This window comes from Clarias gariepinus, chromosome 7, assembly GCF_024256425.1.
Source record: "Clarias gariepinus isolate MV-2021 ecotype Netherlands chromosome 7, CGAR_prim_01v2, whole genome shotgun sequence".
Lineage (NCBI taxonomy): Eukaryota > Metazoa > Chordata > Actinopteri > Siluriformes > Clariidae > Clarias > Clarias gariepinus.
In genome coordinates this window covers 27190305-27329508 of record NC_071106.1, presented here as the reverse complement: position 1 = coordinate 27329508, position 139204 = coordinate 27190305, and the positions used below count along the sequence as shown (strand labels likewise).

General features: G+C 37.3%; 5 protein-coding genes across 5 annotated transcripts; 1 reads left to right on the top strand and 4 right to left on the bottom strand.

Annotated features, from left to right (window-relative positions):
- Nucleotides 1-515: 515 nt before the first annotated feature.
- Nucleotides 516-11261, bottom strand: kcnk6 (potassium channel, subfamily K, member 6). The gene is made up of 3 exons (XM_053501182.1): nt 10766-11261; nt 6386-6781; nt 516-1306 (listed from the first exon to the last, which is right to left on the bottom strand). Exons 1-3 carry the CDS (start codon nt 11082-11084, stop codon nt 1086-1088), a joined length of 936 nt encoding a protein of 311 aa, XP_053357157.1. The 5' UTR covers nt 11085-11261; the 3' UTR covers nt 516-1085.
- Nucleotides 11262-17536: 6275 nt separating this feature from the next.
- Nucleotides 17537-29279, bottom strand: si:ch211-14c7.2 (uncharacterized). Its single transcript, XM_053499885.1, has 6 exons — nt 29065-29279; nt 23350-25206; nt 21341-21534; nt 19463-19584; nt 18553-18676; nt 17537-18415 (listed from the first exon to the last, which is right to left on the bottom strand). Exons 2-6 carry the CDS (start codon nt 25169-25171, stop codon nt 18287-18289), a joined length of 2391 nt encoding a protein of 796 aa, XP_053355860.1. The 5' UTR covers nt 25172-25206; nt 29065-29279; the 3' UTR covers nt 17537-18286.
- Nucleotides 29280-32408: 3129 nt separating this feature from the next.
- On the bottom strand, nt 32409-75572 carry prx (periaxin). The gene is made up of 8 exons (XM_053500117.1): nt 75515-75572; nt 73327-73356; nt 65544-65584; nt 63850-63954; nt 62551-62673; nt 46887-47037; nt 46481-46674; nt 32409-46388 (listed from the first exon to the last, which is right to left on the bottom strand). The coding sequence occupies exons 1-8, from the start codon at nt 75570-75572 to the stop codon at nt 32703-32705; spliced, it is 14388 nt and encodes a 4795-aa protein (XP_053356092.1). The 3' UTR covers nt 32409-32702.
- A 9282-nt stretch (nt 75573-84854) lies between these two features.
- Nucleotides 84855-91134, top strand: LOC128528301 (homeodomain-interacting protein kinase 4-like). Its single transcript, XM_053501091.1, has 3 exons — nt 84855-85387; nt 86162-86781; nt 90696-91134. Exons 1-2 carry the CDS (start codon nt 84855-84857, stop codon nt 86730-86732), a joined length of 1104 nt encoding a protein of 367 aa, XP_053357066.1. The 3' UTR covers nt 86733-86781; nt 90696-91134.
- A 2460-nt stretch (nt 91135-93594) lies between these two features.
- Nucleotides 93595-113580, bottom strand: pld3 (phospholipase D family, member 3). Its single transcript, XM_053501156.1, has 12 exons — nt 113426-113580; nt 106325-106397; nt 105879-105929; nt 105293-105438; nt 101778-101958; nt 101444-101558; nt 101156-101283; nt 98296-98493; nt 97925-98061; nt 96830-96995; nt 95618-95717; nt 93595-94468 (listed from the first exon to the last, which is right to left on the bottom strand). Exons 2-12 carry the CDS (start codon nt 106349-106351, stop codon nt 94272-94274), a joined length of 1446 nt encoding a protein of 481 aa, XP_053357131.1. The 5' UTR covers nt 106352-106397; nt 113426-113580; the 3' UTR covers nt 93595-94271.
- Between the last annotated feature and the right edge of the window lie 25624 nt (nt 113581-139204).

The following is a 139204-nucleotide window of genomic DNA, read 5'->3' as shown; positions in this document are numbered from 1 at the left end:
CCAATACATCCCTAAGATGACTGTTCGAATTGAGATCTAGGGAAATGTAATGAGAACACTGACGACTGGCCACCACCATCTCTTCCTCTCACTGTGCATCCTAGTGCCATCTCTTCCCCAGTTAAGTGATGCACTAGCATCCAAATGTATTCACTTCAGTATTCAGTTATCACGGGGCCTTGGACAAGATTGTCACCAGTCTGCAGGCTGTCATTTCTTGGACCACTCTTGGTAGGTACAAAGCATTTTAAACTGAACACACACCACAAGACCTGATGTAATGGAGATGTTCTGATCCAGTCTTATGAAATATGCCCATTTTTCCGGTTTTCAACCCAACAACCTTAATAACTGATGGTCCACTTTCAGCCTGTTCTCTTTCACCCCCTGACAGAGGCCAGGGGGTGAAAGAGAAAAAATCCTTATTGATTCATTTTAACTGTCAGTGGTTTTAATGTTAAGCTGAACGGTGGAATCTTACAGTAAGACAATTGGGCCAAAGAGGCAACAAGAAGTAAAATTAAAATAATTCAATTTAATAATTCATAAGATTCATTTAAAAACTCTAAGAGGATAACAGACTATGAAAAATCATTTAAAAAAAAGAAAAAGAAAAGAAAGAAAGGGAGGAGCAATAAATTGTAAACTTTTTGAACACAAAAATAACATATGAAGCAGAACTCAACACCGACTACCTGATATTTCGATTTGCTCTGGCTTAAAAAATATTTCCCCAGGATGTACTTGTCCAGTAGGCCAAATAAAAAAATATATATAGCAGACAAACTTAACACTAGTTTTTGGTTACTAGGAAAAAAAATATATAGTATATATATCTAATTGGCCCAGTTAATGTATGTTAAAAAAAACCTTAGCCAAGAAAAAAAAAACTTAGCCTGTGAAAAAGTCCTTTGTTACTCCCCTACAACTTCAATTCTGCTCTAAATGAAAAACAACAACAAATAATAATAAATGAAGAAACGGTGCATCAACACACGTTACCATTGCACTGGTCTGCAAAATTAAAACTCTATGCTTCCCTCATCCTCCACTGCTCAGTAAACAGTGTGTCAGTTCAGAGGTCACTATCTGCTAATGGAGTTGTAGGAAGCACGAGCGCTCGGGTCCAGTGGCTTTGTGTCCGTCTCACACTCGTTAGGTTCCTCAATAATGTTATCTTTTTCTTCTTCACCTTCGTCGTCGCAGGTCGGCAAATGGAAAAATGCTGTCCAACCCCGAACATCAGCCAGCTTATGAAAAGAACGGAGGACAAAGTACATTGCCATCAAACCTAAAAACAGATAGACTGAAAGAAGAAAAAGAAGAAGAAGAAAAAAAAAAGAACAGGAATTTATTCAGGGGCACTAAAGCTGAAGGTGGCATTTAACATGCTGTTCACTGATCTTGTCACCTGTCTTTTAAACATTTCACAATTCTACAAAAAAAGAAAAGAAAAGAAAAAAGAAACCTGTAACTAGCACTAATAATGTCTATTGGGTGATAAATTATGCTGAGGACAGGGTCAGCATCAATGACCGAAAATTTACAATGTTACAATGTAATCTCTGCTCCCCAAAATGACCTTGTTTTCACCTGCAAATGGCAAGCGTAGGAAAAAAAAAAAAGAGGGCCCAAATGTTTTTAAACTGCAGCTGGAGTGGACATTTTGCTAAAACCAGGCAACCCTGGTTAAAGATTATCAGCTCTTCTGCAAACCTGCATTTATCTCATACATATGAAGCAGTGTGGATTAAGGGGGTTACTCAAAAATAGTGGAGACTTGATGGTGCTAGGGTTTGATTCTGTGTCCTTCTGATTAGTAGTTCACTTTATTGCCCGCCCTAAAGCAAATTGACACATTTAAACTTGAGATAATTAAGCAATATCATACAAAACAACCTGCTATTGTGCTGGATATTGGCACGGTTGTGATGCAGCCTTCATTAGGAGTTAGACAGCACTTTGGGATTCAGCCTAGTGTTAGAAGCTAGTTATCCTTGTAGCTCACTTTAGGAGTAAATAAACCACGGACAATTCAGAGACAATTAAAAAAAAAACTTATAAACAACACTAATTGTCCAAGATGAAATAACATTACCAGACATTTTTGCTACAAGTACATCTCATCTGTAACTGATTTCAAATGTGGGTCTGTTCTACCCCAAGTACTATGGACTGTACAGACCTACTTTCACCTATGCTGGTGACCGACAGTTAGTGTAATTAACAAGTGTTACAACACCTTTCATGCGGAGTGAAACATATATAGTACAGTGATACCTCAGCATAAGGATTTAATCTGTTCCTGAGGCGAGTTCTAAAGGGGAAATTCATATTGTGAAACACATTTTCCCAGAGAAAATAATATAAATTGTAATCTATTTTAGCCACCCAAAATTATTACAAAATTACCAGCGCTAGAATCATACTTTCGTATGAAAACTATCAAAACGTTTAAAAAAAAAAAAAAAAAAAAAGTGAATAAAGTGAAAGATGAAATAAATAGGCATTAAACCTCAATCCTAATTTATGATTTCTCTTAGCACCAGCTGCTTTAAAAACAAAACTGAAAGTGGCTCCTTTTCTACCAGATAACATTCTTGGTACTCATGTTGCTATGTCTTCTCTACATATTGCGAAAAAAAAAAAAAAAAAAAAAAAAAAAAAAAGTAGACCCACTTCACTTGACTTTCACACATGTCTGCAAACATGACACATTGACGCATACAATTTTTGAACGGCTCCTGGACATGCGTGGAACTTATGACGGCGCTCGGTTCGGCTGTATGCATGCCAAATTTTTTGCAAAATTTCCGTTTTTGTGGCATGGCAATCGTATGCTAAGGGACCACCATGGTTAAATTTCCCAGTGCTATTACTGTCTATTATCGCCACTTGTGGAACTCCTCTCATCTAATCAGTTCACTCAGACCAAACTATCGTATAATATTTGTATCTGACATTTTATAATTCCTGATTATATAATCCTATAATTACACCCTGATGCGTAAACTTTTTGCATTCCAGCACACAAAAAAATATATATTTTTTCCATTTCTAAATTACAAATTAAGAAATATTCATTATAAACAAAAATTACATATCACTATGGTAATATATAAACAAAAAAAGTTAGGTTACTGCCCATTTAACTGAAACCATGACATGGCATTTTGATAGTTATGACATGTTTATCGTTAGTATGCACATACACAAACACACAAAAACAAATATCGTATGTGACCTACATGTGTTCCTAACAATGCTTCACTCCACTGAAAGATATGATTTTATCTGCCACTCATATGATTAAATGTTGCATAAAATTAGGAAGCACTAAAAAAAAAAAAAAAGCACTAAAAAAAAAAAAAAAAAAAAAGCGCAGAGAAAGAGGAACTGCAAAACAATCCGAATGATCCCACAGACCGACATCGAAAACACCCAAGGGGTGTACTGGTAAATTAAGGTCAAATTCTGTATGTTACAAGAGTTTCTGGCCTTGCTAATGTCACATGATTATTGCCTTGCCAGACATTCCCAGAAAATCATACGCCAATGAGAAAGTCTGCAACTCTGACTGCAAATTAAATATAATAAACCTAAAAAAGAAAGCTGTGGCCCAATTCACATTTTACCATGCCTCCTGAAATTTCATATGGTTCAATACTCAACAACAAAGATCTTTAACTTAAATAACAATAAATTTTTGTGTATGAAAGCAAGAGAGCAAGAGAATGAACACTGAAAGCTTCATGAAAAGAACTTGTTGTCCCATCCTCAAAACAACTCCTGACAAAAAGAGTCTTTCAATTTTAAACCTCATAACAGTGAACATGTGCGTTTCTATAATTAGAAATGTTCATTATGTGTCTATTTAACCCTCAATCAATTCTTCTAACTTATTGGAATGAATCAAAAGTGACGAGCTATACAAAGTAAGATGATATACACTTTATGCAGTGTTTCCAACACACAGAGTATGCTTGAGCGGGCCCACCCTTCTACGATCGACGACCATTCAATTGCGATCGATTAAGTAGTGGCGAACAGTTCCCTCTGGCCTCACCCCTCCTGAACCCGTTATTCAGCTACCGTAAGGTTGTAAAAGTAGCGGATGCCAGCTGGCATTAAAACACAGGCCTATGTTTGCCTGTGACCAAAAGAATGTCAGTTTTAATTTAATTTAACTTTGTCACATACGGGCAGAGGGTTAGTATTGTATGTTAGATCTCTGAAATGTGAAATTATATTGTGGTAAAAGTAACATTTTACTTGTTGCATGAAGACCACATCTCTTCTGGCAGGTAATACCAGCCCATTCTACTGGCTACCACCATAGTATACATTTCAGAATTTTAAGAAACACTTACATGACCAAAATATCAGTTGCAATAAAGTTTGTATTTATCTTCACTTGTACTGTAATAAGAGGCACAAATAATTTCAAGGATGACAACGCAGCTGCATACATACAAATGAGCTCCTGGACATGGCTTGCCAAAACTTGTGTAGCCCCGACCTCAAACCTGCTGAAGGCCTTTGGGTTGAACTGGAGCAGTGACTGCACTTCAGGTCTTCTCAACAGAGATCTAATGCCCTCGAAGCTTAACAAGCACGAGTCCCCATAGTCATGTCCACTTCTGGCCATACAGTGAATATCCTGTGCATATTGTTTATTACGTGCAACAAATTCAATTAACATAGGCATATGTTACTTTATTTAACTGCCCACAAAATATTCCCAAATAATATTAGAGAACATTACTGTCACTATAACTGTACTCATATCATGGATTGATGATGATCTATATTACCAGTTGTTTGCAAAACGTAATAAACATTAGGTCATAAAGTTTATTTTTATGAGAGCTTGATGCACTGTGTCTACAGGATACTCAATAGACCATGCAATGGCGTAACATTAACATGACTTGAACTGCAACACAAAAATATCTAGAGTAAAATTATACAAGTCTTTGACAAATGCAATCATGCCTACTTTTAGACAGAGCATTATTTCTGACATAGATGGTGTGAATGTTAATACAGTCCTCAAAGAAGGACAGCACAACATGTCTAGACACAAACATGAACTCATTATCGGCAGTGAGGTGAGAGACCACACAGGAACCTGTGTAAGCCCTGAAGCCTTTTCCATCCCTGATCTAAAGCAGGCTCAAGTTTATAAATTAAAAACGTATAAAGAAATTCTACAGGTAAATACAATTAGAACTTGAGAAACACCCAAATCCAAATCTGTCATTTTCTAAGTTCTAAGGGCATAGTTTGAATTTTCAAAAGTCTATACTAAAATTTAAAAACATACAAGTACATTACAATAGGTTTTCCTGCTCTGCACAATGACTGAAGTAAAAAAAAAAAAAAAACAAAAAAAAAAAAAAACTATATTTTGATCTAAAACCCATTTAAAAACCCGAACTATCCCTTTAAACAATGCCTCCTCTTTTTTGTTATGATGGGCTGTTTGCCAGTTTTACACACTGTACAACAAATGTGCTTAATTCTCATAATAAACAATTAGATCCTCAACACTTAGCAGAGGTCTAATGAGTAGCACTGGCTTAAAATAAAAATTAAATCTAAAAGTAATTAGAACTAAAACTGACCATATCTCTAGGTGAAAGATTTGTGGTTTGCTCAGAGAGAACACCTGACACCGTAACAAAATTTCCTTCTTGCTTCATTATAGATTCATCAAATTAAATAGAGTCACAGCCAAAAATATTGACATTATGGCCAAGACATCTAATCCATGAATAACACTCTATAAACCATTACCTCGCTATTTACCACTAACAGGACATCCTGTTAAGTCGTAGTTTTTGGGATGAAGCAGGGAATTCTGACTGGGTTGGTCAAAGCCACTGCATTACAGATTGTTTATAGAGATTTCACTATTGTCAAGAGAAATATGTACAGATGGATGACGTTGTTTAAAGAAGAGGAAAGCACTGGAGTCAAACCACAAAATGGGGGACCATCAAATGCGACAAAGGGGATTTTTAAAGAGGAAGCTGTTGGAAAAAGCATACATACTGCATCTGTTTGAATACAAGTGATCACATTTCCTTTACTGTCCCTTCAGATAACTGTATTAACACTGTGGTGGCTGTTTTGTTTACTCATTTAGATTTAGGAAATTTGGAGATTACAAGGTAACATTCAGCAAAATAATTTTACCCTTCGCATATTTATATTCAGATTGTTGAAAGATTACTTAAACAGACAATGGCAATGATATTTGAGGGTGACCACATTCAACCCAAACTTCCGTTTAACTATGCCCCAGAGATGGAGTAGTAATATGTTCATAAGATTTCTACGATGTCAGTATGCCTTACTATTATTGCAATAATTTCCTTACCCATAACAGAGATTTTGTAGAGTGGTCTGAGTTTCTGATCGGGCTTCTCTCCGGGCACAAAGTCGCCTAAACCGATGGTGCAAAGTGAGATAAAGCAGAAATAAAAAGCCTCCAGAAATGACCATGAGTCCTCGATGATGCTGAAAATAGTAGCTGGTAGCAAAAAGAAGAAGACAACGATCACCAGGAGCAGGATGACAAAGTGTATGGTGCGGGCAGTTTGAGGATGCCAGCCAAACCGCCGACGCCAAAATACCACTGGCCTAAGGTTCAATGGCACCATGAGACGCTGCACACATGCCGTGAGCACCAGCATGGTGAAGGGGACACCGAATAAGGCATACACAATGGAGAATGCTTTCCCAACATCAGACAGTGGAGTGGTGTGGCCATAACCTACAAAACACACAAAAGAATATATATCTTTTTTTAATTAATTGTTTTTTTCTCATAGGTTCTGTGTGAAATCAGAATTACATTTTATATATACATATACACACATACACACACATATGTATATCTATCTATCTATCTATCTATCTATCTATACACACACACACACAATATATATATATATATATATATATATATATATATATATATATATATATATATATATATACTACAGTAAAAAAATACATAAAAGAGAAAACAATTTAAAAGAAACTTGCAGAGATGGGTGGGGGTATGTTGTGGTCAATGAGTCACTACAAGACATTATTTGTTTTGTTTATTTCTTTGTAAGGGAAAGTACAAAAAATTTTGAGTCACTTAGGTCTTTGCAAGAACTTGCAATAAAAGGACTTAGTTCTTTAGTGCTTTTTAGTATTGTATTTTCCTTCATGTTTCTTTAGAGGTTCTGTATTTTTCCTATAACCTTAAATTCCACAACTTAAATTCCAACCACAGTGTAAAAAAATATTTAATGTTCATTCAACAGAATTGATAAATATACAGGGAAATATTAATAGTGGAGAATATATATATTTAAAATCCCTATAAGTTGAGGCTTTGACATTGTTATGGGTTGTTATGGGGAAGTTCTCCCTTGTACATTTTTGGCCTCCAGGCACACATGATTAAAGGTAGATTTTACTGTGGGTTGGAAAACAGGAACCTGAAGGGATAAAATCTTCATGCCTGACAACTAAATAGGACACATTTTGTTGTTGTTTCCCCTTTTAAAAAGATTTAAAGGAGATATAATTCTGCAATGTTTTTAGAGAAACATATGTGGGCACGAAGCTGTTCACGTATGTGAAGAATAAAACTTTCAGTATAGCACTATAGCTTTTAGGTATAAAATGTGCTGTTTTAGCAAAATCAGAAAAAAAGAACACAAAGAGTTAATGAAAATTAAAATATACTATAAGAGATAAGCTTGTTCTCTCTTAGTATAAAGCTTGTTTTTTTTAATAAAGTTATTTACACCCCTAGTAAGAAAATCTCCAATTTAAAAATTGCATTCCTTTGCAAACAAAAGTGGCCCATATCCAGTTTACTGACCATATCTGATTTTATTTACTCATTTAAGGTGTTTACACTATGATTTCAATTAATGTGACCTAAAACTACATTAGTCTGAACACGACACTATGTGGTCAAGCTACAGTGTGGCGCATGATTAGACCACTTCTCTGGTTCACATCCCCAGTTTCCTTAAATTCTGTTTTTAAACTTTTAACTTTCCTCCATTTTTGTCGAGATCGCTTAAAAAGAGATTTCACCCAAAATGTTTGAGATCTTACTATCCTGAAAATTTCCTTCACTGACACCCTCCATTTTTTTAGTCCTTAGCAAGAATGAATAAAAAGGTTGAGGTAAGTTTAGAAAGCTGCCTACACAAAATTATTTTAGAATAAAAGTTTCCTACTTAACCAAATTATTATTAAAAAAAAATTTTTTTACAGGCCACCTAACATCTTAAACTCCAGTGCAATGATTGGCTTCTGGTCTATTACATGAATACAGGAAAAGAGCAGCACTAACAATTTTCATAATTTGAATGTTTAAAACGTTTCAGGATGTTTTATAATCGGTAAGAGAAGGCTTTATTTAATTGTTTATAGAGTTATTGTCTGACAACATCTGTGTAAATTTCAGACAGAGTGACTTAATATGGAGTGAACAAAAGAAAGCAGAGGTCAGAACGCAAATATAATTAAACTTAACTCCACCTAAAGCTTACTCGGTCGGAAATAGGGCCCTTAAACAAACATGTAGAGTACACACACACACACACACACACACACACACACACACACACACACACACACACAGAGAGAGAAGGCTGCTAACTAAACACTTTTAATGCAAGTCAAATAGAAGTTGCTGGTGGAGTTTCAAATACATCAGCACTATACGCATTGTAAACATTCAAATGTGACTTCCCTTTCTAGTGCTATATGCCTTGTATATTTAATAACACACTCGGATACAGAAAATGTTTGTACTTGTGATTTCCTGAATTATAAATGATAAATCAGGTCTCTTCCCAGTGTACTTGATTTTGATTAGATTAAAATAAAACAGTGGCTATCCTATAAAGAAAGTGTGTTTGCTTTGGGTTTAAGGTTTCACACTCAAGCATAATTCTGAGTTGACATTGCTTCACTGCTTTGGACTGAACAAATCATTTTTAAGCAGAGAAACAATAAAACACATTTGCATCAATCTGGATATTAAAGATGATGTTTAGGCAAAACAAAGGTCTACACACAAATCTTTCACTTAAAAGTAATCAATCAGACAAAACGTAGGTGTCTCAATTTTGCCTTTGGGTTTTTTTTACTTGAAAGAAAAAAACAAAACAAAAAAAAACTAATAGCTGCCAAGTTTACATCATTAATATTGCACACATACAACCACATGCTTCCCTGAAGCCATTTTGTTTGGTCTATCCAATCTAGTTTTTTATTTGACAAATTTACATATTAAAGAATGTGTGTGGAAGTTCCAGGTGAAGTCTGAGGGCGTCGTTTTTCCTATAACAGATAGCTTCCGTGTTCCCTTTTTAACATGGACAGACTCTCAAGTAACTCTTCATTAAAGATCTGCACTACCCAAAACCTGGTTATAAATCACCTATGCTCAAATCTCACGCGCTTGGCTTGCAACAATGCTTAAGTGGATATGTGTCAAAGCTAAATTAAAATAAATGCCAAAACCAAATTAACACTAAATATCGCTACACTTTCTCAATCGGCATGACATTTTTCTCATGGGGGAGGGGGGGATGATCTGCGCCTACATATCCCACACACAATAAGGTACGAACTGCATGTCCTGACACCAGTCTATAAATGCTGCAATTAACTTTTTCAGTAATTTGTGCTACAGTAGCTCTCTTGTGATATTGGACCACAAAGGCTAGCCTAGGTAAGCCCTGGGTGCCCATGACCCCGTTCGCCTGGTTACTTTTGCTAGTAACCACTGCAAACACTGAGAACAGCCCAGAAGATTTCTGGGGTTTAGAGAGGCTCAGATCAAGCCATCCAGCAATCACAATAGTCAAAATCATTCAGATACTTTTACTTACTCAATTTCCTGTGTACACCACATCACTTGATTAACTCTTCCAACTGACTATTTACTTGTTACATGATCCTTTATATGGAGAAAATTATTTTGCCAAACTTACAATGACATTGTATTCAAATACATGTACTTTAATAAGGAGATGGTGGCCCTTTTGCAGCTTGACAGCCTCCACTCTTCTTGAAAGGCTGTCCACAAGATTTTCCTGTGTTTCCGTGGGAATTCGTGCCCATTCATTCTGTATGAGGTCAGGCACTGATGTTGGACGAGAAGGCCCGGCACGCAATCTCCGATCCAGTTCATCCCAAAGGTGCTCGATGGGCGTGAGGTCAGGGCTCTGGACGGGTCAATCTCAAGTTTCATTTGAGGATTTAAATCACCGTGTTTTTATAGTGCTTGCTTTATGCACTGGGGCACAATCATGTTTAAATAGAAAAGGGCCTTCCCCAAACTGTTGCTACAATATTGAACGATATGGATAATTGTTTTTTTGTTTTTGACAAAATATTTGCATTTTGTAAGCTGGCTAAACATCAATCTGTGTTCACCAATCACCAAACACAGTCTTTCCTCATTTTTTCCAGTGTCTAATTTCAGCCCAAAAATAAATCTTCAGACACAAAGATGTCTTTGTGCCCAAATCTGTGTATTTTTTCTTCCTGGTCCAAGACGACTAACGCTTTAATAAGCCTAGTTAAAGCAGTGTGTGAAACTGTAACTTTTTAACTTTGACATAAGCTCTTAATACGATCAAAATCAGTTTAAAATGTGGCCAAAGGCGCGGCTTTCATGTTGTTGGTAAAGAAGCTGTAGATAAGGAAGTTGAACCTGAATCAGACTCACCGATGGTGGTGACTAGAGTGTTGGAGAAGAACAACGCAGACGCCAGGTCCCAGTTGGAGTTCTCAGAGGTGTTTTGCCCGAGGGAAACTCCGTATTTGTTAGCGTTTAGGAGCGTCTCTAATAACCGTTCCAATGTGGATATGTTAATACAGCTCATGTTACTAATGAGCTGCTGTTTGAGAAGATTCAGCTCGGCCTGAACTTTCTCCTCCAGCGGCTTCTCTAGTGCCGAAAACACTAAAGCTCCGATCACCAGATACGACACATACACACACACCAGAACCAGCACCAGAAAACACGACCTGGACGACGTGGACATGTTGGCAAAACAACGCTCAGATAATACACACGAGGCTTACTCTGCCTCTTAGTTCTTCCTCTCCTTTATACACACACACACTTTTGATCTCGCCTTGATGTGAAACGCAACAACAGGGTTGCCAGATGCGGGCGAATCAAGTTGATGTATGTTTTTTTTTTTTTTTTTTTTACAAGCAACTCGGAGCTGTCCAAATTTTTTTTAAAGAATCTTCACATTTAAATATTTTCCTTCTTTCAACAAGCCTAATAGCTGGGTTACAAAAAAATGAAAACACAAAGGACAACAACTCTGCGTTCTCGCTACAAGTGGTTTATGAATAAACAAAACGAATCGATTCCTCCATTCTGATTCAAATAACACGAATCAGTAAAGTGATTCATAGAGCCACGTCGGATTTTAAAAGTTGGGTCTACGGGAAAAAATGATCTGAACTAACAAATACAATAAATAGAAAAATTAAATACAGTTTGTCAGAGTTTGTTAAAGTTTATTTCTCAAAGTTATTGTGTGAGTAAGCTGTCGATGTCAAATTAACATTGACGCATTTCTTGTCAACTCTAGTTTCAATCAGTAATCAGTTTAAATTAAATTTTCGTGTGTTGGACATACAAGTTTAGTGAGAACTAAAGAACTGCTGTGCAGAGCCTTGTTTACCTGTCAACCATGTTTGTTTGTAACAAATCACATCCACATATTTTGTGTCTATACACAAAGGGAAAGTCTTTATGATCAATTCATACGTTGCAATTTCCATGTCACTGTACATTTCCCCCCGAAAACGTCATACACAACAGCAAGAGGTCGGTCAGACCCGTAGTGTTGAAATAGAGGAACTGACATTGTGAAAATACTTGAAATACACAGGTACTTTGCTATTACTGGCACTTACGCGCTAAGTTGCGATACGCACGTGCGCAGTAACACGTGAAGGTCAGTGTATTATATATATGCAGCATGAATGCTTACAGCACATAAAGATCTGCTGCTAACGTCCTGGTGCCAGATACCACAGCACACTTTCAGAGGTCTTGTAGAGTCATGCCTCGAGGGGTTAGGGCTGTTTTGGTGGCTCAGTGGTAGGTGTTTCGCCTACAGTACAGAAGGTCTAGGTACGATTCCTAGCCAGTGCCCAAACCTGAGCCAAGCTGATGTGGGGATCAGATGGTCCTCTGTCACTTCCCCAGCTGAAAGACCTATATATATATAATACCAAAGGTTCTGCTATTTTTTTATGTCTTTTTAATATATTTTGAAGTAGTGTTATTAATAGTGCCCTGCGATGGATAGGCACACTGTCCAGTGTGTACCCCGCATCGTGCCCTAAGTCTCCTGGGAGAGGCTTCAAGCCCTCTGTGACCCTAAATACAGGATAAAGCGGTATAGACAGTGAGTGAGTGAGTGAGTGATTAGCAGTGTGGCTTGCACTGATTGCTTACCAATTACAGCCTGAGATTTGGGCTGATTTGAGTGAATGCTGTTCGATTATTGAATACAAAATGATTAACAAGTTTGTGTAAACACAAACAAGCACTTTGGACTCACATTTCATCAGCTTATCTGTAAAAGGAAGAATGTCTATTGTTAAAAATCTTATTTAAAGCCCATGACACATCAGCTAGGGACCTCCAGGTAAGCATAATTGTTTGATTTCTTTGGATTTCTTCCTTGGTTACTGAAACAGATTTAAGTAACCTACAATGTGATTGAATGCTTTTAATATGTCATTTGTTCCAACTGGATGCACAATGTCTCGAGGGTCTAAATGAGTGTGTGGGGGTAGGATTTGTATAGAAAAAAATTATATTGATTTGCAGATCTCCCAGAGCTGAACCTTGTATCCAACTGCCTGTCAATAAAAGTAACTGGCACCTCGACTTGAAACATATCGGCTTCAATCAGATTTGCAGAGTACTTGCGTCTGTTGCATTCAGTAACAAAGTCCATAACAATTTTGCACAACTACTGTAGTATACACCAATCAGCCATAAAATTATGAACAGGTGAAATAAATAACATTGATCACCAATCATGCAAACTGGCTATAGGATCTTGAGCACCCAAGGTTCAACCATGTCCACAGGGGCCAAAGGCCAGTCCTATGTAACAATCACATGGAAAAGCTGATGCAGCACAACTCAATGAAAAAAGTCTATGTAGGCTACAATGAAATGTATCAGAATATCCAGTGCTACCACAGTCTATACAAGGGGAACCTGCATAATACTGGGCATACTGTTTTACATGTAATGCATTGCGTTTGATCAGTATACTTGCTATTATAAATAATTTTGGGGATTTCCCTATTTTTCCCTCCAAGTTGATAAAACAACAGCTGAGTTTGTTATGTCACTGTGGTCTAAATGGTTGTTATTGGGTCATCTCCCCACAACATCACATGTTTCTTCTCTGTACAAAAATTTTTTTTTCAGAGGAAAACATAGAAGGAAGGAAGTGCAGTATCACATGTTACTGTAAAGTTTATTCTACTGTCATGGTGAAAAGTCTCTAGAGGTAAATTAGGACTAATCAATTTTATCACAAATTCTGAGATTCAGAATTTCATAAATTTGATGCAGGGGTTCATTTCACAATTAACATATGATAATACAAACAAAAAGGAGAAAAATTGTCATCAGAATGAAGCAAAAATATGAAATGGCACTTCAGTCACAAAGGGTGCTGAACATGTAAGTACAGTAGGCAGAGTGACTAAAGTTACATTTGTATTTAGATCTATGAGAATTTATTTTAATCAGCATATATATAGAGTTAAAAAATGGTTAAGAGCGTATATTAAATGAACATGAGGCTCATGCATTAGTGAGATAAGGAACCACACGAGAGCAGGAGTTTTTCAGGAAACTTAGAATGTCAGTTAAGAATGTGATCTAACTGCCAGCATAAAAATTACTACACAAAGAGGTAAATTATAGGAAGGTTGCAGTGCAGAACTATCTTATTATGATATATATGATTTACACAAAGGGATTTGCATACATTTTTGAATTTTATACTTCATTTATATTTCCTTTATGAAATCATTGGTGTGAACATTAACTAAAATGCTGCAGTAACATTTACATTTTCTAGAGCTGAGAGGGGAAAATGTGTGAGATGACTGATGAGATTAAAGAATTAACTGCTGTGTGATTATAGCGATGTGGAAAGCTAATAGCAGTAATTCTTTTCTGTGGAAGCAGATCCTGAGCAATGCAGCTGCCAACCCATACTGTGATGCATTCTGTTATGCTACATGTTCTGCAATACAGAAGCAGAAGTTGCCCAGAGTTGTTCAAATCACTTTAGAGTCTTCTCAAAAAGAATATACTAGAGTCATTCTATAATTTGGTGTTCATTCCTTGTCTGTTGATGATCAGTATATTTATTATAAATATTTTCATTACAAAACATTTTTTCCCCATCAGGGAAAGCATTTTATAATATCACACAAATATTATGTGCATCCTATGTTTCACTTATATATATATATATATATATATATATTTCTTAACTGATTTTTCCATTGAAATAATTAAAATATATACATTTATAAATTTGTCCTTAGTAATGTAACTCAAAAACGACTTGTCCTAATGCCAAGTGACCACCATCAAATGATGTCATTCTTCTCTGTTCCATACATTTTAAATACATTGTGATAAATGCTCTCATTTTTTTTAAAAAGCTCATCGTCATAAGTATATTAACTGACCATCTACTATCTTACGTACTCTGTTATGGTTTATCGATTCTTTATAGTTTAATACAATTATTTGTTCAAATATGATATAAATGGGTCATGAAAATGAGAAGTGCCTAGTCAGGAAAGTTCTAACCTGAATTAAAGAATAAAATCACAACTATCTTACCCAGTAGTGTGCATAATAAGTCATTGCTGATTTATCATCAGCATTATCAGTATACATATGTCCCAGCACATACAGTATTATTCATATGGGTCCACTTCCATTTTGTCCCTCAGCAACAAATTTTTATTTGTTAATAAATGTGTTACTGTAGGACAAATTATTTCTGCCAAGAAATCACTTAAAGAAAATCTGTCAGACAAGGTGAAGCACACCAAAATATCAACACATTATGTCAAGATCTAAAGAAATTCAAGAACAGATGAGATTCAAAATAATTGACGTGTCAGTCTGGAAAGGGTTACAAAGCCATTTCTACAGCTTTGAGACTCCAGCGCTATTATTCAGAAGTGGAGAAAACTTTTAACAGTTGTAAACCTTTCCAGGAGTGGCTGGCCTACCAAAATAACTCCAAGAGCACAATGACGACTAATCCTGGAGCTTGAAAAAGAATGCAGAGCAGCATGTAAAGAATTGAAGCCCTCACATGCCTCAGTTAGGTTCACTGTTCATGACTCAATAATAAGAATGAGACTGGGCAAAAATGGCATCCACGGGAGAGTTCAGACAGTTGCAAGCCACTGATGACCAAAAAGAGACCCAAAGGCTTGACTCACATTTGACAAAAAGCATCTTGACTATCCCCCAAATATTGGGGCAAATATTTTGTGGTCTGGTGAGACAAAAGTTGAACTTTTGAGAAGATGTGAGTCCTGCTACATCTGGTGTACAATAACACAGCATTTCATGAAAATAATATTGAACCAATAGTTAAACATGGTGGTGGTAGTGTGATGGTCTGAAACTTCAGGAGCTGGATGACTTGTCATAATTGATAAAACACTGAATTCTGCTTTACCAGAAAATCCTGAAGAACAAAACCCCAAAATGTAGCTGAATTAAAACAAGTCTGAAGAAGAGTGGGCCAAAATTCCTCCACAGCGACTTATTACCAATTATCGCAAACTCTTGATTGCAGTTGTTGTTACCAAAAGTGGCACAACAAGTTATTAGATTTAAGGGCAATTACTTTTTCACATAGGGTCAGGCAGGTTTGGACCCTTTTTTTTCTTAATAAATGAAGTCATTATTTAAAACCTGCATTTTGTATTTATTCTGGTTATCTTTTTGTAATATTAAATATATTTTTTTTGACTCATTTACTTGTAACAAATAAACAAAAAAAAAATCAGGAAGGGACAAATATTTTTTCACAGCACTGTAGTTGACAAACTGAGTAGTGAAACCATCCTTAACCTTGAAAATAAAATGTTAATGTTTGAGCTTTGCAAGAAGTGGTTGTGTTACACTAAAGAAATTTTCCAAATTGAACCACCATTTGTTCTATTTCTTATAGGAAGTCTTACTTTTTTATTTAAGTTTATAAGTATCAAAAATTTAGACTTTCGAAAGGCACAGTAATGCAGTTACTGGCTCACAGCTCCGGGGCTCCCAGTTTGATGCTGAGCTTGAGTTACTAACTGTTTGGAGTTTTACACATTTTCCCCGTGTCCACAAGGTTGTGGTAAATCTGGATTGACTATGCTAACTTGCCACCAAGGTGTGAATGAGTGTGTACAGTACATTGTGCCCTGTAATGGACTCACATCCCATCCAGGGTGTGTTCCTGGTTCCTGGGATAAGATCCAGATTCACCTTAACCCCAACCAGGATAAAGTCAGAATTAATAAATAAAATGAATAAATAAAAATGTATAGCTTTTTTCTGCATTGATCTCACAATATCCAATTTACTGAGCCAAAGGCTGTTGATTAGAGTGTGCAAAATTAAAGGAGTAAGTTTCAAAGGCCAAGAATATATTTCAGTGAAAGCTTTTCCTTTACCTTTTTCACACTGGGAACAATGAGTATGCAATGAACCACCATAGTCCTCCGCTTCTTTGCAACAACAATCAGCTATTTTCAAAATCAACTTAAAATCAGACTCCTTTATTATTATTATGATGATGATGGTTATTATTATATCAATTGACATGTTGACAGGAGTACATGATCTTTAAACTGAGAAAATACAGTCTTTATTCTTCAGAATTTCACATTTGGTAAAAATGGTACACTGCAGTTTCTCTCTCTCTCTCTCTTCTAATTCAAATGTAAAATGAAGTAGCTTGATTTTATTGGTCTGGGGAAAAATTATTCATTTTACTGAACGGTGAACTAGGATGCTAGATTGGACAACACATTTATTCAACAAAACAAGTGTCATTTAATAGACAAGAAACAGAACAGTAAGTGCATTATTGAAACTCCATTACAAAGAAGAAAATATATAATATAACAGTATGGATTTTGGCACAGGACTAGTAAATATGCTTCAGCTCAGTTTCATGTAATTTTAATGTCCAAATGTCCACACTGGACATAACAATTAGGTTCCTTATTGGTAACATAAAATTCATGTCTGGAGTGCTGCTATTGAGCCCTTAAAACTGTTTTTTTTTATTGTTGCCCTTTTTTTCTTTCTTTCTTTTTTTACCTATGCTTGTGATTACATAACAATCAAATAAATCCCTGGGTCAATAAGTGAGAAATTTGATTAGACCATTGCAACATTGGAACTCTGCACTATTAATAATCAAACCATAATTTCATTATATAATATAGTAATTGTTACTGCATGTGGGGACTTTCTGTTCTTCGTGTGACCTTCCTGGGTCTGCGTTGGGTTCCCTCATAGTTCTGGTGGATTGGATAAATTACCCATCGGTTTAAAAGAACATGTTTGCATTGTGTCCTTTGATGGATTCCTACCTAGCACGCAGAGTTCTTAGGACAATCTTCAAATCTATCACAACATAGGATCTACAGTAGATGATAAATGATAAATGAATAAATGAATTGATAAAAAACAAGTATATAGTGGTCTGGTAATATTTACTAAGTTAACAAACTAACTAGTTGGGCTAACTAAAATCAACATTCTTTTTCCAGCAGTAGATATTTGATGTTAAGTCAAATTAAGCAATGCATTATGAACCAAATGCTTTAATTAAGTAATCAAAACCATTAGCAAAGTTCACTAAGTAAGGTAAATGAGTTCATTTCATATGATCAAGCTAATCCTTGTTGACCCAGGAACGTCTGTCTTTTAGGATGCACTAAAATATGCTCTGTGTTGAGCTAAAATAGGTTGTTGGGGAAATGAACATACTAAAATACTAACAGACATAAATATACAACAGCCAATCTCCCATGTGAGTGCAGAAGGGAACAAAGGGTACAGCCTTATGGAAACAAAAAATCTTCTTGTTTTCATCTGAAGCTATTTTTTTCTCCAGTTGTCGAAGAACAGAATGATTAGAAACTGGGAAAATTATGACATGATGTTTCTGTTTATGTCATAAGAAAGTCTTCTTTTAGCATTAGCTGCTAACTGCTGGTTGGATGTAGGAAGGTTCGGCGAAAACCTTGCCATGTTGTGTCTACGGCCACCTGCACGTTCCTGAAAGATGAATTCACGATTATAGCATAAACCTGCATACAGTATATCATCATATCAGATTTTTATGATATAATACTTTATGACATGATCATATGTTGATGCAGATATCTGCTAAAAATAAACAACAAAAAACTTACAGGATTCAGTGTCCTTAAATTTAAAGACTGCAACAGACGTTTCTGGGACAAAGACTCTGCCACTTTGTATTTCACACCAAAAATGCGGTCCAGATCCTGAAGGCTGTCCAACAGACTCTGTCTCCTTAAAGATCAAATAAATCTAGTTTATATTTCATGTCTTTCAATAACAGAGAGGAACTATGTAACAATTAGACAGTATCAATCCATCACTGAGTCACTTTTATACACTTTAAGTGTGCAAATGTACATTTCCAGATTTTTATTCAGATTTAACAGTCTCAGATACCTGAGTGAAACCAGAGCTGATCTCCAGCTGTTGAACCAGTACATATTGTACAGTATTCTTGTTTACCAGTAACCTGGTGCAATACTGCACTATTATGATTTGCCACAAGAGGGCATCAAAAGAAGCTCTAGAATAACTGACAAAAAAACACCACCAGAGCTCAATATAAAAGCAGGGTGTTTTCCAACCTTGCATGCAGCATTCCCGAGACAGGTTCTGGGCCCATCATAACACTGACCAGGACAAAGCAGTTACTGAAGATGAATGAGTGAATAATATAATTTATGCTCGGGCCAGTTTTTTCTAATGCAATCAAATATTAATATTAGTTTAGTTATATTTTACTGTATATGATGTTAAGGTGATTTTGATTTTAAAGTTGTTGGTAATATCAGAAGGCAAAATGTTTCAAAAAACATGGTTTACATTGATCATTACTGAGATAAATAAAAGATGGATATAAAGGTTTCAGTTAGTCTTGTAAATGTGGACACAATTTTGCTAAGTAGAAAACACTACAGATATAATAAAAGCCTACCTATACTCTGTAATGCTGGAATACTTAGGTTATAAAATTCTCTGCGAACGAACCCTGAAATAATCCAATTTAATCAGACATACCCATTTGTTTCTGGCCTTTTTTCTCCTGCAGATCCTTGCAGCATCTCCGTCAATGTGGGAATGCAGTCAGAATCTCCACAGGAGGATTTTAGATAGGGAAAGGCATCTAAAAACACATTTGGCTGCATGTATATGCGCACACCCACACACACACACAAACACACAGATGGAGAACAACACGTGCCAACAATTAAAAAATTTAAAAAGTGGATTAACATAATTTTTTTTTATAATTATTGATAAATGTATGACAGTATGACAGTAAAATACTGTAACATACTACATGTAATTATTTACAATATAATCATGGGAAAAATTTGGTACAACAAGGGAGGTGACCTAATATTTGTGACCCAACACATCACGTCAGGTATTAAGTCACATTTTGGGTGATTTTAAGTTCAGATCCCTGGTTTACTATGCTCTGGGCAGTGGTGGCTCAGAGGGCTAAGGCACTGGGTTACTGATCGGAAGATCAGCAGTTTGATCCCCAGCTCTACCAGGTTGCCACTGTTAGGTCTTTGAGCAAGGCCCTTAACCCTAACTGTGCTGTATCATGGCCGAACCTGCGCTCTGACCCCAGTTACGCTGGGATATGCGAAGAAGGAATTTCACTGTGCTGTAATGTATATATGACAAATAAAGGCTTAACTTAACTCTATTTAGCTACCAAGTCTTTTACTGTCCAGTTGCAGAGACATGGTGAGTCTGTTTACGAGGAAGAAGAAGATGAAGCTGAAGTCCCCTGTTTAGAATATTTAAATAAGGATATTCTGTGGTGTAGTAAGAAAGAGGGAAACCTCAGCCTCATTTCGACACCAGGATACTCCTAAAAATAACTTCTCCAGCAGTGGGGATTTATATTTGAAAGAAAATAGAGTGATATGCCTTTTTTTCAGCACAACAGAGGCAATGTAATGAACTGACTTTTATTTCATTTTAACCAACTATACAGAAAAAAAAAAGGGTCTTGTAGGCGAAGAAAAGGCACAGATACACTTGGTCACATGTTTCTGTGGTTGTTTTTGGCTGTTTCTATGACTACAAAAAGATAAAAAATATGCTCATTTTGAGTTTTACATTTTTGCGACATCATCCCCGTATTCTTTTATCAGTGATAAAATGGTCATGTTATAAAAATAATGATAACTTTCATTCTATCTGACATATCCGAAAACCCAAATCCATGGTCTTCTGTCTGAACCCTCCCTGGTAACACACATTGGCAAGACCTCCATACAGTATAAACACATATATATATTTTTTAATTGTCATTGTCCTATACTGTGTTGCCAGCGCAGACCTGTGCCGCTTGGGTTTTCCAATACCTGACCTGATCTGACAGGTCACATTTGTCTCAAGAAAATTATGGTATAAGTGGAGTTCATAACAAGCCTGAATCCCAAACAACTGCAAATCATCACCACAATGATTAAAGGCTGGTATAAGGTGTTTGTGGTAATATAGTGAGTATGTTTTTGCATGATTTGCATGATGCTCAAACCAAAAAAATGACTATTACTATTAATGACATATTAAAATATGCTGCGCTTATGGTGAGGATGATTGTCATAATTAATCCTACCCAAACATGTTTTCAGACCCTATACCCCCGATGGTATTTTATAATTGCAGTGGCCGCTTTCAGCAGGATAATAGGTTCTGCCACACTGTAAAAATTGTTCATTAGTGGTTTGAGGAACATGACAAGACATGGTCTGAGCTGTTTTAGTGGCATAAGGAGGCTCTATTAAATAGGCCAAGTAAGCCATTGCCAGTTTAATGCAGTGGCTGATTATGGCAGAGGTATACGATGGCATGCTTTCTTCTTCATTCTATGACTCTACATGGCAAGTACTTCAACATAATGACACGTACCACAGTATTGAGAGATGAGTGTGTGAGATGCAGGTTTTCCACAGCAGTCGAAAACCAGCACTCCTTCTCTGTTCCTCTGCTGTCCACTTCCTGTGTAAAGGCAGTCCATGTGTCCTCTGATTGCTTGATTGATATGTCTCTGGTCCAATCAGACATCCACGGTGTGGTTTCATTTGAAACAGAGTTTCTAAGGTCTTTTGAAAAAAAAAAACAAACACCTGTGAGCAAGGTTCTAAATTAAATTTTAGTTGCTTTACAACTTACGTAAAAACAGATAACCTACTAAAATGTGGTTTTCTAAAGGAAGTGTTAACAATGCCATGAAGTTTAAAATAAAAATAACCAGCTATATTCATGTGTAAGCAAACAGCTGAATGGATGTTAATACAGTATCTTATGTCAATGTGCTTTGACATTCGTTACTATGCAATAATAAATTTAATCATTTTCACCAGGAGGCACATTTTTCTGGTACCTTTTTTAAAAGCAACCTTATTCCAAAAACAATCTACGTGGCCTATTTTTATTTGCTCTTTAAATACACCATCTGTCCTATTTGGGCCAGCCTCAAGCATCAGTCAAGCAAAAACAAACAAGGCGCCAAAAAAAATGCATTAACCTCCTTTGAACAGTTGATATTGAGATGTTTCATTTTTTGTGCTGATAACTCTAAATAAACTTCTCGTCTGTGGCAGAGGTAGGTTTTGGTCTCGCCCTCCTGGGATGGCCTTCATGACAGCCAGTTTCATTATGGTACTTGACGGATTTTGCAAATGCACTTGACAATACTGTTCTTGCAAGAACTATTACAGAAAGGCTGACCTCTGTGTCAGGATCTAATTCCATATGTGTTATTTTATAGTTTTGAAACCCCCAGTATTGTTGTAGAGTGTAGAAAATAAATCACTAAACAGAAACAAAGAAATTTGTTGACACCCAAAATTTTGAACGGTATATATACATACACGCACACACACATATATATATATTTACACTTGCTCTATGTTGCCCTTTTATTGGTCAGAAAAAAAAAAACGTGCTCATGTAGGACACAACAAAAAGTGATTAGTCAAACTTTTGGTTAAAAATGTGCTTGATACTGAGCCTTAAAACTTCTCTTAGAAAAGACTTACAAGTCTTGTATCATTTCCCACAAACCACTTTCTGTATGTTGACTATTTGCGGTATATCAGATGTAAAAAGTTGATCTGAAACTCCTCCAAGTGTGAAATAGTTTTTAACTGTTGAATCTGGTGTGAAGTCCGTAATCTAGAAAAAGCTCTTGGGTACAAGCTTTAACTTTCTTGCAATTACTGTTATTCCTATAGCTTTTAAAAAAAATTGAATTTAACATGTGTCAAAATGACTGCATAATATACTATGTACAGTATCTCTTATTATATAGTATTATATACAGTAATGTTATATTTTATAGTACCATATAGTGTAAATAGCATGGATAACCACACCTCTTGATATTGTACTGTAGTAATTTAAAGCTGTTTACATTTGCTCTGCTCTGTGCCATGTTTCAGCCTGCACCGATGGTACTGAAGTTACAGAAAATATACAACACTCTGATTTAAATCTTGTTTTCGTGCAGGCACTGTGATCTCAAAAATAGAGCCCACAGTGTGTACAATCCTACACGTAAGTCTATAAGCTTCCCTTTCTCATTAACTCTTTTGAGCTGCACCTAGGATCGAGCTTACAAGAGATTCATTCCCAGTGAATTCTTGAGAAGTGAAAAAGCCTACATGAGTAGGAGTCAAGGTCAGCCCAAATTAATCTGTCTCAATGGTGTAGCCAAGAATTTTTTTTTTTTATATGTTAAATGTTATTACACTATTTTACTCCTCTGCCGTCTAAATATAGGCTATTGTATAATTAGAATGGCCACAAGTAATTAGAGTACGAAGTGCTCTTTTTTTCATTTAGCGTCACTTTTAGCACTAAGAGACAACTTGTGTAGAAAGCAAGCCCACAATAGAGATGTAATACTCACTCACCAATGCCAGCATGCTCCTCACAAGGCACTTTTTCGAGCTCATTGGATTCTTCATTCCAGCTCTGCTCATCTCCTGCCTTCATAAAGACTCCAAACTCATCCCCTTCTTCCTCATCCACCACTTCAGGCCCTTCGTCCGCCACTTTGTCTACTTCCCAGCCTCTTTCCTGTTTTTCTAGCAGCTCCAATGCTGGCTTTAGTGCTAATCCCCTACCCTTGGACTCCTCCTGTTGCTGCCTACTTCTGGATCTAAGGGCAGTTCTGTATGTGGTGGGGGCCGGATTAGGAAGGGATATAATAGAATTAGCAACGCTGAAAGAGCCAGGACCTTGTGATAAGGAATTAGCAAGCTCTTCAAAATCCTCTTTTGTGATGTTTAATTTTTTTCCATCCTCAAATGTCATATTTATTTCCAAGTTTATTTCCGGCTTATAATAAAAAGAACATGAAGGTGACCCCCAATGCTCCTCTGCTGGTTCATTCACATGGTCCATGTCCTGATTAGAGGCCATATCATTTTTTATTTCACCGAAATGGGCAATCTTCTCCACATCATGGTTAAAATAACCATCATCTAATTCATTCTTCACCCCCTGTTCCACTTGTGTAATGGTTATTAATGTATCATCTAAAAGACTGCTAGATGCAGGGGTGATGATACTTTCCTCACAGTGGCTGTGACTACAGGTTAACATAGCTGTATTTGTCTTATTGGTGTCCTCTGAAAATACTTCAGACTTTGGACCATGCTGTTTTAATTTCTCCAAGTCAAATTGACTAGAGTTATTCAGATTTTTCTCATCTAAAATGTCAGTCTCAGTGGTGTCTTTTTTGTTACTGTTACTATTGTCATTAATGGATAAGTTTCCATTTTCATTATGCATAATTACCCCAGATCCTGGACTATGCTCTTCAGAGTTTGGCATACCGATTTCCCTAGATGTTAAAACATGATTCAGATTTATGTCGGCTGTAAGATCATTCTCGCAATGACTGATTTCTGTGATCTTATCTGTGCAGTCATTGATGGAAATGGAAGTGTCTTGTCCCACATGAACATGACAACCGATGCGTTTGGGGCGAGAAGCCAGTGCTGTGTCTTCATTTAGTTCTGTACTAGAATCTTGAATGGTGCAGGGGCTGCACATGGCTGGTTCACACATCTCATGTAGAGCGGAAAACTCTGACCTAGTTAGATGATCTTTATCATTGTTAATGGCTGTCAGGGCACTTTTTGCCTTTAGGCACTGTGTTATGGAACATTTTGTAGAGGTGACTTCCTCTTTATTCTCAACTACTGAGATGTTCTCCATGGATTTAGGCCTCTTGCTAGACTTTCTCCACTTTCTGACAGGTTTCCCATCACAAATTCCCGCGCCATCCTGATTCCCCTTTCCAGGTTTTCTTCCATCCATTCTGGTCTCCACAGCACAGAGGTAATTACATCCTTCGGCTTTAAGAAAGAGGCATCGAGTCTGGGTTTGCCTACCTCCATCTGCGTCTTTTAATGTGGCTACAGTCACTAGAGCACCAAGTCCTCCTTGCCTGACTCCAGGTGTATGAAATGAATGTGTCTTCCTATGGCTGGTCCCAATTCTACTTTCATGAGCTTGATCATCGACTTGAGAAGCAGCTGCAGCTTTTCTCTTACTTCTTGAATATCCACCACTTACAGCCCAAGCCCTAAGACCTTTAATTAGTGGGATTGCGCCAAAGCCAAGTGCACTGCTGAATGTACTACCATTTCGCCTACAACCATGGAGCAGCTCTCTATGGGCTACATCCAAGCAAGGGTAGTTATTGTTGTTGTTGTGCTGTAACATTATGGTTGTTTTTGTTCGGAGGTCTCAGTTAAATGCTGTGGAAGAAAAGAGGAAAATTTTTTGACATGCCCAAGAATTTAATTTATTCATAATTATAATCATGTATTGTAAATCTTTTAATGATATTTACTTTAAATGTGATTCACTCTGAAAGGATCGTCACTATGTGAAAATTTCCCTACCATATCCAATAATGCAGACAAATGTAACATACAACAGTATCGCTATTTTAATGATTGTAATAATTTTAAGATATTAATTAAGCAAACTTCTTTGGACTATCTGTGATTCTATCGATGTGCAGCTATTTATTTAATCTTATTGTGTAGCTTTGCAGAAATAAACATAGAAATGCGTTAGCGATGGTGGTAGTGTGGAGGCAATTTGAAATCATGAAACTTAACTCAAAGATTCTACAAGTGCAATGTTTTACTTTCAGCAGTTTTTTGCTCAATTTAACAAACTGTTTTTTAGTGTATGGTGTTGGCCATATAGAGGAAATCCTACTTACTGTCATAGCTTTGTTTTCTCAGAACAGTAAACTGTGTAAAGATAAAGTGTTTTTCACTTGATCACTTCAAATAAACTGAAATCACTTAAAAGGTTTTTTTTTTTGTATGTGTATATAGTATCTGCAAACTATACTGGTATAAAAATCTTTTATAGAACCAGTTGAATGAAACCTCTATTCACAGCTTCTTTTTTAAATGCTATAGAGATGTAGAAGGCAAGAATTTACACATGCAGCATGACACCTGCAAAGTGTAAAGTTCAATATGCACTTAGAACATCTACAATGTTACAAGTACCAAGAACAGATGGGCTCTAAGTGCTCTATTTCTGTGATGCGAGGTATACGGTCAGATCGTTCTATATTTTTGGTCTCTTTGTGACCAAATTTTAAATTGGTACAGAGTGGTGGCAATGCATTTTTTGTTTTGACTGAATGCATTAATAACAGATGGTTAAATATGGTCTTGGACTCGGATGCAGGCAGATGCAGACAGATGTTCTCTGATGACTTCTGGCTGCAGTCGCTTAATAGTTCAGGACAAATTCTTACAAACAGTTTTGCACTTATCCTTCAATAACAAAATTGTTATTTATTAAATTAAACACCTCTCCTGTTGTAGTGAACGTCCAACCTCCTAATACACAGTATGACTATGTATCTGCTTTCTGCTATCCATTATAATCCAAATGAAAATGGGTTCCCTGCTAAGTCTGATTCCTCTCAAGGTTACATCCTATTTTTAGATAAGGGAGTTTTTCCTTGTTATTATTACCCTCAGCTTGGTCATTAGTGACTATTTGATCATTGTGATTTATACATATTTCTTTATATTTTCAAACTCATTTCCATAATGTTTCTGATTCTACAATACTGCTTTGTGACAATGACCCTACCGCTATAAATAAAACTGAATTAACCTGAATTAAATCAACCAGATGTGGTAAGGTGTTCAATCAACTGAATGAGCAGGAATAGTCTGTTTGCAAGTCATGATAAATGGCAAATTCTAAATGTATTTTTTTGTCAATGACACTAAAACCTTATGAATCACTACAAAATTTTGATCTGAATACTAAAGCATGTACATGAACTGGTTAATTTAATGTGCGCATGGTTTTTATGGTATGTCTCACAGCTAGTGTGGATTTATACACTATTTAAAACAGAAGCTTGTGCATGAGTAAAACCTACATCATAAAAGCTTTGGCTGGGAATTGGCCTTTAGCAGTGAAAACCCAGCAGGAATTCTTGGTTGTCAAAACATTGTGGCAGTGCTAATTTGGCAATGTAAGAAATGTTGGAACACCGCTGTTATCAAGTTGTTTTAAACCAATGGGATCACTGAAATGAAATGACGTTGAACCAGGACTTACTACATGATGTCGGGATGGCAGCAAAAAAATGACCCCAATACAATGTTGCAAATATAACTTCCAAAAATATATATAATAACATAATTATTTTTCTTTCATAACTAGGAGACATCACTGAAATGCTCATGCTGCTTTTGGTATCTTTTTCCCTCTTTTTGAAACTACGAACCTTGGTAAGAGGGCTGCTTACCATTAATCCACAAAATAGCCCCTCTTAAAAAAACCTATACTACTGCAATTTCACAATGCATTAAAATGTGAAAGTACAGCAATGTAGATATGTAGTGAATCTATATGGGATACTCTATGGGATACTGCATTGTACCTGCAGAACAGGGGTAAGTATGGGCATTTCCAGGAGCGCCTGGGTGAAAGGCCCTTAAAAATGATATGGGGACCAGTTTATTAGGTTTTCAATGGGCCCAGAATCTCTAGCAGCACCCCCTACAGAACATGTCTGTATAACATGCCTAAATTGTGAGGAGCATCATTCACTGATATTCTACCTTCATGTTGTTTAATTTTGTTTTACTACCAGATCTACTCCTTTACCTCTTGCTGCTGTTATCACTAGCACTGGTTAGTACCGTTGTGTTCTCCGAATGGGATTTCTGAGCTCTGCTGTAAATGTAGGGGATCATGACCATGTTTTGCAAATAGATGTTAGGCGTATATTAAATAAATGAATTAATAAATAAATGTTAATATTTGCTGTTTTGAGGTTGTATTTGTAATTTGTTTTTATGTAATTTATTTAATGTTACCCCATCATTATTTCAAAGTAATTCTAACGATGTTGTCTGGATATTGTAATATGAGTAATCTAATTACAACTGTTTTACAATGTCATACAACCTAAGGGCTCCTGCTAAAACCTATTTTTATGTTCGTTCTAGTAAGTAATTAACAAATGTGTAAAATAATCTATTTATGTTGTAGTAGATATACATAAAAAATACTGAGCAACAAGAGTAGGAAAATAAAAAGGAAAAGTCTTTGGCCTGTATCTGCGGTAAGAGCGTCTCTCAGTAGGTGATAAACAATTATGGCTAAAAATAGGCTTGAAAATTTAATTCGTATCACTAATTTTTGAGTACCATGTCAGTTTTTCGCCACATGAATCTGGTGTAGGCACACTCTGGCGTGCCCACATGAATCTGGTGTAGGCAGCTCTGGCATGCCCACATGAATCCTGTGTGGGCACACCAAAATGTGGGCCGTCCACAGGAAACCCAATTTAGGCCATTTGGGGGATTTGCATGGGTTAACCCTTGCCCACACCGCCCACAATGTGGGCTTTTTTGCTGGATAACACTGACGGTGGTGACCAACTCACAAAGCTAGGTCTGGCATGAAAATCAAGTCCTAAAAGAATATTTTAAAACTTTTAAATAGAGAAGGATTTACAGTAGGTGAAGTTAATACAATACAGTAACCATGTATTATGTAATATAACATACTTATGAGAGTTAATTCAACAGTGTGTCGATAGGTGTCTATTTGGTGTTCATGTTCAAAATGGCAGGTGTGTCAAGTCAGCATTATATGAGTTCAATTAAGGGTATATGTCTTATACTTTATGTTTAAAATAATAAGAGCTTATTTAGCAGAGGGAAATCTTAATTATCCACTGAAACAGCTATAAATGTGAGATAATTCACTGGGGATTTAACCTAGATCTCATTTTCCTCTCATACATTGTAGGAATGATAATATGATGATTCCTATTATGCGACATACAGGGGTTTTATCATGGTACACTAGCTTCTTTAAATCACATTATAAATACTAATAGGATGCTCTCAGGCTTGAGTGTGTAATTTAGACAATGGATCACTCCAGTATTCCGCTGCTGGTGAGAGGATGCTGCAGCGGGATACACTAGGCTGGGTGATGAGAGATTTTCCCCAGATATTCGCATTACCAGCAAGCAGACCTCAATAACCTTCTCCAAATGGGAAAATGAACACAATTTGTCGATTTCTTTACAGATTTTAGCGTCTTACCTTGATGCCGTGGCCATTTTTTCCCCGTGTCACGAATCCCTGTGATGATTCAGATGCCCGCGCGAGATGGAGGCACGGCTACTTGATCTAATCTACACCTGATTATTCGACACGTCCAAGTATTTAGTCGATCACGAATGAAAAGGCACATATCCAAAAATAGCAGAGTGTAGAATCGCGTCTTCGGTCAGGCGACACGGTCACACACCACTAGGTCTCTGTAGGTAAAAATTCTCTCCAGTCTCTCTATAGGCGTCTGTCTATAGCGCAGTATCGCCCCCTGTCGGACAAGGAGAGACAAAGCTAGACTACTGCAACACACACGCAGAGAGAGAGAGAGAGAGAGAGAGAGAGATATGCAGCATGTGGTAACCCTCTGGTGGTGAATCCATATTATATAGGCACTACGTCATTAGATAGGAACCAATAATGTGACGTCAGTAGCCTAGTCATCATGTTCAGAATCCGAATCAGGGGAATTTGACACAAACCATCATGCGTTTCTAATAGACAAGACAATATAAACACTATACACAGTTAGTACAAAACATTCAATAACTATATAGATTAAACAAAGGCCGAAAAAAGGATGGTTTCATACTGTACAGTGTATATAAAGTGTGTGTGCATCACATATAATAAGCAGTAAATTAGCAGTAATGTGCAGTAGGATGTGAGAAGTTTTTAAAAAGCATGTTGGGTCTTTTACACATGTTTTTGTGCTATGACCATGGTATGTCCATGTCATTTTGTAGAAGACCAGGTTTTAGGTTTTACGTTTCTCTGGTATTTACCACAATTATGGCTCACATGCAGCAGGTTTTCAGCATGTCTAGGTCACGTTAAGAGAATTTTGTATGAATAATGGATCCAAGTCCTTCAAACACTGCGGTGTCTGAGTATTTATACCAACCCACTGGACACAATGACAATGTAGTGAGTGTATGAGCCCCTGGTAAGAGTGTGGTAAAATATGACCTGACATAGGTACAGTATAGCTGTTCAGACTAATTGGACATTGGACCAAATAATTGGTTAGTTAGATTGGTACATGATAGAAAATTAGTGACAACATGGTAGACAAACTGAGAACATGACAGGGATGTGGTTAGAAAGAAGCATTGATTTTGGGGTTCACCCATTTTGTTTCTAATTTAGTCGTATCCAATTCCTCCCTGTCAATAGTGCCTTCCCACATCAGGCGACTACTAACACTCAGTCGGGAGGGCCGGCTGATAGGAAGACTATCACTTGTTTCCTCTGAACCATGTGACGCCAGCCAACCGCATCTTTTTAAACTGCTTGCTCACGCACCATTGGGGGCGGAGTAACACACTCGGAGGACCGCTCTATCTGCTCCTTCCGCTTGTGTGAGCTTACAGACTTTATGTGGGAGCACTAATGCATCTTTTCCACTGCTCTGGTTCCTGTGCCGGTTCCGAATTTTGGAACCAGTGCCGCGCTTTTCCACAGAAAAAAATTGGTGATGGTGCCCAAAAATAAGCACCAAACCGGCCCCTAAACTTTGCTGGTCTAGTTGCCAGAACCCGTGACGTCACAAGAGGTGGGCGGAGTTATAGGGAGCGTAAAAAAAAATGGCAGAGACCCAAAGTCCGTTAATGTGAAGTGCGGACGAAACAAAAGCGTTTTTCCGGCATTTCCGGACACTCGCCAAGATTCAGCTGAAATTCGAAAGTGCTTTAAGAAAAAAAAAAGTGTATGAGGAAATAAGAGAAGAACTAATAGTCGCAGGCTTCACACGAACAACCGACCAAATAGTGTATAAGCTAAAAAAACTGAAGAAAGACTTTCAGCGGTTATAACACGTCGAATAAACTGCTTTTGGATACTGAAATACATTTTCATACTAGTTTGGAGAATAACCAGTAAACTGACATCGGCCATGGTCGTTTCTGTTTAGTGGGCGTGGCCTGTGACGTATTATCATGCAGCTCCCGCTGAGCTCCTGTCTAGTGTAAATGCGGGCCGGTGGCACTGGCACCAGCACCAGTGTAGTGGAAATGAGGTATAAGTACCTCTTATCCCTCCTATCTAAGAGTTCGGCCCATCAGCTCTCTCTAGACCTCTGGCTGCGAGAGGTTACAGCATCACCCAGAATTGATTTTGCGATCACCAAATGATAGGACACGCACTTTACCACAGTGCCACCCTGAGGGCGGGAGTGCCCTTTTAAAAATAAGAATAATAAAAAACTTTTCACTTCAACAAATGAAAATTATTAGCAACATATAGTGGGTTTCTAAGAAATTTCATGGAGTACTTAACAAGCAGGTAAAATATTTTATTTAATATTACATGCAGCTAATAAAGTGTGCCTTAAAATGTAAATATAAAGGACATGCTAAAACCTATAACAAAATAATTCTACAAATCTTGTCATCCAGTCATAATCAAATGCAAAATGATAAAACAAGGAATTTCACAATGCAAATTCAGATACTTCAAATCAAGAACACAAACTATTTCCACACATAAATCTCATTATCACTGTACTGTATACTGTGTCACATTTTAATGCATATATGGACATACCCACTAATTCCATGGTCTTTCCTGATGTTTATTTCTTTTTACATTGTAGAACAATACTAAAGGCATTGAAGTAATCCCATTTTACCAATTGATATTGAGGTGTGTCTGCTAGAGCCTTCATAATGGCTCTAATCTGAAGTGCTGTCAATTGGTGATTTTTGAGACTGGTAGCGTTAAGTGAACTTCTCCTTTACAGCAGATGTAAGTATTGTTTTCCTGAGTCTTGCTTTCTTGAGAAGGTCTTCATCAGAGCCAATTTCATCATGTTGCTTGATGGGTTTTTCAACTACACCTGACAATACTGTTTTTGCAAAAACTACAGATATACTATACTGTTATACTGTATATAAGAACAGCTCACCTTCCTGTCTTGAAATAACAATCAACTGTTGTTGTTGTTGTTACTTAACTATCTAATTCCATATGTGTTATTTCATAGTTTTGAAATCTCCAGTATTGTTCTAGAAAGTAGAAAATAAATCCAACCTGTGTCCAAACTTTTGACAGGTACTATATATACACACATATATTCGTGTGTGGTTGTGCACGCACACACACACACACACACACACACACACACACACACACACACACACACACACACACACAGAAATATAAAGTTTCTTTTACAGTTTAGCAATTTAGGTGTTATGTATGAAAAATAATTTCTCTTATATAATGAAACAAAAACTCATGTTCAACTTTAATAAAAAAATACAGAAACACATAACACCTTCAAAACCTATGATAATAATAATAATAATAATAATAATAATAATAATAATAATAATAATAATAATAAAAAAAAAACATAATACTCCTTAAAAGCCTACCTCAAATTCCATTCAGCTTGTATATGTGATCATAAAACCTAATGCATTTCTAAGGAGTAATAATTATCTACTTAAAGAAAGAGTCATTATCTACATAAAATTAAATTCATTGCACAGTGGAAGTATATGAAATTCAAACTGTTACATTAAATAATTATTGTATTTATGTAAATGAATTCACTATTCATATCTCTGAATTGCAACACCTATATATAAACAATATTCTACTACACTTAGATTTACTCCTCTATTTTATTGATTCCAGTGTTGAGTTGAGCTGCTACTTGCTGATTCTTTTGCTGAATATGTAGTAGACTTAGTTACCACAGTAAAAGTCTCTTCCTTTGTTGTGGTGACTGTGTGTTTTGAAGAAACATCCTGAGTGGAGAATTCAGTATTTGGCATTCTTCTGTAGAAACCTCCAGGCATGCTTTCACTAGAGTACTCCAAAGTTGGCTTGCTTTGTTTTGGAGATCCCTCCGGTGTGATCTGCAGAATGCCAGTGGAATGAGGGCTTAGAGTGAATTTGGGGATTTTGAACCATGTTGTTTCCCCTTTTTCTTTTATGTCCTGTTTACTTTCAACATCTTCTTTGGATCCACTCTCTTTCTGGCCATCTTCTGAGTCAGAGCCAATTGAAATACCTGTTACTGAAGACTCAGATCCTTGCATTTCTGTTAACATTTCCAGTCTGGCTTTTGAGGACACTAAACATCCCTTTTCAATTCCCTCATCAACATTTACAGATTTCTTTTTAAAACCTGGAAAAGATATTTTTCCTGATTTAGCTTTTGTGCCTTTGTTAATGTCTGTTCTACCCTTATTTTCAGGTTCTGTGCCCATTTCTAGTATTTCCTCTTCTGCCTCATTTTTTACATGAAGTGAAGAAAGCTCAAGTTTGGGCAAGCTAACCGCTCCTGTTTCCAACTTTTTATCATTTTCCTCTTCTACCTCAGATACTGTTTTCGAACCTTTAGAATGTGACTTTTCAAAACTTGCCTTCTTTATGATTTTTGGCACTTTTATTTTCTTATCTATAGTCTCTACATTTGTTTTACTAGTTACATTAACATAGGTTTCTGTTTGTGAATTTGCTAAAACAAAAACTGCTTTTGTTACTTTAGGGATAGGTGGGCCCTCATACTGCATTTCAGGATTTGTGGTCACAGAAGATGCTTGGAGTGATTTATTGTTAACTTTGGCTTCAGATAAAGTTAAAGAAGGTAGTGCCACACCAAATTTTGGAGTTTTAATTGTGGGTTCTGTCTTTAAGTTTGTGGTATCATCTTGAACAGTCTCAAAGTCTATTTCTGGTGTTTTTATTTCAATATCGGGCAGTGAAAGCCCATTATTGGAATCAACATTTGCAGAGGTACATTCCACATATACAAATTTTCTCTTTACATTAGATTCAAAGCTTGTTTGTTCAGATAGTTTGCTATCAGAGAGTTTTATGGATAAATGCTGACCAGCATTCACATTACTAATATATTCAGTTAATGCATCTTGTTTTACTTTTGGTTCGGCAACATTTAAATCTACTTTTGGAACTGAGATATCAATAGTTGGCATCTTAGGGATTTTTAAACTACCCTCATAAGCCTTAATATCTGCCTCAGATACATCGATCTCAGATTTTGGCAGCAGTGCCTCTTTCTCTGGTGTGTATGAGGTTGGAAGTGATATCTCAACTGAAGGCATTCTGACCTTTGCCTTTGTATCTAATGTTGGAGCCTTAAAATGCTTCTTGCCCTCTGCCGCCATATCAAGTAAGGCATTCACGTCTCCTTCAAGGTTTAGCTTATTTATTGTGCCTTTTATTTTGCCATCATCATTTATAACCTCAGATGGCATATTTTTTCCCATATCCAGATGAGTAGATAAACTAAGTCCTTCAACTTGTTTGTCTTCACTTTTAAATTTCCCCCCAAATTTAGGTAATGACATTTTTGGCATTTTAAAATTCACGTCAGGGATGTCAAAACTTGCCCCAGATGATGGCCTGCTTCCTTCAGCTTTGAGAAGTTTGATATCTTCTCTATCAGTGTCTTTTTCTTTGGGAATGCCAAAGTCAAAGTCAACCTTAGGTGCTGATATGTCAACACTTGGTAGCTTTACAGTTGGCAACTTTAAGTTTCCGCTTGTGCTTCCACAAACACCTACATCAGGCAAATTTATATCATCTATGTCTTGTCCATGAATTTTTGGTAATGAAAGTTCAACATCAGGCATAGCTAGCTTTTCCCATGTTGCAATATCTCCTTCAAAATTGACTTCGGTTTTTCCTTTTGGACATGTTGGATCAAAAGCATGATCAATGGTTATTTTTCCACCTTTTGTTGCCTCAAACCTTGGTGAAAACTTTGGCAATTTTAGTTTTGGTATAGAAAAATCAACCTTGGGCATATGGAACTTTCCACCTTCATCAGACTCAACTTCAAGATCAACACCTTCTTTGACCTTTTCTTTTGGCAAGGAGAGGTCTGGCATGTAAAACTGTCCACTTTTGATCTCGGGGCCTTCAGCACTGGTTTTAATGACATCAAAATCTATCTGTCCCGCCTTTGTTTCAATGTCAGTTTCTCCTTTAACCTTCCCTTTGGGCAAGGATATGTCAATAGAAGGTATACTAATATTGCCCATTTTGATATCTGGTCTGCCCACATTAATGCTACTCTCTGGTAGCTTAATCTGTGGGAGAGAAAGATCTAACCTAGGCTTTGGACACTTTATCCCTTTATTGGCCTCACCTTTAAGATTGACACTCTCTTTAAATGTTCCTTTGGTTAATGAACTCTCAATATCGGGCATGTGAAACATGCCACCTTTGTTCTCTGGAGCCTCAAATCTGACATCAGGCTTAAATGTTTTTACATTTGGTAAGGAAATGTTAAGTGTTCCTGCTTTTCCAGTATGCCCATCAATGTCAATTTCACCTTTAGCCTTCCCTTTAAGTAAAGAAACATCAGTGCTTGGCATATCAACTTCACGTACACTTATATCAGGAGCCTCAACATGAAGCTTACTCTCAGGTAACTTAATTCTTGGTAAAGAAAGATCAGCCATGGGTATTTGAAACATGCCTTGTTTCTTGGGCTCACCCTCAAGATCAAAAGCTCCTTTGACTTTTCCTTTTGGCAAACAGAATTCAATATCTGGCATATGAAACTTTCCATGCTTGGTTTTGGTATCATCAATACTCATGTCAGTGTCAGGGGATTTTACTTTTGGTAAAGAAATGTCAAATTTTCCTTCTCTTCTAGAATGTGCATCAATGTCAATTTCCCCTTTAGCATTCCCTTTTGAAAATGAAATGTCAATGGATGGCATGTCAACTTTCCCTTTTGGTTGTGCAATGTCAAGAGATGGCATGTCAGGTTTACCTAAATTGATATCAGGACCTTCTACATTAATCTTTCCCACAGGCAACTTAACTTTTGGTAGTGAAAGATCACCCTTGGGCATTTGAAACCTTCCTGCTTTATTGGCTGCACCTTCAAAATCTACACCACCTTGAACTTTTCCTTTTGGTAGTGATATATCAATATCTGGCATATGAAATTTTCTGCCTTTGATCTCTGGGCCCTCAACACCAATATTCACCTTGGGTGGTGTTACCTTTGGTAAGGAAATGTCTAACTTTGGCACATCAATAATTCCTGCTTTTCCAGATGTTGTATTAATGTTGATTTCTCCTTTGGCCTTCCCTTCTGGTAATGATAAATCAATGGAAGGCATGCCAACCCTTCCAACATTTATATCAGGTCCTTCTACATTAATCTTTCCTTCTGGTAACTTCACTTTTGGTAGTGAAAAATCAACCTTTGGCATTTGAAACTTTCCCCTTGTACCAGCCTCACCTTCAAGATGAGCATCCCCTTTGATGTTTCCTTTTGGCAGAGAGATGTCAATATCTGGCCTGTGATGGATTTCACTCTTGATCTCTGGACCAGAAACACTGACATCAAGCTCCGGTGGTTTTACTTTTTCTCCTTTAGCATTCCCTTTAGGTAATGAAATGTCAAGCTTTGGCATGTCAACTTTCCCTTTTGGTAATAAAATGTCAATGGATGGCATGTCAACTTTCCCTTTTGGTAATGAAATGTCAATGGATGGCATGTCAGGTTTATCTACATTGATGTCAGGACCTTCTACTTTGATCTTACCCTCTGGTAACTTCACTTTTGGTAGTGAAAGATCAACTTTGGGCATTTGAAACCTTCCTTCTTTACTGGCCGCACTTTCAAGATCGACACCACCTTGAACTTTTCCTTTTGGCAGAGAGATATCAATATGTGGCATATTAAATTTTTTGCCTTTGATCTCTGGACCCTCAATACCAATATCAACATTAGGTTGTGTTACCTTTGGTAAGGAAATGTCCAATTTTGGCACATCAATATTCCCCCCTTTTTCGGGTGGTCCATCAATGCCGATTTTTCCTTTGGCCTTTCCTTCTGGTAATGATATATCAATGCAAGGCATGCCAACCTTCCCAACATTTATATCAGGGCCTTCTACATTAATCTTTCCTTCTGGAAGCTTTATTCGTGGTAGTGAAAGATCAACCTTAGGCATTTGAAACTTTCCCCTTGTACCTGCCTCACCTTCAAGCTGAGCATCCGCTTTGATGTTTCCTTTTGGCAGAGAGATGTCAATATCTGGCCTGTGAAGGTTTCCACCCTTGATCTCTGGACCAGAAACACTGACATCAAGCTCCGGTGGTTTTACTTTTGGTAGGGAAATGTCAAGCTTTGGCAAGTCAAACTTTCCTCCTCTTCCAGAATGTGCATCAATGTTAATTTCTCCTTTAGCATTCCCTTTTGGTAATGAAATGTCAATGGATGGCATGCCAACTTTCCCTTTTGGTAATGAAATGTCAATGGACGGCATGTCAGGTTTATCTACATTGATATCAGGACATTCTACTTTAATCTTACCCTCTGGTAACTTCACTTTTGGTAGTGAAAGATCAACTTTTGGCATTCGAAACTTTCCCCTTGTACCAGCCTCACCTTCAAGCTGAGCATCCCCTTTGATGTTTTCTTTCGGCAGAGAGATGTCAATATCTGGCCTGTGAAGGTTTCCACCCTTGATCTCTGGACCAGAAACACTGACATCAAGCTCCAGTGGTTTTACTTTTGGCAAGGAAATGTCAAGCTTTGGCAAGTCAAACTTTCCTCCTCTTCCAGAATGTGCATTAATGTCAATTTCTCCTTTAGCATTTCCTTTTGGTAATGAAATGTCAATGGATGGCATGTCAACATTTCCTTTTGGTAATGAAATGTCAATGGATGGCATGTCAACTTTCCCTTTTGGTAAAGAAATGTCAATAGATGGCATGTCAGGTTTATCTACATTGATATCAGGACCTTCTACTTTAATCTTACCCTCTGGTAACTTCACTTTTGGTAGTGAAAGATCAACCTTTGGCATTCGAAACTTTCCCCTTGTACCAGCCTCACCTTCAAGCTGAGCATCTATTTTGATGTTTCCTTTTGGCTGAGAGATATCAATATCTGGCCTGTGAAGGTTTCCACCCTTGATCTCTGGACCGGAAACACTGACATCAAGCTCCAGTGGTTTTACTTTTGGTAGGGAAATGTCAAGCTTTGGCAAGTCAAACTTTCCCCCTCTTCCAGAATGTGCATCAATGTCAATTTCTCCTTTAGCATTACCTTTTGGTAATGAAATGTCAATGGATGGCATGCCAACTTTCCCTTTTGGTAATGAAATGTCAATGGATGGCATGTCAACTTTCCCTTTTGGTAAAGAAATGTCAATGGATGGCATGTCAGGTTTATCTACATTGATATCAGGACCTTCTGCTTTAATCTTACCCTCTGGTAACTTCAGTTTTGGTAGTGAAAGATCAACCTTAGGCATTTGAAACTTTCCCCTTGTACCTGCCTCACCTTCAAGCTGAGCATCCGCTTTGATGTTTCCTTTTGGCAGAGAGATGTCAATATCTGGCCTGTGAAGGTTTCCACCCTTGATCTCTGGACCAGAAACACTGACATCAAGCTCCGGTGGTTTTACTTTTGGTAGGGAAATGTCAAGCTTTGGCAAGTCAAACTTTCCTCCTCTTCCAGAATGTGCATCAATGTCAATTTCTCCTTTAGCATTCCCTTTTGGTAATGAAATGTCAATGGATGGCATGCCAACTTTCCCTTTTGGTAATGAAATGTCAATGGATGGCATGTCAGGTTTATCTACATTGATATCAGGACCTTCTACTTTAATCTTACCCTCTGGTAACTTCACTTTTGGTAGTGAAAGATCAACCTTCGGCATTCGAAACTTTCCCCTTGTACCAGCCTCACCTTCAAGCTGAGCATCCCCTTTTATGTTTCCTTTCGGCAGAGAGATATCAATATCTGGCCTGTGAAGGTTTCCACCCTTGATCTCTGGACCGGAAACACTGACATCAAGCTCCAGTGGTTTTACTTTTGGCAAGGAAATGTCAAGCTTTGGCAAGTCAAACTTTCCTCCTCTTCCAGAATGTGCATTAATGTCAATTTCTCCTTTAGCATTTCCTTTTGGTAATGAAATGTCAATGGATGGCATGTCAACATTTCCTTTTGGTAATGAAATATCAGTGGATGGCATGGCAACTTTCCCTTTTGGCAATGAAATGTCAATAGATGGCATGTCAGGTTTATCTACATTGATATCAGGACCTTCTACTTTAATCTTACCCTCTGGTAACTTCACTTTTGGTAGTGAAAGATCAACCTTTGGCATTCGAAACTTTCCCCTTGTACCAGCTTCACCTTCAAGCTGAGCATCTATTTTGATGTTCCCTTTTGGCTGAGAGATATCAATATCTGGCCTGTGAAGGTTTCCACCCTTGATCCCTGGACCGGAAACACTGACATCAAGCTCCAGTGGTTTTACTTTTGGTAGGGAAATGTCAAGCTTCGGCAAGTCAAACTTTCCCCCTCTTCCAGAATGTGCATCAATGTCAATTTCTTCTTTAGCATTACCTTTTGGTAATGAAATGTCAATGGATGGCATGCCAACTTTCCCTTTTGGTAATGAAATGTCAATGGATGGCATATCAACTTTCCCTTTTCGTAATGAAATGTCAATGGATGGCATGTCAGGTTTATCTACATTGATATCAGGACCTTCTGCTTTAATCTTACCCTCTAATAACTTCACTTTTGGTAGTGAAAGATCAACTTTTGGCATTTGAAACTTTCCCCTTGTACCAGCCTCACCTTCAAGCTGAGCATCCATTTTGATGTTTCCTTTTGGCAAAGAGATATCAATATCTGGCCTGTGAAGGTTTCCACCCTTAAAATCTGGATCAGAAACACTGACAGCAAGCTCCGGTGGTTTTACTTTTGGTGGGGAAATGTCAAGCTTTGGCAAGTCAAACTTTCCTCCTCTTCCAGAATGTGCATCAATGTCAATTTCTCCTTTAGCATTCCCTTTTGGTAATAAAATGTCAATAGATGGCACATCAAATTTCCCTTTTGGTAATGAAATGTCAGTGGATGGCATATCAGGTTTATCTACATTGATATCAGGACCTTTCACTTTAATCTTACCTTCTGGTAACATCACTTTTGGTAGTGAAAGATCAACCTTTGGCATTTGAAACCTTTCTTCTTTACTATCTGCACTTTCAAGATGGACACCACCTTGAACTTTTCCTTTTGGCAGTGAGATATCAATATCTGGGATATAAATTTTTTTGCCTTTGATCTCTGGACCCTCAATACCAATATCAACCTTAGGTGGTGTCACCTTTGATAAGGAAATATCCAACTTTGGCACATTAATATTTCCCCCTTTTACGGATGGTCGATCAACACCGATTTCTCCTTTGGCCTTCCCTTCTGGTAATAATATATTGCTGGAAGGCATGCCAACCTTCCCAACATTTATATCAGGGTCTTCTACATTAATCTTTCCATCTGGTAGCTTTATTTTTGGTAGTAAAAGATCAACCTTTGGCATTCGAAACTTTCCCCTTGTACCTGCCTCACCTTCAAGCTGAGCACCCTTGATGTTTCCTTTTGGCAGAGAGATGTCAATATCTGGCCTGTGAAGGTTTCCACCCTTGATCTCTGGACCAGAAACACTGACATTCACCTCTGGTGGTTTTACTTTTGGTAAGGAAATGTCAAGCTTTGGCAAGTCAAACTTTCCTCCCCTTCCAGAATGTGCATCAATGTCAATTTCTCCTTTAGCATTTCCTTTTGGTAATGAAATGTCAATGGATGGCATGCCAACTTTCCCTTTTGGTAATGAAATGTCAGTGGATGGCATGTCAGGTTTATCTACATTGATATCAGGACCTTCTACTTTAATCTTACCTTCTGGTAACTTCACTTTTGGTAGTGAAAGATCAACCTTTGGCATTCGAAACTTTCCCCTTGTACCAGCCTTACTTTCAAGCTGAGCACCCCCCTTGATGTTTCCTTCTGGCAGAGAGATGTCAATATCTGGCCTGTGAAGGTTTCCTCCCATAATCTCTGGACCAGAAACACTGACATCCACGTCTGGTGGCTTTACTTTTGGTAAGGAAACGTCAAGCTTTGGCAAGTCAAACTTTCCTCCCTTTCCAGAATGTGAATCAATGTCAATTTCTCCTTTAGCATTTCCTTTTGGTAATGAAATGTCAATGGATGGCATGTCGACTTTCCCTTTTAGTAATGAAATGTCAATGGATGGCATGTCAGGTTTATCTACATTGATATCAGGACCATCCACTTTAATCTTACCCTCTGGTAACATCACTTTTGGTAGTGAAAAATCAACCTTAGGCATTTGAAACCTTCCTTCTTTACTGGCCGCACTTTCAAGATGGACACCACCCTGAACTTTTCCTTTTGGCAGTGAGATATCAATATCAGGCATATGAATTTTTTTGCCTTTGATCTCTGGACCCTCAATACCAATATCAACCTTAGGTGGTGTTACCTTTGGTAAGGAAATGTCCAACTTTGGCACATCAATATTCCCTACTTTTCCGGATGGTCCATCAATGCCGATTTCTCCTTTGCCCATCCCTTTTGTTAATGATATATCAATGCTAGGCATGCCAACCTTCCCAGCATTTATATCAGAGCCTTCTACATTAATCTTTCCCTCTGGTAGCTTTATTCTTGGAAGTGAAAGATCAACCTTTGGCATTTGAAACTTTCCCCATTTACCAGCTTCACCTTCAAGGTGAACATCCCCTTTGATGTTTCCTTTTGACGGAGAGATGCCAATATCCGGCATGTGAAACTTTCCACCCTTTATTTCTGGACCAGAAACACTGACATCAAGTTCAGGCGGTTTTATTTTTGGTAAGGAAATGTCAAGCTTTGGCAGGTCAAACTTTCCTCCTTCCCCAGAATGTGCATCGATGTCGATTTCTCCTTTAGCATTCCCTTTTGGTAATGAAATGTCAATGGATGGCATGTCAAGTTTACCTACATTGATATCAGGACCTTCCACGTTAATCTTACCCTCTGGTAACTTCACTTTTGGTAGTGAAAGATCAACCTTGGGCATTTGAAACCTTCCTCCCTTATTAGTCGCACCTTCAAAATCGACACCACCTTGAACTTTTCCTTTTGGTCGTGAGATATCTATATCTGGCATATGAATTTTTTTTCCTTTGATCTCTGGACCCTCGATACCGATATCCACCTTGGGCAGTGTTACCTTTGGTAAGGAAATGTCCAACTTTGGCACATCAATATTTCCCACTTGTCCGGATGGTCTATCAATGTCAATTTCTCCTTTAGCCTTCCCTTCTGGTAGCGATATATCAATGGAAGGCATTCCAACCTTCCCAACATTTATATCAGGGCCTTCTACATTAATCTTTCCCTCTGGTAGCTTTATTCTTGGAAGTGAAAGATCAACCTTTGGCATTTGAAACTTTCCCCTTGTACCTGCCTCACCTTCAAGCTGAACACCCCCCTTAATGTTTCCTTTTGGCAGAGAGATATCAATATCTGGCCTGTGAAGGTTTCCACCCCTAATCTCTGGACTAGAAACACTGACATCCACCTTAGGTGGTTTTACTTTTGGTAAGAAAATGTCAAGCTTTGGCAAGTCAAACTTTGGCAAGTCAAACTTTCCTCCCCTTCCAGAATGTGCATCAATGTCAATTTCTCCTTTAGCATTTTCTTTTGGTAATGAAATGTCAATGGATGGCAAGTCAACTTTCCCTTTTGGTAATGAAATGTCAATGGATGGCATGTCAGGTTTATCTACATTGATATCAGGACCTTCTACTTTAATCTTACCCTCTGGTAACACCACTTTTGGTAGTGAAAGATCAACCTTGGGCATTTGAAACCTTCCTCCTTTACTGGCTGCACTTTCAAGATCGACACCACCCTGAACTTTTCCTTTTGGAAGTGAGATATCAATATCTGGCATATGAATTTTTTTGCCTTTGATCTCTCGACCCTCAATACCAATATCAACCTTAGGTGATGTTACCTTTGGTAAGGAAATGTCCAACTTTGGCACATCAATATTTCCCCCTTTTCCGGATGGTCCATCAATGCCGATTTCTCCTTTGGCCTTCCCTTCTGGTAATGATATATTAATTGAAGGCATACCAACCTTCCCAACATTTATATCAGGGCCTTCTACATTAATCGTGCCTTCTGGTAGCTTTATTCTTGGTAGTGAAAGATCTACCTTTGGCATTCGAAACTTTCCCCTTGTACCAGCCTCACTTTCAAGCTGAGCATTGCCTTTGATATTTCCTTCTGGCAGAGAGATGTCAATATCTGGCCTGTGAAGGTTTCCACCCTTGATCTCTGGACCAGAAACACTGACATCAAGCTCTAGTGGTTTTACTTTTGGTAAGAAAATGTCAAGCTTTGGCAAGTCAAACTTTGGCAAGTCAAACTTTCCTCCCCTTCCAGAATGTGCATCAATGTCAATTTCTCCTTTAGCATTTTCTTTTGGTAATGAAATGTCAATGGATGGCATGTCAACTTTCTCCCTTGGTAATGAAATGTCAATGGATGGCATGTCAGGTTTATCTACATTGATATTAGGAGCTTCCACTTTAATCTTACCTTCTGGTGACTTCACTTTTGGTAGTGAAAGATCAACCTTGGGCATTTGAAACCTTCCTGCTTTATTGGCTGCACCTTCAAAATTAGCACCACCTTGAACTTTTCCTTTTGGTAGTGAGATATCAATATCTGGCATATGATTTTTTTTGCCTTTAATCTCTGGCCCCTTGATACCGATATCCAACTTGGGTGGTGTTACCTTTGGTAAGGAAATGTCCAACTTTGGCACATCAATATTTTCCACTTTACTGGGTGGTCTATTAATGTCAATTTCTCCTTTGCCCGTCCCTTCTGGTAATGATATATCAATTCTAGGCATGCCAACCTTCCCAACATTTATATCAGAGCCTTCTACATTAATCTTTCCCTCTGGTAGCTTTATTCTTGGAAGTGAAAGATCAACCTTTGGCATTTGAAACTTTCCCCATTTACCAGCTTCACCTTCAAGGTGAACATCCCCTTTGATGTTTCCTTTTGACGGAGAGATGCCAATATCCGGCATGTGAAACTTTCCACCCTTTATTTCTGGACCAGAAACACTGACATCAAGTTCAGGCGGTTTTATTTTTGGTGAGAAAATGTCAAGCTTTGGCAGGTCAAACTTTCCTCCTTCCCCAGAATGTGCATCGATGTCGATTTCTCCTTTAGCATTCCCTTTTGGTAATGAAATGTCAATGGATGGTATGTCAAGTTTACCTACATTGATATCAGGACCTTCCACATTAATCTTACCCTCTGGTAACTTCACTTTTGGTAGTGAAAGATCAACCTTGGGCATTTGAAACCTTCCTCCCTTATTAGTCGCACCTTCAAAGTCGACACCACCTTGAACTTTTCCTTTTGGTCGTGAGATATCTATATCTGGCATATTAATTTTTTTTTCTTTGATCTCTGGACCCTCGTTACCGATATCCACCTTGGGCAGTGTTACCTTTGGTAAGGAAATGTCCAACTTTGGCACATCAATATTTCCCACTTGTCCGGATGGTCTATCAATGTCAATTTCTCCTTTGGCCTTCCCTTCTGGTAGCGATATATCAATGGAAGGCATTCCAACCTTCCCAACATTTATATCAGGGCCTTCTACATTAATCTTTCCCTCTGGTAGCTTTATTCTTGGAAGTGAAAGATCAACCTTTGGCATTTGAAACTTTCCCCCTGTAGCAGCCTCACCTTCAAGCTCAACACGTTCTTTGACATTTCCTTTTGGCAGAGAGATGTCAATAACTGGCATATCAAACTTGCCTCCCTTGATTTCTGGACTAGAAACCTTTGGTAAGGAAATGTCCATCTTTGGCACATCAATATTTGACCCTTTACCAGATGGTCCAACAATGTCAATTTTTCCTTTGGCCTTTTCTTTCGGCAGTGATACATCAATTGAAGGCATCTCAACTTTCCCTACTTTTATATCGGGTCCTTCCACGTTAATTTTTCCCTCTGGAAACTTCATGTTTGGTAGTGAAAGATCAACCTTTGGCATTTGAAAACTTCTGCCTTTCCCAGCCTCAGTTTCAAGCTTCATATCCCCTTTGACTTTTCCCTTTGGCAAACAGATGTCAATATCTGGCATACTAAACTTGCCACCCTTGATCTCTGGACCAGAAACACTGACATCAAGCTCGGGTGGTTTTACTTTTGGTAAGGAAATGTCAAGCTTTGGCACTTCAAACTTTCCTCCTTTTTCAGAATGTGCATCAATGTCAATATCGCCTTTAGCCTTCACTTTTGGTAACGAAATGTCAATAGATGGCATGTCAATTTTCCCTTTCGGTAGTGAAATGTTAATGGATGGCACGTCAACCTTTCCTACATTGATATCAGGACCTTCCACGTTAATCTTACCCTCTGGTATCTTCATTTTTGGTAGTGAAAGATCAACCTCAGGAATTTTAAACTTTCCTCCTTTATCTGCCTCAACTTCAAGACTGATGTCACCTAAAACATTTGCTTTTGGTATTGAGTTGTCAATATCTACCATCTGAACCTTTTTGCCCTTTATCTCTGGACCCTCACCACTGATATTTATCATGGGTGATGTTACTTTTGGTATGGAGGTATTCAGCTTTGGTACATCAATATTGCTTTCTTTACCAGTTAGCCTCTCAATGTCAATTTCTCCTTTGGCCTTCTCTTTTGGCAATGATACATCAATGGAAGGCATGTCAACTTTTCTCACTTTTATATCAGGACCTTCCACATTAATATTTCCCTCTGTTAACTTAATTCTTGGTAGTGCAAAATCAACCTTAGGCTTCTGTAATCTTCCTCCTTTATCAGCCTCATCTTCAAGAGTGACACCCCCTTGAACTTTTCCTTTCGGCAGTGAAATGTCAGGATCTGGCATATGAAACTTTGGTAATGATATGGATTGAATGCTAACTTTTTCACTTTTGGCTAAGCCTTCAACATTACTAAATATTACATTTGCTCCTTTTGCCATTGATCCATTGCCTTCATCTGCATATTCATCTTTTCTGTCTAGCTTTACATGTGGTACTGATTTATTGGTTGGGATGCGGATTTTCTTACCTTTCACAAATTCATTATTCTCTTTTACCTCTATTTCTCCTTTTGTTGATAAATTTCCAATACCTTCTTTTGCAGATCTTATTTTCGTCTTTGGAACTTGAATCTTTATTATTTTTTGACCATGGGTCTTCATTCTTTCTAAATGTCCAGATTCCTCTGCAGTGACCTTACGATGTTTCTTTGTTTTGAACTTTGGGAGTGCAAACTCAACATCAACAGGAGTAATGTCCAGTGTACCTGATGATTCCTTAATATCCATTTCTGCTTCAGCTCTTGTTCTCTTTTTCTCTTTAAGCCTTTTTAATCCAAATCTTCCTCCTCTTTTCTTTTTGGCTTTGAATTGCTTGACACTCCTCACACTCTGTAAAAAAAATTATGTATTATCCGGTGCCCTAACTGAAATATATAATAGATAGAGGTGTTATAGTTAAAAAAATATATAGTACATTATACCATTTTTTGCATATTAGCCCTAGGTCCTCTTTGCTCAATATTTGGTGCACCTAGATCACCACTGGTTTCAGTTTGTGACACAGTCCTCTTCAAGAAGAATGAGACTTTATAAGGTTCTGCACACTGGAGGATCTTCAGAGCATCTTCATATTTCACATTATCAAAATACACTCTGGCACTCAGCAACTGGTCTCCTACAGAAGCACACAATTTTTTACAAAGAAATCTCAAACACAGAAATCTTTCAAAGTGCAGCCAACTGAAATAAAGAAATAAATGTAGATTTCTGTGTTACATACAGTAAATGCACAAAACTTAATATAGATGTAATCTCAGTAAATTGTATGGAAGACCTTTATAGAAATTATAACATGCTACTTAAAATAGTCCTGTTTCCTATTCTTACCTTTCTGGAGGCTGAGATGTTTTGCTGCAGGAGAGTCTTTCAAAACGTCTTTAATAAAGATCCCCTTCGTCCCTCCACCGACCACACTGTAGCCACTGGCTCCTATCTCAGCTTCTGTCTCCACAACCACCTCCACTACCTCCTCCTGCTCCTGTAAAAATGATTTAAGATTCAATATTTAAGATTCAAAGAACTTTCATAAACCCAGAGAGAAATTTCTTATTCTTGGCAACAGTTGCTCTTGGATGCTATCCAGAAGGAAAGGAAAGAGTAATAAATAGGGAAAAAATAAAATAAAATACAATAAAAAAAGAGTCCTAAAACAGTACCATATTGCATACTAAACATTTTAAATACCTTATTGCACATTAAACATAAATTCAAAATACAGATATTGCACATAGGAGGAAAAAAGGATACGGTATTGTGCAATTATACAGGTATCAGATATGGCACTTGACAAGCATGCCCCATTGGTAAATATTGCACAAATTAACACAGGTATTTTATATATGTATGTAATCTTGTATTATAATATGTAATATTGTATTAAATATTGTATTGTATAAATCCCGACAGATAAGTTTTTTTGTTTGTGCACGCAGGCGCTGTGTACGTGTGTATGTGAAGCTAATGTAAGGAGCCCCAACCCCCCTACCCTTCCTCCACTTTTTTCAAACAAACGTGCGCACACAACGGAAACTGTTTTATCGGAAAAATAAACAAGAAATCTCTCTAATTACACTCGATTGAGTGACACACTAACAAAATCACTGCTGTAAAATAAAAACAAAACAAATTAACCTGCAGTTTACCTTCGAAAAGAATCGCGGCAGAGCAGTGTTTCTGTAGAGCAGAGAAAAGAGTGTGTGTGTGTGTCTGTGTGTCTATGAGGGCGAAAGAATGAAGGGTCTGTGTGTGTGTGTGTGTGTGTGCGTGTGTGGCACGGTGTCCAATGACGCACGTGCACACAAACACAAAGAGCAGGCTGATACAAAGAGAGAAAAAAGATCTTTAACCTCTCTAATGAGACTTGCTTTTGCTTTACATGCGCGCTATACACACACGCATACAGACACAAAATAAAGTATGTTTTTACACACACACATGTTCACAGTGTTATAGGAAACAGTACACGCGTGCACAGATATTGATTATACCAGTAAGGGACGCGCACTAAGACACAGCAGGGGAGACAATTACCCATAATTCGGCAGCGCAAGAGAGAGAAAAAACGTTGGCTCAATTATGATCACGTGACGCTCTGCGTCAAAACAAGAAGTGCATGAGTGATACATAATACTCGATACTCGTAAACCAAGATCTGTTCGTTTTCTAAGTCAAAATTAATAAAAAATCTTTGCTCGTGTTGTTGAACACTTGCAAACCGCAGATCACTGTCTCATAAAACAGTTTTTTAATTGGAATTTGCATGTGTATTTGTATTTATTGGGGACGGGGGGATTTTATTCAGTTATACAATTCTTTTGTGTGCTGATTCATGTATCGCCACATTGACTTCAAAATAATTTTTATAATTTTTTTAATAAAGATGCACAGGTCGATTAGCCAAGTGGCTCGGAATTTTTAACTTTATCAGTCATGACGATCAGTCTTGGATTAACTTTTATTTTAATTTTATAATTTAATTTTATTCTTTCTTAGTTAAATTTACCTTCTATTTTATTTTTCATATTTATTTCCTATGCATAGTCTTTTATTTTAAGGTCACGAGCAGTTGTCTAAGCATTTCACTGCATATCGTACTGTGTATGACTGTGTACGTGACAAATTTTTATTTCAACTCGCACCCCCAGACTACAGACCAGTATTAGCTACCCCATCTGGTGGCCAAAATTTGACTGGTCTGTAGTCTGGTTCCTCATAACTGCATGACAAATCAAACAGATAAAAGGCCTGGGGATGGTTCTGCATGTTACATTTGTGTTTGGTAGCCTTCTATGCAAATGATGGGGGCCATCCTAGGGGGGAAAAAAAGGAAAAACTAAAAGAAATCCATCATAGATAGATAGCAAGGACATTGGGAGTGGCCAAAATAACAGTTTGGAACATGCTGAAAAAAAAAAGAAATTAAATGGCAAGCTCAGTGACAGCAAAATGTATGGAAGACCACGGAAGGCTCAAAATCCTGTTCATGTCAAAGAAGAACCCTTTCACAAAATCTAGGCAAGAACACTATTGAGGACTTACAGTAGGAGTATCATTTTCAATCTTTTCAAATTCAAATTCAAATTTTATTTGTCACATACACAAACATACACAGTACGAAATGTAGTGAAATGTATTATACGACTGCTATTGACCCTAAAAGAGAATTAAAGTTTACAAATAAGAAATAAATATAAATAAAAGAATACGATAGAAATTAAATAAAAAAATTAAATTAAACTAGGAAAAAATAGAACTAAAAATAAAAATAGAAATGTGCTAGAAAAAAATGGAACTAAAAATAAAAATAGAAATATGATATGCATAAAAATAGAAATATACTGTACATAGAAATATGATGTGCATAAAAATAGAAATATACTGTACAAATTGAAATATACTGTACTGGTGTGCAAATATGCATAGAACAAAGTGTCTTTGTGCAGAGGTTATTAAAGTGTCTTTGTGCACTGGTCCAGGATGTAACCGTAAACATGTAGTGTAGTTGTGAAGGTAGGTGTGCAAAGTTATTAAAGTGTCTTTGTGCAATGGTCCAGGATGTAAATGTACAACATGTAGTGTAGATATGAAGGAAGGTGAGCGTGTAATTGTCCATAGTGTTCATGGATGTAAAAAGATTAATAGATTTGATCAATTATGAAAAGATTGTGTTAGTTCGTGGTTGTGGTTGAGAGACCTTATCGCCTGCGGGAAGAAGCTCCTCCTTAGTCTCTCTGTGTTGGCCTTCAAGGAGCGGAATCGCTTCCCAGACCGCAACAGAGTAAACAGTCCGTTATTGGGGTGGCTGAGGTCCTTCACGATCTTCCTGGCCTTGGTCAAGCACCGCTTGCTGTAGATCGAGTGCAGGTCAGGGAGCTCGATGCGGATGGTGCGCTCAGCTGATCGCACCACCCTCTGTAGAGCTCGTCTGTCCTGCATGGTGCTGTTCCCGAACCAGGTCGTGATATTTCCCGTCAGGATGCTCTCTATGGTGCAGGAGTAGAAATTCCTGAGCACCTTGGAGGGCAATCTAAAGTCTCTCAAGCGTCTGAGGTGCTAGAGACGCTGCCGGGCCTTTTTTACCACGGTGTTGATGTGACAGGACCATGCCAGGTCCTGCGTGATGTGAACACCGAGGTATCTGAAGCTGTCCACTCTCTCCACTGGGCTCCTGTTGATGACGGGGGTCTGGTAGTTCCTCACCTGCTTTGTACTGAAGTCCACTATCAGCTCCTTTGTCTTACTGACGTTCAGGAGGAGATTGTTTCTCTGGCACCAGTTCTCCAGATTTCCAACCTCCTCCAGGTAGGCCGTCTCATCGTTGTTCGTGATCAGGCCCACCACAACAGTGTCGTCAGCAAACTTGATGATGGTGGTGGAGCTGGTAGTGGCCACGCAGTCGTGGGTGTACAGAGAGTACAGCAGGGGGCTCAGAACACAACCCTGGGGGGCTCCAGTGCTGAGAGTGAGGGAGGCTGAGACATGTCCGCCCATCCTTACTGCCTGTGGTCTGCCAGTCAGAAAATTGGAGATCCACTGACACATTGATGAGCTGAGTCCCAGGTGCTCCAGCTTGGTGGTAAGTGTGGAGGGAATTATGGTATTAAATGCAGAACTGTAGTCGATGAAGAGCATTTTCACATAATTCCCCCTCCGAGAGTCCAGGTGAGTGAGAGATGTATGGAGGAGATGAGAGATTGCATCGTCCGTGGAACGGTTTGGACGATAAGCGAACTGTAGTGGGTCGGTTGTGTCTGGTAGTGAAGAGATGATGAAGTCTCTGACCAGGCGTTCAAAGCACTTCATCACTACTGAGGTGAGGGCTACAGGGCGATAGTCATTGAGGAAAGCAGGATGAGGTTTCTTTGGGACAGGAACAATGATGGATTCTTTGAAGCATGTGGGGATCACCGACTGTGATAAAGAGATGTTGAATATCTCAGTGAACACAGGTGCTAGCTGGTCTGCGCAGGCTCTGAGAATGCGGCCTGAGATGCCTTCTGGTCCTGCTGCTTTCCTGGTGTTCACTCTCTCGAAGGCTCTCCTCACGTCATGGTCGGTGATGATGAACGCGCTTCCGGTGCTGGCAGTGACTTCCTGTCTGCAGCCGTTAGCGCCGCTAGCATTAGCATCGCTAGCGTCTTTAGCTGCAGCCTCGAAGCGAGCATAGAAAGTGTTCAGCTCGTCTGCCAGAGACACGTCTGCGTTTATCATACCGGATGTTGGTGCTTTATAATCCGTTATTGTCCTTAATCCCTGCCACAGGCTCCTAGAGTCAAGCTGTTGGAGTTGTGACTCTAGTTTCCTCCCGTAGCGCTGCTTCGCCTCTTTCACCGCCTTCCGGATGCTGTATGACGCAGCCTTGTATGGTTCCATGTCCCCCGACGCGAGGCCCGTGTTGTAGGCAGCGGTGCGAGATTTCAGAGCGTCGCGGATGGTTTTATCCACCCACGGCTTCTGGTTGGGAAACGTTTTAATAGTCTTTTTTTCTACGGTGTCGTCCGCTAGTTTCCCGATGAATCCCACAACCGCTTCCGTAAACACGCTGACGTCATCGTCGGAGCTGTTTCTGAACATGTCCCAGTCTGCGTCATCGAGTGCGTCCTGTAACGCGGCCACCGATTGGTCCGTCCAGCGCGCGACCTCCCTCTGAACCGGAACTTCCTGTTTCAGCCTTTGTTTGTATTTTGGCATGAGGAAGATGGCGGCGTGGTCGGATTTACCAAACGGTGGACAAGATTGTGCCTTGTAGCCGTCCTTGACCGTTGTGTAGCAGTGGTCCAGTGTCCTTTCGCCCCTGGTGGGGCAGGTGATGTGCTGATAAAAGTTCGGCGCTGCGCGTTTGAGGTTGGCACTATTAAAGTCCCCCGCCACAATAAGCGCAGCGTCCCGGTGTTGTGTTTGTTGTTGTGTGAGTGCCTCATGCAGCTCGCATAAGGCAGTGTCCGTGTCCGCTTGTGGTGGAATATAAACGGCGCTGATTATGACCGATGTAAACTCCCGAGGAAGGTAAAAAGGACGACACATGATGGACAGTAGTTCCAGGTTTGGTGTGCAGGAGCGTGTGAGAGGAACAACGCTCGCACTGTTGCACCAGCTGCTGTTCACCATTAAACACACGCCGCCTCCCCTTGACTTCCCCGAGTCCCGTGTCCTGTCCATGCGGTGAACCGAGAAGAACTCGGCCGGCTGGATGGCGTGGTCCGGCACCGCTGGGTTCAGCCATGTCTCGGTGAAGCAGAGGAGATTGCAGTCCCGAATGTCTCTCTGGAACTTTATCCTGGCCCTGAGGTCATCGAGCTTGTTTTCCAGTGACTGGACGTTGGCGAGCAGGATGCTAGGCAGAGGTGTGCGGTGTGCACGGGCTCTCAGCCTGTTCCTGACGCCGGCTCGTTTCCCTCGGGGCCGCCGCTTCGCGTCACGTCCTTTGTTGTCCCTCAGGATCTCACTCGGCCAGCTCGGATCCGGAGTTAAAAACGTCGAATTGTGAGTACATTGTATACCAATAGAAACAAGAGTGTCTCTATCATAACTAATGTACCCCATGGTGGTAATTTTGCCGGTTTTAAAACGCTGTAAACTAACTTAAAGAACAAAAACAAAGAAAAGGTGGTCCGAGCAGTCGTGACGGCAGCCGACCTCACCGGCACCATCTTTGGTGGGACCAAGAAGATTTTCCAGAAAGGGCCGGTGTGGGTACAGGCTTTCATTTTGTCCAAGCAAAAGCAACACCTGATTCCACCTGTTTAATTAGTCATGCTTGGCTCTTAATAGCCTTTCAGGTGGGGCATCTGCTTGGTTGAAATGAAAGCCTGCACCCACACTCGACCTTTCTGGATAACTGGTCTATAGTCAAGAGACGTCTTTATGGAGTAAATACAGGTACTTCACAGCAAGGTGTAAACCACTGGTAATGCTGAATAATAGAAAAAATCAGATTAGACTTTGCCAGAAAATTTGCCAGATTCTTTGGACTGATGAAACAAAAAATAGCTTGACCAGAATAATGGATAAAGAAAAGTATGGAGAAGGAAAGGAACAGTCCATGATCCATAGCATACCATATCATCTGTCAAATGGGATAAAGACAGTGTTATGGCATAAATGTGCATGACTGCCAATGGAACCAAAAAGACCCACTAACAAGCAGCAGATGAAGACACTAGCTGTTAAGGCCTAGAAAGCATCTCAAGGGAAAAACCCAACATTTGGTCATGTCAGGGGGTTCTAGACTACAACAAAGGATTTTACGGTGGCCCTGAAGTGCAAAACAAATTAACAAAACTGAAAACAAAATAACAAAACCCAATACAAAATAACAAATTCAAAACCAAATTAACAAAACGGAAAACCAAATAACTAATATCTGACTGGCCGAGAAGTGCAATACAAATTAACAAAACGAAAAACAAATTAGAAACCAAATAACAAAACCCAAAACTATTTTTTTTTTTTTGGAGGGGGGTTTTGTTGTTTTGTTTTTGGTTTTGTTATTTTGTTTTCAGATTTGTTAATTCGGTTTTGAATTTGTTAATTTGGTTTTGAATTTGTTAATTTGTTTTCAGTTTTGTTAATTTGTATTGCACTTCTCGGCCAGTCGGATACAAACCGGAAAAGGTAGGTATAGATTGCGAATAAAATGCTTACCGCTAATTGCACGAGACATCTGTCACTCAAGATATACAGGAAGTACTGTAGTAGCGGTAGATTTGCGTGTGTATAAATGTGCAAACATTATTGTGGTTTCAAATATGGCGAACTTACGGTGGCCCTGAAGTCATTTTTGTTAATTTTTTTGCACTTCACGGCGATCATAGTTTAAAGTGAAGCAGAACACACAAGAAACAAAGATAAAGAAGCAAGTTCCTACTTCCTGTATATCTTGAGTGACAGATGTCTCGTCCAATCAGCGGTAAGAATTTCATTCGCTAAGTATACCTACCTTTTCCGGTTTGTATCGGACTGGCCGAGAAGTGCAATACAAATTAACAAAACGGAAAACAAATTAACAAATTCAAAACCAAATTAACAAATCCGAAAACAAAATAACAAAACAAAACAACAAAACTCCCCCCCTCCAAAAAAATAGTTTTGGGTTTTGTTATTTGGTTTTTAATTTGTTTTCCGTTTTGTTAATTTGTATTGCACCTCTAGGCCAGTCAGATATTAGTTATTTTGTTTTCCGTTTTGTTAATTTGGTTTTGAATTTGTTATTTTGTATTGGGTTTTGTTATTTTGTTTTCAGTTTTGTTAATTTGGTTTTGAATTTGTTATTTTGTATTGGGTTTTGTTATTTTGTTTTCAGTTTTGTTAATTTGTTTTGCACTTCAGGGCCACCGTAGGATTTTCATCTAATCATTAACGGCAATCTTTATGTGTGTATTTTTTTGCTCCATTATTCGTGAGCCTTCTAAAAGTGTGTGTGTGTGTGTGTGTGTGTGTGTATGACAATGGCTACAATTCCTGAAACAAAAAACAAAACAAAAACAAAATAGCTTTCTTCCGAAATTTATTGGCCCAACAAGACACACTGATCAGCCATAACATTATGACCACCCACATAATACTAAGGGGGTCTCTCCTTTTGTAACGTTTTGACACTTTTCTATCAGAACCAGCATTACCCTTTTCAGGAAATTAACCTACAGTATCTTTTCTGTTTTGGAATCGGACTACACAAGACATTCTTTGCACCAGGTTTTTGGACCACTATTGGTAGGTCCTAACCACTGCAGAGCAGCAACATCGATTGTCGCTTTGACACAGTCTATTCATCAGCCATCATAATTTGTCTTTTGCTGATTTAAATAAAAAGGTGTCAGTACACAGACCCACTGTACCCAAAGTTAGGTGGGCGGTTATTGGTGATTCATGCATGTTTCTATATAAATAAAAAAAGGTTAGGTCTGTACATTGGTCAGAATGGTTCATTTCTGTCATTTCTGTCTGTATGCCTGTCTGCTTGTCCAGTCTGATTTTGTTACAGCATCACACAAATCTGAGTGAACAGAATTTAATGAAACTTTGCCAGTAGTTAGGTGTTTGCCTGAAGTTAAACCTTTTGAGCAGTTATTGTAACGATGCGGAACTTATGAGGGGCAGAACCTCATGAAAATACTTTGCACTGAACTCCGCAGAGTTCTGAACAGGCAGAGCCACTGTCATTTAGAGTGGTTGCTAGGCGACGGCTGAGACATCACACCAAATGAGTCTTATTTCTGGTAACCTAGGTGCCAGAGCAGAGAGTAGTGCTGGGGTTCTCTTGGCTACAACGTCACAAACCTCGCATTGACTGGCCGACACGTTCTGTCTCAACCTGGAGGTGTCAGCACACACAACTACGCCCAACCCCAGTCACAGCGCCTCCTGCCCCAGTACCCCTTACTAATGATCTTCAGGGCTACTGAAACCCAATTGGAAGGCCCACCTTAAACTGGTTTACACCTTGCACCTTATCCCCCCCTCCATACAGCCACCCATGGGACGGCATATACTGGTCCCCAAACCCATTAAAAAGTTCCGTAGGGTCCAAATTGACTCTCGGACGTCGGGAGCAGTCCATGGAGAAGGAGGTTGTGTAACAATGCAGGTCCTATGAGGGGCAGAACCTCGTGAAAGTACTCTGCACTGTTCAGAATCGGCAGATCCTCAGGGTGCTACTCCGTGGATTTCTGATGAGGCAGATTCGTGATTATTTAGACACGTGGTTGCCAGGCGACGCCACCGCAGAGGCAATCAGCATGGTCACACTGCATCTGGTGGCATGTCTATTTAAGGGCTTTGTTATTTGAGGGTTCCGCCCTGAGTTTAAAGTGTTTAAAGCACATACATATAATTCCTCTGTAAGGGCGAACACCCCGAGAGTATATCAAAAAGTTTCTCTTTATTTTCCAGAGCCTCATTCAGTCTTGCGCAGACGACGGGGCTCTGTTTATGTTGTGTTTTTCAGTTTTCAGTTTTCTTTTGTTTCCTTTTTAGTTCCTAATTAACAATTTCATGCTATCTCTCACGGTGAGGTCTTCCCATGCATGCCATAAGCACTCTCACAAACTCCAGTTTTGTTCACCTCCTCAGGAGCCCTGCGTTAGGGCTATTATTAATATTATTACATCTCGTGGTGCGGCTCTCCAATCCGCACCACGTAACAGTTATGTGCCAGATTACATCACAGCATCTAGAGTCAATCGACATAACAGCTGTCACAATCCTCACGAAACACAAATGAAACACAAATTCATTGTATTGATAAGTTAGGCAGAGGGTTCTGCCATACAGACAGTCAGCTATATATGAAGACTTGAACATAAAATAATAATATCACTGATTACATTAAAGCCAATCAGCATGCTTTGAGCTTTATTTTCCCTGTTTTCCCATTACTTAAACTAGTGTACGTATGTATACATTCAAGTAAGAAATTAGGACATCCTATTAAATATTAATTTCTTTATCAGGAAATGTCAACATATTGATCCCCTGTTTTTTATTATTTGTACCAGTAGATAAAGGTTATTTAATTGCATGTAAAAAAAGCTTATTATGCATATTTTTAACTAAATAAAAAAGTTAAGACACCCCATGTTTACAAATTTTTTTTTAATTAGAACATTTTAAAGGAGGTGTGCCATATTTAAACTTTAGATAGTTAGTTTGCATAGCTCAATCAATCTATCACATTCCAGAACCCCTCTCCCAGCTGAATGGCGCCATCCCACTAACCTTATCTCATATCTCATTGTAAAAGTATTAAAAACTCCAACCGTATGAGCCCCACATGACAGGAAACATTGGGCTAATGTTTGGGGGGAACCACGTTGGGGTTGGCTAAGTCCCGCAACCACATCCAATTAGGTCAGTCATCTGTGGGATGGACTGACTCTGTGGGGTCAAAAACCAAAGGTCCAAACAGGCTTTTCATGTTGTCAGGTAAACAAACAAAGCTTCATACCTTGCCGAAAATTGATGCTCGATCCAAACTAAGCAGCAAGATTAAACCCAAGGCTCTGCTCTTGTGCCTTTCTCAGATCTAGTAACCAATACTAGAAGAATTCCATAAATTTTTTACGTAGATTAGTTCAATAAATTCTTGTTTCTTTATAAAGAATTGTTGACTTGGTCATGTATTTTAAAGTCTAAACATTTGCCCAGATCTTACAGTAGATTACTTTGCTCATAATTGATAAGTATCAGGTTTTTGTATTATCCTTGTTGGCCACAGGATAAACAGGATTGGTAAGATACACTCAGTCATGCTATACGGTGGACGGATAGAAGATAAATTGTAAATAAGTTTAATTAAATCAACCTGAATTGTAAAAGATTTGATTCACCTCTTACGACGAGCTGAAACCCTACAGTGTCAACATGGTAAGATCCAAAGAGCTCTCTGAGCCATTTAGAGAGAAGATTGTAGATACAAACAAGTCTTGTAAAGGATATAAAAAGACCTCAAAAGAATTTTTAATTAGCCATTACAAGTGGAAAACATTTAAGACAATTAGCAAGATGGCCAGCAAGATGGAGGTGAAAGTGTCATGGTTTGGGGATGTTTTACTGCATCAGGACCTGGACAACTTACCATCATAGAATCCATTATTATGAATCCTACATTGTATCAGAGGTGCTTGATGTGAGATCATCTGTCAAAAAAAATTTAAGCTGAAGTGGAACTGGACCTTACAATGTGACGATGACCCAAAACATACAGGTAAATCCACCAAGGACTGGGTGAAACGGAAACAAGTGGGGAGGTCTGAAATGGCTAAGTCTAAGCCCAAATCTAAATTTTGAGTGATTTGAAATGGAATGTGTACAGCTGCATTGAGAAGTGGCAATACCCCTTATCAACTGATGACAATTTAAAACAAGATCAGAAATCACTGATGACATTTCCTAATGTCCTAATTTTCTCTCACACACATACAGTACATACATGGATACATACATGGGAAAAAAGCTATATATAAGCTGTAAGCTCCACTAGAAAGATATTCTTTTCTTTCCATGAAGAAAAGGACCGCGTCAGGTCTTAAGGTAGTGTGGAAAACATCTGGGAACTGGAGACTGTTCTTTAGGTCTATCCAGTGCTTGGACACTGCAAAAAACTTGCCCTGGTTTCAATAGGCCCTGGTGGCCTTGTCCCATCCTTGACGAATGCTATTCCTGGTGGCGGCTTGCTCTTATGTTGACATTTTCTGGTCCTCTCCTGCTCTAGGATGTCAGCTAGCACATGCAATACTTTGTCATGGCACCATCTGTACCCTGGGCAAGTGCAGTCCTGCATCTTGTCAAGATGTGGGCATTGTTCCCTTTTGCCCGCAGAGCTTGCATGTTGGGTTGTCCCTTATCACTCATCTGTGCCGTTTCACAGGGTTTTGAAAGGTGTCAAAGATGGCTTTAAGCAAGAAGGAGATCCGGTATGGCTTAAACCTCCATGGGTCAGACCCATTCTCTTGGGGAGATCCCACCTTGTCCAGGCCCCTGGGATCCTAGCTCCACAACCTTTGCCTTCCTCTGTTCCTCCTCCAGGTCCCTTATTTCTGCCTGAAACAAGACTCTTTTCGCCACCTATGACAGTGGGTCATTCCAAGGCCTTGCCTTTCTTTTCATAGTGCTCCAATGAAGTCTGAACCTGAATTGTTTTTATTCCAGCTTCATGCACTATGATAAGGCACTGTCATCAACTAATAAAGTGTAACTAAAACTGGAAGAAAGACATTATATATTGAATTTTTTAAATTGTTTTGTAATGTTTATGATCTCTCACAATCTTTGTAATTAAAATGTTTTTGTAACCACAAAGTGCATATACAGCATAAGACGATAGATCAAAATTTCAGATTTTAGTTCCTGATAAATCTTGAAGTGCGGTTGTCAACTTGTCACACAGTGTCACAAAGAGATTGAATCGAGGGTACAAATTCAGCCATATCTTTAATAAATGTACATAAAAAATACAAAGACATAATACATGACATGACATGCCCTACATTAACATACTGTAGCGTTTTTCACCGCTAAACAGGCACTTGGAGAGACGAGTGAGCTACTTTGCTGCCCAATGCAAATGGCTGGGAGTAATTTATTTCTCTTCTGCACGTAACCACAAAAACACCACATCCAACCTCCATAAAACACGCATCTAACACACACACACACACCCCTGGCCGAAGCCACTAACCCAAACACCTTTTCCCAACAGGGTGAACACAAAACAATTCCTCCCGCAAAGCATGATGGTAGCCAATCAAAACCCCACCCACGCCACAATACTTTAGTTTACACAAGACAAATAAACAATGTAAATATAGCATTTGGAATAGGTATTCGATTGATCTGAACTGCAGACAAACTCCATTGTGTTTATTTCAGGGTAATACTCATGGGTTTTTAAATAAAATAAAAAATAAAAACAGTTAACAGTCATAGACATTTTTCTTATGCTATTTCACACAACATCCAAAAGAGGGCACAAGAGTGTTTCTTCGCACAAGCGTAACAAATTTAGTTGAAACATATCCAAAATTGGGTAATGATACAAGGTGTTCTAAATACAAGTATGCAGACTGTAACAAATCCAGTGGGCGCTCTGACGAACCACAGAAACACTAAAGGTAATTAGTACTCTCTTTTGTTTTGTCCATTGGTACACTACCAATTCAATTCAAGTATTTTTTTTTCTATTTTTTCCAATTTTCTCTCCTAATTTAGTGGTATCCAATTCCACCCCATCACTGGAGGCTCCCACATTAAGCATCTACCGCCAATCAATCGGGAGGGCACGAACAAGCACCATTTTGGTCTAAATGAAGCATAATGCAAACTTCATTGTGGGCAATGCATTATGGTGCCTGCACTGCATCGGAACATAAAGCAAAAGTGCTGATACTACAATATTACATCACAGTAAAATGCAAAATGTAATGCATCTTAATGTAGCTGGCTTGCATGTAGTAGGAGAACCTGATGTACCTGATGTCCCTAAACTTGAGGCCAACCTTAAAGGAACATGATGATAGCCTGTCAGTGGAGTATGACCCCATAACATAGTGCAGCATTATTAAAAGCATTGCTAGCTAACATTAATGCTGCCTGTGTAAAACTAAAAATTTATCCTCCATACAGTACATCAACAGACTGAACCAGGGGCTTTCCCAATTGTCCACATGGGCCACTAAACAATTAGTCCAAGACATCACAAAATAAAATAGAGAATTAAATAGAAAAAAATGCAGATGAAAATTGATCTGCCTTGCTGTATGGTCCAATAGAGTTCTGTGGATACAGGTTTCGACAGGGTGGAGTGGGGCAGTTTTAATCTGGTTGCCTGGTTATGTTGGTCCAAATGACCAGTTTGCCCCTGCCTCCACCTAATGATAGGAATTGAATGCCTGATTCATTTCGTGGCATATTTGCCTTAACAGTAAGAGAAGAGGTATGGTTAGCACTATCGCCTAGCACCTCCAGGGTCCGGGTTCGATTTCCGGCCAGGTTCGATTCCTGTCTCTGTGTGCATGGAGTTTGCATGTTCTCCGTGTACTTGGTGGGTTTCCTCCGGGTACTCCGATTTCCTCCCACAGTCCAAAGATATGCATGTTAGGCTAATTGGTGTTCCCAAATTGCCTGTAGTGTGTGATTGAGTGTGTGTATGTGTGTGTGCCCTGCGATGGATTGGCACCCTGCAGGGTGTACCCTGCCTAGTGCCCTAAGCCTCCTGCAATAGGCTCCAGGTTTTGAGACACAAAGGTGCAAAATAAACCAGTACATTGAAAAACAATTAATACTTTAAGTGATTTTTTAACTCAATTGAGTAAAACAATAGGACTTTATGCCTAGTGCCCTAAGCCTCCTGGGATAGGCTCCAGGTCCCTGAAACCCTAAATACCAGATAAAGCAGTATAGAAGATGAGTGAGAGTGAGTGAGTAATTAGCCTTAACAGTGATTGAATTTTCCACTGTATACCAGTTGTGTAAATGAGCTCTTAACACAGGATGTTAACACACCTATGTGGTTAATGGTGTTGGATTACTGCTTAGAAGAGTTCAAACCCTAGCACTGCCACAATTTTACTGTTGGGCCCTTAAGTAAGATCCTATACTTCTCTGATCTATAAGGAGTTAAACGTAAGTCACTCTGGATAAGTATGTCTGCCAAATACCAATAAAAATGCATCACGATGTGAGTTCCTGTGGTTGGCATAAACCAGGTGATATATTCTCATATTTTGGCCTATCATTATTAAAGGATTATAATTACTGTACATATAGTAAAACAAAGCATTATGTAACTGGAAAATGTAATATTTTCTGAGCTTTGTACTGATGCATCCCCCCACTTTATCTTCTGTCCAGGGAATATTGTTAACCAGTTCCATACTGCAATTAAGCCAGCTGCTCTTCCTAAAAAACACAGTTAATTTAGCCACATGGAACATTCAAAAGAGTGGCCTTTATATACTTTACAAGGAAAAAGACCCCCCTAAAGCATAGCAGCTTGACTTTCTACACAATTATAATTACAGTAGTTATTTCCATCTCCATTTTTTCCATCGCCTCCCACTTGCTTTTTTACCCCATGCATGCCCCATGCTACGTTATAATGTGGAATTTACATGGCATTTTCAAAAATCATGTACATTTTGTTTTTTTCATTGTTTACACTTTATGAAAGCAATCTGATTTCAAAATGATTTCAGTCCGCACATGGCAAAAATCTGATTTTGCCTGGCAGTCTGAACAAGGTCTCAGCAAGACTCTAAACATTTAAGCGGTTTTTATTTTCATCAGCATCTGCATATGCATAGGTATCACGCTCACCAAGGATCAGCATCACCTGTAAATCATCCTCAAGCGGGAGCAGTGCTTTGAGCGGTATGCTGTTCTCAAAATAAATGTAGCAGTTATGTGAAATTGCAGTATGTCCTTAAGAAAATCTTATTGAATAGTTTCCATAAGTTCCAGAAGTATACTACTCCAATTGTTTAGAACATAAGGAAGTAGAATAGTAGTGCTGTATGTAACCATGGTTCTGTGTGATGTTGAGGAACACAAGGGACAAGGGAAAATGACAAGAGAAAACATGATGGGGCCTGGGCCCTTCTGGAAAGAAACTATCCTTGTGATCCTTCAGTATAATAACCTATAACCCTATTTGAAATCTCTACCAAAACTGTTTTCATAAATGATGTTTGGAAAGGTTTTTGATACCTCTCATATTTTGTTTTGTCCTAAATATGCACATCTGAGTACACAGTTACTGCTGGTTTTAGTATATCCAGTTTGCTATTAGTGGTATATCAATAACAACAATATCTAACACTTGCAAGCTCAACTTCAATTTAACCCTGGTTGCCCTACACCAGCCTGAACTATCAACTAGGCTTCAGTCTCTTATATAAAAAAGTTCTAATCTTGTAGGCATTTGATCTTTCAATAGGTTGCACTGCTGTGAGAAATTATTCATGCAGTAATTTTGATTTTTAAATCTCTGGCTTACCACATGCTCACTCTTCTCCTCTGAAGGTTCCATGCTTGCAGGATTTGGGTGACTCTGTTTCAGATGTCTTGTTTTTTTACTTAGGACTTGTTTTAGCTCTGCATGAAGTTTTTCCTTCTGAACCTGAAAAAAAAAAAGACAAACAGTATAAAAGTGCAATTGTTTGTCAACTGGCAAGTCTTGAGCCTGGTCAAGACATGCATTGAACTACATAAACGATGCTGGGAAATCATACACTGGGTGCCTATAACCTTTAGGTCATTCTGCCATTTTCATTTGTTAACTTTAAATGTGCTTTCTTGCATGTAACCCATATACTATACAAAGAAGCAGTGGCGGCACTTTAAGGCCTTCAAAGGCCTTATATTAAAATAATAGTAATAATAATAATAATAATCTAGTCACTTAAATGACTGTTTTATTTATAAACAGTTGAACTGGATCTTACAGCCATCTTTAAATCATTGTTATTTGCACAAATTTAACATCCAGTCTCGTACTAGTAACATCCAGTCTCGTACTACAGTCTAGTACAAACTCCCTACTACTTGCTACTACTACTCTGATGCACACAGGGCTACGTGCTCTACCTTACAATCACTTTACAGTATATAGGCTTTACTACAAATACTCAAGTATTTTGATGGGGGATAGGTGAAGGGCCTTTTTTTATTTATTAAACTTTAGAGAGCTCACTTACTTTTTTTTTTCCTGTACAGGGTGCTAATCCATTGCAGGGCGCACAGACGTATACACATTTACAAACTATGGTCATTTTGGGAACGCCAATTAGCCTAAGCTGCATGTCTTTGATCTGTGGAAAAAAATCTGAGTACCCAGTGAAAACCCACTAAGCATGGGGAGAACATGTGAACTCCATGCATACAGACCCGAGGCAGATATCGAACACGAACCCTCGAGGTGCAAGGCCACAGAGCTAAAGACTACACCACCGTGCCGCCACTTTAGAAAGCTACTCAAGTTTAATTTAGATGTCTAAAATATACAGAAAACAGCTTGTTCGTGTTCATATAGCAATTTCCAATTGATTCAATTTGGAGAAGATATGGTAGTTGGTGGTCAAAAACACTGTTTAAGTGTAGACTAGGCTTTTCTACTAACTACAAATGATGCAAGCAACAATAATACTAAATTTACTGGCATAACTATTATACATTTAGATAAAGCCTTAACTACAATTAAGTTAATTGTAACTAATTTGCACCACTTTACTCTGTCATCAGTTAAAATTATGGTATAGTAGAATTTAGTAGAAATACTTTTATAACTGGCACTCACAACTCTTTCCGGGCTATCCTGACCTTCTGTGGAGATGCAGAGGCGCTGGCTGATTTGAGGCACAGAGGGAGGCCTGTCTGTTGGAAGTGATCTTTTGTCGTTTACCTGCTTATGAAAAGACATAAAGAATGGATAGGCTGGCACAATACTTGTGGATCACAAACCAGGAGCTATGTTATGTTTAATTTCAGTTTCTGAACAAGGCAGAGTACTCAAGATTGCTCAGCTCTCTGTCACAAGAATGAAATCAAAATATTTCTAATATCTGAATTCTTAATTTTGAATAGAATTCTCAGTACCTGAATACTGAGTATGTTAGTATTGATCACTGTATACGGATTATAAAGACTATTTTGTACCTTTATGACTTATAAAGGGGTTGTGGAGGTGGGGTTTAAGTTAAAATGTAACTGTATTTATTACCTTGTGTACTGGCATATGCCCAATATGTTAATGATTCACCTAGGGTGTGAATCTTATTTTTATTATTATTATTTTGTAGTTGTTGTTGTTTTTTGCAGAAAATCACAAGCCCTTTTTCCACAAGTACTTTTTTAGTGTTCTTCTGTATTTCTGCTACATGTGTAACAGCTTCCAACTGACGAGTTATTTTGTTGAACTGTGCATCTGAAACGCAAGTAAGTGCCTGGTGTTATAAACACACTATTATTGCAGATATGGCTCTGAACTACATCTAGATTAAAATTACCTTTAAATTCAGTAGCATCCTGATTTCCCAGCTCTGTTACCTCTCTGTACAGGTCCTAACCACTGATACTCTGCTTTGTAGTCATTCTTTAGTCTATTTTTTAAATTCTATGTTCCTAAAAACATCAATGTGTCATTACATCTGCTTATTTTAGGAAAAAAAATCATCATTATTTAAAAAAAGGACCAACCCTAATGTTGCCGCCCCTCTTTTAATTCTTTGGTTTAAAGATGGATCATCTGATCATAGCGCGTCTCAGTGCAAATACAACCTCAGATGTTCAATAATATATAAGCTTTTCATTTTCATTATTTATTTAGCAAAAATTAAGCCAAAATAAAAACCTATGAGCAATATTAAGTACCCCCTTACTGCTTGCCCAGGGTTTAAGAGGGTAGGTTGCAGCCAGGTGCTAGTAATCATCCCCTAATTAATTAATCATCAATGGTCTTAGATAAACAATTTTTGCTGCACATCAATTTGGAAAAGGTTATTAAACCATTTCCAAACAAAAAAATTCAGCATTCTACAGCGAGTTAGATAGAAGATAATTAACAAGTGGAAAGCATTTAAGACAATTAAAAATCTTCCCAGGAGATGGTTGTTTGAAGTTGTATTTGCCTAATACCGAGACCTGTTACGATGTATACGAGAATGGCTGTATACAGTATATCCATACAACTTAATTTTTTCCCCCCATAAAGTTAACAAATGTGATGGTGCATTTTGTTTTTAAGAACATAGCATTTTGGTAAACAGAAATATTAATGCACTAAACTAATTCCAAACTATTAGGAGTTCAGGTCAAAAAGCAAGAGCCAGCAGTGACCTAACCTTTTCTTAAGAACTGGTGAGTGCCAATGCAAAATCTAGGGGACCCATAGACTTACTGTAAAGCAAACTGTGTTGATTATGTTACTGCTAGCAGTTTGGTGCAACCAAATGTGACACTATAGCTAATAAAATAGTAGATGTGTGAACTCACAGGTGAATTAGAGTGGCTGTCCTCGCATTCTCTGTCTGAGTCTAAAAACAAAACAAGTCATATGAAGGTATACAGTATAATCAGATATAAATAATGCAGTATAAGTATCACAGAGCCAAGTTGTCATTGACCATTTAAACCAATTTAAATTGGCCAATTTTGCTTTGCCACTTAAGTGTAAAAAAATGAATAAATGAAATGAATAACATACATTACTATTCCCTGACTTAAAAAAAAAAAAAAAAAACTTAAAATTATTATTATTATTATTTTTTTTTTATATAATTTGTACTGTATTTTTTATTTTTATTTTTAAGTGATAGTTAAGTCTCAGTCAATGACAACTTTATGGCATTTTATGAATCAGAGTCCATTTAAAAGTTCAATGAGCCACATGATGGCAGCAAATTCACTTATACTTTTTACAAAATGAAACCATGACTAAAACAACTGTTATATTTATTTTCTTTTTATTTTGTTTAACTTTGACTTTTATTAAGAGTATGCAATCTAATAATGTGTGGAATATATGACCTGAAGCAGATCTGAAACAAAATGTATTAAGGGACACCATTCATTTCCATTGTCAAAAGTTTATTTAGATACTGTTTGATTTTTTTTTCTTCTACCCCTTTGCAGGTACTCCATCAGCTCTGTCATTAGTAATCTCATGGGTTGTGTTTTTGTATAACCTCAAGAAGTGGTTAAGTTCTAGCTTTCTAAATAGGGCTTAATGTAAACATGAACCCCTCTGTTCGGTGCTTAAACATAGACACTAAAAGGTCTCTCCTAGAGGCACAAACTGAAGAATTCTTTAAGATGGGAAATGGTTTTTAGGCTTATGTCAGTGCTAATTTGATGCTGCTTTTTTAAAAAACATTTGCTTCTTTTTAGACAAATGCATCAAGGTATGTTGTGATCAAACCTGTGTTTGTTATGCTAAAGTGCTCGTGGTGTTATTTTAATAAAAAAAAAACACTGTGTGATTTTATGTAACGTGCCACAAAAATGTTATGTATAAAAGATATTCACCCCTGCAAGTGTTTTTCATATCCACATTTAATTCTGAATGTTCAAGCAATCAATCTTATCATTATAAGCTTCCCTGATCCCTATGCTTGGCATTCCTCCTGTTCCTCAAGTGTGTGGAATTAAGAAAGAAAAGAAATAGTATAATACTTTTAAAAAACTGTAAAAAATATATTTTTTCATTAATAACAACATGCCAAAGATATACACCGTTCAGCCATTACAATAAATCTCAAACATTATGTCCAGTATTGCATAGGTTCTTGTGTTTCCCCTGGGGTGGCTCTGGCATTTTTGCGCATGACTCTGCTAGCCCTCTGGGGGTATGCTGTCATGTCTGGCATGAGAATATTAGCAGCAGATCCTTTGGGTGCTGTGGGTTATGGGGTGAGGCTTCCATGAATAAGACTTAGGCCTATTTGTCTAGCACATGTCACAGATGCTTGGTCGGGTTGAGTTCTGCAGAATCGTAAGTTTAGATCAACAACCTTAAACCCTTGGCCTGCTAAGCCAATGCAACTGGCTGTGATGTTCTGGGTGTTCTGATTGTGGAATTTTTTTTTTTTTCAGTGAATGATGCTACATGGACAGAACACATATTCATACAGTAATAAATATGTTAAATTGTTAACATTATCTGTTTACTTGATCATGCAAGACGTTGCTATAGTTACCTGACACTTTTCACATTCTTTCCATGGAGCTTTTTACTCTCAGCACAGAAGGTTTGCTAAGTATGCAATGCCACACCCTTCTCTGGTTGCCAACAAACATTCTAACGGTGTTCCCTGTCAATCTGCATATTTCTCATTCCTCATCATGAGGCCAAGCCAAGTGGCTGTCGTAGTTATATAAAGCATTATTCTGTTAACCAGAATGTGAGTCAGACATTAGTATGTATTCAAATTGCAGTTATACATCACATAAGCTGTGTGTAAACAAAGCAGTAAGCAAACAGTGTGTAAACAAAAATCCAAGTATCGGATCAATAGTGAGCCACTATTAAGCACAAGAGAAGAAGAGAAAAATGAATTGTTCTCGGAAATGATCCCGAGAACAATTCAATTTGGATATAAAAATGCCCTTACTTATATCCAAGTTACAGTAGGCGTTTGAGTTGCATTGTTTAAAAAAAAAAAGAGGTTTTAAAGTTGTAGGATGTCAGGTTTCGTGTGGCTATTTCAGAAATTAAGTGCAGGATGGCAAGTTATTCCGAAGTGGTCTAAAAGTGTTAGGGTTAGGAGATAGAGTGTTTTCACTTTATAAACCAACAAAGACTATAGACTGATTTTTGCACTGATTTCAGGACAAAAAAAATAGTGAGCTTGGAGTCAGAAGTGCAAAGTGGATTCTTTATTTTTATTCCATTGAGCTTGGAAGTCCTCGTGGGGTTACCTTATGTGTAGAATGCAGGGCGATGCGGAAGGAAGGAGGACTTGGCCTGTGTTAATTGATAAAAGTTTGTGTGTTTTAAAAATACTACTAATAATGGAAAATCATGCATAAATGCAAATATACATGGCAAATAAACAATGCCATAACTAGATGGCACAAGGATGCGATCTTCTGCAATTTTAGATGGTTTTGATCTTTAGGCATATCTACAATGTTTAAATGTAGCTCTCTTTTTTGTTTGTTGCCTTTATGTTTCATATTAAGCAATTTACAAGAGAACTATTATTAATGGTTAACAATTAATCATTCATTTCCTTTTACAGACTGAACACCAAATCCCTTTAAAGGTGTTCCGTGGTTCAATACAAGTAGACTCATCATATTTTCTATCAGGAAAATCGAAAAGCCTGAGGTAGTGTCATCAAATAACACAAGTCACAAAGTCAGATTAAACTTGGATGGAGATCTTCCGATGAAGGTTTTGAGTGTTTTTTTAAACTAGAACTGAATTTGAGTAGTCGGGTTTCTGATTTTAATTTAGAATGATATTAAATAATTGACAAGCAATCAAAGAAAAAGAGTAATCATAACCACGGGGTCATTCAATGCGAGTTAGTCCAGTGTTGTGACTGTCTGCGTTCTGCTGAATGTGTGTGTATAGATGTGTATGCGTTATATAACTAAATGACTGAAATAAGCAGCTGCACTAATGTGATGCTATGCCCTCAGGGGTGGTAAGCAGAATGTTGGTGCTCAAACATGATCTTTATTTAGATGCACAATACTGTGACACATCTGCCTGCAAAATCAACAGTTTAGCACCTGGGTGTGTGAGGGTCCCTGCTTGGTGGAGCTGGGGCTTGAATTGCTTTCTGACTAAAAGGTCAGAGCCCCAACACACTGCACTACCACTGCCCTTATTTAACACTAGGAATGTTGCTGTGTACATTTAGGATAATAATATCTCTCCACAATTATTTAAAGAGTTTCTGTAAATGTGTTTCTGTTATTTATAAGACTATAAATCACTAAATCTTTTTTTGGTGTAGGGCAGGATTACTGTTCAGTGTAACATCCTGCTATACTGCAGGATTCTTTTCTGGGTATCTCAGTTATTTTGGCAAGGGCTTTTCCCCTCATTGTATTCTCATAAACAGTGAATTGACAACAGCCAACACTGACCTTTAGTCTACGACTGACGTGGGATTTTTCCACTCAAAGCTACGCATTGCTTCTCCTGTGATTTTTTTTTTCTTTTTCTAAGTGTGGGACTACAGCTTTTGTTTTGTTGTCTGCTGTGTGTGGTGCCATACACTGTATATTGTGTTTTATGCAAAATCAGATAGCATTGCTATTTCTCACTGGTCCTGTGACTGTATTAAGATGGGTTGAAAATGTCTCCCTCTGTCTGCCTATCTCTCTATCTATCTATAGTGACATCACACCCACTCTCCTGGACGGCAACAGGAAATGGAACAGTGTAAACAGACTGAATATGAAATGTTTCTGAAAACACACATACACACTTGACACAGACAAACCATACTGTTTTTGGAAAGATTTAGTTTCGAAATGAATAAAAATAAATCTAAAAACCTTCCAAAATCAACTCTGTTATACTTCAGTATCAGTCTGCTTCGGGGAAATTTTTATTGATTGATTGTGTACAGTAGGTGTGATGATGCATAACACACCGACCAGTCCTAACTGACTCAGTAACAGGTGTTATGTGTCAAATTGTCTTCACCACATTGACACAAATACAGTCCTGTTGCCAAACCTACTACACAGTCTACACATTTTCAGGCAAAAGTCTCTACACACTGCTTTAACACACTGTGCCCTTAAAATCCAGAGCATTGTTAGCCATATTTTGCATTACTACAGTATACTGTATTCACACACATGCGGTCAGAGTTGTGAATATAGGGTGACGTATCCTTTTTTTCAGAACAGCTTGGGCAATGTGATGAATTGGATTTGATTTCATTTTAACCAACGATACAAATATTACTAAGCAAGAACATTTAAAAACAGTCATATAGGTAAAAAAAATAGCTCAGATACAGTACATATGAGAATATGCTTTTAATGTTATTTCTGGTTGTTTCTGCTTTTTCCCCTTCAGGAGTCTCCACAGCAAATCATCTGCCTCCATCTAACCCTATCCTCTGCATTCTCTTCTCACACCAACTACTTTATGTCTGCTCTCACTGCATCCATACAGTACAGTAAATCTCCTCTTTGGTTATTTACTAAACCTTCTGCCTGGCAGTTCCACCCTTAGCATCCATCTATCATCAAAATACTAATACAAGCATTTGGTGAGTACACAATTTTTTTTTGTGATTGAATTCCTGCCTTGTGGCAGCGGTGCAATTTATGTGTTACAAAAGTAATGATAGCTTTGTTCCTACCTGACATACACTATCTAAAACCCAAATACACAGTTTGCACATGTCTGTAACCTCCCTCGTTAAAAGAGTCAGGACGTCCATATAAGCAGTTGTTGTTGTTTTTAATCATTCATCATCGGTCATCCATGCCACTTGAGTTATTAGGGTTAACATTCAGCTATAAAGTTGACCATTGTTGCTCCACTGAAAACACATCACCTCTTTCTAAACTCTCTGGTCAAATAGACCTCCCTACAGTACATACTGTACCTGTCAAACATTCATTGATTCACTTTCATTTATTTTGTCAATTTTCTTCATACTTTTTAGACACAGTCTATGTTAAATAAACAGTATCCCCCCTATCTCTTCATATTTAATTAAATGTAAATAAGTGTCTGAGATTTTTTTTTTAAAGATGCTGATTACAAAGTTTTGAGTCATTTAAATATGAACTCAGTAAGTTGATATTTGCAAAGGGCCTCCCCTTAATAACAATGTTGAGGAAAACAAATATATTCACAACCATTCTAATAAAAACAACATCTTTAATGCTGTCATTTGCAGTAAGCCTTATTTCCAGTCTAATAACAGCAATGAGGCCTTTAGCACCCATGTTGTCCAACTGCCTAGCTAGAGTGTTATCACACATGATTGCTGAAAAGACTGGGGATCCACCTGTCTCATAACCACAAACCTGTGTTCAGTATACAAGAAAATCAAAAGTTTAAAACGTTGAGTGGGTGTTAGCATTTGAATTATCTGTTTGAAACAACCAAATGCTACGCCATGGATCACTACCAGTGTACTCCTAAGTTATGTACTCCTTTATACTCCATACTCCTGAGAGAATGTGAGTTTAGTTCATTACAGCTTATAAAATTAAAACATCCTTGGAGTAAAATACATGCAGAAGCTGTAGTTTTTAATACTTTAAAATCAAGCACAAAATAAATGGAGATAGCCTGAGTTGCATGCTGCTTCGTGCAGAAACGAAAGATTTATTCATTATTTAGAAGGCAGGGGTCACTATGAGGCATTCGTACACTGCACTGAGATTTATATTTAGATTGTCAACAAGTGTTTCTTACTCTCACTGCTCGAGACACTTTTCTGTATTGCACCACCAAAAGGAATACATAATTGTATTCTGTACATAATTGTATATACTGTAGTTTGCAAGCTGGCTAAAACGTTAAAAATATATATATATGATATGATGATAGGGTATGATAATATACAAAAGGTATGCAGTTATTACATTATTATATTTTTAAATGATAACGCGTGCTAATGTATAACTAGTCTCCTGCTATGTGTAGCGGGAATATTATTTCTATTCCTGCCAAATCATGCACACCAAATGATCTGCTCCACCAAATGTAATTCTTCCCAGACTGAGGTTTCAGATCTTGGATCTGTAGGGTTGAAACTAGATCTTAACACTTTCTTGTGGGTACCTGCAACATGAATAATATGCAAAACCCCTTTCACAGCTATTTCCTAATTAGATACACTGATGTGCATAAAGTTGAGCTTTGCCACATGACATGCCACATGTATTTCACCAAGTTGCTGATGGGAAATGCATTCGGGTTGACTGAGATAGCTGGGCCCATAAGTCAATCCCACTGCCAGGACTGCATGACACTAGTGAAGAACTGGAAGCCATCTGAGGCAGATATTTATGGGCAAAAAAATGTGGGTGTGATAGATTATCATTACTTATTGCGCATGTATGCCTCATACATAAAACTTGGGTACACCTCAATGTTGTATCACCCATCCCAATGAACCACAAATAACTCTGCTGTTCTGTATTTTTTTAGTCAAAATTTTCTCTACCCGCTATGTTTGTCCAATATTAATCCAATTTCGACTCAGCACTGGCATTTTAAATTGAAAGCCATGTGCAAGACCAGTCTAAAAAACATTTAAAAATAATAAACACCTCCATGATTTCACTACACAGTGCTATCTTAGCTATGGCATGTAAAGACTTGGGTCTTATGACTGGAGACTGCAGCTGTTGCCTCTCTGTAAAACCAATATAGAGACAGCTCCAACACACACACACACACACACACACACACACACACACACACACATACAAGCCTGCATACTTCATAGCTCAGGTCAAGTGTATATGGCAATGCCAGCCTACAAAGAAATTTCACATGCTCACAAGGACCACTGGCTGCAAATTATAGAAAGAATTCACTGCTTATATGAAGAAACACATATGTATAAAGTTGTTTACTCATAATTAATAGCAAACCTAACATGGATAAATGGTAATTAGCATCAATTCACAAACACAAGTCATGCAGTGCAGCTAAAATTACTTTAACCATACACGCTTCTGTTTATATAGAACCTGATCGACTGTATTTGTTTTTAGCAACAACAAAAAAAAACTTTTAAAAGTAAAGCAGCAAAGTATGAATCTTCTACAGATAGATTGCAATACTGAATTGCATCATGACAGGAGAGTGTTTTCAAGTGAAGCTCTACGCCCACACCCCCTTCTAATGCTACTTGTGATACGAGTGTTTATTCATACAGTACAGATCTGCAGATTATTTAAATATTTAACCCTCATTACTACAAATGCAATGTCTATCTAGCAAAAGTTACAAGGCATTCAATCTGGAAATAACACTAATTCCAAAGGCCAAATGTGGATCTACACATCTAAGTCTAAAGAGAAACTCAAACTACACCTTAAAAATATTAGTTTATTTCATATAATGCAACCTCAGATACTACACTCTTTATATTTAAGTTTTTGTTAAATAGTACTATCATATTTTATATTGTGTTATACAAGTTCTATGGTTATAATACATGGCTGATGTTCACAAATGGATATCAATATATCTGCTGTTATATCTATTAAGCACCGGTAAATACCAAACTCTAAGGTGGACAGTTTTTAGGGAATGAAAGAGCCTTGTACCTACCGTAATCAATGTGTCCCTCTCTAACTGTTCCTGACAAAAATAAAATAAAATAAATAAAATCTCCAAAAGTATTGATAAAATCACAGGAACGTACACAGACTTATTCTCTGCCCTCTGACAGCCAAACTTCTGCCCTGACTGAGCTTGGCTAATTTAGAGAATGGAACTACATTTGCAACAAGGCAATTGGGTGAAGCCCACAGGATGGCCCATGTAGGGAGGGAATAAGGGCAAAAGGACGAAGCCCAAGGGATAGCCCATGTAGGGAAGGAGGGAGGAAGGGAGGGATGGCAACTGGACGAAGCCCAAGGGACAGCCAGTGTGGGGTGAGTGGAAGCAAGCAAGGAACAGAAAGGTAGTTTGGCAGGTTGATTTGAACTCCTTTTGCTACTTCTCTAGCATGAAGAAAATGGTAATTTATGTTCCGACATTCAAGAACACATTTTAAATATTATGAATACTGAATGTTTTCTTCCATTTAAGCCCCACACTATGGGTCGCATTGAATACTAGGTCATATTGAATTAGATCACATATGCATTAAGCTCATGTGAAAACCTGGAGCAAAAGAATAATGGCCAAATGAGTTGCTTAAACTCTGTCATTGTTGTGAGCTATAATAGTTAAATTAGATTAGGAATGGAGTTCAGCGTCAGCAGAATAATGTTAAAATAACATTCATGTGTGAGGAGTATAGGGGGTGGCGTCACACGATAACAAATGTCACGTGACTTGAGGAATTGGTCACAGCACATACCTAAAAAGCACTCTCATACTAAAATGTGATTTCTTTTTTAAATCACTGTTAAATTTTACACACACACACAACACCACAACCACGACCACACCCACACAGAACAGATGATAAAGACAGCATTAGATATTAAGTTTTAAAAACCTAGTGATTGTATCTGATGTGAACTCTTCCATGGGCACTTTCAGGAAGTCTGTGCTACACCCAAGCAGATAAACACATAATTCCTTCTCTGATAGATAAACCAAGTGTGGCAGCAGAACAATGCAGACGCCCTTCCCTGTTCACCTCGGCCACCATGTTTAACATTACTTACAAAAAGGAAAGACGGCTCAGGAAACAGGTCAGAGAGAGCCTAAATAGACACTTACCCTTCCTTTATTATTTAGTCTTTAGCATTGAGAATATAAATAATTCTGTATTCAAATATTCCACAAATGCAGAATGCCAGAGTTCTAGATGCTACATTCTAAAGCTCTGTAGGACAGAAATATATATTTTTGCATTTAAATGATATTTCTGAATTCATACTTCTGTGTTTTAAGCCAACTCACAATATTTTTTCAGTTTGAGTGGCTAAAAACAAGGAGAACACTGTTGCTAGGTTACAGGGTAAAGTAACTGACAAGCATAAGCTAGACACTAACCGCAGTTTACAATTTAGCTAATGTTTATAAGTATTTTTTAAACAAAGGTGGCCAAAAGAATTAAGACAACACATGCCATGTATTATAGTTTTTCCTGCTCACAAAACAGGTGACTTCATTAACTAGTTCACGCCTATCAGGCTGAAGAGTTGTGCTGGATTAGTCAATGGAAGGAACACATATCTGGCAGGACTTCTACTTTCTGAAGCCAGGGTATAGACTTCTGCACAAGACTGGGTAAAACTAGAGAATTCTCAAATGAATTATGAACGTCTGTGCAAATTTATGTGCATGATCTTCAGGAAACAATCAAGCAGGCATGAATTAAACAAGTAACACCAGATGTACAGGTCATTACTCTATGCCCAGCTGAATAAAGAATATCATTAAAATATGGAATTTCACTTTTGTCTTGATACTTTTGGCCAGACATAATTATGAAGATTCCAACAGTTTTTGTTAGATGTGTGACAAGTGTATTGTAAATAATAAAGAATTATACTAATTTAAATAATAATAATAATAATAATAATAATAATAATAATAATAATAATAATAATACCCAAGAGCTGTCAGAAAGCAACCATTACAATCACAAAATAAAAAACTCAGGATGAAACAGTTATTGAGATTCAAATTGACATATTTCATGAAACCTTTTTAATAATATTGTGTCATGATAATATATGAAATAGACATAGTTGTTACACACTTACAATACATTTAATAAGGATGTCTGTTTTAAACAGATGTTATAACTTCAGATGCACATACAGTATGTACTCACCTGTGTTGGAAGATGGTGTCCAGTTAAAACGGAAAATCCCTTTCAGGCATTCACACATGACGGACAGAGATTAAAAAACAAACAAAAAAAAAAACTTTGCAAACACAAACTTAAGAGACGCAGTGGTTCATTTAGCCGTTTCTTCTCAGGTACCTTGGATAGGCTGCTGGATGAGAGAGATCATGTGTGCTAAACCCTACTGTATAGGCAACTTCAAACAATATAGACCAGGCTGGGTTTTCTATATCCATTAGGGTGCATCAACTGGATCCTATCCTATTGTGATACATTGTGGAAATTCATGGGTGCTGGATGTTACAACATTGTTGTAATGTACTTTTCTTGTTTTAAAAGTAGTATACTACTGTATATAGTCAACAGGGCGTGGTTATCAAAATCCAAATCAGAAAAGAAAAGGGAAAGGGGAGGATCATGTTGGGATAGATGGAGGGAACTGGGCCTAGAGTGATAGAAGATGAGGGTGAACAACACAAAATGGAGCGTTAGCAGTTTGAGTCAGCAGATTGTGTCGTGGTAAAGCCACCAGTCTTTTGTTCCCTATTTAACTTGGATTACTGAAATAAACAGCCCTTGGACATCAGTGTCAGACAGAGATCAACATTAGTGATAAAAACTGACCAAAGAAAAACATTTAGGCACTCACACAGACAAAAAAAAAATCCACATTTTGATCTCATTGTAGTTCTTCCAGTTTAAAATGATTAGAACATTACAATGATTATTTTTTTTTATTTGACTTTAATAATAAACAATCCTTAGCAAGTAAAAATAAAATATTAAATAAAAAATATATTTATATTATTTTCAATATAGTCAAAAATTCAGGATGCCTGCAGCAAACCTTGCCAATATTGTCCATGCAAAATAAACCATTACTTCAGTGTTGCTTTAAGGTGTTTTTCCAAAGCTTTTCAGACTAGAACTTCATTCATTCATTCCCACATGTGAAATAACCACATCCTAATAAATAGATTTTTCAGATGTGTAAAAACTGAAAGCTCCAAGCGAATATTTTGTGATATACTAAAAGACTGTAATGATGTATCGAAAATGTTATTTCATAAATTATAAATAAGTATTTATCACTTCTCTAAGAGCAATATGGTTCACTTTTATAACACATTAAGTGTTTTACACAGATTAAAGAGCAACCATGAAGTTGCATAGGCCCAACTTCCTATGTAGTCCCTACTGTATATAATATATTTACAGGTTTTTGTGATGTAAAAACTAAATAAAGTTAAATCATGTCAGTTTTTTTTATCCTTCTCATTCAAGTCCAAAAATAAATAGAAATGCTTTAGGTAAGAACAAGTACTTGGACCATGTATTTGCTCTCAGTGTTGAAAGACATGAATCATAACAATTTCTAAAACACTAAATGTATCACAGTACACTGTGAGGGTCATCAGCAACAAGTGGGGAAGACAGAGCACCACATTACCAAGAACAGGATGTCCCTCCAAAACAGTGGAAAGTAAAAAAAAATAAAAGGTAGGAATGCTGCCAAGAGACCTTAAAAATGCTGCAGGAATATCTACCCACTGCTGGTTACTCCCAGCATATAACAAGAATCTCTTGTATTCGTCACATAACTGGGCTATGGGATAGGGTGACTAGACAAAGGCTCTTTCCTGCAAAAAAAAAAAAAAAAAAAGAAAGAAAAGAAAAGAAAAGAAAAAACTAATGCAAAAAAACTTCAGCTGGGACAGAGGCACTAATAAGAGAAAGGGAATCATGGATAGTTTCCAGTACAGTAGCACTTATTTTTGTCACAAAAGCTGCTAGACTTTGTTTGACAGCTGAAAATTCAACTTCCAGCATGATAATGACCCAAAATCCAAGTTAACAAACAAAAGATTGGTGTTGTGGAATGGCTCAGTCACAGCCCAGATTTAAATCTTACAACTCTCTGTGGACTGGAAGAGGGCTGTGGATGTTGCCTCACCATTTGATAGATCTGGAGCATTTTTCAAGGAGGACTGAGGTTAAATTGCCCAATCAAGATGTGCTAAGATTGTAGACTCTTACCCAAAAAGCCTGTGCACTCAGGGTTGTGCACACTTATGCAATCAGGTTCTTATATGTTCTTCTCTTTTCCCTTATGGTTTTATTTATTTATTTATATATTTATTTAATTGTTCATTTTTTGTTGCTATAAGGTAGGAAATTAATTGACATTATTTAACTGAGTTTTATTACTTACATGTCTTTTTTTTCGTTTGGTAATAAATTAACCTATTTTTAAATTTTTTAAATTATTTTATTTGATTTAGTACACAGTTTACAGAAATTAAAATCAATGTTGCAGCAGTACCACAAAATTCAGAGTGACAAAAACAAATGCAATTATGTAATATCACACGTGTTCCCAAACCAATCAAATGTCAGTAGAGGAAACCAGTGCTTCAGAGGGTCTTACTGTAGCCCGTAGCTGAACAAGCTTGTCTAAATTTAATTTAAATCAAATAATAAAAACAGAGAAAGAACCATTACTTGAACTATGCATCTTTAATTAGCATTGCATTTATAATACTTAAATAAAAATAATAAAGTTCTAAAGTTCTCAGAAGGTTGATTTATTTGAAACTGCACTAAAAATTATCTCCAGAGTGAAATTAAGGGTGGGTTCAACATGGACCACCAAAATGCTGAGATGTAATCTTACTGAGAGTAATTTTCACTGCGCTAAAAAGACACATCCAGGCCTCTACACACACAGCTTGAACCTTACAAAGGACATTTCTGGAGTTTAATTTGTACACAAGAATACAGTATCTCCACCCACTTTACAATCAAGGACAGGAATTCCGTTCGCCTGTAAATAGAAAAAACGTCACCAATAATAACTTCTTTGTACAGAATGTAAAGGTTAAAAGTATAAACTAAATAACTAATGTGTTCATAGAGTTAGGATCACTGGGATGTAAAAGTCCATCACCGTCAAAACTCTTTCAAATTACTTAGCCACACCCAGGTGTAGTGAAGGAATTTAACAAACACTCAACTTTATTGAATGTCAATTCAACAAACATGTCATACTAAAAAATATTTAAAAATAACCCTTAACAGTATGGTGTTATTTTAACATGTAGGTGAGTCTCACCAGCCAAAATTTGGCTGAAACCCTCATTACCAAACCTGGCCATTACACACTACAGGGCTGTGCTGACAAAAAGACCATTCGCAAAACCTGTGAAAATAAGCTTCAAGGTTAAGGTTCTCGAAACCTAATTTAAACTACAGAACATAAGCTTGCCAAAAGTGGTTTAGAACAATTGGAATCAATTAAGATCTCTGTCAAAGGGATTCCACTGAGCCGAATGTGCGCCCAAATCTAGACCAATGCAAATTTGTTTTGACCACTGGAAAGCTCGGGAGAGGATGGTAACGGCTGCTTACAGCCTTTTTTAGGCTCTGTATGAATTCTGACATTGTACTGTATGCACAATTTATGCGTCATTAATGTTGAAAGGAAAATTGTACTGTAGCATGTTAAAAAAATTCGGCTGCACCCTCCCAACATAAACGCCTCATTAATGCCTTGGTATTGTCTCATAAGCTGTGTTATCAAGTCATTATTGATTTTATGCCCATTTATGGGGTCCTTATAGGTTTTTACCACATCCCCTCATATTAAATATAGAGGTAAGTAATGACAAAATTAACAAAGTGATATTTTAAGAAAAACAGTCAAGATTTAAGATGATTGAAATATACATTACACGTTAAAGTCTGACGCACAACAGAAATGTTTTATTCTAAAATGTCTGTGGTTTGATAATTTTATTATCATTTATTTAGGGCTCAGTAGAACATCGTTAAATTCCTTAACGGTCAGCTATAGAAAGATTATTATGTAGATAACACGTCCTTTTTACTCGTATTGCTCATGTCAAAATGCACTGTAGAGCTGTCTGGAGAGGTCAGAGCTACTTCGGCTCAGTGGAATGGGAGCCATAGAAAACCTGCTAGAGTTTGCAAAAGACTTGAGACTGGGGTGAAGGTTCACGTTCCAGCAGGACAACAACCCTAAACATCTAGCCAGAGCAACAATGGAATGGCTTAAATTAAAGCATATTCATGTGTTAGAATGGCCCAGTCAATGTCCAGACGTAAATCCAATTTAGAAAATAAGACTTTAAAATTGCTGAGCTTAAGCTATTTTGCAAAAAAAAAAAAAAAAAACTTAGCATCTCAAGGCATCAGGCCTTTGCTGCAGCTGCCTTCAGCTGCTGCTTGTTTGTGGGTTTTTCTGCCTTCAGTCTTGTCTTCAGAAAGTGAAAAGCAAATGAGTATAACTTATTTTTTCTTTGCCTTGGTTAGCTTTTGCCATGTTTTGGTTCTCTATCCAGCTGCAATATGAAGAAGTGTCCTCCTGTAAGTTTTGCAGCATTTGGCTGAATCTAAGCAGAGCCCTCTCACTCACTTATCATCTATACCGCTTTATCCTGTATTCAGGGTCGCCTGGAGCCTGTCGAGGCGGGGTATACTCTGGACAGGGTGCAGAGCCCTATACACTTCAGAATTAATCCTGCTACTTTTATCAGCACTCAGGTCATCAGTAAACACCAGTGCACGGTTCCACTGGCAGCCATAGACACTTATATACAGTATTACACTGCCCTCCTTATAGTAAACAGTTGATGTGGCACGCTTTCCAATTTTTTATCAGTACAAAGAATCTGGCATAGTCTCATCTAATCTTTCTGTTTTTGAGTGTTGCCAGTAGTTTTCTTCATGCTGTGAAGCATCTGTATTTACTTCTTAAAGCTGTCTCCTTGATAGATTTAGAGATCCAAGAGATTCAAACGATTTTATTTGCCATTTGTACACATACCAACAGCATGAGTGCATTGGAATTTTTTTGTGCAGAAACACTCTGAGAGAGTAATAAAGATAGATAAGTAAAGTAGAAGAAACTTATAGTACAGGAAATATATAGTAGAAGGATTTATGCTATATCACTATACACACTATAACATTATCAAGTACTATAATGTACTTTGTTATATTTTAAACATGATTCCTAGATATCAACTGTCTGTGGCTGAAAATAAACTATTAGAGAAATGTGCTTTGTGTGTGATGTGTCTGAAGGTGTCTGATAATTCCATTGGGCTCGGTAAAGTTTCCAAACCAGACCATTTAGGCACTTGTGCGGATGCTCTCTATAAGACCGTAGTAGTGGGTGAGTCCAGTCTTTGTAGCAGCCTAATGAAGTATAGCAATTTCTGGGCCCTTTTCACTGTGGTGACAGTGTTTGTGGTCCAGCTCAGGTTTTATGTCATACGAAGGCCTCAAAACCTGTCTCTTTGATGATGAGAAACAGCAGGGGGTGTAGTTTCTTTCTGGGTCCATGATTATTTCTCCAATGTTTTCTGTGTTGAGGTAGTTTTGTTCTTCATAGACAAGAACCTGTTATTCTTCCCTATTCAATAGGTTGAATCTCTGCAATGTGAAATAAATAGAAATATCAAATAAATCAAAATATCGGGTTAAAGGTCATATGTGTTTGTTGTTTTCTATGTGTAGTACAAAACTTTTGTGCTGAAAGATAGCCTGTTTCCCTGGCTACCACCCACACATATATTTCAGACATGTGGGAAACATTGTGATGTCAGTTGTATGACTCTTAACTGTAGAGCTCTTGACTTGACCTTGGCTTGATGTTATGATGTGATTCCTCACCTTGGATAAAATTCTGAGGTCATCAACTTTAGTTGTCTTTTTCCTTTCAGGCCTTTTGCTAATGCAGAGCACGCCAGATAATTAATTCCTTTTCAGAATGTTCCAGACTGTTGTAATAGTCACTCCCAATGTTTTTGCTATCACTCTGATGGATTTATTTAGTCTTTTTTTTTTCAGCCTAATGGTGCTCACCTGCACTTGCATGGGCACCTCTTTGGACCTCATGTTGAGAGTTTGATTGAACAGCTACCAAATGCAAATGTAGCACTCAGAACCACCTCCATGCCTTTTATCTACTTGCTTAGTCATGGAGTACTAAAGGAACTGGCCACACCTGGCCATGTAACTGCTTGTCATCCATTTTTTTTCCATTATTTATGAAAATGGCTGTAATTCCTGAATGGATAATACCATAAACGCACAAACACATTTTATTTTTGTTCAATATTATATTAGAATTTTCCTAAGGTTAATTTTAAATGCATTTACAATATAGGAATTCAAAAAAATTGGCAGAACGTGTGTGCGCGCGCGTACTTCTTGTACTTTTATAAACATTCTAAATAAACAAACAAACAAAATACAGCTTTTTTTTCTCAGAGGTAAACGGAACAGTGAAGTTGTTCAGCTGTTTGCAGATGTTACACCCAGTGTAGTTACCGAAATCTCCGAATTTAGTTCTCATTGAGTGGCCACACATCACTTCCACATTTCCCTCGCTTTTTACATGATTATGTGAGCATAAACTGTAAAACATTCCGCAGGTTTATAACACACCGCGGCCAAGTGAACCACGTGCCCGCCGATTAGGCGCGTGGTCCGTTGCCTAGCAACACTGAACGAAACGAGGCATAATCGTGGAGTTTGCTTCGGTAACGGCATAGCATAGTTTATTATCTGCTGTGGTAGATCTGATTTATTAAAATTTTATATTTTTTTAGCGATAATTTTACGGAAGCGAGTTCAGAACTAAAGCGCTGCTCCTGCACAACCCAAGACGTTCAGAAGTTTCAAATAGAATGAACAAACTAATGAATTTTCTCCATACGATATAAAATTAATTAGAGCTTTCCTTTTCGTTATACTGTAGTACGAAGCCCCTAGATGGACAAAGGAGGAGAAAAAACGGCGAAAAAAAGTAATGCCAAAAACATTTGGTTATAATGCAAAACATGACGTGTTTTTTTTTTCTTCTGCCGTTTTTTTCTCAGTTGAAAATGAAATAAAAAATACCGCTGATTAACAACGCAGGAATGAATGGTGCATTGTCCAAGTGCAAGTTGATCTTTGAGCTAAACTATTTGCTTTGGGTGAAAGCGCCATCTAGCGATCATTGTGTGTCAGCAACAGCTTCCCATTTAAAACAATAGGCGGTCAAATGACCGCCGAACCGCTTTATATGTAGGTGACACTGGCGCGGCGCTTCTAGTGTTAACTTATGCACTCAAAACTTTTTTTGGGGCTCCTTTAGCATAATGGCGTGGCATGGCTTTGAGCTGATCAGCCCATGGCACTGCTGAGGCATTATTGAGGTTGCTTTGATATCTGTATTATTGGGTAAGTTGTTTCTCATCTTCCTCTTGACAGTAACCCTTAGATTCTCTCTGTATTGTAAATCTTTTTTGATTAATCTTAGAAAATATTCTAATATTTTGAGATACTGTATTTACTAATAATAAATGCTCAAATTTATTTTTTATTAGTATTAAATGAATTTTTAAACATTTACATTTTTAGATATAATTTAAATTAGGTGTATATTATCTTAATTTTTTCTAAACAAATATTGCTAACATTGCTAACATTTTTGTGATTTTTAAATGAATAATTACAAAGAAATGTCCAATTATTTTGTGACATTTATCTATCAATTTGCCTCTTATATTCTAACTGTTATATCCTAACTGCCTCTTATGTACATATATACATGTGTTTTTTTAGTTTATAAAAAAGGTGAGCTATCTATCGAGTCTCCTCCTCTTTTACATCCAGCTGACAGGATCCTTGTCAATCTCTTAACACCAAGTCTCGCGGCAACAGTTTTTTTTTAGGAAGGCAATAGTTCTCAGTCACATGCTTATCATTGACCATATCCTCCACCCTTTGGAAATAATGGAGATATATCCCTGTGGTGTAATACACTAGGTTGGGCTTGTGTTTATGGTGGCGAAATGTATCTGCTATAGCTTTCAGATTTGGTATTCTGTCTATATTAATTTCAATGACTCCCGTCTGATGTGGCATCCTGTTTTGCAAGCAATGTCGTTTTGGCCGGCACACTAAATGGCTCAGATGTGTAAACATTACCCCTATGGTATCTTAAAATGTAGTGGACTGGCAGATTCAGCCTCAGGCACATCAGGAAGGTAGGCAGGAAGGAACCTGAGTGAGCACTCCCATCAGAACAGAATAAAAGGGAAGCCTAGTGTAGTACTTAACCTTTATAGTTATCTTTTAATAAATTCTCATCTATCTTCTGTTTAGAGAGCTCTTCCTTCAGTTTCCTGTTCTCCTCTAACAAGCATAACTACATCAGCATCATGCCTGTGGCTACAAAAACGGCATTCCTGCTGCTCTCTGGTGGTGTCCAAGTGGTGGTGTCCAAGTTTAGTGTCGTTCACTGTGAGAGTTTTTTTTTTTTGTCTCTTTGTCCTTATGTGAAACATCTCAGGGTTTGTAGCTTTGGCTTCTGTGTGTCTAAGGTGCAATCATGGTACCCAGTCAGGATGACACTTTAGCATTTCAAAGGCTGGTTTCCCTAAACAAATAAACAAACAGAATTTACTAGCTTATGTACACTCTCAGACAAAAAAAAAATACACAGTGGTACAAATAATGTTCCTTGAATCATAATTAGTTCTGGAAGCATGCTTGAATATCAAAGCACTCGTAGATCAAAGTCAATTTCCCCCATAGGAAATAGTGGAACAAATCAATAAAAAAAAATTTTGTGAAGCTGCTTTGAGACAATGACCATTGTTAAAAGTGCTATATAAATAAAACTAAATTGAATTCCATTCTAGCTAGATATACAGATAGATACCAGTGAGTGTACTGTATATATATACAAAATATATTTCCATTATTTCTATATATAGAAATATAGAAAGAATGGAACAAATGGTATATGAGTGCTTTTATATATATATAGATAGTGTACTGTATATACTGTATATAGGTAGAAAGATTAACAGAAATTCAATTTGGTGTGCTGCAGTTGTTTGTGGCCTGTGTCTGTGTGTGTTTGCGTGTCACAGGCGTGCTGCAGGCATTCCTCAACAAATGTAACAAGAGGCAGTGTCATCATCAACTTACGGTGAGGTAATAATATAAATTCCTTTGATTACCAGATCATCATTGGGCAAATGTACAGAGCTGTCAGTAACCTCTAGTTTTAAAAGCACCAGTCAGATCAGCAAATGTAAATGTTAAATAATTTGAATTGCCTCTTTGAAAAAGCCACTGCTAATGCATTGATGCATCAAAGTAAAAAAGGTATAAGTGATCAACATGCTCTTAAAGAATAGTTTTGAGTTTAGAGTGGTGACATCACAGTATACGAGTTTTAGATTGTTTACAAAGCTGTTCATTATTTAAATAAAGTGCAAAGGAGCACAGCATGCAGAGGATGTCTGTTATTTACTCCCAAACTGAAGCCTATCAGGTGCTTGATGTGCTGGGGAAGGGCACGTTTGGAAAAGTGGTAAAATGCTGGAGACACAGTGATGGAGAGCTGGTGGCTGTCAAAATCTTGAGTCATGAAGACGTTGGGAGCCAGTTGATGAGAAATGAGCTGAATCTGATCACCAGGTTACAGTCCACTTTCAAGAGGAGTCATATAGTTCACTTTTTCGAGGGATTTTGTGATCCAACTCAGCACTACTTGGTGTTTGAGATGTTGCAGAAAAACCTGCGTGAGCTGCAAAGGGAGAGCAGTTTCAGGTCTTTGCCTGTGCGCCACATCAGGACTATTACTTGTCAGATACTGAAAGCATTAGCAAAACTCAGAGAACTGGCCATCATTCACGCCGACCTTAAACCTGAAAACATCATGATTGTCAATCAGCAGCGCTTTCCCTTCAGGGTCAAACTGATTGATTTTGGCTCATCTAGTGTTTTCAGTGAAGTGCGCTTTGTCAGAGAACCTTACATGCAGACCAGGTTTGTGAAAATCTGAGCAAAATTTCTGTCTGTCTGTGTTAGCACTGATGTGGCCAGTGAAATGTTCCAGTTTCTTAAAACTTAAAATGTGTCATGTTTTTCTTTGCACATTTTTTAAAATAGTTCCAAGTGTTAGCTATTTTTTTAACAGTTAGTGGTTTATTTTATACAATGAACATAAATGTCCATGTGCAAATTTTTACTATAGAAACAATCGTGTATTAGAATTAATGCATTACATTAACCTGTGTTTTAAGGTAAGAGATGATTTTATAGAAATATAATCAGTTCAACAGTGTGGTGTAAATTAAATAGTGAATCATAAACAATTTATTGAGGTATGTTCCTGAAAACTAGGCTTTAGTTAACTAACATGTACAGATAAGTTAAGATCATGATGCTTCTGAACACAAGAAGAAACATACATAATTCAGCATTTCTATGTGGTAAATTACTAAGAAAGGATTTAGTATGACTATAAATAGACTAAATATACAATTTGTATTGACCTCAAATTTTAATGTCACCACATAGAGTCACATATAAGTCAGCATTTTATAAATAAAAGAGAAAGAAAATATTGAATGACTGGAAGACTCATACAGTATAGTAAACACAACTCTTTATGACAATGCTTTATAGGCCAATATTTATACATGTATTGATCACTAAAATAATCTGAAGAAAGGATGGGATTTTAAAAATAAACATCTAATTGATGGCCTTGATCATTAAAGTAAGTATACACAGCACATTTTTCTTTTCTTTCTCCAGATTTTACAGAGCTCCAGAGATTCTCCTTGGACTTCCCTTCTGTGAAAAGATAGACATGTGGTCCCTAGGCTGTGTAATGGCTGAGCTTTATTTAGGGTGGCCTCTTTATCCAGGCCAATCCGAGTTTGAACAAGTGCGCTACATCTGTGAGACTCAGGGTCTGCCACATTCCTACCTGCTGAACACAGCTACAAAAACTAATCGGTTCTTCCAACTTACCAGAAACCAACACGGTGCCCCTGTATGGAAACTGAGACCTTCACTGCGTGCTTCTAACGGAGACATCATTGAGCATCGCAAATATGTTTTCAGTTCCCTGGACCAGTTATACAACTTGAAAATCCCAAAGGATAACAAGACGTTCCGTATTGAGAATGAGGCCGCTGAGATCACAGACTGCCACCACATGGTCGAGCTTATCAAACGAATGCTGGCTTTCACCTCTCGTCAGCGAATACACCCAAATGCAGCTCTACGACACTCGTTCATTACACTTACACACCTCGACTCCCCAGATACTCAAGATTATTATGATCTGTCATTCCAGGAGCTGCAGAAAGCTCTAATTTAGCCAACAGCTACAGTTTCCAGGGCAAAAGAACTGCACTCCAGAAGTAGAGGTAATAATACACTTTAAAACGCATATATAACACACAATCTTTTACTGATCACTAAAACTTTATATGTTATGTGTAAATTACTATGGTAAATTTTGGGTAGAGTTTTGATTGTCCAGTACCCATCTGTTTGTATTATATGTGAATATTGCATTGTTTGTTTTTTTATGTTTACACACATAAACTATACAGTAGAACCAATTGTATTAAATCTTCTACACTTGTAACATTTCCTCATGACACTTGCTTTGAGTCAGACAGTAAAGACTTTCTGGTCTTTGCTAGGACAGGGTATGGAAACCTATTTTTAACACCTAGAAAAAAAATCTGTATTATAAATATCAGCTCTTATGATAACCCAACAGGATAACCGGATTACCTAGCTTTAAAGGTAGTCGACTGGCATTGTTCCAATCTTCAACCCACTTTAGCCTCAGTTTCTTGCTTTTTGCTGACTGGGGTAGAACATGTGGTTTTCTGCTGCTGTAGCCCATCTACCTCTAACTTTCACTTGGTCTCCATTGCGAGATGATTTTACGAACATTTTACAACCATGGTGTAAACCCTTAAGGTGTAAGGCCCCTAACCTTGTCTGCTCCAGGGGCGCTGTAATCTGGCTGACACTGCGCTCTGACCCCAGTTTTCTAATTGGGATATGCCAAAAATAATTTCACTGTGCTGTAAAGTACATGTAAAAAAATTTAATATTCTATTCTATTTTATTCTAAATGTAATTAGACAATTGCCTGCCCCACTATCTCATAGTGTGTGCTTTTATGGCACAAGTAAACAGATACCAATGAGGCTGGCGTTCATTTGCCTGTGGTGAGGAAGGCGGAGAATATTTCTGCACCACAGCAAAAATTTTGTTCAGGTCAAATCAACAGTTTGTTATATTCTTGAAAAAGAAAGCATAGAAAACAAGAAGGTAAATTTACCTGATAAATATAAAAATGTACATAACGAATGGCTTGAACAGCCTTCAGGATGTGGGCATAGTGCATCTGTGTGAATGTCTCGTATAATAAATGTAAAAATTTGAGCTTGTTCATTACTTTCAACTCCAATCTACTGTGATAGACAACTAAAAGAATAATAAATTTGTCGATGTCCAAATATTTATGGACCTGACTGTAAACACGTGATGAAGTGGCGCAGTGTCAAAACAAGTAGCCTTGCTCTCTCATAGTTCCAAGGTCTCTAGTTTGAGTCTGGCTGTCTCTACACTTTCTCCATATGGTAAATAACAACTGTCGTTAAGTTCATCTCAGACATACAGTATAATGTGTTAGGAAACAAATCATTTGAAAACCCTTAAAGAAGAGTAAGAAGAACGGACGTACACACCTTTAGAACTTCATCTCTACTGGAAAGTGAACTGTTTCAAAACACCAACAACTTGAGGCAACATAGACATTTGATATTAAATATGATCAGTGTAAATAAGTAAAAATGATTCAATCATGAAAAGAAATAAAGTATTTTTTTAAAGAAAAAGCAAGAATGCACTCTTTATGGACAGTACATATATATATGGACACATTTATTCCATCATTATCCCAATCTGTCAACATCAAGTTTTTCAAGAAGGTCATATTGTAATTCTCAGTGACATGATATCTCTGCCTATATCCCGCCACCCTTTGAAAATAAGAGAGATACCTCCCAGTGGTGTAATACCAATCAGATGCTTTAGTCTGTGCTTATGTTTAAGTTTGGAAAAGTGTATGTGCTCTGGCTTTCAGATTTGGTATTCTGTCGACATTTATTTCAAAACATCAATAATCTCAACATGGGTACCAAAGCCTCCACAAATGTGGCATGCTGACGTGGCATGCTGTGCAATGTCTTTCTGTCCAGCACACCAAAGGGCTCAGGTGTGTAAACATTACACTTGTGGTGCTCAGATGCTCAGATGTTCTGCTTATACAGAAAAGGTGTGCAATGTGCTGGAAGGGCAAATTTAAAAACTGCATTCCTACTGCTCTCTGGTGGTGTCCTTTGTAATGATGGTACCCATTCAGGATAGGCTGGCATTTCAATAGTATATGATGGCATTTTTAGGCTGGCCTTCCTAAACAAATAAACAAGCAAACAGAATTTCTTTTTGAGTTATGTAGGAATGCAGCCAGCATGTTCAATAGTAGGGCTTACTGGTTAAGCAAACTTAAAGAATACAGGTATGTACATAAATAATAACCATGGACAGAGAAAACCATCAGACAAACAAACAAATAAATAAATGAGAATTAAAAAAATAGCAGAGAAGATTAATGGTTTCCTACTAGATTTAATGAGTTTAAGAGGTTTTGGATTGCACATAAGAAAAGGTGATATTTCAGGAAGTGAAGCACGGATAAAATATGGGCCAACTACAGTAAGATGAAACATGTAGCATTCAACATGGTGAATTTCACAGTATGACAGTCACCGCCCCTATTACCCTGGCAAAGAAATAGCACAGATACTCACATAATCACGTGTGTCACTCTGGCTGTGGTAAAAATTTATGTTATTAAGTTAATAATAATTTTTTTTTCTGACACATCTGAAAACCCAAATGGTCAGTTTGACGTCTGGCACGGCTGGCCATATACCTGTAAATTTTTAAAAATCATCAATGGCCAATGCTGTGTTGCCAGCACAGATCTGTGCCGCTTGATTTTTAAGGGATATATTAAATAATATATCTTTCAGTAATGCTACTATTACAACTGTTTATCAAGATGCACTAGGTTTTATAAGATATTTTCTTTTTATACACTGGCATCAATCTGTCTGATAAAGTTGAGCTCAGTGTAAAAGAATCTATAATAATAATAATAATAATAATAATTATAATAATAATTGCAAACAGTTAAATCCTGCATTCTGACTGTGTGATTGGACAATAAAAATTTTGATGATTAACAGCTTTTCTTTTGTCATTATCATGAATTATGATTCCTCGCTAATTATGACATATATGCAGTATGATTTGCTTTTGTTTAAAAAAACATCAGATAAATGAAAAAAATAACATGGAGTTTAAATCCCATGGCTTTGTTTTATTGGGTCTAATTACTTTTCAAAAATATTTTTAATCTAATGTCAATATTTAATATTTAGTTTAAAACTTTTAACTTTTTACTATAAATCTATTTATAGTAAATTCTCTCTTGTGGTCCACTAAGAGAAATACTGGTATAAGCATTACTATAATGAAAAACAGAAAAAAAAAGGTTTAAATAAAAACATGTCAAAATCTTAAGCTGTAAAGCTGTTAGGAGGCAAACGATAAGAAATGAGCTGAAGCTGATCACCAGGTTACAGTCCAACTTCTGTAAGAAGACTCATATAGTTCACTTTTTTGAGGCGTTTTGTGACCCATGTCGGCAGTAGCCAGTAGAGCTGATTTTATAGAAAGGTAAAGTTCCTCACCCGTCATAGATTTCGGAGATTTCAACAGTATTGTGGCGTAAATGTATAATAGTGAATCATAGACCATTTATTGCGGTATATTCCTGGAAACTAGGCTTTATAAACAAGCTTAACGGTGTGATGACTCAGATGTGGTAAATTACTAAGAAAGGACTTAGTATGACAAAAAATAGACTGTATTCACAATTTGTATTGACCTTAAAACACTTTCAATGTGTTTAATCACACAGTGCAAAATCAACTCATGAATGTGAAGCTTTTGGGTAACATGGCTACTGGAAGATGTGAATAGCACAAGAGCAGGCTATTTTTATGGAGCCTACTTGTACTGTACATATAGTGAACACAACTCTTTATGACAATGCTCTATGGACCAATATTTATATCCATCACGAAAATAATCTAAAGATAGGTTGGAATTTTAAAAATGAACATCTAATTGATGGCCTTGATAATTAAATTAAGTATACACAGCATATTTTTCTTCTTTTTTCCAGATTTTACAGAGCTCCAGAGATTCTCCTTGGACTTCCCTTCTGTGAAAAGATAGACATGTGGTCCCTAGGCTGTGTAATGGCTGAGCTTTATATAGGATTGCCTCTTTATCCAGGCCAATCTGAGTTTGAACAAGTGCGCTACATCGGTGAGACTCAGGGTCTTCCACATTCCTACCTGCTGAACACAGCTACAAAAGCCAATCAGTTCTTCCAACTTACCAGAAACCAACACGGTGCACCTGCATGAAAACTGAGACCTTCAATAGATGATCCTAACATAGTTGAACATCGTAAATATATCAGTTCTGGACGAGCTATGCAACATTGCAACATTCTTCAGCGAGGTTAAGGCCGCTGAGATCACAGACTGCCACCACATGGTCGAGCTTATCAAACGCATGATGACCTTAAACTCTCGTCAGCGAATACACCCAAATGCAGCTCTATGACACTCGTTCATTACACTTACACACCTTGACTTCCCAGACACTCAAGATTATGATGATCTGTCAGTCCAGGAGCTGCAGAAAGCTCTAATTTAGCCCACACTTACAGTTTCCAGGGCAAAAAACTGCACTCCAGAAGTAGAGGTAATAAAACACATATACAACACACAATCTTTTACTGATTACTAATACATCAATTGTCACGTTTACTTTACACTGTGCCATTAATTCTACAGTAAAACATGGTAAAACTTTACAGGTTTAAAGTGAATATTTTATACTTAACAGAGCATGAAATGTGTGTAATGGTCCCAACCATAATCTAATTTGTTACTATCTAAATGTCTAATCTAAAAGAATTGCATACTGCAAACTATTTTAAAACACTGATCATACTGAGGTAAAACATGCATAGAGTTTTGATTGTCCAGTACACCCACCTGGTTGCATTATTGGATGTGAATATCGCATTGTTTGTTTATGTATTTTTATATTTATACTATTTAACTATACAGTACAACCAACTGCATGAAATCTTCTTCATTTACTTAACACTGTGCCACTGTGCAATTATACAGTAAAACATGGCAATACTTTACAGGTTTACGGTCAGTATTGTATACTTAACAGAGCTCCTGAATGCAGAATTATATGATTAGCATTTTAATTTAATTTACAGTTTATTAACTATTAGTTCATTGTTAGTTGACAACTAATTATGTTAACTCAACTATTTTAATGTAGAAGAGCTAAATAAAAATGCCTACTATGTAAATGTAATGATATTTATTTAAACTTGCCTGCCCTATTGCTACGCCTCTGTGTATGATACAGTACAACCAATTGCATTAAATCTCCTCCTGTTGATCATCATCTCACTTGATTTGTTTAGACATACAATAAAAACCATTTTTCAACATGAAAAAATTATCTAGCATTATAAACATTAATTTAAATGATAGCTTTAAAGATCATTTCTGTGTTCTCAAACTCTAGGTTTTGTTGATCGACCCCACTGTGGGCACAGATTGTCAGGAGTACAACCTTGTGTGGTTTCTTTTTTTGCTGTTGTAGTCCAACCCCCTTTTACCACTGCATTCTGAGATAATTTTATGTGTTGTTACCATGGTTGTTAACTTAATAAATTTTTTTTGACAAGTCTAAGTGTCTTAAGGTCTTTAAGTGACCAAAAGTAAGTGGACAATTGCCTGCCCCACTCTTTCATAGCTAAGTGCGTGGTTTCATGATACAAGTAAACAACTAAAAATGTATATATATATATATATATATATATATATATATATATATGCTGAAGTGTGTCTGTTTTGGCAATGAGAGAAGAAGCCGTAATATGAAGCTGTTCTTTTGCAAGAGAAACATTCGCTGTATATGACGTCGTCAGGGATGCATCATATTTTTGGGATGCATTAAAATGTATAACACGTGTGTTGGCAATTAATTCTGTACTGAAATATATTTATATATTCATAGACTATTAAAGTAACATTATATGTACAATTCAAGTTAACATACAATCACACAAACATAAAAAAGCATTCTATACTCACCGCAAGATTGTATATTAACCGCAAGATCCCACTAGTAACAGCATGGATTTATGAGTGTTTCGCAAAATTTGAGAAAGATGGGGAAACTTTTGGTTGCGCATGCGCAGTGAGCGTACTTAGGACGGATTCACAGGTAGGATAAATTTATAGAACTCTGGCTGAAGATTTTTTCCCCATTATGCCGCCTGACCAATCAGCCGCAATAACATGTAGGTATTGTTATTGCCTCTGATTGGTGAAACGTGGCAGACACCAGCTGAATGTGTAGAATAAATGGTTAACAAAAATAGTATCAGCCGCAATAACATGTAGGTATTGTTATTGCCTCTGATTGGTGAAACGTGGCAGACACCAGCTGAATGTGTAGAATAAATGGTTAACAAAAATAGTAACAAGTCGAGTGTAGCTAAATGTAGCTGAATAAGAGTAGCGTTTCCTTTTTACAAATCAACTCAAGACAAAGTAAAACTACTCATGGAAGGTTTTTTTTTTTTCCCGAAAAGTTACTCAAATAAATGTACAGGTACCAGAATAAATGTGACTCGTTACCACACACACACACACACACACACACACACAAGAAACAAAAGAAAAGTGAACGTCTGAATTTTGGGCTCATTTAATTAATATCAAATCCAATCTACTGTGATGGACAGCTATGAATATGATACGTTTGCCTGTGTCCAAATATTTGATATATATTGACCTGACTGTATAAATGTGATAAAGTTGTGCAGGGTCACAACAGGTAGCCTTGCTGTCTCACAGCTCCAGGGTCTCCAGTTTAAAAGAAACATACATTTCAAGTATTAGATCTGATGCAGTTAAAGGACTGATGCTTGCTTCTGAAACTTTTTACTGCAGTTAAAAAAAAAAGCAATAGAGCAAATGTAGCAAATTTATTCACTCAAAACACTGTTACATTCTTTGGGAAATCAGAAATCCACACCTCCTACCTGGACACCATAAAAACATTTGGAGTATAGGGATGCTGTGTACCTTTTATTCTTGGTTTAACCTTTACTAAGTGCTGAAGTGCAAGTGGACTATAATGCTAACTGTAATAACTGAGTAATGCAAATAAAATTATCCTTTTTAGAAGTGAAGTTGTAAAGATTCCTTATTGAAGTTCCCTCAGGAATGTGCATTATCTGTTAAGGTTTGTGTAGTGAAAAGGATAAAACAGATGGCTGTGCACTGAAATAAACACCATGTCTTCCAATCTTGTTTTTTTTAACACTTCTCCTCATTTACTTTCCTACATTTATCCTATTGTCCTTACTGTATATTCAGTTACTCAATAATATTAGGTGAAGTTGATTAGAAAAAAATGCTGCCTTGAGAATGAAGTCAATATTACTGACATAAATGTAAACCAAGAGGCAACAAGTTGTGACTTCTTATTTTACACATCACCTTAAAATCATCACCTGTCCTAGATGCAGAGGTTGAGTGTGTTCACTCATACTGCTTCCATTATATGGCCTGGGTGTTCGGTAAAGTTGAGAAAGCTGCATTTAAAACAACATTGGATCACAAGGTGCCCCCCCGCAAGTTCTGTGTTATGTAACGCATATCTGTTTCAGGTTGGTGTCATGGTTAAGCGGAGTGCTGTAGGAAGAAGCCCAATCTCTTTCAAACACAGCCTGCAGCTGTTCTCTCACTGTGGATTCTGAGGATTCTGAGGATGAGGTCTGATTCACCACCAACGCTGAGCCCGCTGTGTTCACAAAGTAATCACCGGACCAGTTTGAAGTTCCTGCATAAAATAGAGGGAATAAAGAAAATTTTATTAGTGTGTGTATAGTACATAAGTGAATCATGCATTCAGAATGCTGCAGATGATGTAATTCGAGCATCAATAATAAGTATTCAGAATGCTGCAGAAAAATTACCAATACTTCAAAAAATAAATAAATTTCTTCTGATTTTCTTCCTCATGTATTTGGCCATTTTCTACCCAGCAGTAGAACCCTCCCTTATCATACAACATCCAGGAATGATGGTTCTGAGACACAAAGCGACTTTATGAATTGAGGCTCTTTGATAATGACTGGCTAGTGTCATACCTCCTACACAGTCAGCTATAAAAATCTCATGATACATTTTTCATTAAGAAATATTTTGTTGCAAGAACATTCGATTCAGTCTTGTCTTTGACTGGATGAACTGGCACCCTGACTGCACCTTAAAGCTTTCACATTAATAAAATTACTGCATACCTTAGTACACTTCTGTATATATACTTTCTGATACAGTAGGTGGCAGTATGGACCTAGTTTAATTTGGAGGCACCAATAAAAAAAATTAATGTCAAGAGTGCATTCCTACTTTCTCTGCTGTGGTTCTGTTGTTTAGAGGATGAGATTTCAGAGGGGGAATGCAGTATGTTTTGATCACATTCTTATTTTACTATACAGTAACCTTGGTATGTGAGCATAATTTGGTCCGGAAGTGTTTTTTGTATGACAAAGCAAATTTCCCCATAAGTGATAATAGGAACTCATAAATGATTCATTGTACAACCCAAACATTCATATAAAAAAGCTACTGTGTAGGACTTTCACATGTGCATACACAAACACACACATTAACGGAAACACTGCTCTATTGGGAAACTTCTTTAACACGGAACCTCTCTAAAGACACTAGGAAAAAAAAACTTCTGTGACACACATTATGGATTTTTATTCTACTTCACCCTACCTCCTGGCATAAGTAGGGTGTAGAACAGTGTACAAGTATCACTCAGAGGTGTGATTCCATTAATGTATGCCTGAATTGGAACCATTAACAGTCTTCTAGACTAAGTGAGAACATCTTGAACTAAGATTAATAAGGGCTACCATCAATGTGTGTCAATATGTTCACTCTAAGTAAGTCTTGAGAGTTGCACAGGTTCAAATACCTATATAGGCAGTTCTGTCTGTCACCATGTACTTGTTATGGTTCACTCGAGCAAAGGGGATTTTCTTTTGACTTGGACTGCTGGGAACAATGAAGATTTTCTGCAGAAAACACAAAACACCCCAAAAAAGAGGATAAGAATAATGCAGTTAAGACACTAGGTTTGGCATTTCACTGCATATTTTACTGTGTATGACTGTGTATGTGACAAATAAAATTTGAATTTGGCATTTGTAGGAGAAAAGTTATTGAGCATGTAATATAAACCACATCCTTTTTAATTACTGGTTAAAAAAACCAGAAACAGATAAAAAAAACAATCTAATCATACTTTTAACTGCCACATTTTGTTCCTGTCCTGTCTCCAAGAGGTCACTGAATACATTATTCCTGAATCAGAAGGGTATTTCACGAGGGGTAATAATAGAAAGTAACATCACTGGGATGTTTAACTATATGTATCGCTCTGCATCCCAGGTGTTCTAATAACCACCAGCTGGGCTGAAGGTATGTCGCTACAGTCCTTAAAAACTATGAGAAAGCAAAACCAAAAATCACCGTCAAAATCAGTCATAGAAAACACATCTGATAATGTTAGGTTTTCTTAAAAAACACTTTGACACCTTAATAATTTATTCTAAAACATCTGAAACATCTCTGAATTCTTTTGTTTGCAGCTACGAAGCTAACTAGGTTCCAAATTGTTCTCTGACCCCTTCTTAAGGGTACTAACTGTGTAAAGGCAATACAGCATGACCTCAAGAATAATATTGCTCAAGTAACCTGAGTAATGGAAATCCTACTAAACATATTCTTTCTTCTCATAAACGTGATTTTATCCACAATGATTTTGTGCCCTCTTCCACACACAGGTGCCCATGACTGGATAGTGCTGATCAGTTTGACTCACCCAGACAGCAAGAGCAATTTTACACTCTTGGTCTCCCAAACCCTGTTTTTTTTTTACAAAGATATTAAAGCGAGTGCTAAAATACATTGTTAGTTTCTGATTCTATGCAGATTCACACAGCCTAATTCATATTGCTCAGTTTGCAAAGCAAAAAGAAAAAATGTGCAAAAAAAAAAAAAAAAAAAAAAAAAAACATGTTAAGTATAAGATGCAGACACTGCCCTGATGGATTTGAGAAATTAACCTTGTGTGTTTCTCCTTATCTAGGTTTCCTATGTCACATGCAATCATGGTCTCACTCACCACCTGAATGTCCAGACTACTCTTTGAATCCTGTACCGAAGCTAGCGAGCGTAAAAATGGGAACATGACTTCAGGGGTGCTTTCCCAGCAACTGATCAGCAAACGCACATGAACCTTTCTCTCGAAGGCTGCACGCCTCAGCTCAGTGTCTATATCAGCCCAGTATCTGGAAGACATACAAGGTCAAAGGAACTGTACCTTTCCATATTTTTATTAGAACAACACAAATAACAACAATTCCTTAAGTCATGAATTGGCATGGCAGACAACATAAAGTTTAAAGCATAATTTTTAAGGTAATCTTTTCACCTAAAATAAACAATTCCTCAAACTTCATAGAATCATTTATATCATGTTAATATACAGTATAATATTTTATTAGTGGTATGGATATGACAAACTTTAATGAGAGATTATAGATTTTATACAAATCCTCATAGACTTGAATGAACAAGAATTGTGTTTGTAAAAATCTTTGTAATTTAAGGAATTAATGATTTTTAGATGGGACATTTACCTGTTTTGTGTCTGAATTTATCCTCAACAAACTGTATAAATAACATGCTAAACTGAATTTAACAAGAAACATTTGAAATACAGTAGTAATCGTAAAAAAAATAATCTGTAGTTTTTCTGGTCCTTAAGTTTCTTTTTGCCTCTTTTTCTTTGTAATTTTCATAATTGTCTTTGTGGTTTTTGATGCTCAGCATTAAACTTGAATTTCCAAGTAAACGATTAGTCAAAATAAGCATGTTTTATGCCCTTAAGTCTCTATTTACACAACTCTGATGTGTTCTCCCTAAATGTGCCTAGTTTAGCTAGTCAACAGCAGAACATTCCTCCTCACTACTTTTTACTACCCTACTACCCAGAGTGCTGATCCACTCTGACCTGTCCAGACCTCACCAGAGTTCAGACCAGACACTCCTTCATTAATATTCTTAATAGCCACCTAACTTCATTTTAAAATAGCTTGCAGGCCATTTCAAAAACAGTAAAAGGCTCTGGTGTAGATATATCTGCAGTAAACACAAAGAGAGTTAGGGCTGGGGGACACTGATACTGCTTCCATACAGTCAAGGATATCACACACACCTTTTGTGTGAGAACTCCATAGTGGGCAGATAGTTCATCACAGCAATGTAAACAAACTGCTGTGCGTCACTAATGACACTTAAAATGGCCTGAAGATCGGAAGTTCTGCCCTCAGCACACAAGGATGGAGGAGAACTCTGCAAAGACAGAATTATTAAGGATATGTTCTCAATTAAATTGATCTAAAGTAATACATGGGTCATAAAATTATGTTGTTGTTTTTTTTACTTATTTATTTCACAAGCTAACAATTCTATGCTATGCATAACCCCAACTGTGTGTATATACAATAAATTATAAATTATAAAACAAGTTATAAATGTCTCATCGCAAGATAAATGTTGATGTGCTGAAGACTATAGATCTCTCACCGACAGGTAAACTTTAGAGTCTGTCCCATTGATTGGCAGTTGCATTGGTGTGTCTTTGTTAAAGGCTGTAGAAAATTGACTGGGCCAGGGAGCAGGTACTGTCTCGCTCCTGCCAAGGAACCAATAGGCTTCGAATATTTTCCCGAGGTCTTCAGCGAGGCACTTGCAGTCATAAACCACAGTACCGAGCTCCTTCACCTGTCAAAATGTAACAAAAATGCAACATGTCAAAGGAACAGGCATGGAACAAGTGCGTGTCTCTGCATGTTTATAATGACTAATCCATGCTTCACTGGAATTAAAGCGAAAATTTCTCGAGATTTTTTTTCACTAGTGCTTAGCAAATCTTTATATACAGTTTTTATCCCAAAAAAGTTTTCAACCCTAAAAAAGTATTTAGTCAGCCACCAAAAGTGCTCCCACTTTAAAAGATGAGAGAGACCTGCAATTTTCATCATAGGTATACCTCAACTATGAGAGACAAAATAAGAAAAAAAAAATCCAGAAAATCACATTGTAGGATTTTTAAAGAATTTATTTTCAAATTATGGTGGAAATTTTTTTGGAAAATTTGGTCACCTACGAACAAGCAAGATTTCTGGCAAGATTTCTTGCTCTCACAGACCTGTAACTTCTTTAAGAGGCTCCTGTCCACAACCTCAAACAGTCACACTCCACACTCCACTATGGCCAAGACCAAAGAGCTGTCAAAGGACACCAGAAACAAAATTGTAGACCCTGCACAAGGCTGGGAAGACTGTGAATCTGCAATAGGTAAGCAGCTTGGTGTGAAGAAATCCACTGTGGGAGCTCTTATTAAAAAATGGAAGACATACAAGACCACTGATAATCTCCCTCGATCTGGGGCTCCACACAAGATCTCACCCTGTGGGGTCAAAATGATCACAAGAACTGTGAGCAAAAATCCCAGAACCACACGGGGGGACCTAGTAAATGACCTGCAGAAAGCGTGGACCAAAGTAACAATGGCTACCATCAGTAACACACTGCGCCACCAGGGACTCAAATCCTGCAGTGCCAGATGTGTCCCACTGCTTAAGCCAGTACATGTCCAGGGCCATCTGAAATTTGTTAGAGAGCATTTGGATGATCCAGAAGAGGATTGGGAGAATGTCATAAAAGCCCCAAAACATCACTGCTCTAGAGGAGATCTGCATGGAGGAAAGGCCCAAAATACCAGAAACAGTGTGTGAAAACCTTGTGGAGACTTACAGAAAACGTTTGACCTCTGTCATTGCCAACAAAGGATATACAGTATAACAAAGTATTGAGATAAAATGTTGTTATTGACCAAATACCTATTTTTTAACATAATTTGCAAATAATTTCTTTAGAATCCCACAATGTGATTTTCTCTCATAGTTGAGGTATACCTATGATGAAAATTGCAAGCCTCTCTCATCTTTTTAAGTGGGAGAACTTGCACAATTGGTGGCTGACTAAATACAGTACTTTTTTGCCCCACTGTATTTGTTACATCATGATATTTATATGACATCCAGTATGTATATTAATGACCACTGTTAATGAACAACTACACTTTAACACCCATAAGTTTGAGGCTCCCAGAGACAATTCAATTTTTAACCTTTAAAAAGCCAACGCATTAGGAGTGGACTGATGGCTATGTTGAGTGGGTAAAAAAGGGATTCTGGTTACCCATATTGGCTTTCTTAGTTTTGTTTACTGAGTACAGTAAAAACACACAGATTTGACTGAAACTGACTGGTTAGGTTGGCCCTGTTGCAAAAGTGGAAATACATTAGCAGACCAAAAAAAGCTGCTGTTTCAAAAGAGCCAAATTATTGGCTTGCATCAACAATAAGAAAACACTAAAATGACTGGAATTGGGTTAAAAATTGTCCAATACATTATAAGAAAAAAACTGGAAGGATAATGTTAATTATCAACTGTGTGGAAAAAATGTGGTCACTAGAAAACCACCTGTTATTGAAACTAATCAGAAAAAAGGCTTCAGTTTGCGATTACTCTGGAGAAATGAAAACAGATCATTTAGTCTGATGAGTACAGATTGGCCCTATTTTAGAGGATTGTGTGCATCAGAGTAAGTAACATTAAGCGTTGTATTCATCATGCATAGTGCCCACTGTACAGTGTTATGATCAGGGGTTGCTTCAGTTGGTCAAGTCTAGGCTCAGCAACATGATGTGGCAATAAAATGAAGTCAGCTGACGACCTAAATGTACTGAATGACCAGGTTATCACATCTGGGGATTTTTTTTTTTATCCTGATGGCATGGGCATATTCCAGAATTCTAATTGTGAAAGAGTGGTTCTGGAAGCAATAATCCCCACATGTGATTGAAATATTAAAGTGTGTAAACTTTTTTGGCCAGGTTGTGTATTATGATATGTAATATGTAATATAAAGATATAATATTAAGTAACTAAAATAACAAGCACAAATATTAATTAGAATAATGGCTATTAAGATGGGATCTGCCTTTCATTACTGGACAAAAAGGAATGTACCCAATGTACCCTCTAACCAAGCTCCAGAAAAATTAGGGACAACATCATATTTTAATCCTTCATTATTCATTTTCCATACTGCTTATTATGTTTAGGGTCTCAGGCAACAAAAAGCCTACAAAAGCAGGATGTAATTTGAAAAGACCAATGGTGTTGGGGGGGGGGGGGGGGGGGGGGGGTTTGGGGGGGTAGCTGGATCAAACTCACAAGCACACAGACTCTATGCACAAATATTCTTAATCAAATAGCTTAAAATAAATAAACAAACAGATACACAATTTAACTACAAGTTATTTATTATTACAGTTATAAAGTTTAAAAGATATTCTGCATATATGAAAGTCACCTGAGTTAAGGATCTCCAGTCCATGTTGGCACTACCGATGTAAATGTGCTTCTTATCGACCACCCAGAATTTAGTGTGCAGCACACCAGATGTTAAATATTGCATGTTTACATATCTCACGTCAGCACCTTAGAGACACAAAATATTCGACATTTTTAAAAAGGAAAAGGCTGAAATTCTTTTTAAACATAGTTTTAGGTTACAAAATTAAATAAAAGTGTTTAAAGTGATTAAAGTTGGACTATTGCTAGTATAAGCTATAATTGCTTTTTGTTGTCAGACACTGACCAGCAGTAATGAGCTGCTGGATGTCACTCGGTTGCTGTTTGTTGTGGAAATTTACAGCGATGCGTACAGAGATTTTGCCAGAAAGATCAACAAGTTCCCGCAAGATCTCCTCACCCTTTAAAAACAGAGGAAATATACTGTAGCAGAGAACGTTATTCCTCATATGATAAGCCTGTGGTTATTTTAATTACTATAATTTTGCAAATAACAGTTTATTATATCGGAAAAAGATATGATCTTTTAGATAGATCTGATGGTAGAAAGAGTGAGACAAACACCCAAGTATCTTTGCGGCTTAAATAATCAGATATCATCTTGGCCAAAGTAATCTTACCTGATTAGCCGTGGGCTCGTGTGTGCTCGTATCCTCGTTAGTGAGGGTCCAATAAAACGAGGCAATGTCCAGACTGCTCTTTGCCTCTGATAAGAGACTTCGCCATTTTTGATAGATGGATGGATGGCCAACAGATGAGTTGAATTCCATTCCCACTGGGATGCTCTCCACCAGAACCAGTCTGCAAAAACACACACACACTAATATAACTCACATCTAAAGAGGAAAAAACAGGCAAAAAGTATTTCTGAATGTGTGTGTGATAGAAAACAGAAGATGAAGTTAAAGATAGTGCCATCTGGAGACCTCAACACTATCCAACCAGACCGTCATTTACATATATACTGTGAATGACTGTCTACATACATATATAAACATACTGTGTGTATACACACACACACATATATATATATATATATATACAGTATATATATATATATATATATATATATATATATATATATACACACATACACACACACACGCACATACACATACCCGATTCCAAAAAAGTTGGACACTGTACAAATTGTGAATAAAAACAAATGCAAGAATGCAATGATGTGGTTGCAATGCAATGAATGAAGTTTCAAATTTTAATATTTTATTCAGAATACATTTATTCAGAATACATAGATGACATATCAAATGTTTAAATGGAGAAAATGTATCATTTTAAGGGAAAAATAATTTGATTTTAAATTTCATGGCATCAACACATCTCAAAAAAGTTGGGCAATGCCATGTTTACCACTGTGTGGAATCCCCTCTTCTTTTTATAACAGTCTGCAAACATCTGGGGACTGAGGAGACTAGTTGCTCAAGTTTAGGAATAGGAATGTTGTCCCATTCTTGTTTAATACAGGCTTTTAGTTGTTCAACTGTCTTAGGTCCTCTTTGTGGCATCTTCCTCTTTATGATGCACCAAATGTTTTCTATGGGTGAAAGATCTGGACTGCAGGCTGGCCATTTCTGTTCCCGGATCCTTTTTCTACGCAGCCATGATGTTGTAATTAATGCAACACGTGGTCTGGAGAATGCACGGTCTAACCTAAAACTTGGATATACCTTTCAGCATTAATGGTGCCTTTTCAGATGTGTAAGCTGCCCATACCATCAGAGATGCAGGCTTCTAAACTGAACGCTGATAACAACTTGGGTTGACCTTGTCCTCTTTAGTTCGGATGACATGGCGTCCCAGTTTCCCAGAAAGAACTGAAAATTTTGATTCGTCTCACCACAGAACAGTTTTCCACTTTGCCACAGTCCATTTTAAATGAGCCTTGGCCAAGAGAAAACGGCTACGCTTCTGGATGATATTTAGATATGGCTTCTTTTTTGACCTATTATAGTTTTAGCCGGCAACAGCGAATCGCTCGGTGGATTGTGTTCACTGACAATGTTTTCTGGAAGTATTCCTGAGCCCATGTTGTGATTTCCATTAGAGTAGTATTCCTGTATGTGATGCAGCACCGTCTAAGGGCCTGAAGATCAGGGGTGTCCAGTACGGTCTTCTGGCCTTAACCCTTACGCACAGAGATTGTTCCAGATTCTCTGAATCTTTGGATGATATTATGCACTGTAGATGATGATAACTTAAAACTCTTTGCAATTTTACTTTGAGAAACTTCTTTCTGATATTGCACCAATATTTTTCGCGGCAGCATTGGGGGAATTAATGATCCTTTGCCCATCTTGACTTTTGAGAGACACTGCCACTCTGAGAGGCTTTTTTTAAATACCCAATTATGTTGCCAATTGACCTAATAAGTTGCAAAAATATATACATTTAACTTTTCTGGCCTCTTATTGCTACCTGTCCCAACTTTTTTGAAACATGTAGCTCTCATAAAATCCAAAATGAGCCAATATTTGGTATGACATTTCAAAATGTCTCATTTTCAACATTTGATATGTTATCTACTGTATATTCTATTCTGAATAAAATATTTAAATTTATTCCCAACTTATATTATATTATACTGTATACATACATATATATATATATATATATATATATATATATATATATATATATATATATATACACACACACTACCGTTCAAAAGTTTTAGAACACTTTCTAACTCCATGATCGTTCCTGATTCTTTCTACATTGTTACTCTGCATTAATCTCCTTTCAACAGTTAATGGTGAGATGTGTCTGCTACTTCTGCTCTGTAAAGACTTCATAACGCCTCTAATCTGAGGTGCTGTTAATTGGTCTAAATCAGGGGTCATCAATTAAGTTTGGTCTCGGGCCAGATTTTTTCCAAGCCATTACATGGCGGGCCACAACTAAAACAATGGCTAATTTATTGAATTAATAGGGGAGGAAATGACAGAACCGACGTACTGAGACATTCAAGCTGGCTGATGTAGGTTAAATTTGCTGACTGGGCATTGGGGGCGCTATTAATTATCTGCACGTCTGTTAAAAACAACAACAACCACCACCCACACACACATTTCCACGTGTTGCTGTTAGCTGCAAAAAAAATGGCACTATCAAAAAATCTTAAGAGAAAAGTTAGCAGTGAAAACAGGATCTTTCATGATGAATGGACAGAAAACTATGCATTCATCCTGCCCAGTTTTATTAATGCAAAGCCCACCTGCCTGATCTGTACCGAAGTTGTCTCGGTATGCAAAGAATACAATATTAGACGGCACCACGAAACGAAGCATGCTAGCTTCAAGGTTGCGTTCCCTCAGAAGACAGAGGCACGAAAGCGCAAGATCGAAGCCCTGACAGGTGCTTATCCACACAGCAACAGGATCTTGGTGCGAGGTCTGAAATCCCAACAGAGGTAACTAGCGCATCTCTAAAAGCGTCCCTGGTGCTTGCAAAGCACAAGACGTCATTTGTTTTTGCATGTTGAGCGTTCGCTCTGCACCTCGCTGATACGCTTATTCACCGTCGTATCCAGATATAACAAATAAGAATTTAGATCGATTGAAATATTTCTGTTCTGAAAAATTAGGTTTTCAAATAAAGAGCTTTTTTGAGACTGTTAGTCCGATTTTTAAAAAATATCATTTATTTATTTTCATTCTCTAGTTCAAACAATCTCACGGGCAAGATGTTTTTGCTTGCGGGCCACATGTGCCCCGGGGGCCGCTAATTGCCAACCTATGGTCTAAATGAACTTCTTGACTGCGGCAGAGGAAGGTTTTGGTCTCGCCTTCCTGGGATGGTCTTTATGAAAGCCAGTTTCATTATGGTGCTTGATGTTGCAAGAACTATTACAGAAAGGCTGACCTCTGTGTATTAAAATAACAACTAACTGTTGTTTTTGTTGTTGTTACATAATTACCTAATCCCATCTGTGTTATTTTATAGTTTTGAAATCCCCAGTATTGTTGTAGAATGAAGAAAATAAATCACTATAAATTTGCCAGTGTTCTAAAACTTTTGAACGGTAGTGTGTATATATATATAAAAACACTCTAACAGATTAATTTTTACAAGTGTGTGTACAAGGTGCGTTCTACAAGTATTTGTGTTCCCTCACTTGCAGTTGTCAGTGCAGGAGTGGGTCATGGGAGGATTGCACTTAAGGTCAGATGTTGAGATTGACGGAATAAGGAGTGTTTGGAAGCTAAACATCAAGAGCAGCACACCAATGAGACAGGTGATGATCAGAATCCACCTGGAATACTAGACAAAAAAAAAAAACGGGGTTAAAATGGGCATATATATTTTTTTCTTTTCAGTCTTCAATTTTTTTTTTTTTTTTTTACAACAAATACTTAAGCAAGTACAGCAAGTACAACCCAGTTCCCAGGCGGCATGGTGGCACTAAATAATCTTCATTTCAACCTCTGAAAAAGTATTTTATGATGTATACTTATCATTTCTGTGATTTTGGGCTCTTAATGGAGGTGGAATGCTAATCACCTGTTCTGAATATGTGCCTGGTAATTTACACATGGTTACATGGAAAGTCTACATTTCTGAAACTTTTGTAAATCCAGCAGAAGTTTTGTGTATGGATTCACACACTGACTGAGGCCCAGTCTGTGTGGATGTAAAATACAGATGTAAATGAATTTTTACAAAGGCACCCCTTAAATTAGGTGTTATGTACGTTCTTTTACCTTTTGAGGTTTCATAAGACTCTCTCCTTTACTTGATTCCACATCAGCCACCTGAAAAGAAATTAGACCACCTAATAAAGAACATACTGTAAGACTAATGATAGTTTCCTTGTCAGATAATCCCTGTTTATCTTTATGTAGACATTTAATTTTTAAGGTAGACATTCACATACTGTACTGTCTACTTTGTAGGTCTTAGAAATTGTGATAGATTTTAGCTGCAGACAAAGACTTTTAAAGAAAGACATTAAAAATGGTCTTTATTTAGCGGTCTAATCTATATTAATAACAAAGGATTTATAACATTGGATACCAGTTGCACAAAACTCTTCTGTTTCAGATTTACAAACACACTTTTTAACTACGGAATGACTCTAAGAAGCTAGCAGCTTGCAGTTTTTAAAGCCCAAACAAAGCATAAATATAGACTTTGAACAAAACCATACCTTTTCATATGCAATATCAGACTTCATGCTTGAGGATATTCCACAGAGATCAGAAGTAAAACAGAAATCAGTGCTGGAAGGATAAATGTTATAAACATGTTTAGAAATCAATGGTCACGTTAACACACGCCATTATCCATAAGTTGACAAAAAAAATCTAAAATCAATTTTCTACACACATGCAAACGCTTAAATGAATAAAAGGAAGGACATGCTGATCATCGGTTAGTAGATATACACAAGGTGCATTTACATGGACCTTAAGATTGCACTAATAATCAGAATAATAACTCAATTAGAATATAAATGCATCATGTAAACAATGAAGTTGGAGTAGTCTTTACTTTAATTTATAATCAGAATGAAAGTGTGATTGGATTTAATGATCTTTTCAATAGGTAAATATTAGTCAAGGAAACACTTAACCTATTGTTTCTTTCTTGGCAGAATGAATATATTCTTTCTGCATGTTTGCCCCATGTGAGCATAACATTAGGCGTTTCCAGGAGCTTCCTATTGTTGATCCGTAAACTCTGTGTGAACAAATCTCTTTACTTTCATAAACCTAGTCCTGGCTGAGGAAGGAGCACTGATTGGCTTCCCATCTTATACACAGTAAAGCATCTAACTAATCATAGATAAGACTAGATTTTTTTTAAACTATCATAATGCAGAACACGGGATTTATTATAAAAGATGTCCAGCCTAACCTTTAAGTTGGAAAAAAAAATACTTCTTCGTCTGTCACATATCCAGATTAGCAAAATATGATTTCCCTACATTACAGTAATAAGAAGTCTGCCTTAACAGGTAGAGAAAAAGAACGTTCAAGTAAAAATTTCATACAAATTTCCATAATTTTTTTAAAACTGTATAAACCTGCTTTACAACAATGATAACTGTTAAAAAGCTCTATACAAATAAAATTTAATTGGTATATTTTACCTGGATGTCTTAAAACATTAAGCAATATCTTAACATAACTAATTCAATTTGTTTGTATGTGTGTGTTAATGCTGCAGGATGTCATACATTTCAACCGTTTATGCTTACATTTAATGTTAAACGTCCACAAACCCGCCACACCCCCCCACCCCAGCTATGTCAGACGCAACAACATGCCTCACTTTGAACGATCAGCACTTTTGTGTCATTTTGTCGGATGTGTGACGTGCGAGGTTAAAAAAGGCCTTTACAAACTACTATTACTCCAAAACAAAACAGTTTTACAATACAAAGTCTTTAGTCTGATCACAAAGCCAAAAGTGTTCGAGAGCTGTTTCTGATGACTGTGCAGACACACACTGATGAAGGCACAATACAGCCTGAAAAGAGGATGTGATTTTCTAGTCACAAGGAAAATATGAAATAATGATCTTTTTAGTTTAGTCATAAAGAAGAAGTCTCGTGTTACCGCAGCACCTCATGACGGTTGTTTTAGAACAGTTTTAGAACGGTTGTTTCTTTAATTTTTTTTGTGAAGCTGCTTTGAGACAATGACCATTGTTAAAAGCGCTATATAAATAAAATTGAATTGAATTGAACAGTTGCACACTATATATTGCTAGGGGTGCTTTGCAGTATTCTACTAAGATGTTTCCACATTCAAATCAACCTCAAATCACATTTTATGTTTAATAATTATAACATACAAATAATTTTCCTGGCAATAATCTGGAAAGCGTTTGCAAGTGGGTTTATATACAGAGGTTTGCTTAGTTAAAACCTCACATTTTTGTATGAAAGATAACATATAGCTAAACCAACAGCTTTAATTCGCTGTCAATTGTTATGCTCCTGACTAAGTGATTAACAGCATTCAGTGTGCTATGCATACATTGTATAAAAGAAAACACAAAAGGGCATGCTGTTAAACGAAAATTATCAAACAACTGGTTGGTGTAAGGTGATAAATTTGTATACTTTAACAATACCTCTCAAATAGTTTTATCCCTCTCATGCCACAGCAATTTGTCAATTACCTGAAGTTAATCTATTTCTAAGCAGCTTATTGTTTACACTTAATGTTGTGGAACATTTGTTCCTTTTAAAACTTGTGAGAGCAGCTGAACACACTACAGCTCCTCTTTTGTTCTTTTGTGCTTGAATAAGACAGAAAGAAAGAAAGAAGTTTGTGATGCATGTTACTGAGAAATTGGGAAGCACAGCGTCCTTTGGTGGAAACCCTACTGACTGTTACAAAGTGCGGACACTATAGACTCCTCCGGTAAAAGTTACATACAGTATATGCATCTAAGCTCTTTTTTTTTTTTTTACACCACATGAAGCGATAGTCACTGACCACGCAAAATGCAGTCACCAGAAGCCACAATTGTTCTCTCCAATATATTCACTCTTCACTTTCTGTTGCTTGATTGCACGAACCTTGCATGATGGGACTTTTTCATGCTGAAAGTGCATATTTGATTTTCCTTTTTTTTTCCCTCTGTGTGAACACTCTAGAAAGTTTTATGCACATAAAAATCCCCCTAGAACAGTGACACACTGATTTCACCATGATTTAAACTAAAAAAATTTTTAAGGAGTTCAGTTACAAAAACAATAGCAGCAAATGAGTCAGTAATATGATACATCACTATGCACTATACCTATCACTATACTAATGCCTTTGCGGTCACTTCAAATGATTCAAAATGAGAAGCTAGCAAATGAGCATAAGTAAGTAATATCACGAGGACAAAATATGAGAAGTGAAAATGATTGATCGAGCTAAACGCTAAATGAGACACTGCTTTAAATACTGGTCAATCTGAACAGTGACAAAATAAAAATGTAGTCATGAAAATTAGTTCATCTTGCACAAAGAAATAGGATGTACCTCTGTGTACATGGATGTAAAATATGAGGAGGAAAATTAAATGCAGCACAGTAAGAGGAACAATATGAGATTAGACATTGGATTATGTCTCTCTGCTAGAAATTGAAAAAACAGAATTTTTTTGTCTTATAAAAGTTGTTGTTGATGGTCTTTCGTTTGCAAGAGGTCGCCACAGCGGACCATATGGTCCGCACATACAAGCTTGACACAGGTTTTACGCCAGATACCTTTCCTTACACAACCCTCCTACTTTATCTGGGCTTGGGACCGGTTTGTTTGTTTGTTTGTATTTGGATTTATTGCCATATCAGCTTCTCAGGTTATTTTATGGCAAGATTAAAATTTAATATTAAGCTGATTTATTATGTTATAATGTAAGTGATTAAGAGAGTAGTGAGAAAGTTAAAAGGATATAATAATAATAGATCACGTAATAGAAGGACGTCATGGTCAGAAGAACAAGGTTTTACATTTGGTTCTTTACGTGCACTTTAGACAGAAATTGTAAGAGTTTTTCTGGTTTTGCCTTGCAGAATATGTTGTTTAAATCTTTTTCCGGTAGAAATTGTTTTCTTATGGTGTTAAAACTTGGGCAGTCCAAGAGTATGTGTTTTATGGTTGGGGTAGTTCTTCAGCGCTGACATTTTGGGGCTTCTTTATCCTTTAATAAATAAGCATGGGTAATATTTGTATGGCCTATACGGCACCTTGTATATACTACCTGGTCGTGTCTTGATTCTAATGGGTGATAACTTCTTTTTCCTACCACCGGGTTTATTTTGAACAATTTGTTGTTTTTGTACTGTTCCCATTCTGCTTGCCATTTATTTGATATATATTGATTTATCAGTGATTTAAAGTCAAAGAGTGGGATTTGACATATGCTAATTGTTTCTGTAAGAAGATAATATTGTAATGGTTCTCCTGTAGTTGGTTTGCCTTGATTAATATATCAGTAATTATTGGGTGATTTGTTTTCGTAGATTCCAAGGCTTGTAGACAGGATTTTGAGTCGGTGAATACTAAGGCGTTTAGTTCCCTTTTTTTTTCAATATGTTCCAGAGCAAGTAACAGAGCCCGGGCTTCTGCCGTAAAGGTGGTAAACTTTGGTCTGAGATATGGATTCCATAGTGGTGTTGGTCCGTTATTGCTGCTGCAGAAACGTGGTTGTTCATTTTTGATCCATCCGTGTATATGGGTTTATGGTAGGGAAAAATGCTTTTTATTTCGAGGACTTGTTTACGGAATATATACGGATGAGTTTCATAAGTCAGTTCCAGATTTATATTAAGCTTTTCCAAGCTCCAAGGAGGTATTCGGCAAAAGTGTATCTGACTTAGGATGTCCAAATTTATGCCTAAGTTTGCCATGTGAGGTCTGGCGCGTATACCGAAAGGTTTGATGTCGTTCGGTCTGGCCTCATACAGATAAATATTGTGGGAAGAAGATTGGATTATAAAATGGATTTTGTAGATTTGTTTTTATCTTTGTTGCATACTGGAGAGCTAGTTTCAAGCGTCTTATATTAAGAGGTGGTTCATTTGCTTCTGTGTATAGGCTTTGAACTGGTGAGGTCCTGAAGGCGCCCAATGCGAGTCTCAGTCCTTGGTGGTGGACAGCGTCTAGCATTTGTTGTAGTTGGTTTATGTTATGGTGTTATCAGGAGGTATATAGATGGAACACAAGGTAATTGTTTTGTGTAATGTCAGCTGGAATGCTACTGCTTGTATGTTGGTGTTTATTTTGATGCGACTGTGAATGACATCATTCCTTATTAATATAGTTGTGCCACCTGATGGACGTGGAATGGTTGGGCGATATGCGTAAAGAAAAGTAAAAATTGTTTCAGGGACATTGTGCAATTTGGGCAGAGGTAAGTTTCCTGTAGGCAAAAGGCGAGAGGGTTGAGTACTGCAATTAGGCATGGTAATTCAGCAAAACTGGCTTTCAGTCCACAACACTTCCACTATATTATGTGTCTATCCAGTTCCAAGTGGGTAGGACAAGGGGGTGTCCCTTACTCCAAAAGTTTGGAGAGGGACTCCGGCTTTAAAAGTATGTGTCCTCTGTCATTTCGATGTCTTTAGTGTGGTCAGTCTTCTTTTCTTTGCTATCTTGGTTTATTTTTAATTTATGTGAGGATGGTTTCTTATGGCTCTTATTGCTTGATTGGTTTTTGTCAGTCAAAGACTTGTTTTTCTGGTTCGTTTGTGTCTGTTGTGTTATTGTCTGTCTTTGACTACCTTGGGTCTTGTTCTTGGTCTCCTCTCTCTTTTGTGCTTTATCACTTATCCAAGTTATTTCTGTTTGGGTTTCACCAGTTCGCAGTTGTGGTTTTACTGAAGCTGCAAAGGTTTTCTCTAATCTAAAGGTGTGGTTATCCTTCAACTAATCTTTGAGCTTCCTTATAGTTCACTTTCTTGGTGATTTTTAACTTTAGGATTTCTTTCTCTTTGATCTAGGAAGTGCAGGTTTTTGAGGAAGCTGGGTAGTTCCCTGCACAGTTACTTACTTTGCCAGTCTGTTGCAGTCTTCTCCATGCTTCTCCTCTCCACGGTTACAGCAGATGGGTCTATTTTTGCAACTAGCTGAACCATTGTCCGAATTTCTGGCAACTGAAGTATCTCATTGGGTTCGGTAAAAACATATCAACTGGGACACTTAGGTAAACTAGTTGAATCTTTTCTGGGTGTTGGGGTTTGTTGAAGGTTTCTTTCTTGATTGTGATTCTCTCCACATCTATCACATCTTGGGACTTCAATTCTGCAGTTATTTCATTCTCTGCCATATTTTCCAATTCCATGGTACGAATTACTCCTTTACTGTTATTTAGTGTCAGATGATTAAACGCCTTTATAGCTACACCAGCAAGCACATGTGTGTAGTTCTCAGCTTGAATTTTTTTTGCTGCATTCTACTAGAATCTGGCCAGATCTTAGCTTCTTTACATTATTCACTGTCCCTGCTATTCCAGTAATATCTCTCTGTATAGCAAATGGGGATAGTTTGGAGACCAGAGCATCGGGAGACAGGGATTCCAACAGTATACATCTTTGCATGAAAATAAAACAAATGTTTACATAACTCAATTGACCCTTAGCCAACGCCTTCTGGTAACCTGTGGTATATCCAGGGCAAGACTTGACTAGCCGATTGATTGGAATGGGCCATTTCAACCTCCCGTCTGAATGAAATTGGAGCCAAAGTATTGTGTTGGACGCAGTATGTCACATTCCTCCAGGATCTTGGCATCCACTGACACGGGTCGCAACTCACGGCTTAACAAGTTGCCCCATTTGCCCCAGCAAGGGAGTGCTAGGGGCCTATTCTACCCGGGTCTCAACGAGGGGCTTGGGACCGGCACTGCAGTAGCTGGGGTTTGGGCACTGGCTGGGAATCGACCCCGGGCCTTTCGGATGGCAGGCAAAACTCCCACCCCTGAGCCACCAGTGCCTTAATATAAAACAATGAAGGTAATATGATAAATACTATTTAAATTGACAGAAATTAATGATTATTATGCATTTAAATTGTATTTATCATATGGTCATATCTCAGGGCCCTCAGAGCACAAGGGAGGGTCACAACCTGGATCCTAACCTATCACAGAGCACAGATACACCCTCAGACAGATAATCTTACAATATGGCCAATTTGGAAATGCCAATTTGCCTACATAACAGGTATTTGGATGGTGGGGGGGAAAACATGCAAACACCAGGGAAAAAGACTGGAGGCAAGATTCAAACCCCAATCCTAAAGGTGCAAAGTGGCTGTTTTAATCTCCACGCCACTATGAATGTTCTTTCAATCATATTTGTCATGACATTATTAAGAGTTTCTTGGGGTGAGAGGGATTAAGAAATAAAATAAATCAGGCAAAAAATATTTCCAAAAATTTTAAAATATGTGTCCCAAAAATGTTCAGGGGTTCAATCCCTCACTCATACAGACAACCACAAACTTCTCGTGTGCAGTCTCAGTTTTATAATCACTGACATAAAGGAGGATGTGTTGGGGGTTTGCATTTTCATGCATGCATGCATTTTTATTTATATGAACACCATTTGAACCTTACTGTTCCTGTACAAAATCTTTGTTAGATAGCAAAACATAAATTAAAGTAAAACAATGCTATTATAAACGAGTCAACTTTGTTTACTTTGTTTGTAAACTTTTATGTCCAAGTACATTTATTATACACTTTGCTCACCCTAGCTTCATATAAGAGTGCATGTGCAATAATTAAATATCAGTCTCACCTTTAATGAGGTTTTTCCTTATGTTGAACAGACACACAAACTACAGGGGTGAAGACTACAACCAGAGATAAAGAACATATTATAAAAAAAACAACAATAACAACAACACAGAGGTTAAGAGTGCAGTCTCGTTGCTCCGATACGTGTTTGCGTCCGGTTTCCTCTCGTTCTCGCTCGCGATCATGTGACCAGAGTTTAAAAAGCCGACCAATGGGCGGAGAGAAAGTCTGTTGACGTTATACAGCTTTTACGTCATGGTATCAAAATATTGATTGTATTTATCGACATCGATAGTGATTAGAAAAATAGCGAAGTCTACATACAAATACAACTTATAGCTGACATCCTGGTGTTATTGTTCCGTTTCACGCTCACTTTTTGCTCCAGTTTTCAAAGTGTATTTAAAAGTTGTTTTGTTGTATAGGCTTGAGAAAGGCGCTTCTGGTGCTGCTCCAGAAGAGGGCGCCAAAAGACCTTTCCTGTTTCTGTATGCGCCGTAATGAGACTTCCGCGGTGTAAAGCAGTTCAAATCCCGTCCTGAGGGGCAGCCTTCAGCAGAGTTTAGGGATTTTTTTTTTATTTTTTATTTTGGCTCAAAGTCAAATAGCATGTTAATTGTCAGGTTCAGTGGGTGTGTTCAATGTTGTTTGCAGGGTTTGAGCATCCCAATTTGACTCTGTTTAACTCAGCCCCTCACTTTCAGTTGTCCTGGTCAGGGTCTCCACCCAGACAATAACAACAGCTCAGGATCCCATCTAGGTCCTTGACCACTAGGTGCAACCAATACTACCCAATGTACTCACATTACCAGCTTTTATTGCTAAAATCCGCAGCACAATGGCTAGTGATTAGCACGGTCACCTTGCACTTCCAGGGTCCAAGTTCGATTCCTGCCTTGGGGTCTGTCTACCTTAAGTTTGCATGTTCCACCCGTGCTTGATGGGTTTTGTCCAGGTACTCTGGTTTCCTGTCAGAGTGTGCACGGAATGTTTAAATGTGGACCAGAGGTCATACGACGTTTTTTTCATTTCTAAAAATGAGAATAAATAAATTAATGGTCACAATTGGCCCCCACAGTTTATAGTTGGGCTACAGAGGTTCCTAGATGAATAAATTGATAAAATGCCTAATGCCAATATTCTGCAGAAATGGATATAATTATCCTATATGTTTTTAACGAGCTTGTCAAAAAAAGTACAAGACTACACCAGAATTTACTTCTACTGGCTTCTACTGTTGCTAACACTATCCTGTACATACAGCTCTGGAAAAAAATAAGAGTCTACTGCAATTTACTCCAAAAAAAACGGTCATCAAAAGGAAGATGGATAGTCACAAACCATCAGGCAAAGCTGAGCTGTTTGCAAACAGAATGAAATAAAGTTACCCAACAACAATGTGAAAAACTGGCGGAGAGCACGCCAAAAACATGAAAGCTAATTAATGAATTTATTATTATTCCATCAATTACTGATTTCTTAATGTTATTTAGCCAAAGAATTAACACAATTTGTTTACAAATTATTTGCATTTTGTTTCATTTGAGTTATTTAAGCTCTGCAAATACTGTATGACCTTGGGTTATTTTGATGTGTTGTGTCATTTCCTTTAAATATACCCTCTAAATAACAATAGTAATATTTTGAATTTAGTAAAATATATTATCAACAGTTCACAAAAAACGAAACAGAACTGTTTATCTCATCAATACATGCACTTTATTTAACACATTTAAACAAAAAATAATTAAAGCTGCCTACTACTCTGTTTTACATTTTAAGCATTATACTAATTGATTTTTTATACTGACCAGCCAAAAGAATTAAAAATCACACTCTAATATTTTGTTGGATTGCCTTTTGCTTTGATTATGCCCATGACTTTGTTTTGTAACATTCAGGTAGTAAGCTGACCTCATTTTTTGTGAACTTAACATTTCTGAACCCAGAGCTGACCAACAGAACAACCCCAGATCAACACTGCATCCACAGGCTTGTATGAAAGGCATGATGGGTGCGCGCTTTATCCGCTTCTCTTCTTACCCTGATGGTAAGATCATGTGGTACCATCACTCTGGAACACTCATTAGACGATATCACCTTATTCCAATGCTCCACAGTCCATTATTCCTGCTTCTTAACTATTTAAAGCATTTTTCCCTGATTAGCCTCACTGATAAGTCGTTTAAAGTTGTTCAGCTGTTTAGTCCCAATCCCTTGAGTTCTCTTCACAATGTTTGTTTATGTGGAAACATTCTTACTTTACTAATAAAATATGTCTAAGGATTTTTTTGTATTATTATTTATTATCTTAACAATTTGATTTCACCAAGCATTTAGGTAATCTCCCATCATGCTCATTCAGGACGTTTTTTCAGCCCACATCTCTTTCTTAAAAAAGATGGTTTAGCACTATCCTTCCAGGATTCATCCATGCATTTTGCAGTTCTTAACCCAATTTTAGTAGTTTCTGCAATCTCCTTAGTTGTTTTCTTAGCTTATGCTAATAATTTGCCCCTTCTGAAACAGTAAAAAAGTAAAACAAACAAACAAACAAACAAAAAAAAACAGCCTTTGTCAAGACCACAGGATGCCTTTTGCAATGGTTGTTTAAGAAAGAACCATGTATTTATTCTTTTTCCACTGGTTTCTATGTCTGTTCATGATATCTATATTACACTAATTAGCCCAAGAAAATAAGATAATATAAAAAAAAGAAAAAGAAGTAGCTCAAAGAGGCCAATATGCTAATTTGTCTTTTTGAATACAAGTTAGGTATTTGAGATTATAATGTACTTTAAGTGTACAATATTGTACTGTATGGTAAAATTCATTAATTTCTCCACCCATACTGACTGTGATGTTGTCTAAGAAATGTTAGCAAGAGACTAGCCAGTTGGATGATATCGCTGATTAATATGCTAATTAGCCTCTTTATCTCTAACATGCTTCCAGGACTTTAGTGCTACTTTTATTCTTGTGTTTTATGTTTCATCATAACCATTTATGGCAATCCAAATGTTTCTTTAGAGAAAGTAATGGACAGATAATCTTATTCTGCTAGATACTTTATTGTTTGTTATTTTAGTTAAAAGACACTGTTAACTTGTTAAGTCATTTAATAAATTCTAATTACCAGCTCGATTAGCAGCTTGTTAGCTCTCACTGACATATTGCTAAAAATTTGTTATACTTTATATACACTTTCTGTTGCTGAAAGGGTAACTGCAGGACAAGCAGTTGCTTTAGGGCTACACCCGGTCTGGTTATTAGGTAATCCTGTTAAAACAGGAATTTAGACTGATCAAGTGCTCTGTTTTAACAGACTTTTGGGTGGAAGCTGGTGTGCTCTCCTAAACTCCTGGAATTACTCATGAATCATGTTGGTCAGTGTGTTTGTCACTCCCTACTGACGGTCCAGATGCAAGTTATTTCCTATTGTGTCAGTTGGCATAACTGGTCTTAAAAAAGTGGCCAGTCATACAGCTAAAACAGTATTTCTAAAATGAAAAGGAGACATAAATGCATGGCCAAAAAAGGAAAGTGCTTTGAAATGGCTGTGGATTCAATCTAATTTTGGATTTCTATGTGTTGTCTTCTATATGTTTATTTTAAAAATAAAACTCCTGCTAATGTAGCAAAGTATAGCTGGAAAGGTAATAATAATAATAATAATAATAATAATAATAATGATGATGATGATGATGACCTTAAATGTGTTATAGGGCTTAGGGGTGTCTGCGTTTGGCATGTTAAAATACAAGAAACCCTATAAAGTTTCTTTATTGAAACTTCAAGAAAGACCTTATTCATGTATGAGACTTGGGCTCTATTTGGCATGTGCTTCCAAGATTGGCAGATTCACAGGGTTAAAATTCTTGGTAAACTAGATTCAAAATGAAATCTGAGGAGGTGGATACCTGCCTGCTCTGCCATTCAGTGAATAGTCTTTTTCACCAGGTGGATTTTATTCATGCCCAGTGGGACTGTGGCTTTATTCTATTACTACCTCTTGCTAATGTAATTCACGATATGTTCTTTTTTGTTTGTTTGTTTTAGACATCTTTTATTGTATTAAAATAAGTTAGCATTTAATTACTTATGATTTCTAATTAATATCCTAATCCTATGACCCAATTCTAGGAGCTGATAATACAATATACCTTATTTCATTATGATACTTTTCATGGTAATGGCATTCACACTATCCTGTCTCCTCTACTGACATGTTAGTAAAACAGAGTGGGTTTAACATTTAATGCTTTATAGCCAGAGGGCCGTTATGGGTGAGTCAAGAACCTCCGCCACAAGACCAGGATACAATTAAGGAGTGAAGGGGAACTGGAAAAAAAACATATGCACGCAAACACAGACAGAGACAGACACACGTACAGTACAGTACACACATTTGCACATGTTGGTAAAAGGAAAAATGACATATGTGTATGATCCAGTAAATGAAAACTTTATAGACTTTTTGTAAGTTGCTCTGGATAAGATTGTCTGCCAAATGCCTAAATGTAAATGTATAAAAAAATTAAGTACATTTTAGTCCAAATGATAAAATAAAGCCTAATGCAAATGGGTATGGTATGCTTAACTGGCTGGTTAATATACTAAATTTGATAATTTACAATTATTTTGACCCTGACCCATGTGTTTTGCTGGTGTTGTTTGAGGAAGTTTTACCTAGCTATGACACTTTTATGACCCACATCCTGCTTACCTGGGCAGGTGCCTCTAATTTGCTTAGATAAACATGTTCCTCAATTTCAAGTGAGTGCAGCTATTAAATGTCCTCAGTTACAGATCCGGGACCGACAACAGGATAGAAGTAAAGGAGGAACGACTATTTCTGTGGTATTCCAAACATGAAACCCAGCTCTTTTACTGTTGTACTCAAAAGTTTTTTTTTTTTAGTTTCTTTTTGTGTGCATTTTCTTTCTGGCAGTTTTGTTAAATTGTTTAGTTTGACTGTCAGATTTTATCAGGTTTTTATTTTAGAAATTCATCTTTATAAGAAATTCATTCATTATGTGGGTTATTATTTTCATGATGTTATTTTAATAAGATACGTTTAATTAAAATGACTATTCAGCAATTAGTTTAACCAACCATATAATTTTAAATTAGATCAGTTTCTATGGTAATATATCAGTATGAAGCCCTGTAAAAATATAATTTTTCTCTTTGATTTGTATAAATTAAAGATAATTAATATGTTATAGAAACTTAACTGTGAATCATTTTCATTCAGCCAGGGGATAATACAGGTTAATGACATAATACAGGTATCTGCTTCTTGTGGTTAGACATCAACTTAAAAAAAAAAAACTTCTTCCCTTATGGTTATTATATGAGAGGTATACCAAGTGTCATGCAAAAGTGGCCATAACTTTTTTTGTTAGCTGATATAGTTTTTTCAAACTGCACATGTTGGTAGAGTAACTTGTGTAAAAAGGTTCTACTTAACATAGTCTTCATCAAAAAGTGATGGACTTGCACAACGGTTGAACCCAACTCTCAAATCCTTTATTAAAATCTATTTTATCGTAGTTGATGGTCTCTCACTGTGTTCATTGTCTTAAATGCTGGTTCCCTTTCTTTAATCTTCTTCATCCATCTGTGCACATTGTTTCTGTCAATAGCAGCTTCGTAAACATTTTCTAGCACACACCAACAACTGCGACAAACAGAATTCACTATGAGCTACAAACACTAATTTGCAGTAGAAGAGGACAATCTTTCTGCATATTTATTTAAAATTTGTAACAAGGAATGGCATCGGAAACAAATTTGCAAGATTTATGAATGAGATGCAGCAAAAACAAAGTTCACCAAACTATATGTGAGACAACAAAATTCTCTTTTAAATGTTTAAACTGTGTAGTGAACAGTGGACCATCCTACCTTTGGCCGCTTTTTTGGCCTGCTTTGTCTATAGTGAAATCATGACAAGCACGAATTGGTTCACATTAATGTGGCTCATATTTTATCAGGAACATCTCTTAGGCCTCTGTCTGGTTGTCTTCCTCTCGTACCACACATCTTTTTCGTGTTTTACTGACAATAAGTTGGCACTGTACAGAAATTGCATTTCTATTAGCATTAGAAGGTCCCTCCAAACTCAGCTCAGAAAGGTTTATGTGATTTATACAATGACAAGCATCTATAATTAATTATTACACATAAATATAGAGCAGGTATCATTAGTTGATCCTACACTCTTATTCTTAGTCTTGAGTTTGCTGCCCTTAAAAATCCTTTTGAGGACTTACCCAACAATAATTAATCAATTGGTTTGTTGTTCAAAATGATACGACAATTATATACATTATAATAATGTATGTATTGTACATTTATTCTGAAATGTTTAGGTTGTATATGTTTTGAGTAATTAATTAAACATTTTGCTTGAGATGGCTTACACAACGAAAAAACACCTATATTTTGCTAAGAGCAGAATTAACTCAATGTAGTATATATAGTGCAAGCTAATTTGACTTAACAACCAGAACACCTGATTTTAGTACAAATCACTAATTATGCAAGTAAGCCATTTGAATAATGTTCAAATGCATTTGCCGTTTTTCAAAAAGAAAGATATTTGACATTCTGTTGTTACAAAATAATATGCAGAGATTTGCAAATGAGGTTTTGAGAAGTGCAAGTCCGCAATGGGAAATGAGCAAATCAACTGAAACTGAGAAAAACTGTAAATGGGCTGCTAGTAGTTCATAAACAAAAACTAGAAGCAACACAAGCAGATTGTTCCTAGTGTGAATGCAGGATTGTAATACATCTATTAACTCATGGTATGTGTATTTTGAGAGATTTTTTTACCTAGCTCACTATATGCTTTGCCAAATATTTAGATTTCTGTAATTTGTCAAATTTGGATTCGTGATGAAATTTCTTATTAATGAAGGCATAAAATACATTAACACTTAAAGACTTCAAGCACAGTATGCTGATGAGACTCTGAGCTGCAGTAAAACATTTAAATGCTGCAAACTTTTTAAAGAAGACTGTACATCCATGAATGACGTTCTTGGCTGAGGTGACTCACCTAATTGCGGTTGTTCCAATGGACACTGAGCGATTGGAATGCCTGATCCTTGCAAATCAAAATCGAAAATCGTTACCTTATTGCTAGTTTGCATCTGTCAGTGGAAACTGTATATATGATAATTCACAAACACCACTTGCGTATTACAGAAATTTAGCTGGGAGATATTGCCACAACTTTTGTACAGTCCTGACATTGCTCCAAGCCAGTCCCACATGTTTCGGTCATTAAGGAAGTTCCTGGGAGGCCAGCATTGCAGATGTCAGACAGTCTGATCATGGCTCCAGCGTACTTTATACCTTGTTGCATTAGCCCAAGCGTTAGTGAAAGACTGGAATAAGCATATTAGTATAGTAGGGCAATATATAGACAAATAAAGGGACTTTTTACTCTATAACTCTATAACTGTGTTTTGTTTTTGTGCATAATTAAAAGCTCTGGGTTTGACTTGAAGATTGTAAGTTAAAATCCCAGCACCTTGATTGGGTCAGTTTGACCTTTAATCCTCATCCAGCTTTTAATCAGAGAATCTGACATAACATTATAATGTATCTAGAACTTTTAATTACAACTTTGCACCACATATTTGGACTTTAAGAAATGCCATGATAATTTTCCTAAATTGACAGTTAACAGTTAATTGATCTGGTTAAGCAAACAAAGGTTTCCTCAGATCTATATCACATCCCGACAAAATATACACGATTCCCAGACGGGAGAGAGAGGGCTGTAAACACTACAACTTTATTTGCTGACATTGTGTCTCCTCCCTGTGTGTGTTAACCTGCTGCACAGGTGATTGCTCACGATATACAATATGAGTGTTTTGGGAAGTCGGTTATGAACACACATGCAAATTATGTATCCTTACTCTTGTCTTAGTCAATAAAAAGGATAGTATGACACATGCACAAAGATATTTTTGGAGATAAATGCAAAAAGGCTTTTACATTGATTATAGACTATTATATAAACTAGCATAATATAGTTGTTTAAATGTCCCTGCCAAACATTCGCATATTTTTACTTACTGGCCATTTCTGTCAGTGTTTTCTTCTTTTTGATATGCATTTGATGTTGCTTTTAAATGAGGTATGCATTATATCTCACTTTAGGGTTATTGGGTCGATTGAGGTGACCTAATTGAACCAAGCTTAACTTGGTTTGCAATGTGGCAACCACTAAGTTTGTGGCATGTGAGCATGGCTTCTCCAGCACGTTTTATTGCAAATGAAGTTTTAAAATCAATGTCCCACAAACTCTTTTAAAATATATATTACCAACAATTACTAACTACCGGACAGTTAAGATAAGGAGAGACTGAATGCAAAAAGCATTCAAACCCTTATAAAAATATTTTATTCTATGTTGCATTATTGGACTGGTCATAAAAAATTCTGTGCTAAGTATTTGAAAAGTGGTTTCATGATGTCATTATTAATTTGCGAAAAATGGAAATATCCTTGATGGCCAGGATATTGCTCCTTGACAGGCAATTCAAGAAACTTTATAAGATGCAGCATTTACTCAATTACTTTTACTTTAAGAAATTTTTTGGCACTAGATCTTACTTACTCTATTTCTCTTTCTCTCTCACACTCTCTATACTGCTTATACTGAACAGGGCCATGGGAGATTTGGAACCAATCCAAGGTACTTGAGGTGTGGTTGGGGTGCCAGTACATTACAGGGCACACAAGCATGCCACCTGCACAATATACCACCATGCTTCCACCAACAATGCTACCTTATAACAACTGCAAAAAATTAATAGTCAGTTTATGGTTAACTCTGATGGAATATCACAGCATTGATAACTGTCTCCTTTGTTTTTTAGGCCTGAAATTAAAAGGGGAAAAAGAAAATTAAAGACAGTTTGGGTTTTAAACGGTTAAATGCTGTCAGTTTTATTTTCATTTAGAAGCTTTCAGAGGCGGAAGTGATTGTGTGCAGCACCCAGTGTCATAAAGTGTGGAAACAAGCCAAATAAAATGAGGGTGTGAGACATCGCCAACCATTAACGCTGAGACTATCATGAATAGACAGATAGACAAACATAGACAGAGTGATAGACAAACATATAGATATACAGACAGACAGACAGACAGATATAGATAGATGGATAGATAGATAGATAGATAGATAGATAGATAGATAGATAGATAGATAGATAGATAGATAGATAGATAGAGCTATTCCTTCCAAATATCAATTCATATGTAATTTGTTACTGCTAAAAAAACCTCCTCCATAATTGCAGTGCATTAAAGGTTTCCATAAACAGTTTTGTTAAACTCTTGTCCAACCTCTACAAAAATCTAAATTCTAAAACTGTGTGTGTGTGTGTGTGTGTGTGTGTGTGTGTGTGTGTGTGTGTGTGTGTGTGTGTGTGTGTGTGTGTGTGTGTGTGTGTGTGTTGGTGGAGGTGGGTGGCTGAGTGGGTTTTATAAACAGTTTGTTCACCAAGGTGAAGAGATAAAAGGGGCAGATGGGGCAGTTTATTCATTACCCATCTGATCGAACTCAGGTGATCTACGGGAAAAGGAGTATGCATTATTGATCCAAACTTGAACACAATTCAAATTTATTTGAAATTTGGAAGTTTATAGTATTTACTACACATTCAACCCAATTGACTACTGTTTAATCCACACTGCTTACTGATAACCTTAATTGGCTATTTTTATTTTACTTCTTAATGCAGATTATGCCTACCCATGTCCAGGGCTCCTCTGTACGTCAGAGAATAAACTAAAGAAATGGATTGAATCTAGAGCATTTTTTTTCATGAACAAGTATAATTCTTTGTATAATAAATAGTTTTTTCTGTAAGTCTTCTGAACATTTTTATTTATTTTTTTACCCTGGATGCATCCCTCACTAATGTAGTCAGCATTAGTGTACTGTAGTGTGCTCTTCAGTGAACAGAAAAGCATTTAGGGCAAAGTTAAAAATAACTCTGACATCACATCTGCAATAGAAGCATAAAATTGAAAAATGATTACATATGTTCATAAGAGAAACTGAGACCGTCTTATAAAGTTAAAATAGTATTTAAAAAAAATGTTAGCATGACTCCACTTTTTGTTATAATGTAAAATGGGTCATTTTGACAGCAAATGAACTGACGGTTAACCGAGACTCTCTTCTCGCTCTCTCGGCTTATCAGCTCATGTCCTTGGCCCTGTAACACTTGTAGCAGTTATTAATTAACTAGTACTTCCTGCTGTTTCCAGACCTTGCGCACACACACACACATACACACACACACACACACACACACACACACACACACACACACACACATCTGCATGAAGGTAAGGCTTAATTCACACTGGGGGGCGGGGGCGGGGGGGGGGGGGGGGGGGGGGCTGCCTTATGGGGAATGGTTGTGTGTCACCAACTGCCATTTTGTTCAATATTGTGATAAGTAATAACACAGTGTGAATAGTGCAATAGCAGAATGTTACATCATTACTATGTCACGATTTATTACGAACACTGTTTCCATTGTTCTCACCCTAGGAACATTTAAAATATTTAAAGTTTTGAAAGCCCTAAGATGAAGAATACCATTTAGTATTGCTGAAATAAACGAGTGTGCAATGTTCTTTCTCAAAGATTGTGCCTTTTCTCGCCTAAGATCATTCAAAGCATTCTTCGGAATTGGCTTGAATTGACACTTGACACTTAGCGAGCATTTCCTAAATAACTTGTGCTTACATAATCTGTTGAATTTTCTGTTAGCCGTGTTGTTGAGTCATATGATTCCAGCCTTGATTCAGAACTTTTTCCAGAAATATTCCCACAGTTTTCCGTACATGTGTGATAATTGTGTGTACATCCTGTCTCATTGCCAGGTGGGTAGGTAACTGGTACTGTAGATGTCCAATGTTTTATTTTTGCTAACGCAGCCTTAAAGCTATAGGCTACAGTATGTAGGTCTTTGGCAGAAAAAAAAGCTTCAATGACCAGCTGCATTGCCACAGACCAATTATTCAAACCTTCTACTAGTTCCACTCATTTTTAAATACTTTAGTGCTAGACTGTGCCCTGTGCTTCTTTACTAAATAGTGCATCAAAACAGTACACTTTTTGTAGTGTAGTATTTAGCTAGTGACACATTGTTGCACATAAAACCACAAATATGCACTTTACAGTGTAACCATATCCCGAAACAGGAATGCACACTAGTTGTATATTTTTTTCCCAAACTGTAACTTCTTCGATATATCTGAATCTCAATGTGTCCTTTACCACATCACTACCTTTATTAATGGGAACCTACATTAATGGCATTTTTTTAAATCCCCAGCAATCCGATTCATGACCTTTGCTGAGGTTTAGAAAGTTGTAAATGTGATTTCTATTATCACACTCTAGAACTGTTCTATAGAACTGAAATCACTTTAAGCATTGTAAAACTTTAGTGTGGACTCTAAAGCCAAGTACTGAAAATTGTTTCAGGTTTACACTGTACGAATTTTGTATGATTTCTACTGTACATAGAAAAGTGGGTTATATATGTCTAAATTACTTGTGATGTATTCCTGTAAAAGAAAGCACTATATTATGATTTTTACCACTTTATTTCCACATATCATAAGATATTGCATAAAATCCTCATTAAAGTTTTAAACTTTGCTTGACTGTAATACTGTAAAGCACCACATTTTTGCATTTGCATTCTAGAATTTGCATTGGTTATATTACATTTGGTCTATAGTTAGTGGCCCACAGTTCGAATCCAATCCATATCTAAGCAGAGGTCTGCTCCGTTCATGTCCATGATTGAGGTCAATATGGTAACCCTTCTCATTGTTCGCAGGTCTTCCTCACTGTCTTGATCTTGCATCAAATAATAATTATTATTTTATTAATGTGACCATGAACACATCATTATGGTAGCACATTTCTTGTTTTAAACAAAACTGTTTTCTTTAAAGTCATGACACAGTGCTGCAGCAGGTAGTCTTGCCAGCTCACACATTTTGAAGCCTAAACTTACTTCACTGTCTGTGTTGAATTTCTATTTATTCCCTCGGTTTCTCCAATTTCCTTCCACCTCCCAGAAAGTTATGGCAGGTGGTGGAGAGCTACCCTAAATTGCCCCTAGGACTGAATGGATGTGTGGATGTATGTGTGTCACCTGGTTCCCTGCAATGGGCTCTTGTTCCAACTGGAGTGTATGCCCACCTTGCACCCAGTGTTTCCAGAAGATGCTCCAGATATTTCACAACCTTGACAAGGATAAAGGAGTTACTGAACGTGAAGGATTAATTTAAAATTAAGTTTAAAAAGTGAAAACACTTAGTGTCTTATCCCCTGGTTTTTATAAAGAGTACACGATTTGTACATGCATTGTATTGATGCTTTAGTAGTGGACACAGGGTACAGGGTGTAGTAATAGTGCAGAGATTAACAAAATTTGTTAAGTTAGGGGTCAAAACCAAGTACAATGGGACACAGAACTTGGAACGCAATGCTACAATGCATGATAAGATTTTGTAATTACACAAAGAAACAGCAGAATATACATACACAGACAATCTAATCAAGGCCTAACATGAAACGGGTGAACAAAAATCAAGTAACAAACCAGTGACAGAAAAGCGTGGTCATAAAACACGAACACTAGAACCATAAAACAAACAAGGTTGACATAGACATTCATTATCAAGTAAACAACATTATTATATTAGACTCCCCTGTAAGCATCCATCAGTCAGAGACGTCTACAAGAATGTCTAGAAATGTTTGGGTAGAATTTGTTTTTGTGCTTTTGTGTCCTGGGAGAAAATAAAGTACAAATCCCAGAGTAATGAATGCAGCTAACCAATCTACATTTAGGTCTTTACAGGTTGCAAGCTGGGCAAGGTGAAACCACAGTCACCTCAGTGTTTAGGTAGGTTAGTTTCCAGGGTGTGGGGCATTTCTACAACATGTTGAGCAACTAACCCAAAAAACTAATTTTGTAGTTCAAGGCTAATAAATACAGTGGCAATTATATCTGCTTTGGTAAGGAAAATAACAATTTTGTTTTACATTTTTTTTTCTTCATTAAACTTGGATTTTGTAACTGGAACTTTGCATACATACTCTATGTGTCTTTTAAATTTAAGCTGGGTGGAGCTCAGAGTAAGTCAGGCATTAGTCAGATCCCTACCTGCACTCTCAGGTCTGACCAATCATTAATGTGGATGGTATGTTAGTGCGTCTTATCAGTTAAGAGACTGAATGTGTGTTATCAGTGAAAAAAGACTGAATGTGTGTTATCAGGGCGAAGTAGACCACACAAACACCACTAGAAAGAAATAAAATCACCGGCATTCTTTTTCAGACTGTGCTGACCTCAGGAAAAACCTCCTGGAGGGAGCCAAAGAGACGTGACAATGTCATTTAAAAAAAAAAAAAAAAAAAAAGCCAAGACAATGTCATTAGTCACAAACCTCAATTAAGGTTTATTTTGTCTCTAACAGCAGGCAGCATTCTAGATCCACACTCTCTCATTATCCGTTCTCTAAATACTAAAAAGTTTAGAACTAACTTTTCAGGCTGCCCCCTCCTATAAGTGTAATTATAAAATTATCCAAGCGCAGAAGAAATGGCCTAGGGCCAAACAATATACACATGTACTGTAGGTTAGTCGATTGACATTAAAATATGGAAAATGTGACATGCTGAAACAAGTAGTGAACAAAATCACACTGCAATAAAAACAACAACAACAAGAAACAGCAATTTATTTATTTGGTAAAATGATTTATTTGGTAGAAGGTAAATTTGAGAAATTTTTATTGTAGATCCAAGAGAAACTGCTTTGTTACCAATAAAACGTAATCACACTAGTAGCTATATTTCACGATGCCTTGAGATTTGCCTAAGAGGAGCTTGACGAGCAGAACTTCCTGTAGTGCTTGCTATGCCATGATTAATTTGAAGCAACAATTGAACCAATCATGATAGTTGTTGACAATCATGATGTAGTCTACAGTATTCCTACCAGGGGGGCTATTTTTATTGTAAAGACAGAACCTACCTATACCGCTGCAATATAACTACTTCAGATTTCATAATCAAGGTATAAAACCAACACCAATATATTTTAACACTCCTACAGGATAAATGTAATCCATTTATTAAGCTGTTATTTTTTGCAACTAAGATTTGTTATGGCATGAGGACATAAACACACACAGAGCATGCAGCATAGTATTTTGTAAGCAGTGCTGATTTTATCACCATTTTATTTTTTCATTTCCTCTGGAATAAAAAACTGAACATGCCTGGTCTAAATGAAGAGAACCATCTGCCAGTGACGAGAGTAAATATGACTACAATACTCTCCACCTGTGTCTTGCTCGCTTACTGTGTGTGCGTGTGTGTGTTTGGTAGTGTGTGTGTGTGCGTGTGTGTGCGTGTGCGTGTGTGTGTGTGTGTGTGTGTGTGTGGGTCTAATGCCCTTAGATAGCCTGGTGTCCCATCAAGTGTGTATTTCTGCCTTACGTACTGTGTTCCTGAGATTTGAAGCCTATCTTTGGAAACTGGGTATTGAAGCCAGTACGCGCTGGATTCAATGGCAGTCCACTACTTGGCATGTTTTTGAGACAGAAAAAGGAAACTGGACACCCTGGTCAAAACCCATGTGTACAGAACATACTGTATAAGAACTCTACTCAGACAGCAACCTAGGCTAAGAATTGAACTGAGGACCTTGGAGCTGTGAGACAAAGCTGCCAGCTGTGCCACTGTGCCGCCCTGAGGAAAGCCTTTAGCCTTTAAATAAGCACTGATATCAACATGCAAGGTATTTTTTTCCATTGACCTAAAAATGTGTCAAAACTCTTTTCACTGAATCCTGAGTTTAATCCGAAATGGAAATTATCCTAATTGACTATTTTTTTTTTATTGGTAATATACATGCATTATGTTGCAATTGAGTCAATTGCAACATAATAAACATTTTGAATTTAGCTTCATATGTCCTATACAAGTATGCTGTAAGTATGTGAGCGGTATTTAAATATATGTAAGCTCACAGACTTCATGACTTGACCTAAAATTTGCTTGCTTATTTTAGGAAATTGCTTAATTGTTAAGCAAATTCCCTCCAGGATTAAAAAAGTTCTTTGAATCTTGAATTTTGCTTGTCATTATAACAAACGTTTTATAAAATTCCACCTCTATACGAAGAACTCCCCGGGTTGGGCAGTGTCAAATGTAAAGTAATCAATTAAGTAATTTAACTTTTCAGATTGGTTCATTTGCTTATTTGACAGCAGGTAATTTATGTGATGATAGATAGACAGGCAGGTTTTACTCTTTGTGCAGCAGGTTGACCCTCTCTTTCTTTTCTCCCTGCCGTTAATGATTAACTGTGGGGCAGGCATGATGAAACATTGACATTTCTCTCTGATTATTCATTCTTCCTTTGTTCCTAGTGTGTTTGCTTACGGCCTGGGCGGAGCGCAAGAGAGATGGAGACAGAGAGAGGCAACGAGACAGAGGCTGTGGAAGTGGGAGGTAGGGGGGCAGGAGTGAGGGTGTCTAATGTTTGTTGACAGTGTTTACTCAGCGTGGTGGGGTTCTAAAGTTTCAAATGACAAAAAGGCATTTAACAGCATTTAAGAAGCATATTGAAACACGCTGTTGTGTAGAGCATGCCAGCCTTACAAGCTTTTGAATCTATAAGCGTTGCCTACACCGCTTACACGAAGGTCATGTTGTAAAGATCACATGGTTATCATACAAATGAAATGAACCTGTTTGTTAGCGCTAGCTAGTTAGTATTTCAGTCAGAGTCTGTCTTTAGAAAATAGTAAAATAAAGCTGATAATAAATAGTAAAATGAATGCTCTTCAGCTATTTGTGACACGCTATATCAAGTCACCCAGGCTTGTTTTGCGCTTGGGCCAATAGAATGCAGTAAGTAAAATTTGTACATTTTTTTATTTCAATTCATAAATACTCTAATGTCCTTGATCCTTCAGCAGAATTCAGAATGCTTTCATCATAAATGTTGTTTTTAAAGCACTTTAATAAACACTATCCAGGCTGGTTACTCCAAAAACTTTTTTTTTTTGCTGTAAATCTGCATTGCTGGTAAAGTTATTTTTATGGATAGCTGTTAAATCCTGGTGTCAAAATGAGGCTGAGGGTTTCCTCCTTCTTACCACAGCATGGAAGCTCTGTTTAAATATTATAATCATAGCATTTTAACATTTTCCCCCAAAGGCCCTATATGGGACTATATGGGCAATTTTGAAACACCAATTAGTCTAATGGAATCCTACCAAGCACAGGGAGAACATGCAAACTACTCACACACAGACCTGAGGTGGGAATCAATCCCCGACCCTTAAGGTGCAAGGCAAGAGTGCTGACCACCAAGCTGCCTCATAATATGTTTTGTATTTAATTCATGAATCTATTTTGCAAGATTTAAAATATCCCGTATTTCACTTATGCATAATTTTGTGAAATAAATTCTGGGTGAGGTAGATGTATAATGGTATAAATCATGGTAGCAGATAATTAACATATTGCAAACAATTATGAATAGCTATTCCATTTTTACTAGGTATTCATAACATTAAAAGCTTCTTGGGGTGTGCTGTGGCATCTGGCACCAAGATGTAGCAGTAAATCCTTAAAGTGCTGTCGGTTGCAGGATGGGACCTCTGTGAATCGGACTTGTTTGTCCAGCACATCCCATGCATACTCCATCAGATTGGAATCTGGGGAGTTTGGGGGCTGGATTAGTGGCCTTGGGCTCTTTATCTGCTGGGCCAAGTGTGTCACTGAAGTGTACTGCACTGGGTACTCTGGCGTCTTTCTATCATGGCCAGCATTGGCTTTTTTGGTGATTTGTGCTGCATTCACTTATTTTTGTAGGATCAAACCAGGATGGCCTTTGATCCCCACAAGCATGAGTGAGCCTTGGGTGCTGATAATTGCTGGTGTATAGTAATCCCAGTGTTTAGTTCACCTGGCGATAGTGTTGATGTTATGGCTGATTAGTGTAATTTTAACAGAGAGAGCATAAACCAAAAGCATCAGTTACTGTTTACATCAAACATCAGAATGGAGATAGAATGTGAGTGAAAAAAAAACATCTCAGAACACAGAACATGCCAAATCTTGAGGCAGTTGGGCTAAAACAGCAGAAAAACATTTCAAGTTCCTCAGTGGGCAAAGGACTCACAGAAACTGGGTTGAAATAGACATTTCTTTAATCTTCAATTGTGTTACTGTTTCTTCCTCCTCAAAATGTTTGTAAAAAGTGGTTATGGTCACTGTAGCCCTCCCTTCAGCTTGAACCAGTCTGGCCATTCATCTTCAACCTCCCTCATGAATGAAGCTTTTTTGTCCCATTTCGTGTAAACTCTAATGACCATTGTTTGTGAAAGTCTCCAGAAAGCTTTAGTTTTTGAAATACACAAACCAGCCTGTCTGACATTAGCAACCATGCGACAGTTAAAGTCACAGAAATCACACATTTCATTTCCCATTCTGATGTTTTATGTGTTGTTATATACGTAGCTGCCAATTGATTGGCTGGTTATAAAATGGTGTGAATGTGAAGGTGTGCAGATGTTTTAATAAAGTGGATGGTGTATGTATAAAAGAATTTCAACAATCTTTTGTCAGTGTTTTTGGGATTTTTCTTTTCTAAATCATCAAACCAGATGTTTGTTGTGTTGTGTCTGAACATAAATTTATTAAAAACATGTTTTTCACTTGTCCACAAATCTCATCTTTTCTACACACCTTATATGTGCTTTACATTGTTTATGTAAAACAGCACATTTACAGTATATAACATTGTTTTTGTCATAATGTGACAGAATTAAATAGTATTATGTATGGCTTTTTTATTTTATTACTGTCTTTTTTCTTTTTTTCTTTTACAAATTGGCTGACAATTACCATCTACTACTATACCTGTTTGTAATACCACAAAAGTGTTTGCACTGGTCATTAAATATTCAAATGATTATGTGTTTAACTGCTAGCAAAAGAAAAATAGCAGACTTTATTCATATAAAATAAAGAAAAATACTGACTCTTACTCTGCATTGATGCTTCCTTCTAATATATAGTCTATTGCAAGTGAGATCATTGACTTGGGTGGTGTTATGGTCAGTGGATTCCAGTGCTTTTAACCCTGTATAAGCCTATTCCTTGGGGCCGCCCATGTTGAGCCAATTATCCCTAAAATGCACCTTACTGACAACCACTACAGTATTTAAAGTTAAAGAAGACTAATTCTAGGTGTGACAGAACCAATACAGGGCTGACTGGGTTTTTAATTAAACCAGACCCATACATTGCCAACATCCAACACTCACAGTCACGCACACACAGACACAGTTGCTTGCTCATGAGCTCTTACTGAATTCAGCCTCACCTCAATCACTCTTTTAGTACATACAGTGTGGACTGTACAAAGAACTGTGTGTTAAGGAAAGAGCGCGCAAGAGCATGAGAGAGAGAGAGAGAGAGAGAGAGAGAGAGAGAGAGAGAAAATTGCTCCATAAACAAAATTCTTCTTAATTCACAGAGCGGATGTTTTGAGGAAACTGTGTAAGGATGTAGCAGTCCTTCCACTTTATCCCTCAATCCTCTGCTCCTCTGCTATAGAGAGTGTGTAAGGACGTGGCATAAGCTGTGTCCCAAATAATTAGAGCAATTATAATGTTTCATATTCTTATTAGGTTTAATTTTAACAAGAAATGTGAGATTTTAAGCCATTAACATAATCTGTAGCTCATTTCAGAGTGCATGGAACAGAATACAAATGGCTGACTCTTGTTTCAGTTTCATGACCTTATTAGTCAGGATTTGCACCGAAATGTGTACACTTTCCACTCTAACAAATGATGGGTTATTTACATAACTCAGTGACAAAGTTGTCACTTTTTTGGGTTATTATATAACAACCTTATGTTAACCCAACTTTTGCATAAAATCACTACTAGCTGAGCTAGCAATTACAGCTAAGAATTTTGTTTTATTTTTTCCCCATTAGAAATCTAATAACCCAGAATGTAAGTCATTTTTTGCTGTTTAGAACACAGCAAAACTCTTAATTGTTTCAGTCATGTTCACCTGGAAGGCATAAACCATGATAAATAGAAAATTTGTCTCAATAAATCATATAATGCCTTTAATGAACTTAAATAATTAACATGACGATATTAAAAACAAAGTATAAGATAAACTTGAATGGAACTAGAAGCTTTTTACCTTACTTGTTTTCTAACTTAATACTAAATAATTTTGTAATTTGTTGGTAATTAGTGAACAGTGGTCAGTAAAATTACTTGAGATCACATCATCTATCGCTACCAAATTAGCTAGTTAATTCCAGAGTAATAAGGCTGTTTATAACAATTAAGTTTTTAAAAACAAAAGTCTAATTAGAATGACAGTAATTAATGAATCTTTTGAAGGCAGTAACCTGATGCACTAATAAATGTTTTATACCACTGTTTTAAATAAAATGATAAGATTTCCTGACACTTAAACATCTTTAATACAGAAGTAATACTTTGTGATCTTTAGCCCTAACATGAAAATAAATTATAAATTAAATGATGTTTTATAGTGCTTGCTCCTGAAAGAACCATGATTAGGAAAACCAAGTTATGAAAAACAAACAGTTCAAATTACCTACTAAATAGTGAGAAAGTCTCAATAAAGTTACATGAAAAGGTGAATAAGTAGTTGCTGATGTAGACAACGATGGAAGAGAGCATCAGTACATTTTAGCTGCAGACAGACATACTGTAGGCTTAAAACTTGGAGAGGAACAGCCAAACTCTGCTAATAAGGATGTTGTAAAAAACATTTCCATGGTAAGACTGAGCACAGCAACGAGACACACTGTAGTTATACTGTGTCAGCAAGGTCTCTCCCAGGCAACAATTTAAAAGCAGACTGGGGTTTCAAGATGTGATGCTCAAGTTATTTTGAAGACGCACAAAGTAACAGGGAATATTGAGGACCGTAGACACAGTGGTTGGCCAAGGAAACTTAAAGCACCAGATGTAAAAGACACATCATGCTTCCTTTCCTTTAACATTGGAAGATGTCCAGCAGTTCCATCAGCAAAGAACTGGCAGAAACCACTGGGAACCAGGTACACTCATCTACTGTCTGGAGAAGTCTGCCCAGAAATGGTCTTCATGGAACAATTGCAGCCCAAATGCCATACCTCCGACATGGAAACAAGGCTAAGCTACTCAACTATGCATGAGAAACTGTGCTGCAGAAAAATGGCAACAGGTTCTCTGGACTGATGAGTCAAAATTTTAAATATTTGGCTGCAGCAGGTGGCAGGTTGTTTGCCAAAATGCTGAAGAGCAGTATAATAATGAGTGTCTGCAGGCAACAGTGAAGCACGTTGGAGGTTCTTAGCAAGTTTGTGGCTGCATTTTTGCAAATGGAGGTAAAGATTTTATCAGAATTAATATAGTTATCCATGCAATGCCACCTTTATTGGAACTGGTATTCCTGATACCAGACATGGGCACAGTGGTGGATTAGGGATAAGACATGCTATCATTGCTATTATTATCATAGCAGTAGTGTTATACTAGTTTGCTGAGGAGGTGTCTGTAGAATGCAATGTCTTTGTCTTTTAATGCCTTTGGCTGTATTTACCTATAATATGTGTAATGAGGCTAGACCTGAGGCTGTAGTGAGTACGTTGTTTGAATGCTACATTTGACTTCTGGAGCATGGCCCTTTTGGCTGTGAACGGTTGGATAGAAGTGGCTGTGTTGGTAGTATGATACCAGGCCAAGGGCAAACTCGACCTTCGCTCATTTAGTGGCCACCTGTTTTCTGTCAGTGTAAGACCACTGGGGTGAGCCAAGTACCTGTCTCTGCATTGCAAGACACCGCATTTATTTCAGTAAAACGTAAGGTACATGGCTTGGATGACTGAGAAGACACTCTCCAGATATTGGCATGGATAAGCATGTCAACTAAATCACTGGTTCCCAACCCTGGTCCTGGAGGACCCCCTGCCCTGTAATTAGCTGCTTAAAAAGCAGCGAATTAACAGCCTTTTCTGAATAGAAATGTGATCGAACAGAACAGAGAAAACATTAAATGTGCTCGACAATAGAGCTCCAGGACCAAAGTTGGAAATAACTGATCTAGACACACAGAGCAACTGATCTAGACACAAGTTAGATCTTCTTACCAGAAGCAGTTATGAAGTCCCAGGGACCTGAACAACTGAATTACCATGAGTCAGATTTGGCGTCAAGGTAGTCGTAATCATTCCAAACACCGAAATATTCTTTCACTGACAAAACAGGTGCCACCCAGGAATTCTTTGAAGGCTCAGTAATGTCTGCTGAGGCCAAATAGGCAAATTTCTTCACAAGGCCTTTTTTTTTTTTTTACCACAATGTCAAATGGCAATTTATGCCTGTGATGAGGCAACAGTTTGAGCCTTCATGAAACTTCCTTAGTTCTCAGGTCAAGAGAAAAGGATTATGGGATTTAAGAGAGAAGAAGCATACAGAGTTGGCTTTAATTATAACTAGAATGAAGATCACTTGATTCTTACACTTCCACCTGTGCACACAAACCTGCAATCTGGAGGAACTCCAAGCAGGGGAATGGATGCTGGGACTTTGTTTTCACCTTGAGTGTTTATACTGATCAGCAGTAAGATGAAGAGATGACACATTAGGGGATTTTAAATAAACAGCCATGAAGTCTTTAAAGCAGGCTCGAGCTAGGAGACAGTCGAGACAGAACACTGTTAAGTAGTGCACATTACAGGATGTTTCCTTAAGGTTTTCTGTTTGTTCGCCTATTTATGTCCACGAGTGGGTACGAGTTTATTTTGTGTGTGTGTGTGTGTGTGTGTGTGTGTGTGTGTGTGTGTGTGTGTGTGTGTGTGTGTGTGTGTGTGTGTGTGTGAAGGAATGGGTGGCTGTTGTTTATTTGCCTTGGAAAGGAACTCTCACCATATCACTAATTCCGTCTCTCCAGCCACCGAGAGGAAAGAAGCCACTGTGTGTGAACAGAAAAAGCTTGTGTGCATGTGGACACACACACTCACACACATGCAAAGGTGGGAACTCCACCCATGTGATGGAGGGGTCTGCATTCCTTTCATCATTTCATGGCTCTTTAACATGACTGTCTCACTTAAACTCCCCCCCAGTCTCCTTACCAATGCTTTGAATTTAAAATTAATGTTTATTTGTATTTGTTCTGTCCAAATAAATACTTTAGATGTTTTGTATGTATTTAAAGTTCATTCCTAATTTACTTTAATTAAATAAATAAAGAAATTGTCAGCAGCCAAGAGATTCACATATGGTTTTAAACCTAGTTTAGGTAACCACTTTTGTAAATATGTACAGTAAAAACATACAGTATGTCATTATTACATAAGAAGATTATGTTTACACCCAAGGCCTTACCAAGACAAATTTTTAAAGTATTCAGTAGTCTTTAAAACATCTTCAGGACCAAAAACTTGTCTCAGAAGAATCTATGTCTAAAGTAAAAGTGAGTAAAAGTAATGTTATGAACAGTTATATGCCCGATGTAATAATCTACTTTAAGTAGAGAGTGTAATAGGCTGAAAGAAGTACAACTTAGTGTAAACAAGGCATAAGATCTCAACCTTACAACATTTTACTTGTTTTAAAATGAATTGTATTAATAAGTTAGCCAGAGAGTTCTGCTGTACAGAAAAACAGGCAGACGTATGTGGGATTTAACCTGAAATAATAATATCACTGATTCAATTACAGCTGATCAGCATATTTTTAGCTTTAACCTTTTTTACTATTTCTAAAAACTTTTTAGATTTCATCAACAGGTACTAACGCTAGTCAGTTATATACCAGTGACCTGGCAACAGGAGTAAAGGCAACCGCCTGGCCCAAGCCCACAAAAAAGCCAATGCAGCACAAACTCCCCAAATAGGACAGTGTTGGCTTTGAAAGAGAGGTATCAGAACACCAACGGCATCACACCTTTCCACACACACAGGGTCCAGCAGGCAAACCATCAAGGTTTTCAGTAATTTGGCCTCAAATTCTCCAGATCCTGATCCAATCCATCCATCTGATCCATGTATGCCCCGCCAACCTACAGCACCTAAAGGATCTGCTGCTAATGTCTAGAGCACACTAAAACACACAATCCTCCCAGTGGCATGAGGGGAACCTAAAACCTAGGTGGTTTTAATATTGAAGGTTTTAGTGAAATGGCTGATCAGTGTAAGACAAGCGTGACAGACATTTGCATATACATGCATGTCTACTTTTGACACTTAACTAGCAGGGATGGTATAGCAGTATTCCGGCACTGGGTTATTTTTTAACTTAATGCATTGTGTATGTTCCTTTATGTGGTATATTAGGCTAAAAATAAACTAGGGTTGGGTTATCTTATTTATTATTATTATTATTATTATTATTATTATTATTATTATTATTATTATTATCATTATTATTATTATTATTATTATTATTATTATTATTATACACCTAAATAAAAAAAATACATTGTTTGCTATGTTACTTGACTGCATAAAGATAGCATCAAACAGCATCTCTAACTGCAGTTGTGTATATTAAATTTTAATCATCAATCTCAATTATTGTAGCTAGTGTGTATTTAGAATGTACTGTAGGTCACTGACTGGTCTTTTTAAATCATGGTTTAACAGTAATTAACAACAGGTAGCAATCAATATTTATAAATGGGGATAATTGAATAAGGTCTACAATGTTATTTCAGTATTTTCATATCTGTATGAAGAATATAAAAATAAATGACAACCCGTCAACCACACCAAATTTAAATTACTAACTTGATTTTAAATGAAAATCAACAGACTGGTTATCAAAACAGCAAAAAATTTGCATTAATTTATTCCATGTTGTCTTTTTATTTCATTTTATATGAATCAGTAGAGTTTGAATTTGGACTCGATTTGTATTTATATTGGATTAATAACCCAATGGGCAGTGCAATTTACATATTTATTAAAAAGAAACATATAATATCGTTTGGGGGGAATGTCTACCTCTTTTTTCTTTTTTGGGAATCCACCTGGCTCTCATTTGAATAAGGTACACAGCTAATTTACGGGAAAAGGCCAAAGAAAACCAGCACTCCTCATTCACCCCACCATCCCTTCATCCATCTCTGCTTGTTTTTTTTCATAAATACTCCTCACGAAGGTTGCCATTTAGGAAGGTTTTTAATTTTTACTCTACACAGTTTCTGGCACCTAAGGAACAGCCAGTGGGGAAGAAGGAGTCTAAATATAAAGTGGGGAAAAAGGTAGCTTTGTAGAGAGAGACTCAAAGAGCTAGAGAGAAGGAGAAATTCTCCCTAGGAAGGGGCCAAGGGGCCCAAATTTTTTGCCCTCCATGAAAGAAAGGATTGTCCAGCCTTCTGTTGAGCTAGGAAAGTTAACCCACCTCTAGTATAGCCCTATATGGTAGAAATGTGAGGATAGAGAAGTAAACCAACATTCAGCAACATCCAGACAAACACTACACTTCTATATTCTAAAACTCATATTTAAATAATGTCCATCGTATTTTTAAATATGAGCTACGCTTCTCTTGGTTAAGACACAAGAACAGAAAGATGTAAAAGTTAGTAGCTTAGTCAAACAGAAGTAGTGCATTTCTAAATAATATACATCACTAACTGTAAAAAAAAAAATCTTCACCCATGTCAAAATTAAACAAGCAAATTGTATGTTTAGAACGGGGAAAAGGCGAAAGATTTGTACCAAAATATTTGTATCTTACAGGCCTTAAATTCATAATCATGACGATTTTCCAAAACAAGACCTGGTAATTCTGATGTTTGAATTGTTAACACTTACGCTTAAGCTGAATTGTTAACACTTATGCTTAATTCATAGCGAATTATGCTTGTAAATCAAGGTTTATTTTTTATATATATACAGTCAAACCTTGATTTAAAAGGATAATTTGCTACGGATGCATGCTTGTAATCCAAAACACTTGTATATCAAAGCAAATTTATTCCACTGTAATTAGCTCTTTCTTCTAGTTTTTTTTAAAACTTTTAGTAGTCTACTCAGGCAAAAGAGGCATTCTCGCCTTCCAGTTCATATTGGAGGCACATGCCTTGAACTCTAGCATAGGGGCTGTACTCTCTCAAAGGTTGCCAGCAGAACCCGAGAAGAACCATGGGATCGATGACCAGAATCTTCTGGCCACTGGAGAAGTGGAGACATTTCTCATCTGGACGGACCAAAAAATTGTTTAATACCTCAAGTCAACCAAATGACTGAATTCCCGCCAAGCCTGGTGGTTACTAATTTCCTCCCACTTCTACCTATTCTACCAACCGGGAAACAAAATCTGCTGGCCCAATGTCTCATTGGAGTAACCTCTGTAGACATTGAGATCTTGGTCAAACAGACATTGAACCAAAACCCAGAGACACCACCAGGTCAGCTCTTTGCTCCACCTGCGGCATGCTCCCAGGTCCTAGAATGGGGTCATAACTAACAATTGGCTTGTCATCCCAGCAGGGCCCATATTCTAGCACTCGTTCGACAATGTTTCCATGAGATGAGAAATCTTGTAAATATGCAGATAACCAAATGGCCATTAGGATTATATTTATAAGGCAATATGGTAAAGAAAAAAGGATCTTTATAGACATTATAAATCT

What these genes read in the sequence shown, in the direction of transcription:
- kcnk6 (XM_053501182.1), bottom strand. Translation starts at nt 11,084, where the DNA reads ATGTCCACGTCGTCCAGGTCGTGTTTTCTGGTGCTGGTTCTGGTGTGT. An exon ending in CACTCTAGTCACCACCATCG is followed by an intron (nt 6,782 to 10,765) that starts GTGAGTCTGATT and finishes TGTGTTTTGTAG; the next exon opens with GTTATGGCCACACCACTCCA. An exon ending in CTACAAAATCTCTGTTATGG is followed by an intron (nt 1,307 to 6,385) that starts GTAAGGAAATTA and finishes TTCTTCTTTCAG; the next exon opens with TCTATCTGTTTTTAGGTTTG.
- si:ch211-14c7.2 (XM_053499885.1), bottom strand. Translation starts at nt 25,171, where the DNA reads ATGTTACAGCACAACAACAACAATAACTACCCTTGCTTGGATGTAGCC. An exon ending in AAAAGGCCAGAAACAAATGG is followed by an intron (nt 18,677 to 19,462) that starts GTATGTCTGATT and finishes TTGATCTTTAAG; the next exon opens with GAGACAGAGTCTGTTGGACA. An exon ending in ATTTAAGGACACTGAATCCT is followed by an intron (nt 18,416 to 18,552) that starts GTAAGTTTTTTG and finishes TTCATCTTTCAG; the next exon opens with GAACGTGCAGGTGGCCGTAG.
- prx (XM_053500117.1), bottom strand. Translation starts at nt 75,572, where the DNA reads ATGTGTGAATGCCTGAAAGGGATTTTCCGTTTTAACTGGACACCATCT. An exon ending in ACAGCCACTCTAATTCACCT is followed by an intron (nt 63,955 to 65,543) that starts GTGAGTTCACAC and finishes TTTCATAAGCAG; the next exon opens with GTAAACGACAAAAGATCACT. An exon ending in ACATCTCAGCCTCCAGAAAG is followed by an intron (nt 46,675 to 46,886) that starts GTAAGAATAGGA and finishes GTGCTTCTGTAG; the next exon opens with GAGACCAGTTGCTGAGTGCC.
- LOC128528301 (XM_053501091.1), top strand. Translation starts at nt 84,855, where the DNA reads ATGTCTGTTATTTACTCCCAAACTGAAGCCTATCAGGTGCTTGATGTG. An exon ending in GAACCTTACATGCAGACCAG is followed by an intron (nt 85,388 to 86,161) that starts GTTTGTGAAAAT and finishes TTCTTTCTCCAG; the next exon opens with ATTTTACAGAGCTCCAGAGA.
- pld3 (XM_053501156.1), bottom strand. Translation starts at nt 106,351, where the DNA reads ATGAAGTCTGATATTGCATATGAAAAG. An exon ending in ACGAGCCCACGGCTAATCAG is followed by an intron (nt 101,559 to 101,777) that starts GTAAGATTACTT and finishes CTGTTTTTAAAG; the next exon opens with GGTGAGGAGATCTTGCGGGA. An exon ending in GTAGTCTGGACATTCAGGTG is followed by an intron (nt 95,718 to 96,829) that starts GTGAGTGAGACC and finishes TGTTTTCTGCAG; the next exon opens with AAAATCTTCATTGTTCCCAG.